This window comes from Alosa sapidissima, chromosome 2 (assembly GCF_018492685.1).
Source record: "Alosa sapidissima isolate fAloSap1 chromosome 2, fAloSap1.pri, whole genome shotgun sequence".
Lineage (NCBI taxonomy): Eukaryota > Metazoa > Chordata > Actinopteri > Clupeiformes > Clupeidae > Alosa > Alosa sapidissima.
In genome coordinates, this window is record NC_055958.1 from 4499090 (window position 1) to 4643268 (window position 144179).

Genomic DNA, 144179 nt, shown 5'->3' on the forward strand with positions numbered 1-144179 from the left:
TTTTTACTCTGTACATTTTATGCCACATTGTTGCACCTTGAAATTGAACATTGTGTTTCTGCCAAGTCATGGAAGTTGAAGAAGACGTTTTTGCTTCGTTTGTTTTTCCTGTTTGACTGGCTTTGAACTAGAAGTGGATCTCTACATCTGGGAAATTTGAGCTTTTGAACAATGTGCTCATATATCATAAGAAAAAATCTGAGAGCTGCATGCTGAAGGAAGTCATCCTTGTGCATTTGAAACTTGAAAGGGCCGTAACATCTCAATTATATTCCATGCGGTGCCTCTCCGTCTGTAAAAATATTTTTCTTTCACGAAGACTGGTCAGGTCACTTTACTGACACCACTTATCAGGAATAGGATCACTAACAAGCCACAATGCCAGTCCACAGGGGCCTCAGGAGAGAAGCGTCTCCGTTTCTTCAGCAAGTGAGAGCAGAAGGGTAGCTCTGAACATGTACTTAATGGTGGGTAAAAAGGGAAAAGTATAGTATAGTATATATACTTTTTTGATCCCGTGAGGGAAATTTGGTCTCTGCATTTAACCCAATCAGTGAATTAGTGAAACACAAACAGCACACAGTGTACACACAGTGAGGTGAAGCACACACTAATCCCGGCAGTGAGCTTCCTGCTACAACGGCGGCGCTCGGGGAGCAGTGAGGGGTTAGGTGCCTTGCTCAAGGGCACTTCAGCCGCAGCCCACTGGTCGGGGCTCGAACCTGCAACCCTCCGGTTACAAGTCCAGAGTGCTAACCAGTGGGCCACGGCTGCCCACTAAAGGCCTGCTTTTGGGAGATCCTTTTCTCAGCAGGTTAAGCAAAATAAGAATAACATTGCTGGGGTGACACCATTCTGTCCAGTGCAGAGGAAACATGTCTGACTATCTCCAAATCAGCATTAGTTGGAAATGCTAAACTAAGTCATATCTACACAACATTGAGAAAAACAACGAACCCATTATTATTCCATGTAAGGGTCCAATTTTCCATGCCGCTGTAGAGTGGATTTATAGACCCTTTCAAGAGAGTTCCATTATCAGCATCATAGTTGGCCCCACAAGGCTTCCGTTTTAACATTCCATATGTTATCTTAATGCAGAGGAAGTAGATTGGGAACCAAATAGAACGTTCAAGCATTGTTTTCATGCCGCTGTAGAGTGGATTTATACCTCATGAATATTTTTCATTTCAGTTTTTATGGATTTTAATAATCATACTGTTGGTAGCTTGCTGTCAAAGGCAAAATGTTAAAATGTCCGTTCAGAACATTTTCAGATTCATACTTTGAGCAAAGATGTATACACAATATAACATAACAGACTTGCACCATATCTTTGTTGACTAATCAGTGTCAGCATGAATACATATTTTGTAGTTGTGTGAGGTTGCGTAAACCTTACAACCTCACCCTGAGCAGGTAAAGACCAGTCCATCGATTTATAGGCTTTAGTGACTAGGTTTGTGCGGTCTTTTTTGTAATGTTTTGGAACTTTTTTTTCAATCCAAAAGGTGTCTGTGTTTTCTTGGTTTGTGGTCTCTTGATACGGTTTCTCATTATGTGTGAAGGCTAATCCCATACAGGGAGGGAGGGCAGCACTCCGTAGTGTCTTTGTCTCTTTTGTTCACTGCAACTGGAATTCATTCCAGTCACTGGCAGAGTTGGTCAAGGTTGGTTGTTTTGCGTGCATTCTTTTTTTTATTATGGATCTATCTCTTGTACATTGTCTGTCAGTGTACAGTGTATGTTATGTGCTTCAGTTTGAAAACTGTTGCCCAAGAGAAGCACTCAGGCAGTTTTATCAGAATTTCTTTATTTGAAAAAAGCTGCAAATTTTATCATCAAAAGACTCAAAATCTACCCTGGAAATCCAGAGTTCTTGCAAGAGCACAATGGAATTGTCTCTGCGAGACACTCTGGCAAAGAGCAATGATGCACGTTACTTTTACCCCAACATTCCGGGGAACCAGCTAAACTGATGAAGACAGCGCTGCAACGTTGAAGGACAGTACACATTGGTCGTAGTGTTATCCGATTGCGTCGAAGTCCGAAATCATTCAGAGTAAACATGGTCTAGTGTTATCCAATTGGGTGCAGTGAGATTTTTAAATGCATGCTTGTTGCCGCCCCTCGAGTTGGGCCATTACATTGTTTTTGGCCAGATTCTTTCTAGATTATCAGGGTCTGGATTTTCCAGGCTACTCAAAATCAGCATTCACATGGTCTTCTTCCTGTTTCTCAGCAAGGCACTATTGAAGTGGTGTGATGAGATATGAGCAGATAACTAAAGTGGGCTTCGGTGCACATGATTTACTGTAAATGCATGTCAAACATACTGCATACCTGACAGACAGAGAAAGTATCTGGGTGTGTATGCTGATTAGATGTCTCACTTGATCTGTCGACTACACACAGATATTACACCTTTACACTGTCTGTGGGCGGATAAGTCATGTTTAATCTTGTGATAATTTAACTTTTTACCCATGGTATTGACTAACAGAAAACTTGTTTAGAGGCAGGTGGCTGTAGTTAGTCAGTTTTTACCAGGACGCTAAGAGCTATAACAACATAAGTTATATCTAAAAAATGTTTTACTTAACTATGATTTCTGTGTAAACAAGCACAAACCATACCAATTCCCGCCACTCCGTTTCAGATGAGCAACGCTTCCCCTTTCTAATCCCAGTAATAGTGTTAACTCTGTGTGCTTCCCTCAAAGAGGCAACGGTTTGAGACAAAAGCGATGCGAGTGGTTGCCGGAGTGCGTATGAAGCCAAAGGCCCGGGTTAAGAGTGGCCGTCTCGCACGCTTATTATCACTGGCCACTAAAAACCGAGTGGGGCCATGGCAGGGCCTCGGCTTAGTGTAAGAGAGAGGCCTTTGGCCCAGCGGACTGAAAGAGGTTCCCAGGGATACAGGACAAAGCATCCTGTCCATCAATGGGGCCCTGGCTGCACCGCCTCAAAGCACCAGGGCAGCTGTAAAATCCTCTCTGTCTCCAAAGACAACATGTTTGAATAGCGTGCAGTCAGGCAGACCGTAGAATCTGAATTTTTGAATATTCAAAGAAGGCTTTAATGGGTGGTTGAAGAATACCTCAGAGTGAAATGCTTTCATAAGGAGGGGGGGGGGGGATAAGACAGATGAGAGCTCATGCAAATAACTAATTTTCTTATTTGAGCATTCATCAGATATTCATAACTTCTGTTTAAAAAATATGATCTTTTTACCTGCAATACAAAATATTGGCATGTGGTGAAATATGAGCTAACTGGAAAAGAGGAATGAATTCTTAGTTCCCCGTCGATCGGGTAAAAGTGTTTTTGAATAAATTCACATCTTCCTCTCTGCTGCTCCAGGGAAGCGTATACACACTTGAAATATTCATCTGGTGTAATCGTAACACACGCTCGCTTTTGCTATTTATAAAAAAACAGCCTCACGGCCGTAGGTGGTAGAAGAAGCACTGCTTGCATGGATGCTGAGCCTTGGGGTGTCAGAAACCCTGAACCAGTTTTGAGTTTGCATTTTCTGATGATCTAATCGGCAGCAAATTTGCAGACGCCACCCGTCTCCTAAACAGACCCAGTTGATCTGAACCCGATAGGGGCCCTCGTAAAACTGACAGGCATCATGGTGGTGTGGGTGTTTACTCAAGACATGAATAGCTGTTAGTGTGCAGTCCACCATGTTGTTCATTGGAGTGGGGTTTTAAACTCCCCTCCACCCCCACCTCTGCAGACCAACTAGCGGGGGCTTTGAGGACTTCATTTTACGTCCTGATATGTGCTGTGTTTCATGGGCGTCTGACTAGTCTGGGCTGATAATGAAGATGACACTCATTGCTGTCAGGATTTTGGCCTTTGTGGAAGGTGTCTGTGCTCCCCATACACGGAGGGCTGGCAAGAGTAGAACGAATATGTATCGTTTTCACAGTATGACTGCAGAGACCAGTTCATTATGATACATGGTCTCTGGAATTAAATGCAATTAAAGGAACACGCCACCATTTTATGAAACTGGGTTATTCACCCTATTTTTTTTTTTGCACTCTTTTACTCTCGAGATGCTATGCGGATAAATTGGATTCCATTCACTATGCTAAGCTAACCTAGCGGTGGGGCTGCCAGACTAAGACAATGCATTAGGACAGACTAGGACAAAAATTCTTTTGCCCACTTATCTAACTCAAGGAGAGACGCTGAATAACCCAATTTCATAAAATGGTGGCGTGTTCCTTTAAAGCTGGTTTTTCAAATTGCTAATAACACAACTGATGAACTGTTTATTTTTGTTAAATGAAGAAATAAATCTTATAGGGTCCTCATTGCCTCAGTAGCACAATGTTAAGTCCTGAACCTTGGATGGTGTCTGTTGCTCTAAATTCCTCCTGAATGTGTATCAACCTCACTCACCAGAATACTCTTGCCAGATGAGGCCATCATGCTAAGTTTTTGTTTGTATCCAGTTTGTTTTTATCCTCAGTGGATATTAAAACTCAGGGTTACACTTTACTTGACAGTATCGTCATAAGAGTGACATTTGGGGCAGCCGTGGCTTACTGGTTAGCGCTTCGGACTTGTAACCGGCGGGTTGCCGGTTCACTAATTCACGGATTGGGATAAATGCAGAGACTAAATTTCCCTCAGGGGATCAAAAGAGTATATATATATATATATATATATATATATATATATATATATATATATATATATATACTTATATTTATGACACTGTCATGAACGTGTCATAAACAAGTCATAAACTTTATGACATAACGCTTCTGTTATTAAGTGACATTCGTTTTTTGTCATAACAATTTAGGGTTAGGGTTAGGGTTAGGTTTAGGGTTAGGGTTAGAGTTAGAGATTAGGATTATGGTTAGGGTTTGGGTTCATGTGTCATGACAGTGTCATGTCACTCTTATGTCGATACTGTTGTTACCAAATAAGTGTTAATAAGTGATGATAAGTGTTACCACACTCAGTTGTCCTGAATTTGTTTTTAAAACTTACATAGGTGTATAGACACCGATACACACGTTTGCAACAATCTCTAGCGTTTCGTTAGCCTGCCTCTGTGCTGTAAACTGATCCTGCTTCGGTCGGCGGGTAGGATACACCGAACTTGCAAGTGGGATATTCTTCCTACAGGCAGTAGGGGCAGGCGAGAGAGCCTTCATTCGCCCCGTAATGAATCATTTAACCATACCGACTTACGAAGATGATTAATTAACACAAAAACGTTGCCTGGTGTCCCTTTAAACTGGTGGATGACCTTGACCATTTGAGTGAAGCCTATCTATTTCAGATAGGCCAGTGTCATAAGGCTTTTGATACAAAAGGAAACTATTTATATATCTTCAAGAGCTTCTCTGTCATAGTCAATAATCCATAATATGGTATGCCTTTAGAGGATCGTTGGACTGCTTCCAAAGCCAGTCCTTTCTGACGCATGTTTTCACAGAGAGCTTTTTGATATGTGGCATGTGATTTCGATCTAATCAGGTTTGCTGTCATAGCTGCCAAAACAGCTGGAATCCAATCGGCCCAGCAAGGCTTTAGGGAGGACGTGGATAGTGTTGTACAGACACAGCGCGAGGGAGAGAGAAGAACGGAGAGAGGGAGAGGACTTGAAAAACGACACCTTCATCAACACTGAAGAGGCTGTTGATCAATGGTCCAAGATGAAAGAGACTTAAGATGCCAGCAATGGTTGAGAAAGATATAATGAATGTGGACGTAGAATGGGTTTCCAATGTGTGTGTGTGAGAGAGAGAGAGAGAGAGAGAGAGAGAGAGAGAGAGACAGTGTGTGTCTTTGTGTGGTTCATGTGTATGTGTGTAGGTGAATATGCATGCATGTGTATCTGTGTGTGTGTGTGTGTGTGTGTAATTTTTTTACTGGCAGATTTGGTATCGGTGGTTCAAATGAGGACACAAGCCCGTGTAAGATTGGGGGATGGGAATTTGCGGCGATGCTCAAGAGAAGAGCAGCAATTTCACTGATTTTGCTTAGATGTGCTTTGGGGGGGACTATTCCAGTGTCAGTTTGGGTGATCTGTTTAATGTTTATTCCTTCCACGGCTAGTGTCAGGTGTCTCTATTTTTTCCTTCCTGCTGAGCCTTTCTTTGTGAGCCAAAATATTTAAGCGTAGAGATTTACTGTGTCACGCAAGACCCTGAACGCTGATGGATGTGCTCTGTCAAACTTAAATAGGGCATGTTTAATCCACAACATGGTTGTACCACCAGGGCGAGTCCCAAATCCCATTTGTGGTACACATAATTGTGAGCCGTACTCTTGTCTGTTGAATTTATTGCAACTATAAATTGGGTGTTTTCAAAGGAGAGGCCCTCATTCGATGGCAGGGTCAAAGTCATGGTGAAGTTTATGCAAGGAAATCAAAAAACTAATCCCAAGTAAGATCATCCACCCATTTCTAACACAGTGAGAGCAAAAATTAAAACCCCTTGGTAAACCATAGCACAGCAGAAGGAAAGCTATGAGCTAAGCTATATGTCAGCTATGACCACAAAATTCCAGCAGGCATCCATAGTTTGCCGTGTTTCAGTGCGTGTGTGTGTGTGTGTGTGTGTGTGTGTGCTTGTGAACTTTAATGTCTCTCACAGATGATTATTGTCAATTCAAAATCAATAATTTTTTTCACCTAGTGATACAAGTTTCAAATTCTATTCGCCGAATTTTGAAATTGCAAAACATGCATTTTCAGTTACTTGATCCTGAAAGTGTCGTCAGCACATACGTATATAATGTTAAAAAAACTGATGTGAAACTGAAGTCAGCACATTTCCCAACACATTTCTCAACATAAGAAATCAGTGAAGGGGGTGGGGGGCTCTGTTATAATAACTGCTCCTTTATGGAGAACACACTTCAGACTATAAGACCTTTCCCTCCTAAAGCCTGGTGTAAATCTTCATTAATCTCTAGTGTTCTGGGGTATTTCAGAATGGGAAGCAGGCGCAGCCTTCTGGGCCAGCACTGCAGGCAGGAATCCTGTAAGGCCAAATTCAACCCCGATATCAGACACTGGGCTAAAACTTGCAGATGCCTGGCAACCACAAACCCCCCAGATTCCAGCTCCCTTGTTCCATATTTTGACTGTTAGGGGATATTGATATGCATTTGTGTGGAAATGCAAACACACTCACAGACATGCTCTGTTTATTAAGCCTTTACCAGCAACACATAGCCAAAGACTGAAAAGACCAGACTTTCTTATAGTGCAAAAAACTTTTTGCTGTTGCTGCAATTGTGCAACACGAGATTTCATCACATTTAATGTACACATAAACTGATTCTGACCACAGACCAGAGCTGTACTGAATTCATTAGAAATCAATCGTCCCTATTTGTGAAAATGAATCATCATGCATTACAAGGAAATATTCTGCCATTACCCCCAGCATTCCCCAGCTCTGGGGTTTTTAATCATATTGTGTGCCCTGTTTGTACAGAAGAGATTTTCTGTCTGATAGTGCATAATGAGATTAAAGAGAGAGAGAAGCCCATGGAATGTGCCCCAATAAGTGCTTCAGTACCCAGGCCATTACTACTGTATGCATGCATCTGTCTGTGTGGGATTATTTGATTGCTATTGAAGTCATACGAAGAACATAATGTTAGTGAATATTGAACTGCTCATCATGCTGGTTATGTCACGTTCAATGAAAATCTACACTGATGGTACAGAGTGTGAATTACCCCACCATAATTGGGGGGTACTGCTCCTTCACTTCTTCTATGACCATCATGGTCCACTACCATATCAATCCCCATCGTGATCGGCAAGTGCAACATGTGTCGTGCAACACACATACAAGGTCTAAACATGCGACAAACTGATAATCAGTTGGCTACAGAATATCTCATTGTTACCATATATCCAAAAAAGAACTGTTCAACTCCCAAAAGTTAGAAGTTAAGTGCACTGAAATACCATTCTAATTACTATTAAAAGTAATACCTTTACAAAAAGCCTACTGCCTATTTCATGAAATATTGATTTGTTTTATTTTTAGATTTTATAAGACCTAGAGGTAAGACCCAACCCTTTCATATACTGTATAAACCAATGTTCCATGATAGTCTATGGTAGTCAGTGTCAAATCAACACAATTACTTGAAGATATGTGAAACCTGAGCAATCTTTAATGTGATTAAAGAGCACACTATGAAAAACCATAGGCTACTACCACAGAAGAACTATAGAGCAATAACAAGAGTCCAATAACCTATGTCAGAACAAGCTGGTTATCATCAACACTACAGTATCCTACAAATGAGTCACATACACATGCACAAACACAGATAGGCCTACACTTCTTCCAGACATTGTATTTATGTTATATAGCACTGTATTTCTAGACCTGTCCAAATCTGACATAAGTATGTTATGTAGGCCTATGTGTGTACGAGGTGTATATTGTATTGTAGGCCTATAAGTATTATGCTTGAAGTGCATTACTGAAAACAGGTAATTCAATGTATGAAGATGTGACATGAGCTATGAAAGAACAAAACACGTTAATAAATGAAGGTTGTAAAATAACACATTTTCAACAAGCAAGACATCTGCCAGCAACTTACATTTACCCATGCACGTCAGCATCAAACCGAATTTAGCCTACTGGAGGAATTTACCTAGCGTTTTGTCATTCAACGTTGACACTTGCTTGAGAAGTTGAAGTTGTTCTCTATGTCCGTTGCTTCTAGCGCCACAGTGGTTAAAAATGGTAGGCCTTACGGTCCACAAGAGGGGTGTCTGAAATTGCAATGTTCCTACAGTGAAAATAGGAGTTGTCTTGTATTGTAACTGTAATGATATTTTTTCACAATATCAGAAAAATGATCTGATCCCCCCAAAACTAATATTTCTGTCTCTTTGGGGGGTACTGGGTCTTCATTGGGGGGTATACCCCCCAGTACCCCCTGTAATTCGAACTATGTGTTGGTAAAATTAATGTATTGGCATGACATAAATACCAATACATTGTACTCAACCCAAGATTCCACAAATATGTGCTTTCATTCTGGCCTTCTTATGAAATGTATGTATTTATACAAATCCATGGTGTAAAAGGGCAAGCTGCTGCATGCTCCCTTTCCCCATTGACTTCAGCTGCTTCTTTTTCTTTGAGTTTCACTTTTGTCAGAGACAAGATACATGTTCTGTCAGTGTTCCTCACCAAATACCATTTTCCCAGGGTAGAATATTTTTAATCAAGTTTACACACTACAATACCTCAGTACCTGAGAGCACAGTTTGCTAATTGGCATATTGGATCCAAAAGGACACTTTAAGGTCCACCTTCCCGGAAGAAAAAAAAAGAAGTCCATTGTGACATGTTATTACATAACTAAAATTAAATTGAATACCGGCAATAACAAGGTCATGTTGTCGATGGAAGATAACCACACTTGTGAAAGGAAACACTAATTGCCTGATTGAATTCTTCCTCCCTTTCTGAAGACTGATTTTTCACCCATGATTATGTCCATGCAAGCCATTACCTCCCCTGTTCAATGGGTGGCCTATGCCCTCAATGTATGATGTGTTTTGTCCTTTGCTCCTAATCTCTTCTGGCAAGAGACAACCACATCACTGGCGAATAAATAGACATGTAAAGTGGTATACAGTAATTTCCTGTGTATTACCCGCATTGTGTATAAGCCGCAGGACAGTGTTTTATGCAAATTAAAAGAAACAAAACCATTTTAATACCATATTAACTGCCCCCGTTTTTGCAAAATCAATGTATAAGCCGTGGCTAATAGTTGGGAAATTACAGGTACCGGAATATAACATAAGACAAACAGAATGTCGTTGGGAAGGTTGATAATTAGAAGGTCAACACTATGGATAGGGATGAGAGAGCAGCTAATGAACAAGAGATGATAGGGATATGTGAGGTGAATTATACACAAAGAGGGCAAAGACAAAATTGAGCAACAATTATAAAATCTTTCATTTTTTGTTCAAATAATTCAAATAAATAAGTCTCTGTTTTAGTCTTTCCATCTCTCTCTTCCTGTGTGGTAATTCACAGAAAGTTTATAATGCCCTGAAAACCCATTTTCTACAAAGCCTCACAAAGCTTATTTTCTTGCGCAATCCTGCTGTGGTCCCTTGTTGTTTGTCCAGACATGAAATTGCTGGCCCAACAGCTTACCAAATACCTTGACCAGCCACAAAATTCTGTCAAAGTGGAGAACATTACATGCACAGCCATCTATGATGTTGATTCTTGAAGGATCCGTATGCACAACTGTTCCTGGAGACACCCCTGAGTTGTCAGCTAGGTTATTGTCAAAGACAAAAAGGCAGATGATGACTACTACAAAAAACAAACAAATAAAAGAAAAAGATTTTAGTCTTTGGCATATGGGTTTGGGAAGTTAAAACGTAATCATCTAACAAAATGTACATGTCTTACTGCTGAACATGAAAATATACATAATACAAAACTCACAATACCTCCAAATTTGAAAGTTGGGTCAATGAATCTCAGATTTATAACAAATGACAGGTACCCATGTTTTGATGCCTCTTTTTTGATATTTCACTTGATAAACATTGCGATGACAGTGGGTCGCTGATGAGCCAACACGTCCAAAGAGTTTAATACTGTTGGGTCTGCCAGGGGTCGGTAGGGCCTCAGTGTGAACGGCAGCCCAGCGTGAGCCATGCTGGCCCCCTCAAGACATGGAGAACCAGCGGGTGAAGCATAACACGGACCTGGAGGGCCCAGCCAGCATGGTGTGGTGTGGAGTGACACCACTGCAGGGGGCGACAGGTTACCTTTAAGGGCAAAGTACATCGCACAGGGCTTCCAATGGAGTCTGGCTGTCAGAGCCACTCATCGTGTACACTATGCTGCCTGTGCACGCAGCGGGGGGCCAAGGTGAAGTTTGAAGACAAAGCTCAAGCCAAAATGTCAGAGGGTTCATGGTGAACTTTCTGACTTGATGACCTGTTGATGTAAGTGGTGAAAATGAGGATAAGATATTTTAAAGAAGAGACAATCACCTTCCAATTGCCAATGTCCTATTCAATTTGAAATCTAATTGTTTGTTTGCTTTTAACTTAATGTTGTGGTGCAGTAAAAGTATTTCAATTATTATGACCGCTTCGCTAGCTTCGGTCATATAGGGATTGTCAAAGTTTTTTTTTTTTTTTTCTCGTCATCTACTTCCTGAATTTTTGGTCAACGATACCCGGGACACCGAACCACCGGGGCACATGAAATTTGGTGGGTATGTAGCCCCACTAGACTTTTACGGAAAAATTTTGTTTCGTCTCCAGGGGCCACTCCCCCCCCCCTGCTGGGCCCCCCGAACCGCAAAAAAAGCAGTTTTTCCTAAATAACTACCTGAACCGTGGCACTGAGGATGAAGAATCTTTTATGGTATGTTGGTCTCAAGGGCCCACATCAATCTGGCTCATAATCACTCATTTGTGATTTGCACCCCCCAAAAAATGAAAATGCAATATTATTCTGCTTTAATCACCCCTATCTTCAGTTAAGATGTTCAGAACTGCACCAAATGTAGTTTAAGTATTACATGAACTAAAGATGACTAAAATCTTATGTAGAAAAAGAAACATTCACAAAAAATCCATCCATCCAAAAATGACCTTTGTTTTTGATAGCTGTCGAAAACGGCATGGAACTGACAGAGATGTTTTTGTTCATAAATAAATAAATAAATAAATAAATAAATAACATTATGCTGATACCTTTTGCTTTTCCCAAATACAATGTAGCCTACAGGTGTAAGTGACCTTTCATCAATCCAGTTGCAATGGATGAACTGTGATGAACTGCCCTACTTGTGATTGTTTAGAGATTTTAAAGGTTTTATAAGAATGCTACATCTTCTTTGGCTATTCTACAATCTATTCACCTTTTCAGCACCAGTAGGCTACTTTCTGTGCAGCAACATATTTTGTACCGCTATGCGGTACATCTAGTTTCATACCACAGTTGTTTCTCCACATCATAGCAGAGGTGTGAAGACGTAATATACCTTATTTATGTAACAGCAATGTGTGTGTCACTGGAAGTCTTGATAATAATAAAACAGAAACGTCCGTTGGAACATTGTGTCTGGCACAGGAACGGCCCATGGTGTGAAGAATTTATCGCTATATGGCACTAGTGGGCTTTCTCTCTGCCAAGCTGCCAGGCCTTGGCTGCTGCCCCACTTGGCATAGGCCACTGGCTCTTCGTTTCAGCCACGGACAAGGGGCTAAATCAACAGTGCTTTGTAGAACCTTCCATTACCATCATTCTTTTACATCTAAAGGGGTCTCTATTATGGACTCCACTGGACCAGATGAACTTAAATTACAAAACAAATCTGCAAATCATTTCAGACCAAAGCACAGCCATGCAGACATGTGGGGCATTATTGACTTAAAATGATGCAGTTACAGGTATAATACATTTTGGCTTACAACTGGCAGATGAAAAGAAAGCAGTGTCTTTTTAAAGGGTTAGTGAAAAAGCCAATCAACCGCTTGCATGAATCAAAAGCAATAATTAATATATCTGCGTGAGTTGTTTGGATTGTGTGAAAAGATCGGTTTTGACATTTGACCAAAAAGATCGGTCGACATTATTTATTCAGAGAGGCTGTTTTCTGTGTGAACGCTACGTGTTGACAGATTCTTTTGAAACCTATTCTTTCTAATATAATTTATGCAATAAACCTAAACGAATCCCCTGATGCAACATATATGAAATCAGGCCATAAAATGCAAGCACAGTAATACCAGCTGCCTGTGCAGGCATGTAAATCCTTGCTAGCAACTGTAATCCCAGCCATGAATTTTTCGGTATGCCAAACATAATTCCCATTTAAAGGATAATTTAGATGGAAACATTAAGATTGTTTTATATTTCTACAGCTATTGTCTATATTTGTCCTATATGTCTTCATTAGCTCCAATAAAAAGTGAAGTGGAAGATCAGTTAAAACACTCTCTCCATAGACATATTTGTAGAGTATACTACATGTGCACTCATCAGGTCTGAGGAGGTTTTCCATCTCCATGAGGGAGAGTGACATAGCCACATGCAGGGCCTGAAGACATGTAGTCTATGTCACACACACACACACACACACATAGGGCAGGAGTCAGTAGGGGATATACTCTTGTGTTTGGGAGATTATACAGGAGCAAGTGAGTGTCACTTCTGTCTAGGTCACTCCTATAATCTCCAATCACCTCTTGGCGCAGTGACAATCACGCTCTAAAAGCCTCTGCTACAAAGTCCTATTAACTAATGGACACTGATCATGCTTTACTTTCTTATTAACATCGACTTTATTTTTGAGCTGTATGCAAACTGTGGGACATGTTTCAAAACAAAATGCATTGCCCTCTGCTTATCTGACCAAATGACCAAATGATTGGCAATCTAATGTTGATTGCCCCTTGTTGTGTAGACACTGTAAGTGTGCCATTTTCCACATTTTCCACATGATTTAATGTCATGATTTAATGTTGATATATTTTTTAAATATAGCATTCTGTGTATACCCTTGAACCACATGAGTGGGTTCTTCTGACTCAGAGTGTCCTTGAAATAGAGTAGAGTACACCAAAAACACCTGGGGTTCATATACACCTTCTATCAGTGCATGCACACATGCCCATGACAGGCAGACTAATCTTTAGATATGCTGGTTTTACATTTCCTCTGGATTCAGGCACATTTATATGTTTCTACCCCCCACTCTTCAAAATGTATAGCTCTGTACAAAAAAAACCCTCCACACTGTCATGCATTTTTAAACGGCAATTGTATATTAACGAGGTAGGGAGAGCATATATGCCTTCAGTGGCTTGTCCCCTGACAATAATTCAAAATTAAATAGCTTTCTGCAAGGCACGAAACAGTCTCTGTTTTATTATATGCATGGTTAGGTTCACTTTACTATGGCAACCTCACGGGGGATCATATACATCTGCCAACCTTAGATTGTGCATTTTAACAAACTGTACTTCAACCGCCTCTTAGGCAACAGCATTCTGGTTACTGTAAGAACAATAAAAACTAGAAAATGTAATTTCGAGGAAATTACCAGTGCATGAAAATATAAACATACTGTATATTAACATAAAATGCCAAACAAACTTTTATTTGGAAACAGTTGGCAGGAGTCATAGTTGATAACAACTGAAAGTTGAAATGGCTTAACAGTCAAATAGTTGAGTAGTTTAAATAGTTAAATTATTTAATAGTGAATTATTGAAGTGAGGACATTTATTTTGAAACAGTTGTGGGCAGAGGAAATAGTAGTCTTAAGAGAGCCAGATTGTATGCTTAAAGCCTGAGACAGAGTAGTTTAAAAGTTGAATGTAGATAGTGTAATGGATTTTGATAGACAGAAAGTTGAATGGATATTGATAGGCAGATTGTTTAATGGATGTTGATGGATAGTTTAATGGGTGGATGAGTGAATGGTTTGAAGAGGATGAATGGATAGAAAGTTGGATGGAATGTGCCTTATATCCTTGTAGAATGGACACAGAGAGTTGGCCTAGTTAAGCAGAAAGCAGTTGATACAGGTGCAATCAGTTTAACTGGCCCTTTGATGGGTCCTAGTAGTTGAGCAGCTGGAAGTTGATACAGGTGCAAATCAAGTTAATTAGTCCATTGTGATGTCATAGTCTAATGCAAAGTTTACGGGGAAAAATAAGCTTGTTTTTTATTAATATCTCAAAAAGTATAAAGTTTACAAAAGTGAAAAATACATTCCCCACGTGTCCTTTTCAAGACCTACGTTACAAAGTTTGAACAAAGTTTCTACGTTAAACAGTTAAAGCTGAATTAGACGCAGAAATTTGGTGGGAAGAATAAGAAGAAGAAGAAGAAGAAGAAGACTTCGGATAACAGAACAGTGCATTTTCATGCACTGTAATAACTAGAAAACGTAATTCCAGGGAATTACCAGTGCATGAAAATGCAAAACATGGTGTGAAATATATTGTTAAAACAGATTATGTGCTAATTGGCAACCAACATGATGAGGTTTAATATAGTTGGAATGACTGAATAGTTAAATAGGTGGATGGCTTAAATGGTTAAATTATTTGCTAGGTAGATGAGGTTTAATATAGTTGGAATGATTGAACAGTTAAATAGGTGGATAGTTTAAATGGTTAAATTATTTGTGAGGTAGATGAGATTTAATATAGTTGGAATGACTGAACTAGGTAGATGAGGTTTAATATAGTTGGAATGACTGAACTAGGTAGATGATGTTTAATATTGTTGGAATGACTGCACTAGGTAGATGAAGTTTAATATAATTGGAATGACTGAACAGTTAAATAGGTGAATGGCTTAAAAGGTTAAACTATTTGCTAGATAGATGAGGTTTAATATAGTTGGAATGACTGAACAGTTAAATAGGTGGATAGTTAAAATGGTTAAATTATTTGCTAGGTAGATGAGGTTTAATATAGTTGGAATGACTGAACAGTTAAATAGGTGAATAGTCTTAAGAGAATGAGACTGTATGCTTAAAGCCTGAGAAACTGACCAGGCCTGGCCACCTGGCATAAGATTCTAATTGCTATGATGTCATAAAGGCCAATGTTAAGTCTATGGGGAAATTGTCAATAGTTTTTAATTAATAGTTTAAAAAGTATAAAAGTTACAAAGATGAAATGTACAAAGCACCCATGTCCTAAGTAAGACCTACGTAACATAGTTTGAATGAAGTTTCTACGTTAAACGGTTGAAGCTGCATTAACTGCGTTAGAATATAATAATAAGAAGATGACTAGGAAGAACAGTACAGTGCATGAAATTTTCATGCACTGTAATAAAAAATACAAGAGAGCTGGCTCTCGGTATGGAAGAAAAAGAGAAACCGTATGCTGTGGATTAGCTGTATGGACAGAGTAGAAGGAGGGAAAAAACGACTCAAAAGACAATTCCTTCCTTGGCTTACGGTGAATGAAAAGGGTATGGCTGCCGCGTGCCAAGGCTCAACATTAATGTGATTTAAGGGAACAGGATGTAATGTGATTTACTAGAGCTTAAGCTCAGTGCTTACCCAGAGAGCAGCTGACTCTGAAGCAGACGTGGCCCTGATCCGGCCTGGATCCTGCGCTGCTATCTGGCTAGCTTTGCTAACTCTGAACAGGAAGGAGAAATGCATGGAGCGGGAAGGTGGATTAGCACTCTCAGGCTACATGGCCATCGCAGGGGTTGTGTTGGCATTTACCTGAACTTGGTACTCATTTGAAATAGGAGACCAGTTGTGAGAGATGTTGTTTACATCGGTTTACCTTTCAATATTGTACCTTTTGTGTTTCCTTTTTTAGGACTTTGGTCGAGATACTGATGCAAGACGGTATCTTGAAAGAGATCAGTCGGGTTAAGAGAGTGAGGATCACAGGAAATGCTCATTAGCCACACAGAAGAGCCACATATTCGCTCAAGGACGATGGACTGTCAAGGATGACACGCCTCAACAGATGCAGCAGCCCTTCTACTGACATCTGCCTGACATCTCACACGCTCACTTTGAAATCCATCGGGATAATCTCCGCCACTTTTAGAACTTTGATTAAAAGTTAATGAGCTCACAGGAAGCAGAATGTCAGGCATCCGTGGAATTCTGACAACCGACCCAGTAACAAAATGTTCCGCATCGTTCGGTAGGGAACAGTAGGTGCAAGGCCTGGTGAAGGGGCTACTGGCTTCTCCTTGACAAAAGACAACATGCCCACCATGTTTATCCATTCACCCTGTCACCTGACTTTTGCTGTGTACTTAAAATGCCATGAATTTCAAAAGGTTGAGAAAAGGTGACACCTATAGGTCAAGGCCTATTGATTTTCCCATTCAAATTGATTGGGTTTTAAGATTTAAGGTTTGATATAGTCTTTGTCTCTCATTTGATTTGGGATTTTTGCCAAATGTATTGTGTGTCAGTCAGATCTGTACTGGTAATTCAGGGAAATTCCAGTGCATTTATAACTTGGAGGTGTCATGGGCCTAATTCAACAAAACACTGATGAAGGAAGGTGCCTGCTTGTTAAGACCAGTGAAATGCATTCGAAGGCTGCTCTGTTGGTGATGTTTTTTGCCCACAAAGTTTGCTTTGTTGGTCATTCTGTTTTTGATGGAAATAATAAGCTTGGTTGTTGATTGGCGGATGTGGAAAATCACCTACCTATAGCACTAGGAATTTAACACCTCTCCTTATCTGAAAGACATGCATAGGTAAAAAAATCTCTTATAATTATGCACCTATTAAAGCTCATGAACATACCAATAGAAGTGTATCCCTCTTTTAAAAAACAGTGGAACATGTTTATGACAGGATTTCACATACGTTTACATGATCTGTTGCAGTAATTCTGGTCATTTCTGTTATTGTTCCTCACTCAGTGTGTAAACTTCAACACATATTAAGGGGTCACATGCTACAACAAAGCATTCCAAAATGGTTCAGTAATGCCACCTCCCACATCCTTTAAACAGCAAAATCCAAGGAGATGTCTGAATACAGGGCTTTCATATTGGTGCTGAATGAAATGCTTGGCAGTCAGCATTATTAATCACTACCTCATCCATTTCTCTTGATAGCATTGTGGCTTTGACAACCATTTTGAGCCACTTCTCCTTTGATCATTCTTCCCCCACTCCAGCAGCTGCTGTTCCTCTTTTATATGACCAATATACAAACCCTGCAGCAAAACAGCAACTGTGCAAATCAGATATTTTACACATACTGAAGAATCAATTAGTGTTAATGAATACTAGGGTTCTATTAATGCATGAAACTAAATCTGGAATTTAGTCATATTAATCAGAATAGTATTCAAAACAATAACTATGTTTTTTTTACATGAACAGGGAAATATTATATAATAAATGTTTTGGACTTGGAAATTGTTTAAAATGCAGTCCATTGTATTGATATTGATTCATCTGAGTTAAAAGGCATGATTAAAGACTGTTCTCCCCCCAGCCACAGTTCTCCCCCCTCCGGGAGGCGTTACAGGTCTCTCCGCACCCAAACCAGCAGGTTCAGAGGAAGCTTCTTTCCTGCGGCTGTCATCTTACTGAACTCTGCATCCCGGTGACAACCAAACAACTAAGCCCCCAACTCCCGCCCCGCCCGATGCCTCCTTGCCTGTGCCTGTTGAGGTGTCCACAACATGGCAACCTTGAGGGACAACAAGGAGGCGGACATCCCCAGCCCAACCCCCCCGCACAATTTGCACTACCCTATCCCTACCCTATAGGCTACCACTCATTGTGTGTGTGTGTGTGTGTGTGTGTTTAATAAATGAACATATTTCTAGGTCAATTGTAGCCTAAACTAAATGTTATGAAGGTGCATCAATATAATGTATTTAACAACACAATTATCTTAATTGTAGGCCTATTCTTCATTAACCCTGACATGTGTGACATCTGAATGTAGCCTAGCCTAGGCTACCCCAAGGTGACCGCGACCGGCACCTGAGCAGAGCCTGCATAAGCGGCCCTAGAAGGAGATTGTCGCGGTTGTCATATGAGACGACTCAACGTTATCGGAAAAGGTGAGTTTGTGATGTATAACAAACGAACGATCATCGTCATCAAGTTTTATGAAATTAATTAATTCATTAAAAATTGCATAAATCCAGGCTGAGTTTGCCACGTTTAGCCTAAATAATCAGACAGATAGCCTAGCTTGCAGAGAAGCAGCCCGTTATCACATAGGCTACTATTTTTTTGGTAGGCATTAGGCGAACTAAGCTATATGTCTGCTGATAGTTAGTTTCTCACATTTCGTTTTAGCAAGAAGAATGAAGGATGGAAGTAATGCATCACATTAATTATTTTATTCAAAATGGTTAAATGCCTAAATATCACTAGTATTTTGGGTATTGTTTGAAGCCAAGATGCCCACTGAAAAGAGTCAGATTCAGGAGAGGGAGATTCAGGGAGGCAGCAATCACTGCAGGGTTGGCTGCGAAAAAGCCAACCAGCAGGTGAGACTTTGCACTGTGATAAAGATGACATGGCACTGTGTAGACGAGTTGATTAATTAATCAGACTCATATTTTAGCCTAGCCTATTAATGGCAATGTTTCATAATTACATTACATTTAAGATGAGGAGCAGTCTAAGCCTCCAAACTACTGTATGTGAGGAAAATGTGGACCAGAAGGAGGCACAGAGGACAGGAAGGCCTAAGTGATGATCACGAGATGAGATAGAGGACCATGCTAGAAAGTACAGGATTAAAGCGCTGCATGCTAAGTAATCTAAAAAAACATAGGCTATTTTAAAGGTCATTTCAAAGATCTTGCCTGAGCAGAACATAAATAGGCTATTTAATAGGCATGAAAAAATAATGATAAGTTAAGGTGATTGAGTGCTGTATTTCAGTGTTTTACTTATTTGTGTATATATTTTAAAAAATACGCTGTTATTCTCAGTCCTGCATATAGCCCGTGAGTTTTTTTTTTTTTTTTGGGGGGGGGGGGGGGGGTCAGGTCAGAGCAACTGCCCCTCTAAGTCCTGTGCACGTCCCTGGGCCTATATATACTTAGCGTTTCGTTAGCTTGCCTCTGTGCTGTAGATTCAGGATGTAAACTGATCCTGCTTCGGTCGGCGGGTACGATACACTGAACTTGCAAGCGGTATATTCTTCCTATAGTACAGCGGGTAACCATGAAAATTGTGCACTTTCTGAAAGAAACAATTCCCCTTGATTTGAGGGCTTAACCGCTGTACTACTAGGCCTACAGGCAGTAGGGGCGGGCGAGAGAGCCTTCATTCGCCCTGTAATGAGTCATTTAACCATATACCGACTTACAAAGATGAGTAATTAACACGAAAACGTTGCCTGGTGTCCCTTTAAGTCATAGCCTAGGCTAGTGTTCTAAAATTGTCAAAATATAGTCTATTTTTTCATGCTACATGAGGTGAAGTTTAAATGGTCATACCATGAGAGCCTTCTATCTAGCTATCTATGAAGTTTTTTTTTCCTTGTCTCGTGTCTCACGAATGACTAAATGTCTATCATCATCCATTGAGTAAAGCGACTCGAAATGCAAAATGTAGTCTGTATTTTAGCTCAGGACATTTCATATCGTGTAGGCGTCCATCTGTTAATTCAAGATTTTGAAATTATGATTCCAACCCCTCGTAGCCCGCGGACTGTGATACTGTTTAATATGCAAACGTTAATATTTAACAGTAGGCGTTGGTGATGGGCGTCCTCATTTTCCGTACACTCTTTTTCCCTTCCCTCCATCTTGGGGGAGGGTCTTTCCATAAAGATTTCTATTGTAGCCATAGACAGACATAGATGCAAAACTTATAGGCGTATACCTACCTTTCCTTTAATTTGATACGTCTGCGTTTAATGCCAATCAACCACATGGGCTACGGAATCATGCAAAGTGGGAGGGCCAAAATAGAGGGCAGAGAAAAAAAACAAAAACATTCTTACTAGCTGCCATCTTGAATACTGTACTCACGTCGAGTGGGAGTCGGACTGTTTAGTCTTTAGTGGGCTACGGGGAAATATTCGGTGCTCCATGAGACCAACGACTTAGACGGCAGGCCAGCACGCTCTGTTGAAATACGTTTCGTAGCTTTAACGCAGTACAGCTTCTGCATTATTCTAGAATCCCCATGCTCTACCACATGTTTATTGGTAGGAGTCCCAGTGAAGTTATTTCTGAATCTTACTAGCATTAGCTTGCTGCTGATAGCTAGCTCGTGCTCAGCTAGCTCACTCCCCGGATCAGCGCCAAGTCGACGATTTTTTCCAGCTTTTACGGTCTTCAAGTTCACGTGGACTGTATATGCAAGATACAAAACTGAGTGCTTTGGATTATTTTAGAATACACTCTTGTGTATTATTTTTGGAAAGATGTATCTTTTGATAGTAGACTGGAATCGATGAGAATTTTGTCCGTGGGGCAGCTACCTAGCTGCAGTTGGATAAGCAGGGTTTGTGTTTTCACTATCAACTTTCCACTGGATTGACCGCGCGTGATTCGGGAAAGGTGGATTATTGGTGACATTAAATCCTTCGCATTTGTGCACTACCATTCATTTTTATAGATTTTCCCCTTTTTTGTTCCAAGTGACAGTCTTCTTTACAGTTTGCAAACAACCTATGCAGTACCTGAGAGCTGACTATGTAGCTATCCAAAAAGGATTGCATCTTTAGTTTAATGTTGCTTCCATAACAAGTTAGCTTGATAACGTTACGTGTCAAGACTGTTATTGTTATACTATAACTATATAAGTATTTAAGTTTGCTGTGGAATTAAATAATCGGTAGTTTCCCAAAGGAATCTCAGTATGGAGGAAACCTCCCGTCAGTCAACCAATTCTGTTTATTTGGGATAGCATGTTTGTGGGGGAACTTCGCCCGAGCAATACTTAGCCTACTATACTTGTTGTTGTTGATGGTTCACCAACATCCGAAATACCTGGACGCTTCAAACCACAAGTAGCTACCATGTGCAAATATGTCTCATGAGAGTTCTTGTCATTTACGAGTAATTAGGAACTGGACAATCGAGTTTACCCTGGACACTACAGAATGTTCATTGGAATATTGGCCTTTTCTCTGTCATTAAGAGTGATTATATCGGTGACTGCTAAATTATAAAAAGGGGTGACAAAAGACACTCTTTGTCTTAGAATTTCGGAAGTCGTCGGTGTAACCTGGGACTAATCTGAAAAAAGAAAGGAATTGCGGCTACCCAGTGCGAAAATGGGACCAGCAACAAAACTGGCGTTTGGTGTATTTCTCATCTCTTGCTCCTCAGGTTGGTATTGTAGAATTCTCATTTAAATACCTGTTTCTGGTGAATGCATGGCAAAATGTATCATTTATTACCTGTCATAAATGTTTGCAAGCATGCCTGTTTGTGCAGGCTATTGCGTGACATAATATTGTATATTAATTCCCGGGGGGTAGTTACTCGTGCTAGGCGGGAACACGATCGAATATATTGGTTTCTTCAACAACAACAAAATCTAGAACCCTGATGGGTTTCACCTTTTACTACCAACAAAACATCTTATGCTGTTGAAAGTTAGTTTTTTTTGTTTTAGCAGGATATTTAATAGCAAAGCCAAATGTGTGCCAGTGGTACAGTCAACGTGTGGCATCTGTAATGTTTCTGGTTGGTGATATCTGTTCATCCCTGCGTGGTGTATCAGAGTCATACGCACCATGAGCCAAAATCATCCCAGGTGCCTTGTTTTTCTAAAACACTAGGCACTCTGGCATATCTTCATTAAACAAATCATTGTTGTACAGTAGTGTACTGTCCGCTTGGACAGTCTGATGCCATCAGATGCCGGCTCTCAACAGAAGTGCCTCCCATCCGATAAAACTGGAACTACAAAGCCGAGGGATTTGCATAACAGAAGACGGATAAAGTAATCATCATATCTGCATTCAGACCTGTCCTCTTTTTCCCCAAACAGATATTTTATTGTTGTTAGCAACAGTATTCGGATCTTTCCATTTTATCATGTGTGCCTACATGCAAAATCCTTAAATGAAATAGCCTGTAGTGCCACCGCAGTACAGCGGAATACTACTGACGCTCTGCTGGACCTATTTTTAGCTATGTCTTACTCTTGCTTTGTTAAACGCACGTCTAACCCAGAGCATGAATTTAATTGCATTATACAGTTAATGTTGCACTATGATGCAGCATTATTTAAAAATAATTAAAACTGATAATTTATCAGCATTAACTAGTAGATAACCTGAGCACTCACCAGTGTGTATGGCTTAGGCTGTGTCAAAGGTGTGCTCAAATTGTCATCCTAGCCAGCACCTCAATACTTGCAGCAGTTCAATAATATATTTGAGTGCATATAGAGCGCAGAGGTTTACTTTAAGGATGAAGATCAATTTGCCCAAGTAATGTTGATGCTTTATGATTCAATAATGTTTTTTCAATTAACTGAATCCAAATGTAGGCCTGAATCTTAGCTCTGACTTTGTTTTAATTCATGTACTATGATGTTAGGTCATGTGGCATGATGATGCTGAAATCAACTGTAGAGGATAGATTCCCTTCAGTTGGCGACAAATCCAGAGGGAATGTAACAAACATGTAACTGTGACACTAAACCACATATCAGTTGTCTCTTTGCCCTCAAGTTTGACTTGGCCACGACATAATCCTCTATGCTTTTATTTTGACAAGGCTTTTAATGCCATTTTTCTGTGGCCCAGCGTGAAATAACAGCACACACGACAAACAGGACACAGACACAAGATAGCCAGTCATTAATAACCCAGATATGCCCTAAAGCTGTGCCTGGGCCTGTCAATGTTGAAATGGTTCAATGGATTGTTGTTCGCCTGGTTTAGAATGAAGCACTGCTATTTGCATGCAGCATTTCAGAGTATGCTTAATCCCTTTGAGAGTGAATAAATCTCATCAGATTGTTGTGAAGCTAGTGCTGAAAAAACAGTGCCAATGTTTTCAAATGTTAGGCCACATCTGTTAAGTCACACTTATTGTCTACCTTCATCCACACAGTCCTAACGAATATAGTACACTTGTTCTTTGGGACGAGGTAGTTTGCTTGTTCAATGCAATGTTCCATACTCTTGAATCAAACAGAAGTGTTTTTTTTTTTTTTTAGTACATTAGCTAGGAATTCTCATGATTTGCACCTCTCATACTCATAGCCTACCTGCTTATCATATGCACTGTCCTTTGGATGGACAGTCTTGACTGTAGGGTGAGGAATTGTGTCTAAATTCTGAGGTATTTTGTAATATTCAATTACACACACAGTGAGTGTGTTGTGAGAATGTATGGTAAGTCATCTAAAGGCGTTTGAGGTCATTACAAGCAGGGGCGTCGGACTAGGGGTAAAACCACTACATTATAGGGGCCCAAGGGGGGAGAGGGCCCTTGAAAAGTCTGGAATATATTTTATTTTACCTGGGTTGAGGAACATGGGGGCCCATCAGGACTGCCTATGCAGGGGCCCAGGATCTTGTGCTACGCCCCTGATTACAAGTAACTGTTAGAAACACTGAGAATAAGTAAAACACTGGATGGAGTTTCCCCATTGACTTATTAGTGCAGTTAATTTCAGTCATGATGTCCAGTTGGCCATTTGTGTGCTAACACTGCTCAAATAAGCTACACAAATGATGCAAGTCTAAGGCCTATGACTCAAAGTTATTGTAGCTGCATGGATTATGGAGTGCTGATTTTAATATTGATTTGCCTGGCTATCGTTTTCATTTTTAGTGTATAAATACTGGAAGTTATCGTTATAACCACCATGAGACTCCTGTGTACTAACATCAGTGGATGTATCACTTTAACACATTTATAGGCCTACATTAAGATAAAATCATGGCCGATACCTGTGTATGTGGAATATAAGATAACTATGTGCATGTTTGTTAGAATAGTCTGTCCAATACACTGAAACAAGAAGTTACTACCCCAGAAATATGACGACCCTGTATCTAGTTTCTCCACCAGGCTGGCCCATGGTTCAAGTGATGGTGCTGGGGGCAGGTGGGGGAGTACAGAATTGTCCCACAGCATACACAAATCCAGACAGATTAGCAGGGCACCATTAGAGAGCGACACCACTTCTGCGGCAAATCCCCAAAACAAAGATTTTTATGTTGGGGATAATACACATTTACCCCCCAAATCCCCTCTTACACAATCGCACTGCACACATTCTGATGGGCAATTTGGTAAGCCTTATGCATTTGTATACCCTTTCACTGCAAAAGGATTACGAGGGTTCTCATCTCCTGGAGAGTGCGTTGAAGGCTGTCAGAAATACTTTAAACTCAGTAAAGTAGCTTTTTATGGTGTAACTTGTAAAGTGTAGAACTGACCGCCTTAACACTCAGATGCCATTGACCTGATGCAATGCATAATTGATAAAAGAAACCACCGCTTGGGGTGTTTTTTTAGCAGAACATGTCCAACTAGTCCTACTGTTATGAAGCGTTGTGACCTACACTGATCTGTTTTGATGTTACTGTCAAGCGGCAGTCATATCTTGCATTTGCTAGTTTGTTTTGCTGTAAGTTTCAGGGTCTTCTATAAACCGTGCCACTGTTTGTAATCTACACATTTCACGCTTATCTCTCTGAGGGAACCCCAGTTTTTTGTGCTACAGTGACAATAAAAATGTGATCATCCTACAATTATGATTGTGATGAGAGTGGGAAAAAAAAAAAAAACATGGGTTTGGCAGCCGATGGCCCAATTCCACATAGAGATCATTGAATAAAGTGCTGTGTGCATAAATTGAAAATAGCCTCTACCCTGCACACTGATGAATGCTCTGGAAGTGTGAGGAGCATTAGCCTATAACCTACCCTCAGACGAGTGTAATGCTTTTCTGCCATACAAAACATGCAGTTTCACCTCAGTTCAGCTTGAAAAGCTGGCTCAAGATGATTTTATGTGAGTGTTGTACTTTTTTTTCTTAACTTGTTGTTTTTCTCATGGTGTTCCTTTACTTAGATGCAATCAGCATGACTAGCGACATGATTCTTTAATGGCATTCTGACTGATGTCTCTCCACTGTTGTATCAGATGTCTAACTGGCCCTCAGTTTGAAGGTTACACTCTGTGTTATTCAACATTTTGTTTTGTTATCTACGCCAGGGAATTCTTTACATAGAAAGACTGTCCCTCTTGACCAGCCACTGACGGTGACTAATTTGTAAACACCCAATGACTCTTATTCTCCATTCTGTAAATGGCAAAGACTGGACATAAAGGCTTACATGAAATTTTGGTCCAGGATCCATGTTATGACCTTGCAGCATCAACAGCTATGCACCACTGTCAGTGAGTGTAATGGGAGAGAACAGTCAGTTTGTTTGTTGGATTTAGGGGGAAAAAGAATTATGTGGTCAGTTTCCTCTTGTACCTGAACCAGTTAACCCAGCCAAGTCTATGTTCCTATTGTAGAATCTGAAGTCTTCCACAGACATTGGTAGGCCTATCCTCCTCTACCCTTTCAGACACAAAGACCAGTCTCATTTTGTAGGCTTTTGAACAAGTAGACGCAGAAGCAAAGTCTGAGCCTTTAAGTCCAGACAGGGATTTTGTCCCCCTCTGTTTTCTCAATGAGGGAAATCAACAGAGCATAGGGCTACCCCTCAGAAAAATAGTGACCACAGCTTGTGTCCCGACCCCTCACGCTCTCTCTGTCTTATTCCATTGAGAATCTATGAGCACACCGTCACATCACTCTCTAAAAGTGAATTGGTTGCAGGGCATGAGGTTGGGGAGGTGGAGACGAAGGGTTCAAATCAGCTTGTAAAGGATTTGGATCGTAGTGCGTCAAAAGTGCTTCAACTCTATCTTGCACTCCAAACCACATTCATATTTGCTTTGGTTTGCGTGGTTTTGCATTCCATTGTGTCTTCCCCTGAGCGAAAAGATTTTTGTTACTCAATGAATATAATAGTACTGTTGTTCCAAATTAATAGACTTTGTAAGGTTGTTTTATTTGTACAAACAGATTAGATGAAATACTCCAAGCAATCGTGTCAGAGCCATGTTAAGATGAGGTCTGTTTGTGTCCGTTGAGAATTTAGAACATGGTTACAGCTGGAAGTGGAGTTTTAATCTGGAATCAAATTGGGCTCTGCCTGCCCAGTCTGTCTCCAGTTTATAGCCAGGACTGTTGTGACCGTCTGTAATATCAGGATGACACTGCCCACCGGACTTTTGCTATGTTGCTTTTCTGTTATGAATGCTATGTTTAATAGTTCTAATACAAACAATAAGGATTTAAATATAAATAGTAATTTATCACCTTTTGTCTGCAAGGAGCTATGGAAACATCTGCATGAAATTTTATAACATACGAGATTCCCATAAATGAAATCCTATTCAAGATGTATTATGCTATGTTAGTGGATGTCACCTCGTTCAATGATCCCTTGGCCAAGCATGAGTGCCACAATGGCCTTTATTTTATTTCTGCATGACATTTGTGTTGCTGAAAGAGGAGAACTGATGAATTTCCTACTGCTGTGGCTAGTTGCCTTCGTGGGTTAATTGGCCATATTGTTTTCAATTGATTTACGTCAAAAGGGATTTTGTGATCTAAAAAGAAAACAGTCCTCTCAGGACCTATGTAGCTAAGACATTGTAATCAAGCGAGCCAGCGTTTTTTTTTTTTTTCTTCTTTCTTCAGGATCTTTCCTTTTCTCTCTCCCTGCACTACCTAATCAGTTACCTGTGTTGTGTTTGAGTGACATCCTGGAAACTCAAACCTGTTCCTGGGTTCGTCTACGTTTTCTGATTGGTTAATGACTGAGGCGCACTTCTCTTCATCGCTGCCCAATAACCCAGACCTCTGAAGTTCGTTTTATGCTTTTGTGTACAAACAAACAACAACAAAAAAACATGCCACACAAACGTATCTCTGCGTGTGTATTGACTGTGCAGCAGCTGGGATATGATTTGGCTTATCAGCAAGGGGAAAAAGACAGACAGCTGTCCATTTGAGCAGTTTATCATCAGACGTTTGGCAACATGCATGATGTTTGCTGCCATGCCATTAGGCTAAGTCAATATCAGAGGCTCATCTCAGTGAGGAATGCCAGACATTTGCCTCATCACTTCAGGGCTTCTGACCTATGAATCACACCTCAGGGTTATCCTCCCCTTACGATGAAGATATGATCTGCGGTATGTTGGGCTATTAGTGATAAACCCCAGTTTGCATTGCCCGTTGTTCAGTGGGTCAGCCTGAGGGCGGTTTGTGTGTATAAGCGTGGCATACCCTGAATTTCAGAGAGGAGAAAAATGACATTCTATCCTGGTAGGGATCACTGGAGGTGATCTAAACAAAAGTGCCTGTAAATGTTGTGCTAGTACAATATGAAATGTAGCCATGTAACCCCCCCCCCTCCACTTGCAGACTTCAGACTTTCTTGATGGGTGGTGTTCTGAGGGTTGTTTTTGCTATGATTTATTAAGCATCGTTCATGAAGCTTTGTATGCATTGAAATGTTCAACTCAGTCCCAAAACAACCAGTAGTTCTGAGTAAAGGCATACTGGCAAAAACAGACAGCCCACCCCCTTGACTATGACTAAGTGGCCCAATTGGAGATGCTCTGTTGCAGAGTATATTATGACAGCTTCACAAGTCATCCCTTTGAAAGGCTGTGCCTTATTTATACATGAGCTTCAGCATTCGCACAAAGATCTTTTCGTGAAAGGATAAGTGGTGGCCACAAAAATGTAACATGAGCAGTGCCTCTCGTATAGAGATTGCAGCGAAGCTTTTCTCACTCTTTTGTGTGTGTTTGTCCGTATTGCTTGATTAATTAATCTTGATCGCTTACAATATGTTGCCACCAGCCATGTGTGACAGCAGACTTGATTACCACAAATTCTGTGTGACTGAAAAAAGATTTTGTAACCGTCTCATTTCTTTGATGACAGACCTATTGTAGTATGCTAGGAAAAGGTTTAAATATTAACCTTGATTGCTCCCATTACTAATCGGGACTTTGTTGGTGACTTCACATGTATAAAATATGCAGGCCTAGGTCCTACTCTGCTTGTCTTATTCACATTTGAAAAGGCTAAATAGAGGGTTTCAATTGAGTCCATCTGAAATCATATCACACCATTATTAAGAAAACATAATTTGGTAAATAAATGAATACGTTGTTTCCTTTATTAATTAATCAGTTAATAAACTGTGATGTCTGTCTGTAATTGGGAACATCAAGAACATAGCTGTAGGTTAGTGGCTGTAGCTGCTGAGTTCTTTACTGTGTTTGTCGGGGACTAGGACCACATCTTAGCCTGTGGTACCTAATGTGACCTTGCCACCTCCACCAGGCTCAGTGGTTGCTCCTTAAGCATCCCTTGCGCTTGGAATAACGACTCTCTCCCCTCCTCGCGTAGACCTTGGGTTAAGATTCACTTAGCCCTGCCCTTGCCAGCATGGCAGCCTCAGTGCCAGTCCGCATAGATTGCCTTCAGCGCTGCAGGCTGAAGGTCTCTCTGGGTTCAGGGTTCGACCCCGAGCAACACATGAGTGACAGCTCGGAAGGAGAGGGATAGTTATTTCACGTAAAATGCGGGAGGAGGAGGGGGGAAGTTGGGGGTGGGGTGTTTGTTTGATCTCAGCTGTTGGCCCAGTTTCGGAGGCGGAGTAGCGGGAGCGGGGTCGGCACACATCTTCGGGAGCCGCTCCACTCCTTGGTGCGGTTGTGACAGTAATTCCAGCAGATTCCCTGTAATCCTAATAATGGCGACTTGTGTCTCTGCAGATAATCCCTCTGGATTTATTCCTACCAAGGGGCAATTAGCAAATTAATTCTTCCCAAAATAATTGACATAGTACACACTCCCATTGACTTGATTGCACCATTTGGTTTTTAATGAGCCATTTTGCCATCATTTTTTAAGAGGGCGCCGTTCAGTGGTGTTTGAATGAAGTGGCCACTTCGAACTGCCCTTGACCGTATTTCTCATCAGGGAAAGATTAGGTAACAACCACAATAGGTTAACAAAATGCAGAAATAAAAACAAAGATTTCACTGTTTAGTGCCCACAGCAAGTCCCTGATTTAGGCTATGTTCTGTTTCCTCTGCTGTGCACTTGTAGTTTGATATTGGCCTAATGCTATATTAGGCAATCATTTTAAATAAGGCACAATAGAATATATTATATGATATTGAATATGAAATGACCTACCCTCTGTATTAATTTGCTGTTGGTAATTTCGTCAAGCGCATCCTAATAATAGTATGAGCAACCAATATGATTGCTAATAGATATCAAAAATGGAAGGAAAAGGCTTGGTATTGAAGGTATTTTTTATATTCTAGCAAAACAGGGTGAGTAGAACACTCACAAAACAATTACATGGATTTGATCCGAAATGTGTTCTGCATCCCCACCTTTATCTGTGGAAGAGTCCGTGTAGTGCAAATTACAAGGCCTTCTCTAGATATCTTCCAAGCAAACAGCTTATCTTGTGCAGGTCTCTTAGGCGAAGTTGCAGCCCCCTCCACCCACCACTCGACCTGTGTGACCAGTTTCCAGATCACAGCCTTAGGACTTTCTGTCTATTGCCACTGAAGGACCAGATCATTCATGTTGTTATTCATATTACGAGCGGTTGTGTACTTTTCTTCAGGTTGTCAAGAATGGGCTTTATCTGGAATGTTTCAAATGATGAGGTGTGCTTTTCTCAGTGTGCTTTATTGGTCTTGGTCATATAAATGATGCCTCATCTAAAGGGTGCAATAAGCACACTAAAGCACAGAGGAAAATACTTGACTAACAATGATATCTTTCAAACAATGTACCGCAAGGTACTTAGCATTCTTTCCACCGCTGTTGTTTGCTTGTGGTAAGCACAGTAGGTGATTGTCTAAACCATTGTCCACCCACGTCATCGGTTTTTATTACATGCTTGGGTGCTAACCACAGTTTTTGACCAAATATGCTGAAATTTGATGCTTTTCCTTTCTCTTATCTTTCCTGGAAAATAAACATGTGGTTATGTCACACAACTTTGATAACCCCCTAATTTCAAGATAACAAGAATAGGCAAAAATGTGTCTGCTATCTCCTCATCTCAGAAATGTGTCTGCTATCTCCTCATCTCAGAATTGTTGTACTTTACAGAAGGGGGAAGTGGTGCTTGTAGAGCCATATTTGACAGCCTGAGCTGCACTTTTGCACATTGAGCTTTATGGAACCACAGAACAAGCAACTACCAAGGCTTGACCAGAGAGGGCCCCAAAAACGTGCACAAATGCAGTCGATAGGTTGTTAGGAATTTTCAACACCCACACAGACAGATTTTGAGCCTGTTGCTCTTGCAGACCAAAGGCACAGTGTGATTGCCCATCTTCGTGACTTGTGGCACAATGGTGGGGCCATTTGTATCTGTGTTCTTATCTGTATGTTTTAGCATAAGGTAAAGAGGAAGTCGTGTGCATGAGGTCACTTATCTCTCTCTGATGGCTTCCTTAACCTCTTTGATGTTTTCAGGATGTCCTGCTCGCAGCTAAAGCAATAATGCTGCTCGCAGCTAAAGCGATAATGCCGCTAGCTTTAAACATACCTCTGCTGCCACAGGAGCAAGCTAAAAAGCTCACCTCATGAGCGGCATTCTGATGCCACCAGATTTGATTTGGCTAATCAAGAGATTGAATTTCTATCCCGCAGAAGGAGGCCCGTGCTGAGTCCACAGGGAGAGGTCTCGCTCCCCACAAGCACTGCTTGGTTTTATGCTAATGTAAAGTAACATGAGCTTAGCCAGTGGTCACATCACCAGCTGGCAGAGGGTTTTGACACGGAGCCCTGTAGCGTGACGGAATCTAATATTGGGGCCAGAGATGTGAGAACGGTAGCAGATTACTCAAAACACGCTAGCAGGTGTCGTGTGTGTGATATCAGAGTCAGAGGCCTGTGGTGTGTTACTTGTTAAATACGATCTTTACATCCAATGGCTTTCATGTAAAATATTCGCTCGCCTCGAAGTCCTTGCTGGTCTGTTCCGTGAAGGCTTTGCACGCCACAGGCATCCAATGTCCTTCATTTCCTTCTGTATAAAGATGACTCATGGAGTCCCTCTCCCTTCCCATTATGCCCCTTTCAACTCTAGGTGCCATCCTTGGACGTTCGGAGACGCAGGAATGTATGCATTACAGCTACCATCCCAATGCCGAGAGCCGCAGTAACAGGACGGTGGTGAAGCAGTGTGTGGGGGAGAAGGACAAGCGGGTGCACTGCTACGCTACCTGGAAGAACATCTCGGGCACAGTGGAGCTCTACAAACAAGGCTGCTGGCTGGATGACATTAGCTGCTACGACAGGTAATCCTCAGTACATTATAGTCTCCATCTCTGAAAGCTATAGCAAGAACGTGGGCGTTTTTGCACCTTTTGAAGGCAGGAGGAAATAAAATGGGAAAACAGAAAGGCATTGCTGAAAATATACTGAAAAGCTATGACAAGACTATGATAATCTGTTATTAACACCGGTAATAAAAGACCTCATGTTGTGTTACATGATGTAATGATTAAGCCATAGGCTACTAAGTGGTCTGCTGTACAGTGGGTTGCCATAGTGAAATTCAGAGGAGATATATTCACCAGTGTTTGCACTGCACACAAATACATCACCTCGCACACACACTGATGTGAATCCTAGAGGCTATAGGCAGATAAGTGCCCATGTACTGTAATAAACCACATGATGAGGTTGGCTCAGTTTATATGTTCACTTGTGTGTGTATTTATTCTTTAAGCTGTTTCCCATACTGAAGCTAAACACTGGGTAACCTTTTCCTCAAAAGGTTATTATCTATGAAAGGGTCCATTATATGTGAGATCTGTGCTTGTGTACACGCATCGTCACCTTCCCTGGCAGTCCTGCTGAATCACGTTGCCTGTTTGATTTAAGAAAGTATGTGAGTAAACAAACACACACCCTGTTTGTGTCAATGAGTGCAGCCTGTTTGGTATGGTATACATTTACAAAGGGGAGTTTGTGTGATTTGTACATAACTTTTATAGATGTAACTCCATTACATCTATAAAAGTGGGGCAGAGCAAAAATTAGATGTCATGCTGTAACCTTTGCTGTTGAAGAGCCCTAAAAACTTGCTAAGTATGTTTGCATATTTGCAGTGCATTGTTGAATAAGTAATGACCACAGTTCATAGAAAAAGACTGAGTGGCCTATAACCTTTCAGCTGTTTTGCTCTGTCCTTGGTATGAAAGTCAGCATACTTTTGTGTTACACATTGCAGTTTAGCAGTTTTTTTTTTTGTACATTTTTATACATGGGAGCATGTTGCTCTTTGCGTTGACCCCTGCTATAGGCTAGTGATCCATCTCTGTTTATCAACTCATCTGCGTTGCCCATCACACTGTCAGAGAGGCAGTTCTGGCTCACAGGGACAAGAGCCTTGTTCTCTCTGAGTACACATGGCGTGCAAGGCGCCCGTTGCTCAAAGAGCAACAACACGCTGTAGCTCTGAGCACTTGTACCAGCACGCCGTTGAACCCGTTTACCTGCCGCCTGTCGTAACCGGATCGATTGGTTTTTTTGGAACATGGCCGACGCGCTGCCTTGTCGTGGCTCCAGGTAGCTTGGCGAGCAGCATGTGGGTTTTCAAGCACACGACACAGCAGCTCACCTTTCTTCTCACTTCCTCAAAGTACACACATGCTCATAATGTTTGCACTCCTGTGTGTGTCTGTGTGTTTATCTGTGTCTGAGTGTATTAATAGAGTCATGTGTCATCTCTTTGGACAGAAAACGTCATATCTCTCATCCCCCCACCCCCTCCCTTTATTTCTTTTATTTCTTCTTTATTTGAATGCTTTATGGCTCTTTTATGAAAATGCCAAAGTCTTGTAGACAGCTCTGCAAACTGCAAGATGGCAGCTTGATAGCAGGCGTCATGTTCTGACAAGGAGCCCAAACAGCCACAATAAAGGGCCTGCAGGGAGCAGATGTGTGAGTTAAACAGGCTGTGTGGATGAACAGACGTACAATGACGTTTTTCAGCAGATGCCTTTATCCAGAGGGAACATACATGGCAGTGAGAGTGTATGGTTTATGTGTTATGTATATGTGTATGGTTTATGTGTTATGTATATGTGTATGTATGGCAGTGAGAGTGTATGGTTTATGTGTTATGTATATGTGTATGTATGCAGGCTTTGCATGTCTGAAGGCTTTACAGCCTTGATGCCCCCCCCCCCCCCCTTAGTCCCTTCCTTATGTTCCATGTTGCTTTTTTTCCGCAGCACGGAGTGTGTGGAGAGGCGAGAGGTGAAGGACATCTTCTTCTGCTGCTGTGAGGGGAACCTGTGCAATGAAAAGGTCTACTATAACCCTGATACGGTTCCACGTAAGAAACAACGTCTTTTTTTCTCACATCCTCTCCAATTTGTTTTACGTGCTCATACGCATGCACAGTGCACACACAATTTGTGTACTTTCCCGCCACTTTTTCACAGTTTCAATCCGTTTACCGAAAAAGAGAAAGTCTCTGAGATCATCCTGGACTCTAAAACTTACCACAAAAGTGTCAACACTTTGACATGCATGAATCATTGAGTGCTTAGAGATGGACAAAATGCACAATGAATGGAGCAGGTGGGCTCCTAGGTGGTTAAGTCTGATAGACGATAGCCAGAAAGGCTAGCATCGTTCAAAACCACTTTAGGTCAGGGCTAGCCTTTAGTTCAGGATTGGGGTTTGTAGGTGTCAGTCTGAGCACAGAAATAGGCAAGCTGCTGATCAGGTAGCAACCCTTCCATTTCAAGAATTGTAACATCAAGAAATACGAAGCTGAATACAGCAGAATGATGAGCGTGCTTCTTGTAGTAGACATTTTTGTGCTTTTCATACTGTATACTCTTTGACACAGCCATTTCTCTGCATCTGTGCTGGTTTACTAGCCATGCATAAGCCCATTTCTCACTTTCAAAGAGAATTTATTTTTTTGCCCTTTCTACCAGGATGCTCACTCTCTTTCTAGCCCAAGGAGTTAATTGCATAATAATGCTGTATGGTTGTAGGTATGCTTGACTGCTTAATAGTGCTGTATGGTTGTAGGTATGCTTGACTGCTTAATAGTGCTGTATGGTTGTAGGTATGCTTGACTGCTTAATAATGCTGTATGGTTGTAGGTATGCTTGACTTCTTAATAGTGCTGTATGGTTGTAGGTATGCTTGACTTCTTAATAGTGCTGTATGGTTGTAGGTATGCTTGACTGCTTAATAGTGCTGTATGGTTGTAGGTATGCTTGACTGCTTAATAATGCTGTATGGTTGTAGGTATGTTTGACTGCTTAATAGTGCACTATGAGGGAACTACAGATGGAAGGCGTTGTCATTGGGCCTTGAGGACGCACTATTTGATGTTTTCCCATTCCATGACATTTTTTTATGCTTGTGTGTGAATACGATAAGTTGTGCGTGAAGCCGAATGAAAATAAGAAGCCATCCTGTTGTTTTGGTGTTAAATCCGGAACAATGATGTCAGCGGATTGGAATGCTTTCTACACACTATACTGTGTCACTTCACTCTTCTCCTGGCTGACAGTAAGCACCCTTTTAAGTGGGGATGATGGATGGCCGACTGCTGTCACTCAGCGCTCTCTTTGCCGAGCCCGTGCCACTCCCCTCTGTGCATGCCGATGTCGCTGCACCTCAGCGCGCCTGGCACTATGCAAGCCTTTTCTCTGAGCTTACCCTCGGGGGGAAGATATCATCGCTGCGCACAAATCCACTGTAGAAGCCCCAACACAACAGCAGCTGCAGCAGCGCTAGCGGCATTGGCTAGAGGAGAGGGAGATGGCGAGGGGTGAGCAAAGCTGCCATGGTTTTGCTTGGCTTTTGAAGGGAAGTGTGACTGCGGTTATTGTGGTGGTGGCATCAACCATCAACCATGTTGTTTCCCTTTCCATCTAGGTGGTTGTGCAATGCTGCTCAACCAAATTGTGGTCATGGAAGCTGCCTGCTGGGATCACACCCCACCACCACCACCTCTAACTCCTCCATCTGAAAACACCAGAGGACACATTTATTATGCTCAGATAACACAACGGCATTTTCCCCACAGTCTTCTTATACACTTGGCCAGGAATGGAGTGTAACAATGCGTTAGCTGACAGCACGGTATCGGGCGATAGCTGGTGAGTGATAGCGACTGGGGCCAGTGTGGGCTGCCATGCTCCTTTGCCACGCTAGGCTCGCGTGCCCCCATGGCATGCCTTGTGCCCAGAGCAGCAGAGACTGCCGTGTCTTTCAGATTACCAGAGCGGATCTGCAGCTTTATCTCTGCTGAGCTAACCAGCCACACTGTTAAACATCCTCTTAGTGAAATGAGGGCTGGAGGAGGTGTTCGTGAGTTTTGACTCGTGTTGACATTGGTCAGTCGTCCATAGCAATATGCGCGTCCTCTTTAGAGGCTAGTGGACAGGGGAATGAAGTGATTCTTTTTTTCATCCTAGATTTTTTTTTTTTTACCCCCGTTTTGTTGTGTGTAGTTTTTGGTTATTTTTAGATCTCCCTCTTACTACCAACCTCCCAGAAAAAGGGGGTAGATGAGGACTGCACACACCAATTCTTTTCATCATTGAAAGTGCCAACCACGGGCAAATGTTTTCATTTCTGCAAGCCTGAGAGGCAGGGGGTTGAGGATTTTGTCGTCGGTGGTGGGGGGTCTGACTTATGCAATGGAAGCCCTATTTCCAGCGTTGAGTCACTGCGTTCGGAATGCCCTCAATGTAAAAGCGTCACCCCCACCCCCAAAGAGCTGTGAGACACAGCCCTCACACAACCCTCTTCTTTTTTACCTAGCAACAAACCGTGTGTGTGAGTGTACACACACGTGTGTGTGTGTGTGTGTGTGTGTGTGTGAGTGAGTGAGAGAGCGGGGGGAGGAGCCTACATGACCTTGTGACCGTGGAAGTTTCATGCTTGAGTGCGGTGTGTGTGTGTGTGTGTGCGTGCGTGCGTGCGTGCGCGCGTGCGTGCGTGCGTGCGTGCGTGCGTGCGTGTGTACAGTGTGGCAATCCTAATGCCCTGGAGAGAGAGAGCGTGGGGGAGGGGCAGAGAGGTTTTGGTTGAGTGCAAGGGGAGAGGGAGAGATGGAGGAGGGGTTGGATGGTTGTATTTTTCAGCTCACATGGGCTAATCCGGGGTCCTTAACCCACATCCAGCTTAAATGGAACGCTGGCAAGAGAGAAACAAGAGAGAGAGAGAAAGAGAGAGAAGGAGAAAGGGAGAGGTTGCAGTTGCATTATGACCAGGGCTTTAAAGATGGGGGATGTCGAAAAGGAAACAGAAATCAACCTTAACCACGCCATGTACTACAGTACCCAGGGTCAGATGAGGCGAGCAGCGCACATCCTAGCATAGGGAGAGGGAGGGAGGGAGAGAGGGAGGGAGGGAGAGAGGGAGGAGAGAGGAGAGAGAGAGGAGTGGGGGAAGTACGGCGTGGTGGCACGAGCGCCGGCGAGATTAGAGTGCCGAGGCCACGTGGGAACAGTCCAATCTCATCTCTGGCACGGAGTGCCCGCTCACGACGGAGTGCCCGCTCACAACGTGCAACGAGGGGGGGGGGTTTGTAGGATGCAAAGAGAAGAGGTGGGGGGGGGGGGGGTTGACAGAGACCGACACATATAACATGAAATGACAATAATAATAATAATAATAATAATAATAATAATAATATAACTAAAGATAAACATATGGCATGAAATGGGGGAGTGGGGGAGCAGATAGAGAGGTAAAATGAAAGACATGAGTTGGGGGAACAAGATGGAGGACGAGAGTGAGGGAAGCGGGATAAAGATGAAGAGAGAGAGAGAGAGAGAGAGAGAGAGCGAAAGAGTGAGAGAGAGATGGGGCCTCAAACTCATTGAACAGGACGCTGTCTCCTCTTGCAAACAGCTTTAGCTGAATGGATTTGCTGGGCTGGGGGAACAGTGCTGGATTGTGTGTGCGTGCGGGAGCCTCCTCTGTTCCTCTGGCACCTCACGCTGGGGCACAAATACCCCCCTCCCCATGTAATCAAAATAACAAGCTCTCTCAAATTTAAGCTGGCTCAGGCAAACAGTGGATTTTGTTTTCAAAATATATGCTCTCTCTCTCTTTTTTTAAACTTGGCAATGGAATCAACATGTCTGAAAAGTGTGAGCTCACATTCGCCATTTAGAAAAAAAGAAAACTTTCAAAATCAAGTTACTCCATGTTTGCTATGGTATGCCCAGGCTCAGTTTCATATTTGAAAAACAACAACCACACAACAATTTGCAATCCTTGTTTTTTTTTTTTTGTTATTCCAATGCATAGCAGTAGCTTTTGGGCTCTCCTTGCAGGAGAGTGTCAATGATAAAAATCAGTGTCTGGTATCAGGCTCTGCCTTGTGTTTGTACTGTGCACCTTTTCATATTTTTTTTTTTTTTTTTCAATTTTTATCAAGATCTGGCCTGAAATGACCTGTTTTGACATTCCTCTCCACCTTTCTTTTCTCCACCTCCATTACCCCCTCCCTTTTTCCTCTCTTCATCTCTTCTTTCTTCCAACAGCCACGTTCAACCCCTTCTCTCCAAAGCCTCCACTCTTCAGCACGCTGCTCTACTCCCTGGTGCCCATAATGGGCATTGCTGCCATCATCCTGTTCTCCTTCTGGATGTACCGGCATCACAAGCTGGCTTACCCACCAGCGCTGGTTCCTACTCAGGTAAGAGACCGCGCACCTTTACACCTGGGCCACTCTTCTGGGGCTCACTACTTCCTATTTGAAATGGACAAAAGTCTATGATGATGACACTGTATTGACTTTCCGAGTGGTGTTTGTTATAATGGACTCCAGTCTTTCATGACCTGATTTAAGATAAGAGTTCTAGCCCTCAAAGGCTACATTCTTAACCCTGACAGGTGCCAAAAATGCACCCAGGTTGTCCATGTAATGCTCTCCTCTAATATGTAGCTCTGGGTGTACAACTTGTGTGTGTGTGTGTGTGTGTGTGTGTGTGTGTGTGTGCGCGTGTGTGTGTGTGTGCGCGCGCGCCATTGCATGTCTTAGAGACAGCTGCCCCCTGTGAGTGGCAGCTCCTATTGACATGAGCGACAGTAATTTGTTGATCTAATGTGCCCAGTGTCACACTCTTCTCCCGCTGTAGCGCACACACATGTCCATCAGTTGCATAAGCACTGAGTCCACACAGAACAGGCCAGTAGGGATGCTCTTTCTGAGCTTCCTCTTTCTGTTATACCTGTGTTAGCAGTGCAGCACTGCTCCTGCACATATGGATGAATGGATGAGAGCTCTTGCCTCACTGTCTCCATCCTCGGCCCGTGCTCAACGTGTGTCCTAATGTGTGTGTTTCTCTTGTGAGCTCGTTCTCATGTTTTATTTTTGTGTTCTTGCTTTCTTAAATGCTTCTTCCTGTGAATGGTGGTGTTTTTAGCATCAGCTGTGCGCCGCACTCTCCCGTGAACGCAGAGGACACGGAGCGGTGCAGTGTGCCCTGCCCTTCGCCTTCCTGTGCCTCCTGGCCTCTCCTCTCTGCTATTTATTGCTGGCGTGATTATGAGTGGGGGTTCTGCACATGCCCGGTTTTCCAAGGGATTTGTCATGGCAATGCAGGCATCTCGAGTTGCTACAGATTTATCCCCCCCCCCCATCTACCGCTCTACAGCCCCCGGAGGTTGGAGGTTAGGGCGACCCCACGATGAGCCGTGCTTCCAAAGAGGCTCTCGAAGCTTAGCTCCTCCACCTCTCGACTCAGCGATGGGCATCACAGGAAAGCCTTCATCAGAGGGTTTAGCAGGAAGCAAGCAAGTGACCTCACGTTGGCCATTTGCGTCCTTCTCGTGCCCCTGGCTGAAACGTTTTTCCACTTCAAATAGTGATGTGAAACGACTGGACTGGGCCAGTGAAACCAACATGTTCGCGATGTGGCATAATGTTTCTTTAGCTGTCTATCTGAGTCAGTGTGGGATATAGACTGCAGTAGTAGTAAAATGGGGAAATGCTCTTTTTCAGACACCTTGCCTATTTGCTCTGTGAGTGCAACAATTAATCAAAATAAGTACAGGGCTAGATAATACAACTGTAAATCACCAAGAGTGAAGTGGGGCTTGGTTTAGCACCCCTATTTTAAATGACTGTCAGCTGTCTGGCAGGGTCCTTGACTTGCTTTATCACTGTTAACACAAGAAGACAACACAAGTTTCTCTTTGTGAGAAACAAATGGGCTTCAGCATTACCTCACCTACCCCACATTACCTCACCTACCCCACCTACCCCACATTACCTCACCTACCCCACACGACCTCACCTACCCCACATGACCTCACCTACCCCACCTACCCCACATGACCTCACCTACCCCACCTACCCCACATTACCTCACCTACCCCACACGACCTCACCTACCCCACATGACCTCACCTACCCCACCTACCCCACATTACCCCACCTTACCCCACCTACCCCACATGACCTCACCTACCCCACATGACCTCACCTACCCCACCTACCCCACACGACCTCACCTACCCCACACGACCTCACCTACCCCACATGACCTCACCTACCCCACCTACCCCACACGACCTCACCTACCCCACACGACCTCACCTACCCCACATGACCTCACCTACCCCACCTACCCCACATTACCTCACCTACCCCACCTACCCCACATTACCCCACCTACCCCACATGACCTCACCTACCCCACATGACCTCACCTACCCCACATGACCTCACCTACCCCACATTACCCCACCTACCCCACTTTACCTCACCTACCCCACATGACCTCACCTACCCCACATTACCCCACCTACCCCACATTACCTCACCTACCCCATTAAGTGTCTATCATTCTTCTTGTCGTCTTCTTTTTCCCCATATTTAAGTGTCTATCATTGTGTTGTGGTTGTGGTGGCATTATTGCGGCAAGGAGACCTAGGGGTCTGCTGTGCTGCTTGAACTCACATTTCACACTGTCTTTCTCTGGAGGGATGTGTCCCTACACTCATTAAAGGCATCATAGAGAGGCATAGCCACAGAACACAGCTTTGCCACTGTATAGTATGATGGCAAATTAAAATAGATCAACTGTAATATAACATGTAAAATGGAGCAATGCGATGTTAGTAAAATACCCTAGTGCATTTCTATCGTGCTGTATATTCAAAAAATAACCTATTGAAGACATAAAGGGGCTCTGCTATCATGAGTGAGATAGGCATGGTCACAGAACACCACTTTGCCACTGTACAGTTTGATAGCAAATTGCTACTTGGCTAAATGCACTATAAATAGTAGTATAGCATGTACTAGAGCAATGAAATGTAAGTAAAATGCCCCAGTGCATTTATATTGTGTCCCAGTGCCAACTTACCGCTGTATATTCATAAATAACCTCTGAGTGTTAGGATGACTAAGAACCAGAGAGTGGGAGTGAGACGTGTTAACGTTAGTAAAAAGCAGATTATTTTGTGGGATCTTTGTGTGGAGAGGCATAGTAGAGACCTTTACATTATGAAGAGAGGAGAGAAGAGAAACAAGTGCCTAGCCCAGCCCAACCTTTTAACCCTATTTAATGTTTCACTCCGCACTGAGGACTTGGCCATTTGTTTTCAACTCTTTGCCCTTTTAAAACCCTTTAAGTGAAAAAGCCTGGTCAGGCAGCTCCTCAGAGCTGCGCGAACCACTGAGTGCGCCTAATGTAACCCAGGCTCTTTAAGGTCTCAAGGTCAGCGCTGGTAGAAAGAACGCAGAGTTTCTCTCATTGCTTATTTTTGCAAATTGCACAGTCTGCAATTTTGATGGTCACTGTATCTGCAAGGCTTGAAATCCCCCACCTCCTCCTTTGTAGACCACCTCTTCCCTAGACTTGGTTGCCTTGGATGTCTATACTGTGACTGTCCTACAGTGTAATGGACTGTGGAGGACAGGACTAGTCATGTTTTCAAGGGGATGGTTCAATCATGAACCTTTGTAGATAAAATGTCCTCTACTGTGCACAAATGATATAGATTCTGCAATTGTCTATATACAGCCACATACACAAGAGACTTTCTCAGCTTAGCTATAGGATGGTAAAAGTCTGTGTAAGCATTAAGCGTCACGGGTAGAAGGGAAATGCTTGATGTCATAAAGGCCATCACCAAGGGCTCTGGTTAGCACACTCGCTGAACCTACAAGAGGCACAGTGGCACAGTGTGAACGGTTGACGCTGGGCTCCCAACAGCCGTGAGAAATGATCAGGAAGCACACACACACACACACACACACACACCTGCTGTCCCAGTGACACCTTTTGATTATCCACCTCGAATGAAAAACAGTAATGTCTTTGTTTCTGCCTTTCTCTCCTGGATTAGCACGCCTTTCATATCATGATAGAGGTAAGACTGCTTGTACCCATCAGTTATTTATGCACAGACATTTTTTTCTTCTTTGCTAAGTCTTTCATTTTCTTTCGTCACCCTTATTTCTTTTTTCTCATCACAAGCCTTTAAAGCCAGAGGCAAAGTAATTTAAAAAAGAAGCCATCACCCCACACATTGATTTCTCACTTTTTGTGATGGTTTGGATACAGAGGATGTTTTTTTATTATTATTTGCACGGATAAATGTAAGATCCTTTGTTCTTATTGGGGTGGTTAGGCCCAGAGGCCAGGATTGAAGTGCATGTTCTCGTGAGGGAAGGATTCAGTGCACGTCCCTGAGCATGTGGTGAATGCAATGCAAAGATGGCTGCCTCACCCTTACTGAATGTGAAGAACATTACAAGTGGAATGATTGCTGCGGTCCTGCAGTATAAGATGTGTTAGCACTGCTTTTGGGCAACAATGTCACCTTCTGAATGATGATGTCAAATTTAGGACTACATTCCACAGCGAACTGATCTGTCTGTTTGTGTGTGTGTGTGTGTGAGAGAGAGAGATTTGTAAGTCCGCTTAACCTGATTGACTGGTTTAATTTATATTTGTCATGGAATGTTTAGTGGGCAGAGTGAAAGAGAGAGAGTTGATAAAATGGAGATGCACTTTGGCACAAACGATTGCGAGAGCATGTTTGAATGTACTGGCAGCAGCAGCGTTTGGCGTTTTACTTTTTTTCAAACAGTAAATGGCATAAAATTCAGGTGCAGGTCAGTTTTTAAGGAATCGGAGAGTGAAGAATTCTGGCAAAGCCAAATGCCTCATCTCACAACATTTAAAAAGTGAAAATTCATGGATCTGCCCATAAGTCAGATCTGCTCCAAAATGTAATGAGCTCTTCCTTCCATACCCCTACACATTTCCAGTGGTGAAGGTGTTTCAAACGTATCAATCCACCAAATTGTATCGTAATTTAAATACAGTTTCACATGTTGCAGACAGCACATTGGCTTGGCCAGGGTTTTTTTTTTTTTTTTTTTTTTTTGTTATATCGTTAATTTCCAGCACATCAAGTGATGAACAGTGTTTTGTGTTGTCAGGTCCACTCGCTTTCTAAAAGCAGCTTGTATGATGCACAAATTGTTGGATTGTGACAGGATGCATCCCAATAAACGCATTCCTGCAGTATGATAATGCTTTATGATAAAGTTCCAGAGATAAATAGTGAAGAGTCTGTAAATGACCTACATACGATATACACAAGTAGAGATTCATACTACTAGATTCTCCCTATTCAAACCACTGAAATTCCCTCAGTCATTTAGGGTTAAATAAGGCCAATATTAATTTTGTTAGTCACATGTGTCAATATACCTAAATATTGTGTCAGCATCACACAGACATTCTTACTGAAATATGCGAGTGAAATAGTCACACTGTTAAGCGCTGAGCAGAATCTATAAGTTAGAATGCAGTTGGTAATAGCACCAGCTTGGTGTCATACACATGCAGTACAATCATATAACCCCTTCTTCCTCTCTCTCACTCACTCACACACACACACACACACACACACACACACACACACACACACACACACACACACACACACATACACACACACATTCCCTGAAAGAATTATCTGTGTGCACATCAGTTTTTCAGACCATATTGCTCTACCGACTCTGACTCTGGCCCTGAAGCAGAAGTAAAACCCTGTTAAGTTACCTGTTAGTAGGTTTAGTATCCCCCATTTACACCAAAAGCAAAACACCTCATAAACCTGACTCCATCCATCAGCAGGATGGCTTCCCCAAAAAAAACTATTGTTGTCAAATTTTACAACTACCTAATGACTGCTACTCAGGCAAATGGAAACCCAAACATAGCCCAGAATAGTGATGGTTATGTGTGTATATGTGTGTCTGTGAGATTGAGTGAGAGAGTGAGTGGACAAGCGAGTGTGTGTGTGATTGAGTGAGTAAGTGTGTGTGTGTGTGTGTGTGTGTGTGTGTGTGTGTGATAGCAAGAACGATGGATAGTGGGTGTGGGTTGGTATTTCTGTGCCTCTCCCTCAGGCTCTGCAGCCAACCTCTCTCTCTTGCGCTCTCACTCTTTCACCCTCTTTTTTCTCACTCTCTCGCGCTCCCTCTCCTCCCATGATACAGTCCTGAGGGTAGCTGCTGTGCAACTGCATGGTGCAATTTCACAAATATTCCCCCATTGTGCTCTCCTAGGTGGGCGTTCCACCATAGCATGATGGATGTTTTGCCCTCATGCACTTCTGTACCTCTCCTTTCTCTCACTCTTTCTCTCTCTCTCTCTGTTTCTCTCTCCCTCTACCTCTCTTTCCCTCTCCTCGTTTTACTCTCTCGCTGTTGTTCTCTCACTCCTTTTTTCTCTGTATTTCTTGCTCATTCCTTTCGAGCCGTCACTCAAACATTTACACACACACACACACACACACACACACACACACACACACACATACAAGCAGAGCTTGGTCTTGGGTGGTAGCCATTAACGACCACGTCCATGGTAGCACGCTTGCCTAATGAACGTGCTCAAATAGCCCCTCTCCATCCTCACTACTGGAAGTCCTCCTACCTAATAGAGTCCATGATATATACTGACCCATCCTTTTTAAAAATCTGTGTATATGGTACACGGAGTGATATCTGAAGCCTGCCAGAACTGTGAGTCCCGCTTGATGCAGAGCTCTAAAGCAGGGATTTTGCTTTGGTTTGATAAGGGAGCGAAACGGCCCCAGTGGGCTTAGGAAGCACCTCCCATAGTTATTTTGCTGACGGGAAAGGAATAGCTAGGGAAAGGTCAGAGTAGGTGTGTTCGGGTCGCATTCACACGCTGCGGCCAGCGAGCAGGGACTCCGAGGCACAATGGCCGCCCTAACAAGGCGTACGCTCGTAAAGGTCATCCTTGTGTTCAGTGCCAGCGCAACGTACCGTGGTCAGCAGCACGCTATTGTTGCACTCTTCCCTCAGTGATCCCAGTGCTGTAAAAGCCCCCTTTCAACCCCCCACCCCCCCTCCCCCCGTGCCTCCCTCTCGCAGCCAGCCAGCTCATGCCTGTAAACTAGGTCAGCCTCTATCCACCCAGTAGTCCACAGGCAGTAGTTATGGATTATATTTAACAAGCTCAGGACTTCAACTCCCATAAGCCCCTTCTGTCAGAGCTTTATGAAGCTCAGCACAAGTGAAAATACCCCGCCCCCTCTGTCGCAGCTCCACATCTCTGCTTTTCTCTCTCTCTTGTCTCTCGGTTTAAAGGAAGGCCCTCACCACCACCACACTGCACCAGTGATGGCAGCTTCAGCCATATCTCTCTCAGTGCAGGTTGTGCATGGAGATGGCTACAGACCCAGCATCACTGAGTACCACTCCTTCATTTCTCTCTTCCTCTCTCCTTCTTCTCCATCTCTCTCTCTCGCTCATCCAGGATCCGGGACCCATGCCCCCCTCCCCCATCCTGGGGCAGAAGCCACTGCAGTTGATCGAAATCAAAGCCAGGGGGCGCTTCGGCTGTGTGTGGAAGGCCCAGCTGCTCAGCGATTACGTCGCCGTCAAGATCTTTCCCATTCAGGTAGGGGAGGCCCATCCTCACTCCTCGCAGGTCACAGGCTCCAAAGCTGCGCAGCTAAGCCTGCCAGGCTAATCCGCCAGCACAATTACTGGGCTAATTACTCAGCCTCTTTGCAGCCTCCATATGAATTGGCACAAATTCTAAATGAGCTTACATTTGTGTTCTTATGCACCTTGGCCATAATCTACTGTAATATTTTCACATCTTGGTGAATGTTAACCTATTTTGCCCTGTGTTAGATAACAAGCTTGGAGCATTCATTGTGCGGTAGCCTAGTAATAATCATGACTTTCTATTCATATTAATTTCATATACTAAATTTAAAAGATGGTGTGTGTCTACGTTGTCTTGGCTTGGCGTTACATGTGGTAATTTCCGTGTTCTGTTCCGTGTTCCGTATTTTTCAACCTCCAGGACAAGCAGTCGTGGCAGAATGAGTTTGAGATCTACACCATGCCTGGCATGAGGCATGAGAACCTGCTGCACTTCATCGGGGCTGAGAAGAGAGGAAGCAACCTGGACATCGAGCTGTGGCTGATCACCGCCTACCACGAGAAGGTGAGGTTCTCTTTCTCTTTCCTCCCCTAAAAGCACCCCCTCCTCTTCTCCATGACTTCTCCCTCTCCCTTTCCTTGTCTTAAAGCTGTGGAGGGGCGATAAGCAAAGCCTTTTGACCTTCCCTGTGGCTCGACTCCCATCTTGCCCTGTTGGTTTTACTCATTCAATTACTTTGAGTGAGGCTCATTTCAGCCTAATTGAATCAGGCCGTTGTTTCACAAGGCTGCACTGGGAGGCTTCCTGGTCACTCTGCGATCGGCCCAACTCGTATCACCTGACCGATGGAAGTCATAAGGCCCGTGGAGAATGCAATTACGGCCATTATCAAGTGACACAATAGCCTGGCGGGCCATCCTATATCATTGAAATGTATAGTCTGGAATCGAATCATTCACCTGCTTAATCCAAGGGGCGGGCAGAGAATTGTCTTTCAAACTGCCTAGGCATGCAATAGGCCAGCGCTACGACCATATCCGTATCCGGTCGGCAAAACGGCAAATACATCCTTCGTCGAAAGGAATGACTTAAGTGCATTGTGTTGCTCTACTTTCAAAGAAAAGCACAAGTCCAACTCCTCCAAAGTTGACGCCAACGCCGATTCAAACAACCGCTCTTCGTTCGCCATAGCCACCTTCCTTGTGGTTCACCGTCGCAGGATGTCGTTATCCTGTTAAGCCCGCCTTAAGACTCTCTAACGAAATAGAGCGCTGTGATTGGAGAACATCCACGGTGTTAAGCCAATAGAAATTCCTATGGTTTGATACTAGACGTACAGGCTGAGCAAATTAATTTGCCGCCGCTAGGGTGCATCTAGATTTCTAGGCTAGTGACACAAGGCATAATACACAAATCTAAGTAACTTATAGGAGGGGAACCTAAGCAATTTAAGCGTAGGTTAAAACAAGAATGAGTAATCCTGCTGTGTAATTTTCCTGTGGCTTTAACAGGTTTTGGGCCTGTATGCTTGTCTGTAGTGGAACATTTGTCTGCGGGTCAATTATGACCCTCCCAGTTTCACTTCCTGTTGAACTTTGACCCTTCCGGCCCCTGCAGACATTTATGGGTTTAGGAATGTTTTAACAGGTCATTTAATATGCGTTAGACTGGAGTCACTCACAAAACGAAAGAAAAAATGTACAGAACAATGAGCCCAACAGTGACTTTCATGGCATTGTTATTTCAGTGGCCATTTCATAAAGCTTCTCTTAAAGAAGCCCTATGCAGGTCTGGTTATTCCTTCGCTGTTTCTGGGTTTTCGCCGGATTTGGGCTCACATTTTCACGACATAGCTCCCCCTGCAGCTTCGGTAGCAAGTGACTGCTACGCTAAACCCCCACTAGCTAGCAAGCTAGCCATCAAGAAACCAAGCTAAACACATACAGGGCTCACAATAAAACGGTCGAGCAAACACAATTGTTCAAGAGACTATCAAACCACATTACAAAAACGAAGTTCACCCAAGGGTCGGCTACTTACAATTTCAACAGCAACAAAGCCAAGTCGGCGTCCGTTTCCGCTGAGTCACATACGGATTTACCCGGTCCGGGTTCAGAAAGTTGCATATTCGTTTTTTCCGCAGAGAAGCAATAGAGGGAGACGAAGCACCCACCAAACGACCCAGAAAGTGTAGAACCATCAGAACGACTCTCAACCTGCATAATTAAGGTCATTTTTGCTAAAATTGTTGCATAGGGCTTCTTTATACTGCCAACCAGGCTTGGAATTTCACCATTCTGGGGGCAAGGCCACTTGGCCTTCAGTTGGGCATATTTGGTGGGGGGCACAAAGGCCACATGTCAGGGCACCAAGGCCAAAGTTAACTATAGCATATAAAAATGATCAAAGTTGTATTTAGCCTATTCACTGCAGTAGACCTGCATCACTGTATGAAACATGACAAAAACATGAAAAATGACATATTACATAGAACTGTAAATCTTCTGATCATCTAATAATTACAGATATCTAGGCTACATATAACAGTTATTTTATATTTGGCCTGCTATGAAATCATGTATTGAACAATTTAAGCACAGCTCAGCTTTAAGAAACTCAAATAGCCTAGATGCATGCTTAGCATTTTGTGATCATTAAGGCTACTTTCACAAACTGTTAGTCAGCTGTCCTCTGATTTACCAATATCTAGGCGATATTTGTAACATTTATTTTGTATTTGGCCCATTATGAAATCATGTGGAACAATTTAAACACATTATAAAACTTAAAGCCCAAATTTGGAGACATCCATGCATGTCGAAATTTACTGCAAATTCGAAACTGGATTACTCCGGAACAGCTAACTGTACAGGGGACTGTTTTACACCTTTGTGTTCGGTAAGGTCTGCTGTTTATTCTTATATATGGTTTGTCATGTGTTAAAAGAAGGGTTCGTGAAGTATTCCACCGATATGAATGGGTAGGGAGATCATGGACGCAAAACCTTCAGTAGAATGTATGATTAAATTGAATTATATTATTTACTTTTATCGCGAACCGTTCAACACAGCAATTATCGGCTAACATTGTTTAAAAGCTGAGAAAAAGCTCTTTCATGTGATACTTGTGATGTCTGTGTGATGATGAGTAGGCTACTTCGCGAGTAGTTAAACTGAGAAGAATGGGTGAATTTGGACGCACTTTCTTTCTTGCACTGTCACTTTCTCCACTGCGTAAAAGACTAAATTAATTTGCGCTCTGAATGCTAAGATTATTTTGACAGGCCACAGGCTAAATAAAAATCGCTATTAGTAGGACGCAAAGCAGAATATTGAAAGAAGGGGGCACCAAGGCCACCGTGGCCTGTAAACCTCTGATTTTCAAAGGGGCATCACGGCCAACGCAAGGGGCTACGACGGCCATGGCCGTCGTGGCCGCCGTGAAATTCCTACCCTGCTGCCAACTGTTCTAACTGGGATTTAGCTTCAGACCTAGCCTAACTAGGTCATATTATCACTGCACTGGATCTGTTCAGTGTGCATCGAGAACAGAGATTTTTACCTTGCCCAAGCTTAGTGCCCACAACAGCAACAACAAGGCCTCAAACAACCTGGGCCAGAGTTCTCTTTCCTGCCCCCTAGTGGTGAATCAAGATTAACCTCCAACCACAGTTACTGTACAGATATCCCAGCTATACAGTCAGTTGTGTAATGATATGCATTTAGCTGGAAAAAAAAGTTAACATTTGTCTGTGGCGACTTGTTACAGTGCGACTTGTACTAACCTGCATTCACCATCCTGTTTCTCAGGGCTCTCTGACTGACTATCTGAAGGCCAATGTGGTGTCCTGGAACGAGTTGTGCCAAATTGCCCAGACCATGGTCCGTGGACTGGCCTACCTGCATGCTGACGTTTCAGGCCTGAGAGACGGGCACAAGCCTACCATCGCTCACCGGTCAGTCCCTCAGTAATTCAATTCAAAGAACTATGTTTCCATGAGGAGCTTCACATGTTCTAATCATCAGTGCCTGTCAAGTTCACCTACATACACACCTATCATACGACACCCACACAGCACACAACATTCCACAACACCCACACACAGCACACGCCGCGTGGAGGGTACATGTGACCTCTGCATTGTCGGACATGGATATTGACGTTGACTAAACATAATGTTGTTTATTATAAAGGATTTATAGAGAGGAGGAACATATAAAACAATTTGAATTATTAGCAATATTAACTATTACCAATATTGCATCTATAATAATAATAATAATAATAATAATAATAAAGCTTTATTTGTATAGCACCTTTCATACACAGAATGCAGCTCAAAGTGCTTTACATTTGAAGCATGTAACACAATAATAGTCAGTCATTATCAATCACTTTTCTTTGCTGTTTATGATATACTCAGCAACATATCAAAAATATAGAAAATGACGTCATAAGACTGGCAGCCTTAACCCTCTTACCCCCCACAAGCACGCCATATGGCAACTGTGGCAAGGAAAAACTCCCATATTCCAGGAAGAAACCTTGAGCAGAACCTGACTTAATAGGGGGAGCCCATCTGCTTTTGGCTGGCTGCGCCCTCCAATAGTAGCAGATGTAGAATAATCTGAAAATGTAGTCTACAGGATAAGATGAGTTAACTAAAAGCTTTCCTGTACAGGTATGTTTTCAGATCTTTTTTAAAAATATTTACTGAACTCGCCTGCTTGATGTACAGAGGCAGGGTGTTCCATAGTTTGGGGGCATAATGGATAAACGCAGCTTCTCCACTTTGTTTGTGGAGCACTTTGGGTACGATTAAAAGATTAGAATTGGATGATCTAAGTTTCCTTTGTGGTTGATAAGATATTAAAAGCTCAGAGATATATGAAGGTGCTATGCCATTCAGAGCTTTGTAAGTAATTAACATAACCTTAAAATCAATTCTATAGGAAATAGGGAGCCAGTGCAGTTCAGCCAACACAGGGGTGATGTGTTCTCTCTTCTTAGTCTTAGTTAAAAGTCTAGCCGCAGAGTTCTGTATGAGTGCCAATTTCTTTAGATGTTTTTTGGGAAGACCAGTGAAAAGTGCATTGCAGTAGTCTAACCTGCTAGTGATAAAGGCGTGAATTAGTTTTTCTGCATCTTGTTGAGTTAAAAAGGGCCGCACTTTGGCAATGTTTCTCAAGTGGAAATAGGCTGTCTGAGTAACTTTACTGATATGGGGCTTAAAACTTAACTCTGCATCTAAGATGACACCGAGGCTTGTTACTTTTGGTTTGACCTGGTGTGCCAAGTTCCCCAGATTACTAAGAATAATATCTCGCTTTAGTTTTGGTCCAACCAGAAGTACCTCTGTTTTGTCATCATTTAGTTTCAAAAAGTTTTTGCTCATCCACTGATTAATGGAGGTTAGGCATGCAGTGAGGGAGCTATTTGAATTTGGAAAAATCCAGTAACAACCTGCTGCGGTGAAGTGTATGATATTACAAAACTTCAGTTAAAGACCTCCTTTTCTTCTTACCTTTTCTTGCGTAAGCCCCAAAATGATCTTTTGAATCACTTCTCTCTGTAAATGTCATGGTAGCATTAGAAATTAGATTTAGTTTTAATACGCAGGAGCCAGCACAGAACACTTAAAGAAATGGAGTGTTATAGCACTGCACCTTGGTCGACCACTTTGTGTGGCAGCGGGGTATTTTCTGAGCAATTTCCAGACAAATTGGTTTTAGTGCCAAGACCTGGCATTCAAGTAGCGCTCGCGCTGTTTGTGCCATTCGCCTCATCAGTGGTCGCACTTAAATCACTCTGCCTTAAGAGGTCGGCTCAAATGGCAGACAACTAGCATGCTTAAATGGACTTTTGTTGTGCTGTTGCAGTCTACTCATGTCCCCCCACCCCAATACACACACAGAGACATCAAGAGCAAGAACGTGCTGATCAAATCCAACCTGACTGCCTGCATCGCAGACTTTGGCCTGGCCCTTAAGTTTGAGGCCGGCAAGTCAGCTGGAGACACACATGGACAGGTGAGAACTCCAAAGAACTTTGTCCCAGAGAGTTGCTTAAGGTTGAAAGACCTGAGAAGTGCGGAGGTTGTGCTTGTCTCATTCTTACACACAGTAGTGGCCAATACTGTAAGTGGGGTGAGTGCTACATATATGTAGCACATGCTGCAAAAAAATCAATCTGTGCTGTGGATGATTGGGTGGATTGTGCTACAAAACTATCAACCTCTCTAGCACCAGTTTGAGAGCGAAGCTTTTTAAGAAGCCAGAACCTGTGATCCTAAATGTGAGCTCTGATCTGTCTGGTCTGAAGGTGGGAACGCGGCGCTACATGGCTCCAGAGGCACTGGAGGGCGCCATCAGCTTCCAGCGCGATGCCTTCCTGAGGATAGACATGTACGCTGTGGGCCTGGTGCTGTGGGAACTCGCTGCCCGCTGCACAGCTGCTGACGGTAAGAAAACACACACACACATATACATCACACACATACACACACATATATACATCACACACATACACACACATCTAGTGACAAATATACACTAAACTAGCATCAGGGTCACTAAGAAAAAGAAATGGATCCTATTTATGTTTTTTTACGGCAGATATTCTCTAAGACTTGATGTATGATGTTGATATTGCAAGTTGAGTTAAAGTTCAACATGGTATAATAAGTATTCAAATATTCAAAAGCAAATTGTCTGTTGTCTCTTATTTTTAATTAATAAGCCCCAAAAAAGAAGAAGGTTTGAATAAGAAAGAACAGATGTGATCAGACGAGTGATGATGAGATCAATGATGCGTACTCTGTCAAAAGGCTGTATCAGCGTAGTCTGTCACATAGTGTATCAACAAAGGGTGGAAACGCATCAGATGTGTTCCACCACCTCAAACAAATATTCTGATCAAATTACGGGGAAAGCCAATTGTTTGAGAAGAAAGCAGCAACAAGTAGCATGAAGCAAAGTCCTTTTTGCATTGCAAATCAAACTCTGATTTAAAAAAAGTAAACACTAGAACAAACTGATGAGGGCAGTGGCATTTTGCTCAGCTGAAGACACAATGCCATTCCAAACTGTTGACAAGGAGGCATTCAGTCTAATGGTCCCAAATCCAAATGGACTGTAGACAATCAACTCATCACATTGCAGTTACATGCAGTGTGACTGCAGCTGTCATAATAGATATTTATTATAGGAAAATGGTCCTTGAATGACCCGATGTTGTATACTGTAGAGGACACTACATAAAAGCTTAACCATCTGTTTGGGGCACAAAGTGCTCGATTTGTACATGCTCCCTTTCGCACTAATGTGAGGTCATACACGTGACCTCTCTCGGGTCATGGGCGTGAAATACCCTGAACTGACCTCCGACCTGCTACTGGGCCTGCCGTCTCCGCAGGCCCATCACCCATGACTTTGCCCTGGGTCTCTCTGCCATCGATTATTACTGTCTGGAATTGAAGGAACTGCTCTATGGCTGACCTTCAGGGGATGGGGGCTGTTGTGTCGGGGGTCCTCATGTGTGATGACCTTCTTTGATCTCCCATTGATGGGTCACTTGTTTTTGTTCCCAAGGGCAGCTTCTGAGCACAACCACTGACGTTGTGCTTGCTCATTGTGTGACGTTACTGGTAGTTCTGTTGAATGATGTTATTTTCATTGAGTGCAGAAAACATGAGTTTGGCGCCCCCTAGAGTTCATGCTGATCTCCAAACAATGGACAACCCCATAATCTAACTCCAGGACAACCCCATAATCTATCTAATAAACAAACAAGAAAGCACTAAGGATTAGAGTGAGTAGATATTACTTAACCTTGAAAAGATTTCTATGGATTCAAAACAGAATTACCTAGTATTTTCCTAGCAAAGGTTGTGTTCCTAGTGGTATCAGTCCCGCTGACACATCTATTACTGTGTGCTATTACAGTGATATTATTGACCGGGTTCCCACGGGTCATGGAATTTCTGGAATATCATGGAATTTTGGAAAGTCTATTCCAGACATGGAAAGTCAGGGAATTATCATTTTTGGGGCAAAGTCATGGAATATCAGGGAATTTTGTTGTAGCAGTTTATAATGTACTTAAAAAAAAAAAAAAAAAAAAAAAAAATATATATATATATATATATATATATATATATATATATATATATATATATATATATAAAAAATACAAATATATTAGGTTTTATTATTTATAGGTTATATATTATTTTGATTATTAGGTTTACTGCTTGAGTAGTTGTGTTTAGCCCAACTTTGTTTATTCAATGCCTATTTAGTCATCTCCCACTCTAAAAAAGTCAAAGAGTCTTGAACGCTACGTGGAGTCTGTATATTGTACCCTTCATTATATAGAAGTTCATGGAAATTCAGGTTTTTGATCAGGGAAAAGTGGAATTTTACATTTGACTTACAGTGGGAACTCTGTATTGATAATTTCATTCCAATTTGGCTGTGTATGTTAGTATTAGTCTTTGGCATCCTTCTAGCCCTCTGAAGTGTGTGTGTGTGTGTGTGTGTGTGTGTGTGTGTGTGTGTGTGTGTGTGTGTGCGCGCAACAGGCCCAGTGGATGAGTACATGCTGCCGTTTGAGGAGGAGATAGGCCAGCACCCCACGCTGGAGGACATGCAGGAGGTGGTGGTGCACAAGAAGCTGCGGCCCACCCTCAGGGAGTGCTGGAAGAAACATGCGGTGAGTTCCAGGCCCTGGATACATACATGCACTCAAACACACGCACACTACACACGACATCGTAGGCATTCAGGGGAATGAAGGGCTTGCCTTTACCATAATGTAAGATTAAAGTTCGTCTAGATGAGACTATTTGATAAGACTGAAATATACAGTTGGCTTGCCACAGCTTGCTCCTCATTACAATTATTAAAGGTCACATATATTACCCCTTGATGGTTTCTGGAAACCCCACTAAACCATTTTCAACCCTGTCTGAAGAGCCCATTCAACATTTTGGTAACAGGTCTCGAGCTTGTGGGATAACTTTCTTTCTTTCTTCAGTTGAGTGTAGACTTTTTTTGGATCTATTGATTTTTTTTTTTTTTTTTTCTTTTTTTATGAGGTTATCACATTATTAGGTATAACCTTATTTTTAAAGAGCAATTATTATAGATTTCAGTGTTTTCTTGCTATTTGGGTCTGTGAAGTGCAAGTTGTCAGTTGAGGGCTGACACACTTTTCTTTCCACTTTGTGTCTTCCCCCACTGTCTCTTATCCGTCTCTCTGCTGCACTCCTCCTTCATTTCACATTTTGATCATCTGTTGTTTCTCTCTCTCGCTCTGCCTCTCCAGGGTCTCGCCATGTTGTGTGAGACCGTCGAGGAGTGCTGGGACCACGAGGCGGAAGCGCGGCTCTCTGCGGGTTGCGTGGAGGAGCGTGTGGTCCAGATGCAGCGGCAGACCAACGTCACCGCGCCCGAGGAGATCGTTACCGTGGTCACCATGGTCACCAATGTGGACTACCCGCCCAAGGAGTCCAGCCTCTGACTAGCCGGAGGCGCTGCCTGAGAAACAACCAACACGGACACAAAAAAGATTATGAATAAATTAAAAGAAAGTGATAAATAGAGACAACACTCCAAACTCCGTAACGCACTGGTGGCGTCTGCCCCCTTCCTCCCTACCCTCTCCCCCAGTTGTACATAGAGGCAGGAGGACAGTTATATGGTTAAGTCACTGGAAGGACACGGGCCTACTGCAGGTCTTACTGCATAGCATACCTACATGTGTGCCTGGCGACTCGCTTTTGGGTCTTTCGGACGCAGTTGGGGGAAGTCCACAGAGCTGAACTCTTTATAAGAGGAGCCCTCACTGCATGGACACACACATGTTCACTACTTGATAACTGGACGGCTATATTTAAAGGAAAAAAAAATCAAGTCAAACTTCTGCTGATGTCCCTCGTGGAAAAGAACATGGACGTCCTCTGTAGAGGAAGAGAAGAGGACGACGAGCCTCAGCTCACTGTTCATTTCATTTCAGTATGAATTTTAAGAAAAAAAAGGGTAATATGTTGGTTTTTAAAATGCATCAGTTGATCTTGTGTTCTCACGAATGACTATTGCAATGCCAATAAGAAACAGCTTCTGAATGTCTAGTGTGTTGCTGCTGTACATAAACTATATCAGAGAGAGTGAGATGTCACAGAAATCAAAAGGTTTTTTTGAAATTTTGCTTTTTTTCCGGAGCATTTCTTAACGGAAAAAAATACCAACCTCTTTCTACAAGGTATACCTCAGTCTCTAATCAAATCGATAAAACTTTTATTCTCAACACTAAAACAGCAAAACACTACAGAGCATTTAGATGACCTATGTTAGGCAGTGAAGACTTTCTTTTTCCAACAAATCTGAGTATGCCAAGATGAAAAGGCCATTCATAAACCAGTATTTCTGCCTTTATAAGATCTTTGTGTTTCCGCTTTTTTCCTCCCTGCTGTTGATAATGTGACCACCCCTCTGCTTTTTTAATCATTGTGGTGATTGTTATTTTATGTTCGATTGATTTTTAGAGAGATTGAGAAGAAAAAAAAAAGATCCCTGAAAATATGAATTTAGTGAAAAAGACATGAAAGCACTTAACCCGTTTGTAGATTTGCAGTGTCCACAAGGTTATTGACGTATGTGCATGCCTTTTGTGTTTGTTTTGTTTCTTTTTTGTCTCTTTATATGTGGGGCTGATGGGTGGGGAAAGTATGACTGGTATATGTTATGGAAACATTTTGATGTTTTATGTTTTTTTTTTTAATGCTGATTTTAATCTCCTGTCCGGGCGTTGCGTTGCTTGTGTTTTTTTGTACTTTTGTCTGCATTGGTGGAGACGTTCTCCTTTCCCTCGTGTCTGCTGTGATCACTGTACTTCAGTACGTCTCAGGAAGCTCTCTGGCCCCCTCCTCCCTCCCTCCCTCCCTCCTTCAGCTGCTCGTTCTGGTGCCACAGATGTACTCACCCTTGTTTTTGTTTTTGTTTCTTTTTGTTTTTTGTTTGTTTTTTTTTTATCTGAGGGGTGTACCTATATACTTACACACATTCATGCACACTCATGCAGGACTTTCAGGCTATTGCTTAAGGACAGGTTGATGGTTATTTGCTCAGAGCACCACCATCTCCCCACCACCACCACCACCACCACCCTTGAAAGGACGTAATGGATGTTTGTATGCTATGATATGCCATACTGACATGTGCCCCATTCAAACCCATGTTGCCATGACGGGTTACCATGCTTTTGTTGCTGCTCTCTGACTAGTCTGGATTATGGCTCCAAGACCCTTCTCTATTCTCCCTGATAATCTCAGCGTATTAGGAAATATTCAGGGACATTCGACGACAGATTCTGATCTGCCTACATTTATGCAGTTCACTGGAGAAGGGGTGCAGGAGCTGGCCAACCACCACCAAAGCCTAGACTAGACTAGACTGACACAGGTAGCGCCTGGTGTAGCGTCTGCTTCTCAAGTCTACAGAGCGTGAAAATGTTAAGTAAAAAAGTACAATCTATGAGTTGCTGTGCCAATGCTGGGCTGGAATACGAGTAGTGGCTTCTGGAGACAGTAAGGGTTGCAGTATTTTGGCATAGGCTCTGTAAAAGCATTTGCCTGTTGCCTACATTGGAATGGCATGCGTTGCGGGGAGCAGTGACCGTTTGCTTGGACGTTCTCTCAGGACCTCAGTGAGGCGATTGTAGAAGTGGGTTGTGAGTGTGTGTGTGGGGGGAGGTGCTGCTAGGAAGAGACAGCGGAGCCATGCAAGCAAGGCAAGGGAGGGAAGGGGAGGCGTATATGCAATCTCTCAGATTCGTCAGTATGCATCTATGTAGCCATCTTCTCAAAGCTCTTTGGCTGAGAGGGTTTCCAGTATTATTTTTGAATGTTGATTTAATTTCCTTCCCCTCCTGTTATGAAACACTAAAGTTTTTTTTTATTATTTGTGGGCTTCGCATGACAGGACTGATTGCTGTTCGGTGGTTGGTTGTGGTTTCCAGGTGCTTCACTGCCACATACAGTACATGCATCTCCGCCAGTGAAATGTCTTTCTGTTTCTCACATGACAACATTTTTATTTAAGTCAGTCAAACAGGAGCATGAATCCTATAATTTTCTGTCAAAGAAAGCCAAACCTCCCCAACATTATCATCAGATGACTGGATTGCAAATGCACACTTATGTATATATGAATGTTGTTTTAGATTGTGAATCTAGCATGAGGTTTTTTATGGTCTCAAGGCAAAAAAGAAAAGAAAAAATCCTTTATAATATTATTAAAGAAAAAAGATTTTATCTGTGTTTATTTTGTATATTGTTTTTTTTAATTATTATTATTAATTTATGTCATGGCCCAAAGTTATCTTTCTAGTCAGAAGAAAGGTTTCTGGTCAATGAGCCAGAAACACCCTGGATCAGTATGTCCTTTACCTCAGATCTCCCGGTCGGCAGTTTGTGTCATCGTGTAACAAATGCTGTAGCAAGCGTCTTGCAGTGCAATGCTTAAAGAACAATAACTGGAATTTGACCAGCAGATTATTATTTTTTCTTGTTCTTCTCTCACAACAGCAAATGCACTTTGTGATATTAAAGTGACACATTTACCTCACATGCGCTGTGAAGCAGCTGTCACCATCACTCAAAGTTCGCCATCCTGGGTGCAAGCAAACTACAGCGCTGTCAAAGCCGACTTGCCGTGTTTCTCTTTTTTTTTTTTCTTTTTTTTTTTTGTTTAACTGATATTTAACAAATTCAGGGCCTGGTCAGAAGTGATTGTGAAATATTGTACAAATGAAATTGTATGCTTCTCCCCTTAAGTAAAGTATAGTGACTGCTCTGAACTATGCTCTCTGTGTGTTTTTGATATAAGTAAAATTTTGTCTGCAGATTCTTTTGTACAACACAGCTGAGGCACACAATGTATGTGCATACACATTCAAACATACAGTCTAGTGACCCTAATTTAAATAACAGGCGAAGTGCAAAGTCAGTCAATGAGCAAAGAGTTCTGTGCATGAACTTAAGCTGTTGTGGCATGCGGGAGTGTTGCACTGATCCATTGATGTTTATGCTTGTGCTCATGGTATTAAATCAGCAAATAGATTTGGCCTCCTATTCAATTAACTGTAGTTAGACTGTAGACTTTGTACTTTGCCTGTCATTTAAGGTGATTACACAGCACCACAGTGTCTTTCCACAGTGCACCAATGGGAGGCAGTAGAATCTCATATATTATGAGACCCTTGACAGTCAGCTCAAAAATTGCATTAAAGTAGCACTAAGGAGTTTGGGTATAAAACTAGCGAGCTAAATGTAAAATTTTGCAAACGCCACCCTTATTAGAAGCTTAGAACTGTTAGAAGCTTGCCAACAAGCTAACTGGTGTCTTTTGCCGATAGGCTATAGGCAGCAATATTAAGCTGCAAAAAGGTTTTCTATCAATTTTGCCATGTATTCCTATCTGAATACATATTGCATATCCTGGATTGCTGGTGGGAAAGACATGTTTATCTGTCCTTCACATGACCATACCATCAAAATGAATTTGGACATGATACCAAAACCAGTTGCCTGATAAAGGCATAGCCTACTTTGTAAAATGGTATTGTATAGTGTGGATTTTTTGTCTAAACTAAGTGAATGAACAGCCTTGCAAATGTGTCTTCACATGATCATACTGTCAAGTTTGATATTTTTGATGAATAACCAATTTCACAATGTTGTAGGCCTATGCAGTTCATGAGAACTTCACAAAGACAATGCATTCAGCATTCATTTAAAAATGGGTTATTTGTTTAAAAGTATGCAACAATTTGCTGCAGAATGAGGTAAGTTAGGTGAATATCATCCTCAAATTCATTAGGATGGTATTTGGTCATGGATACATCTGTCATGCCCACCCACAGGCTAAGCATTAGGTTCTGTTTGGGTTGGAACACACTAACATTTTTAGAAAAGCTTTCACATCATACTTTACCAAAAGACACCAAGCATGTCATCAAGGTTTTATCAGTGTCAGCAGCTCTAGGCCTATGGAAAGTTTTGGATTTTTTAGGCCAATACTCTTGATGCTTTGACTGAGTGGAGAAATACAGTGTCCTCTCTTGGTCTTCGTCACATGTTTCTATGTGTCACAGTATGTCATTATAGTAGCCTAAGTTATACTTTTGTGACCAGCAGTGTAGGCTAGCAGGGGCCGATACATTTTACCGATACCGATATCGGTAAAAAGTTTATACCGATACTCCAATTAATTTGCACAACAAGAACAACTGCTACTACTACTACTTCTTCTAGTACTACTACTAGGCTATTACTAGGCTGCTACTAGTACTTCTACTAATAATAATAATAATAATAATAATAATAATAATGCGGTAGTTGTGACAGCACATTCACCATTGCAAGCATTCTTTTTAATGAAAATAATGCCAAAAATGCTCTGAAAATTCCTTTACTGTCTATGGAAAATACACCCCCACCAGAGATACTTTTTGTCCCCTTTTATGTTGAGGTGCATGACGGGACATTTCTTCTCCTCTTGACTCCAGCTGTGGCGCACGCGCATTGAAAAGCTCCATCCTTCTATCCCAACAAGCCAGAAAAGATACAGCAGCTGCACTTGGAATTGGAAGCATTTTCATTTTTATTTTGGAAGGGAATTAAATCCGTTTTTGTCATGCCGCTAAGCTCTATTTCGTGCTCTGGATTCAAGGAATGCGATGAAGATGGATGAAGCAGAGATCATAGCTTTAAAAATATTGAATTTAAAAAGACGAATGAAGACATATGCTTGTCTCAGCCCCTGTACAGACCTAACCCCTGCTCAATCCTCTCCTGTATTTCTGTATCTGTCCATGGTCTGAGACATATGTGAACAACAATCCTCCTTAATGGCAAATTCATGGACACATACCCAAAATGAAATGAAAACCAACACCCCTTGCCATGACATTTCTCACAGCGTAAGACATCAAAGGTAGGTAACTGTTAGCTATAGCTAGACGTTTGCTTGGTAAAAATCGTAGCTTTTTGAACGTAGATTTGACTGTTTGCCAAATGAGTGATTGGAGGCTGTGTACAGTACAGTAGCCTGACGTTTTTTGTTGTCTTATCTTGCTGTCCAATTTTATGCAGGGTCACATGTGACCCTAATGTTCTTATGAGTAATTGTAGAGAAAGTTGATTTATGTAAAGATACATAAATGGTCATGAACTGGTTGTGCACAAAATAGAATGTGGTAACAATCAGCTAATGAACTGCACCATTCAGGATTTCTATTTTGACAAGTTTACTGTAGCCTACGCTAATTTTCCCTCACGATTTCACCTGGAAACATTGCAAAATCTTGTTAGATCTTACATTTAGAATTTTAACAGTAAGTTTAGCTGAAGAACTGATTGCACTATATGATTCTAAACATATTCCTCTCGTTTTCTTGTTTGTTATGTCGAAATCTGGTTTAGGCCTAGGCTACTTTAGCAGATAACGTAGCCTACTTTAAAACTATTCTTGATGACCACAGGGGCTTAGACCATACAGTTCTCACTTGATTTCAGTTTTTAAAAAAGCCATAGCCTAACTGGATGGCCGAAACATCATATTATGAACTCTTGAATGGGAGGGCTTCAGGCTTTAGAAGTGTGTTCTGGTACATCTCCCAGGATTGGATTGCTTACAATTACAATCAACAAGTCGTTCAATGCAATTTGCAGCACATTTGAGGCCACAATCTAGAAGGCAACCCATAAGCAATATGCAGTGTGTAGACTAAAACATCTTTAGGGTTGACTGTCAGTAACTAAATAATGCTTCAGTAGGCTACAGTTTCATATTGTAGACTTTATCAGGTTAACTTTGTGACCTTCAAGCCAGTCTAATTCCTGTTAAAACAATCTGATGGAAATGTAAGAGGAAGATTATTGTCTTTCAGCCTACATGGGCTAAGGTGAAATCATAGTTGTTATGTTTCGTAGTTCCTGACCGCTAGGGCAGTCTCTTCGTAGTGGATATATCTCTGTTGCGCCAGCCACAGACCGATCCACTACGAAAAGACTGCCCTGGCGGTCATCCACTACTCACATAACCACAGTTACATTCGCGTAACCAGCGTTTTTACCTTCCCTCCCACCCACCCTCATGCAACTGTCCAGAAAATGCTTTCCTCTGAGATTATCCACATAACCTAACACTGCCATTGCTATTTGGTTTTAAATAGTCTCATTTATTTTAAAAGTCTGTCAAAACTAATAGGATGTTAGGCCTTAATTCAGACCATTTAGCCTATTGTTTTGTGTGCTTGGCAAAGGATCACAACTAAATTCCAGATCTTTTTGAAAATGGTTTCCTATTTACATACTGTATCATTGTGATGTTCAGGTTTTCTCTCCCAGGTCTTCAGTATTTAATACATTCCAAGGCTTACTTCCATGTCTCTGCATCCCTTCTAACTAATTTGAACTCATTAGAGCCCAAATATCTGATCAAATAAATCATATTCTCAAAATGTAAGCATCAGTAATCTATTGGAAAGGCTCGATTTCTGCATTCATTGCAGTATGTGGCATTGTTGTACTGATATATTGTCAAGAAATGTCAATGAAAATAATGAGAAATAAGACGACTGGTTTATTGCATGTACTGGACTCTAACTGAGAAAGGGCAAGTATCTGTCTTGAGAATAGGGCTGGACATGGATATGGTTGAAGTAACTAATGCAGATCGGCCACTGTGGGAATAAGGTCTTCTCCCAGTGTCAGAAGGAGGCTAGCATGCTACGTATGATCCACCTGGGAATACGGTCTTCTCCCAGTGTAAGAAGGAGGCTAGCATGCTACGCATGATCCACCTGGGAATACGGTCTTCTCCCAGTGTAAGAAGGAGGCTAGCATGCTACGCATGATCCACCTGGGAATACGGTCTTCTCCCAGTGTCAGAAGGAGGCTAGCATGCTACGCATGATCCACCTGGGAATACGGTCTTCTCCCAGTGTCAGAAGGAGGCTAGCATGCTACGCATGATCCACCTGGGAATACGGTCTTCTCCCAGTGTCAGAAGGAGGCTAGCATGCTACACATGATCCACCTGGGAATAAGGTCTTCTCCCAGTGTCAGAAGGAGGCTAGCATGCTACACATGATCCACCTGGAAGGTATAGGTGGGTCAAAGACAAATAAGTTCAACCAGCCAAAAAAATAAAATAGAAAATGATCTGATTTATTGATTTGATAATGTGCCCCAAAATGTTACCTTGGAAGTATGCCAATTTGATGGGGTTTTTTAATGTTGTTTATAGAAATTAAAGAAACAAAAAGTCATTCAGTGCAATGATTCTTGAACAAAAAAAATGGAAGGAACATTCTTTGTGATATTCACCATATGAGTTTAATTTTCAGTGCCCTTTGGTACTTTTGGGCCTCTTTATGTGACTTTCTAGAATCCACATAATGGATTTGGTTCAAAGAGGAATTCCTATTCATTTTTTATATTTGGGAGAAAAAAGTATACAGATTCATTCTCATAGCACTATTGTGTCAATATTATTGATTTGTTGTACTTTATGACACTTCTCTGTTGCACTAAATGACACAGTCCTGTAAACCAGCCTTTTAAAGTCATTAATATTCTTCTACTTATTATTACTTTTGTATTAATATTCACAGCAGTAGCAAAAATAGTCATATTCATCATTGTACAGATGATAAAAAATTAAGTAACAAGTAAACATAAAAGGATGTCTTTAATCTGCAATAGAGTTCAAAAGTGACACTCCGATTCCAAAAGTAAGAATCCAATTCATTTTCTCCGTTTAGAATTTGATTATAGCCTATGTCATAAAATCGTAACTGTCCAAGGTTAAAGGACCTTAAAACCAGTTACGACATTAATAATCAATTGTAGGCCTATATGCTAATGTAGACACCACAAGTTCATATATCAACCTTGTTTTAAGAAAAACATGTTATTTTCAATTTCACGGAAAAGCACTACACTACCCAAAATCCTGAAGTGTAAAGGCAGAGCCTTTGATAGAAATCACCATTGCCATGACAATGTTTATGACTCTCCCGCTTCAACCGACGTAGGTTTGCTTGTTCGAGCAAGATGGCTACCAAGGCAATGATGAGCAATGCATGAATGCATGCCATCCGATGAAAGCGTTCTCACCTTGAAATTGAATTTGCTCAAGTAGGAAGATAGGAATTTAGTCATCTTGTTGTTTTGCATTCAAAAGGAAGGAATTCCTTGTCAAATCAGACAAATTCCAGGATAATGGCTGCTGCCTCATCCCAGATTTTGCTCAAAGTTTGTCTACCTAATATTTAGGTCCCAAAACTAAGACCTGTAAAACATTTTTGTTAAATTCTAATGTTTTCATAATTTTTTCATTCTCAGAATGTCTTATCTTGGAGGCCATGTTTGGACATTAATATCTTTATAGTATAAGTATATTCCTAGCCTGCCCAAACTTTGTAGGGTGGACAACCAACATGTTCTTGGTATGATTGGACCGTTAAAAGTTTGTACTACATGCAAATTAGTTTTATATAAGGCCCTAGATTTGGAAAAATGAAATCATGTCTTTAATGTTTTTGATGTCTTTTTTTGTATCCGCATGGCACCAATCATTATTTTGTCTGCAAATACAATACTTTAATGTTGAGCCAATGTTTGAGGTCTCTGCATCAAATGCTCAGGAAGATAAAACAAGGTGAGATTGCATTTTTTTTGGTAGTCATTGGAGGGTCTTTCCATGTCAAATCAGATAAGGTTGTTTACTGCACCGTCTCAGATTTTGTTCAAACCTTGTCTATATCATCAATGGGTCCTAAAACCAAGGCCTGTGAAATATTTCTGTGCAAATCTACTGTCTTCATATCTTTTTCAGACCTTGAAATTCTTTCATTTTACAGCCTGAAAAACACATGCCATGTTTGGGCATTAATATCTTGACAAATATTTTCCCTAGCCTCCTAAAATTTTCTAGGGTGGAAGACCAACTCATAAAAAGCATGTATGAACAATTTAAAGTCTGTACTAAATGTCTTCTGACTTTCGAAAGGGCCCTATATTTTGGAAAAATGTGCATTAAGTGTGATATTGAGGGTATTAAAAAACAGTTTTGTTTTTTTCATTTGGTATCAGTCAGTATAGAGCTGCACAGTCCCGCCCACAGGCGATGCCGGATGTAAAAATTCAATGCAATTTCTCCATTGACAATTGCGGTATAAGCCATAAAAACTTAACTGCACGTGGTAGACTTAAAACCAGCTACGGCTGTACTAAGCGATTGTATATGCTCCTATAGACACCAAGAGTTCATGGGGCACTAATCTTGTTTTGAGATAAATGCCTTTTATTCGCGATCTCTTGGATAAGTACTTCATTACCCACAATCCCACAATGATGCCTCTGATTGTTGGAAAGGCCGTTATGGTCATAGCATTCTCTGGTCATAGTTTGAAACTTTCTCAGCGAAAAATATTGACAAAGATGGCGGAGTCTTTTACTGCCTATGGCGAAAATCTTAATGTGATTAAAAACTTTCTTGACGAATATTGGTACTTGTATCAACAAGGATTGGGGTTTATACATCACACAAACTTAGTCAGGGCCAATACACTATCAAATAGACCACTGTAAATGTTAGTTTAAACACTCAAACTTTTCAGGTAGCCGACAGGCTAACCTTTAGCATTTCCGACATTGTATGTCATTACATAATGCAGCTAACATTAGCCTACATGCTGCAACACAGGTATGATATATTATGTTTTAGTGAGTGTCCAAAGGGGTGAAAGCCACTTTAAATCGGGTCACATTATTGACTGTTGTGTGTCCGAGAGTCAGTTTGTGGGTTTTGTAAGGGCCAGGATGAGGGACAAGACCTACAAAGTTGTGGTGAGTTAAGCAGGGAGGTTGGTAACAATGCTGCTAGCAGTGCTAGTTAACATTAGCTAGGCTACTGTAGCCTTTCATTCACTGTATGATTCATTTCAATCATTAACCTAGGAATACTTCGTGCATTTAATTAACATTTTGTGTAATAATTCACGGCAAATTAATAAACTGAATATGGTGGTCCAAGAGCAGACCATGCACCAGTCCATGCATCAGCCCGACTGAGCAGTGATGACAGCATAGGATGAGTCAGGTAACGTTACAAAGCACTGCCGTTAACGTTAACCGCTTTCACACACACACAATATAAAATACACGATGATAAATATAAAATTCAATATCAAAACACTATTATTTACACGATTACTCCTGAAATAACTGCTATTAACTGCACAATCACTATATAAAAATCACTGTTTGGAGGAAAGGGTTTGCGTGCTGTTGCCGGTTGGAAATGGCAAAATAAATCGCGCCGATTTTGCCTATATTACTCAGTGAGGCGCGGTGGTTTATGGGATGAGTAGTTCCTTCGCTCGGAAATGAAAATATGTACACAGTCTTGTACCTTTGACTTTTTTTTGGATTTTCTCTTCGTTTTTTCACTCGAAATGATATGTTGTATGCTTATGAGTTATGCCGTAGCTGGTTAGCCTAAGACATGCTGTAAAAAGTCTCCACATCAAATGACCATGACAATAATAAGGATAAAAAAAGGCGTGTTTGTATTTTTGTGTCTTTTTCAAGCAACTGAAATGGTATGTGGGGTAGCTAGTAGGACCATAAAAATCTATGTGGAAATAGCAAGTATATGGAAAATGAATGTGTGAAGGACCAATATTGTACCAAGTCACATTCACAGAATAAATGCATGTAGTTACAGGTGTTTTGGGAACACCAAAATAAACATTTAAAATAAACAATAGATTTTTGCGTCCCCTCAGGTGAAACACAGCATAGCATTTTGCTCCTTTTATAATGGTGTTTTGTTAACAAAACCTGTAACTTTATGCATTTACTCTGTGAATGGAACTTGGTCAGACATATTGTCTCAAACACATTTGTATGTTTTTTTTTTTTTTTTTTAAATGTTTATAATATTCTTTGTTTAGAAAAATAATGACAATATATTTTTTGTGTTGTACCTAGAGTCGTCAAGTCAGGATAGAGACATTTTTAAGAGCTGTAGACCTTGGCTCTGTGCTAAAGGGTCATCTGGAATCTTTTTGTTGATAAAAACCATCGAATGACTGCAGCCACTTGATTTTACTTCAAAGTTAGGGTCTATATTTGTATTGTACTGAGTGACAAGTGAAAATGCATGTTTTGGGACAGATTGTCTCGAGTAATATTGTACGTCCAAAACACAACTGACTGGTGATCTTCTAATCGGGGCTGTAGAGGCTAAATGCACATAAACACCGTTTACACACCTATATTTCTGAAATTACTTTTACCTGTAAATAGCACTTAAGTATAAGTATAAGTATATATACTCTTTTGATCCCGTGAGGGAAATTTGGCCTCTGCATTTATCCCAATCCGTGAATTAGTGAAACACAAACAGCACACAGTGTACACACAGTGAGGTGAAGCACACACTAATCCCGGCGCAGTGAGCTGCCTGCATCAACAGCGTCGCTCGGGGAGCAGTGAGGGGTTAGGTGCCTTGCTCAAGGGCACTTCAGCCGTGCCTACTGGTCGGGGTTCGAACCGGCAACCCTCCGGTTACAGGTCCGAAGTGCTAACCAGTAGGCTGCCCAACTTATGCACCTCCTGATAGAGTAAAGCACCTGCAACTTTTACATTTGGCAGAGCCAGTTTCCTCTAGTTACTAACACAGGCTAATGTGCAAGCCATACATCCAAAATCGCACTGAATCATTCATAAAACTTTGGTTAAAAGAGTCCCATTTAAACACAGACCCTTTTCGTGGTCTGGTGTAGCTACAGGTTTGGACAAATAAAGGCAGGTCTCAATTAGAAGCCTGATTAGTTTTTATGGAGATTTTTTAGTTGTATAAAAAACAACTTGAGGTAGTTATATGCTGCTTAGATTGCGCGTAGAACCCTCCCGAAAACAATTGGTTTTACCTAGCTCAGGTTGCTCCAGTCAGCAGCTAATGTAGCCATGCAGCTACAGCGCTACACTTTGGGGGCATGTCCATGAGCTCCCATTTACATGCCCACAGAGCGCTGTAGCTGCCTGACTGCATTAGCTGCTGGCTGTAGCAACTCGAGGTAAAACCGATTGTTTTAGTTTTTTTTCATACCGACAGTACTTGGTGACCTCGAGAAGTGGAGATCTATGTAAAAACTTGCCGCTGAAGTCCAAGTCAAGTCCCAAGTCAAGACAGAGATGTCCCAAGCAAGTCCAAGACCAAGTCGAGTCCAAGTCCTTATTTTTTTTTTTTTGAGTCCTAAACAAGTCACTGTCATATTATGCAACCGCATATTAATATGTCATCAACTAGATGTACCGCATAGCGGTACAAAATATGACCGCCGCTCAGTCCTGTACATCCGTTCCGCGAAAATAAATCACACTTCAATTTGTCTCCATATTTTACTCCATCCCCCACTCTTGAAACTTTTGTGTATGCTTGTTTGGCATGCCTGAGTGTGTGTGTGCGGCTGCACAGAAAGTACCCTACTGGTGCTGAAAAGGTGAATAGATTGTAGAATAGCCAAAGAAGATGTAGAATTGTTATAAAACCTTTAAAATCTCTAAACAATCTCAAGTAGGGCAGTTCATCACAGTTCATCCATTGCAACTGGATTGATGAAAGGTCACTTACACCTGTAGGCTACATTGTATTTGGGAAAAGCAAAAGGTATCAGCATAATGTTATTTATTTATTTATTTTTTATGTATTTTTAAACAAAAACATCTCTGTCAGTTCCATGCCGTTTTCAACAGCTATCAAAAACAAAGGTCATTTTTGGATGGATGGATTTTTTGTGAATGTTTCTTCTTCTACAAAGATTTTAGTCATCTTTAGTTCATGTAATACTTTATTGTCAATGCACAAATTAAGTAACAGTAGTCTGAAACGTTATTGTTAATGCACAAATTAAGTAACAGTAGCCTAGTCTGAAACGAAATGCTGTTTTACATCTAACCAGTGGTGCAAATAACTGACATGTCCAAATGGGCCTTGATGAAATGCGTCGCTAGACTGTTCATACACATTTTAACGGGCCAAAGTTGAAGAGCTTTTGTCCGTTATTGTTAGTGCAAATATAGGCTGATTCATGCCCTTGCATTGTTTAACTGAGGTCCATGGCTAGTCTGGCTTTCATCAGACCAAGCTCAATCTTTTAAGAAATCAAAAAATAAATAGCGGGCAGATCAGGCTGGGTTCACCCAGCCTAGTCCATAGGCACCCGATATTGTTTAATTTTCCGATTGAGATATACACGTTCTGGCTATTCTAAATGCAAAAATGCATCAGGGAGTTATGACAAAACGGTAACTAACAAACTAGATCCTAATAGAAAGCTTCCCTAAGCTACAGGTAGGATTATAAGGTAGGCCTATTTACAACATAAATTGTCAATAGGCTATGCTGGCGACACAAATAAAATCTCCTTTGGAAACCAATGGCTTACGCCTTACAGTATCAAGCGGACTTAAACTGTCATATCGTGGCGAAAAGTTGTAATAACATTCACGCAGCTCCATGAGTCAAGGAAAGCGCGAATGAAGTAGCCACTTCTAAATGGGACCCACTACACAGTAGCTTAAGGTGTTTTGCTAAAGCAGCCATAATGAAATGAAGGTGTCATTGTTTGGATACTTCACACACACGTGCTTTTTAATTTCACAGACTACAACTACCAAGCTGTAATCAAAGCACATCGATTCCCCTCTCACACCCTGCACGCACTTAAAACAAAATAAACAGGCGTCTCAGTCTCACACATGTATAGGCAAAACTGTATCAGACCGGTGTAACGTTGGTAAATCTTCCATTGCACAGAATGATTTTGTAGCACGTGCAATAAATGACAGTCGAAAGATACATACAGTGCTGCTATACATTTGCTTGGTATAACCGCATGTATAGTTTTCTACAAATGCAATAAATCAAATGCCTCCATCACTCAACCAACGCTAACGGTAACATTACCTAGGTCCTTATTGATATTACAAGATTAACGTACCTGCAGTAAAAACCAAGCATGTCCGATAAACATCCTCAGATTTATTTCGGCTTCAAGAAGAAATGGGAATTACACTTCATGTGAACATCGTCCTATCCTTATTAGATGTTCGCTGCGGTAAATTACAGTCCTTGTATGAAGAGTCCATTGTTTTTTCCAACCCACTTTTAACTTCCAACAAAATTACGTCTCACTGCAACGATGCGCCATCTAGTGGACAAACGACTACTTCTCGCCAATACTGAAAATGCAGCCATGATGATGATGATGAATATTTATTTTGGCTTTCTTTTAATCCTACTGATTTTCATTTTTTACCGGGGGGGGGGGGGCAAATCACAAATGAGTGATTATGAGCCAGGTTGATGTGGACCCTTGAGACCAACATACCATAAAAGATTCACAGAGAACTGTGTCTGCCCTACCCTCCTTTCGGGGGGTCCAGTCCAGCGGGGGGGCTGCAGATGAAAACGAAAAATGACGGTTCCATGCTATCCATGTGGGGGTACATGCCCACCAAGTTTTGTGTACCCCGGTCTTTCAGTGTCCCGGGAATCCTTGTTGGTGTACGTCACTAAATGTACACATAAATTATTTTATTGTAAGGCCCCCCATGAACGAAAGTACACAAAACTTGGCATGCATTCAGAGGGTGTCATAATGATCCTACACTTTTAATTTCGTGCAGTTTTGACCTTGTCAGCCAGAGATATTGAGATGAAAACACCACATTTTTTGCTTTTTAATTTTTAACTAGGTGGCGCTATACATGAAATAAGTGGTAATGGGATGGGTTGACATGCCCCCTTAAGACCAACATACATAAAAAAGGTGGACCTCCTAGGCCCTACGGTTCTCGAGATATTCACAGAAAACTGTCTCCGGCCACCTACAGGCCAGTTGGTGTATAGTAACATAAATTAATTTATTGTGTGGCCCCCCATGAACGGAATTCCACGAAACTTGGCGTGCATACAGAGGGTGTCATAATGATCCGACACTTCCAATTTCGTGCAGTTTTGACTATGTTAGGTCACAGATACCTTCAATTACAACACCTCATTTTTACTTTTTTGTGTTTAACTAGGTGGCGCTATACATGAAATGAGTGGTTATGGAATGGGTTGACATGGCCCCTTGAGATCAACATACAAAAAAAAATGGTCCTCCTAAACCCTACGGTTTTCGAGATATTCACAGAAAACTGTGTCTGCCCTACCCTCCTTTCGGGGGGTCCAGTCCAGCGGGGGGGCTACAGATCAAAACGAAAAACGATGGTTCCATGCTATCCATGTGGGGTTACATGCCCACCAAGTTTCGTGTACCCCGGTCTTTCAGTGTCCCGGGACTCATTGACGGAAATTTGGGCATGCGAAAAAGAAAAAAAAAAAAAAAAAAAACTGACTAAACCTATATGACCGCCGCTTCGCTGCGCGGCGGTCATAATTATGCTTTCTATATATCATTTTTATCAATATATCATACTTTATTGAACACACTTATAATCACAAGCCCAAAGACAAACAAAGTATCCTTTGTTCTCTTACTGAGGAAAAGTAAGAGTGAATACTGGTTTTGAATTTTTGATTGTAATGGGTTTACCAACTGGGAATGCTATGTCCCGACAGTCATGCTAATGAAGCAAATTTAATTGAGTGAGGGGTGAGGAACATATATGAGGTGTGTGTGAGTTAGGGAGTGAAGTGTGTGGATGACTATCTGGATGTGTGAGTGACTTGCTTTTACAGTGTGTCATAATGTTTCCATTCATCATATTAAGAATTTATATTTCAATAAAAAACATGTTTAATGTTGGCAAGTTAGGCAATGGCAAACTAGAATAGCAATGCCAAACTAGAATGCAGTAGGCCTACACAAAACAAAAATGAGCAGAGAAAGGAGTAACAGGGGAACTGTTATGTTACATTTCCCATCATGGAGATGATAAAAGTCAATAATCATTCTCGCTTTAAACGTACAGTATAGGCTTAAATAAGACATTGTCTAAAAATTGAAAACAGTGCATGGGTGTAGCCTATCTGTCTATGTGAGTGCATACATAACATGTATGTAAAACTGCAGGCCTCTAATGAATATTATGAATGGAATGTGCTTTATGGAGACAATTTGTGATATGATTGACTGTAGCCCACTGATTGCATTAGTTGTTGGCTATTCCCTGCTCCCGCTCCCATGCTGCAGTAGGGAGACCTGAGGCCAGGTGCTGCCCCCTCCTCCTTCCCCTTCGAACCTCTGTCCGTGAGACCTTCTCAGCAGCAAGCACTCACTCAGTGGCGTAACGAGCCAACACCGGGCCCATATGCAGGATTATCAAGACGGGCCCCCCTTCTACAGCACGTGATAACGCAATGTCCACGAGTAGGCTACCATGAATAGGACAGGATCCTTGAGACACAGCATATAAGAGATGAGATGACTGACTCAGTACGCGCACCACAAAAACAAAAATACTGGTGAAGGCGCACAACACATGAAAAAACACTGCTGGTGACGGCGCACTATAGCCTAACACATGAAAAAACACTGCTGGTTAGGCTACTATATGAAATTGCATTAATGATAAGTCATTATGTTATGCTAAATTGTTCATTTAGCCACAAACATAGCACTAGTGCATAATAGAACTGCCTGTCTGCCCTGTTTGACTGAGCTGACCCCCTTACCAAAAAACAAACAAAAAAAATATATATATATAACGTAATTTTGATATTCTTAGAAAGCGAAAGTAGGCTATGTGTGAGCGCAGATAGGTGCGTCCGATGTATCAGCTGGAATAGTGATGTGAGTCGCCGAGCAGAGGTGATGGATGTCACAGGTGAGCTACATGAAACTTTGAGAATTCCAATTCAAATTATGTTAGGAAAAAACGGTGAGTATCCTAGTGTAGCAAGAAGCATATTTTTTCAATGTCTAACCGTATGTTGCATTTTTGCACGCGAAAATGTATAACGAGTCTATTTGATGGAGAATACGTGAACTTTAAACCATTAAGATGGGCAATAGGTGAATAGGCAGACATCATTAGTCTATTAACCTAAAGGCTAATGAATAACTTTAGACAAGGTGCATTGCTCCTAAACTCAAACAAGTTTATTTATTACCTGGTTTGGTCCAACAAAGATAATCTTAACATGGACTATGCTGGGCTGTGTTAAGCTCTGAACAATGTCCGTTTTACAGTGAAAGGCCCGGTCGCGAGTGACGATTATTGCGTTAGGGCCCGGCCGTCAATCATGTATTTCCAGTGTGATGCGGGCCCCTGATTGGTCCGGGCCCGTAAGCAACCGCGTACCCTGCTTACCGATAGTTGCGCCCCTGCACTCACTCCCCACACAGTAGGCTAACATACACTATATTGCCAAAAGTATGGGTCGCATGCCTTGACTTATGAACTTAAGTGACATCCCATTCTTAATCTATAGGGTTTAATATGACGTCGGTCCACCCTTTGCAGCTATAACAGCTGTAGGAATGCTTTCCACAAGGTTTAGGAGTGTGTTTATGGGAATTTTTGACCATTCTTCCAGAAGCGCATTTGTGAGGTCACACACTGATGTTGGACAAGAAGTCCTGGCTCTCAGTCTCTGCTCTAATTCATCCCAAAGGTGTTCTATCGAGTAGAAGTCAGAACTATGGCCAGTTCATCCACACCAAACTCAAGGTCATCCATGTCTTAAAGATAAAGTTTATGGACCTTGCTTTGTGCACTGGTGCACAGTCATGTTGGAACAGGAAGGGGCCATCCCCAAACTGTTCCCACAAAGTTGGGAGCATGGAATTGTCCAAAATCTCTTGGTCTGCTGAAGCATTCAGAGTTCCTTTCACTGAAACTAAGGGGCCAAGTTCATCCACACCAAACTCAAGGTCATCCATGTCTTAAAGATAAAGTTTATGGACCTTGCTTTGTGCACTGGTGCACAGTCATGTTGGAACAGGAAGGGGCCATCCCCAAACTGTTCCCACAAAGTTGGGAGCATGGAATTGTCCAAAATCTCTTGGTATGCTGAAGCATTCAGAGTTCCTTTCACTGAAACTAAGGGGCCAAGCCCAGCTCCTGAAAAACAACCCCACACCAAAGTCCCCCTCCACCAAACTTTACACTTGGCACAATGGAGTCAGACAAGTACCGTTCTCCTGGCAACCGCCAAACCCAGACTCGTCCATCAGATGGTGAAGTGCAATTCGTCACTCCAGAGAACGCGTCCCCACTGCACTAGAGTCCAGTGGCGGCGTGCTTTATACCACTGGGTCATTCCATGTCAATTCAACCAGGGCCCACGCACTTAGGTCTCAAATATTACAAAATACAACGCTGATGAGAGTGTAAACATGAAATGCTTAGATTATGATTAAGTGATAGTTTCGGTTAGCTCCTTTGGAGCACATTAAATTGTTGCCTATATAACGAACATCACAGTATCACAGGATCCACCACAAGATCAGATGATCCAGGGGACAAGTCAGGGGACAAATGGGAGCATGTTCAGTGGTGATAATACTATTTCCTTTCTCATCGATAAGAGACCCTGCATTCAATGCAAAATAACTCTGCGTTGCAGGTGTAAGATGAACTTCTGAACTGCTGAAGTTGGCATGGGCAGGAAATAGTTCTATTTTGATAAGCTACAAGTAATTTTACCCATGGCCGTGCCACAAGTCAAAGGGGCAAAGCCCGAGTTAAGTCTCGAATCAATAGCATGGACGATTGGACGTCCAAGTCGAGTTGCAAGTCATTTCTAATTTTGTCAAGTCGAGTCTGAAGTCATCAAAATCATGACTCGAGTTTGATTTGAGTCCAAGTTGGGACTCAAGTCCACATCTCTGCTTTATACATTGTTAGATCTCCAAAATTCAGTCATTCAGTTCATTTTACATAAACATATTGCGAGAGAGAACTCATCTCTGCTGTAACATCCAGATGAGAGTGGTTCTTCATTTTCCCCAAATGTACTTGCGCGCCTGGTTGGTGTGCTACCTTGTTTCAAACATTGATCAAGCATAATTCCGTCAATCAAACATCTCATGCGGGCTGTCTAAGTTTATTTTTACTTACCGATAGCTAAATTATAATGAAGGATCTGTTGCTTAACTTGGATATCTTGGGGTTTTTAATATTTTTTTTATTTAATGTACTGTATGTATATTTTAATGTAATGTACTGGTCTATTGTAAGATACCCAGTATCTCAGGCGACCCCATTTGAATTTCAGGCGACCCCACATGGGGTCCCGACCCCAAGGTTGGGAAATGATGCCCTAGTACCTTTGGTAGCCATAAAGTCCAAAAATTCCTCGATTATTTATGTTTATAAATTTCTTGATTATATATATTTAGATAGTTTTGTCCACAAGGGTCCACTGATCAAAAGAATCATTTTTTTTTTTCATAAAAAAGGAATCCAAGTTGTGAATATTGTCATGTGAAATACATAAAATCTCTTGCAAATCGTTTTCCCCTTTTGCACAGGGACATTGCACTGAATGACAATTTTTAGACTAAAACATACATGTATCATAACATTATCTTACAAATAATACAACACACATCTAAAAGTTCAGTAATTTCAAAAAGCTTTAACAACAATTATTTGTTTTTGTAAAATGTATCGCTTGGGGACAAAAAAACATGTCTTGTCTTTGAACCAGGTATAGGTATATGATTGGCTTCCCTCCCACATAAGGCATCATGAAGGTGTGTGTTATTCAGCATAAGGCATCATGAAGTTGTGTGTTATTCAGCATCAGGCAGTATATGCCTAATAATGCAGTGCAAAACCTTTGTGATTCTAATGTATAAGTGATCAGTTCTGCAAATTTTAATTGATGACAAATGTTACACTACATAGTTGGTTACTAGTTCATAGCTCTCCACTTAGTATACGTCTCATTGTAGAGCACTTCACTTCTAAAACTCAATTATTCTATTTTCATGACTAATTTTAACCTTGTTTCAGATCAACAGCAGTAGTTGATTAAGCTCTCTTGAGTGAAGCAGGTCAACTAACATCAAGCCAGCATGCTGCATCTATCTAGGGCACCTGAAGTTGCACCATGCATTCTGATGTAGCCCTGGAGAATCAGCTGTTTGACTGCTGAGCTAAATGCACACAGCTCTGAATGTACCAGCCATATTTGAAGTGATGGAGTGAGAGAGATGCTCACTGCTGCATCCACTTCCTATTTCATGTTCCAAGTACTATAAATTTGACATAATACACAAAAAAAAAAAATACACAAAAACACTATTACACTAAGGTGCAAAAATATTGATACTGTGATCTGTATCCTATCTCTAGGATACTTTCTTAAGTCATCTAATGTACTATTTTTACTCTCAGAAGCAAAAAAAATACTGACATTTTCCCTTGCTATATGTAACACACAGATGTGTAGCCACTCAAACACACACACACACACGCAATACATATACACAATACACGTACACACTTTTGCATACGGACACCCCAACGGAATGGCTAGGGTACCTTTAATTCTGAGACTGCCTGTCCTATATTTCAACCACTCTTTCTCTTCAAGCTCTCTAGCATATGAGAGGTCTGAGCCTCACTTGATTGCAATGTGGGAGCAGTAGGCAGAAGTTCAGCTTCAGCTTCTTTTATATAATAAGTGCAGTATATTTTACATATTACAGTGTTGGTATAAAAAAGCATTGTTATTGTGATTTTAGCCTTATTACTTGTGTCATCGCAATCAGCAAAAGGCAGTTGAAAAATGTGTTATGCCCTGCAAGAGTGCCCTGTTCTTCCCAACATTTTCTTGTGCATGGCTCGGGATGTGTCATCTGTCACAAGAAATGCATCGTAATAGCTGTTCATACTGTCTGTGGTGTGTTATCAAACAATGGCAGCTAAATGTCTTAAAAGTGTCTGTGACGAGATACCTGATTTAGGGATGAGGACAGCCCTAGATGGATCCATACATATATCCTGTCAGACTTGGGGCCCTATCATGACAGTCAAAAGCGCATCGTCACTCGTCAAAAGCTTATTCAAATTTAGTAGGATGTGTCCAGTCCACATTGGGAGGGTTTTCGTTATCAAACGTCGAGCACATGGCGCAACAAAGTGTTCCTACAGTAGGTTTTTTAATCAGTCATGGGTGTGTTTGGGGCGTATAACATCATTTAAACCAATGAGAATGACATCTGTCATTCCCTTTAACGGCGCAAAGCGCGATGTCAAATAAATGCATCGGTATTTTGACATTCAATGGCGCATTTGAAGGAAGCTGCTTGCGAGACCGTATGGAAGTCATTCCACTAAACCATACTTTACTAAAACCTAGCATAGCCTTCACGCATTTGCACTCCTCTATTATTTGAACTCATTGGCAAAAGTGAAACTAACTTCACCATGGTGTCCGTCAACGACAAGACAGTTATATGCAGTTACTTTCACTATTGACTGACAATGGGTTACCATCGAAAACATAGGCTGGAATACATAACACTTACCCTAATATTACTCAAATGATTATCCTGCAGAGGAGTTGCTTATATCTCGTGACCGTGTGTCTTCAGCTGTGCTCCATACGTGTCTCTCGCCTCTCCCCTAATCACTTTTAACCGTCATTACCAATTTGCAAATGATGGTGAATAACTACTCATCATGAGATGTACAGTATTTCGTAATATCTTTATTCTAATTATGTTTCCTATTGTAATCGTGCAATTTGTAATGTTTTGCTTGGAAGTGGCTGGTGTGCGTTCATGGATGATAGGTGCACCCGCCAATATGACTGTTGACAATGCGCATATAAACAACTCGCCATAGACTTCTGACCAGGTGTACAATAGTGAATTTTATACAATGCGCCAGGCCACTCCCTAGGTTGTTTAAAAATTAAACGTTGTTTAAAAATTAAACATGCAAAATAAGGAATTAAACTTTGCGCCGGGTGAAAAACGAGTTTTACGCCATGCGCCAGTGTGCAAAATACAGCCCTTAGTATTGCCATGCAAAATTTACACAAAGAGCATTTTCAAGCTCAGTTTTAAGGTATGTCTTGAAGATCACTGTCCCTTATGCCTTTTTGGATTTCTTATCCTAGGTATTGGATGCAAGGGGCACAGTCACAAAATATCTTGTAATTTTGTAATCAATAAAATGTACTGTACCTGCCTAATCATGTGACATTTTGTGGTTAAATTTTCTGAGGTAAATATTTAAAAGGTGACACTAGTTCTAATTTATGTTGTAGTAGTTTAAATATCAATATATGCATGATATAGCATTTTTAATTTTTGTGTAATCTGAGCCAAACTTTGTTATTTTTATTTTTAGGTAAGATTTTCATTTAATTATATGATGCAAATAATGATGCATTTAAATATATGATGCAAATATTTTTTAGACTGAATTATGGACATGTAATAGCTGGTCTTTTTTTAGGCTGAATTATGGACATGTTATAGCTGGTCTCCCGGTGGGTTCCATGTCCCTGTAGGCTCCTGGTCATCACTCTGTTACGGGAACTGATGTCACTCAAACTACCGCCATAGGGGCTTAGTCATACTCCGTCACCATGGCAAAAGGCTTCTCTTATTTACCCCCATCCCCCACTTTAATCAAGTCCTAGCCAATACCTGATAGGATGAGATCACCAGTGGCAATGAGATGGTAATATTCCCCCCCTGTGCATATTTATTAGTTTCCAAGTCTGCTGCAACCTTTTTTTCTGTGAGGATGGATGAGATCTGCAAGGCTCAGGCGCTTTCTTTATATATTTATTAGTGGAGTCCTCTAACGTTTAGTTTAATTAAAATAGATTTTTGCTTTCGGAAGCACAGATCTGTGCACAATCTCATCCCCATCTGGACTGTGACTATGTTTTGTAGTGAAGCCATTTGCCTCTACTAATTGCTCTGTCTGTCCATCTGTAGGTTACCTGTACATCCATCCAAAATTGTGCTCAGATGCAACACTATAACAAATCTTTGTGTCCCTTTGTTTCCAAACTTTTCCTAGTTGGAGCCAGAGAGCGAGAGGCACACGTGATCTAGTTAGAATGTCCACATCATCTTCTTTGTCATGGACAAAATTAAATCTCTGCTATTTTAACTTTGAATTGCATGGGGATGACTGATATCAGATATCTTTATATCCTTCCCAGATGCAGAAAATGAAATTGTGTTGGCACACATGGGTACCAAATAGTCTGCACAGGGATGATTTAAAGTAGATAAAAAAAATAAAAAAAAACACAAAATGATGGTCATATTCTTTCATTATTTGACTAAAATTGTAAAATGGGGGGGGGGGGGGGGTATGCAATATTTCCCTAATCGGTTAGTTCTTTGAAAGAGCAATGTCCAAATGGTTCAGTATTCATTGTTAAACAGCCTAGATATTACAACCAGATTTGATTTCTTTTATGTTATAGAACTACCGAATGTGTGATTTTAGAAAAGGATCATTGCTATGTGGTATGCGTTCATGGCTTTATTTTTATTATCATTAATTTGTAAAGGTTGTCACACCCTTTTAAGAGGGAAATTGTGTTCTGGACAAAGAGGAAGTGATAAGACGTTTCATTGCACTAATGTGTCTGTTGTACTTTAAACATGGTATTGCTTGATGTATACTTACTTTTGCAATTTTCTTCTTTTTTTTCAGGAATTCACTTCTTCAATGCCCTGAGTTGAACCAAAGACGATGATTAGCATCGTCTCTGTGTCTCTGTGGCTTAATCTACCCCAGTCTTGAAAACGGCAAAACATGAGTGCCAAGCTTGCGTTTGCCTTGTCTCTCTGACAGCCATTTTGACTGATAGCCCATAGTGACTCAGCTGATCTCATAGCCCGTCAGCCCTCTCGCTTCACAGCTCCATGACCTCATCTTGGCAGTGACATCGGTGGGAGAATGGCGATGAAGGGCGCTAGGGAGCCAAGGTGTCAGTAAGGCTGGATCCCAGGCAACCGCGCCGAGAACTGGCAATGAGCATCATTCTGCCAAACAGACCGCAGCATGCAGTCTGTCTGCTGGTTCTTTGACCTGCCTTTGAGACAACACAAAGGATGAACTTATCCAGGCTGAGGTGGCCTTGTGTGAGGGTGTGATTTTGGACCCATAGAGGATGAACACGATGAAGACGTTGGAGGGCCCAGACACACAGAACTCGCCTCCCACCACACAGGTGCCCATCGGCTGGCAGCGCAAGGTTGACCACACCAGGGTCGTCTACATAAGGTATGGCCAATAAAGTATATCAGTTATTCAGTAGATATAAAAGCACACAATTGTCATGGATAAGGTATGGTCAAAGTATCTATCAGTTAGGGTAGATATAAAAACAAGCAATTGTTATGTGGCATTTTGCGATATTTTCATCTGTGCTTTCAGCCCCTGATGTGAATGTTGTGCATGTAGACAATATTGCACCTGCAGGTCCATTTTACTGAAATGTCTGTAAATGTCTTTAAATTTTTTCTGTTTTGACTTTTGACTTTGGTCTCTCTCTTTCTCTCTCTCTCTCTGCTGAAATGAGCCTGACTTCATTAGCCTTACATGTCTTGGGACAAAGTTACTGCCAGCGACCTTTATTGAAAGGCAGAAAAGTGTTTGCTAAGCATTTTATCGAAAAGGTTGCGTGATGGAGGAGGCAATGTGCTGCAGAGGGTTTCAATACTGGAGCGGGTCACGTAGAACAGCTTCATCTGCGTTAGATATTACACCCCCAAGGTGTGAATGAGGTTCATCCCCTGTCTGCCAGCCCCATTTTCGATAATATGGCCTCCAGACGCCACATTTTCAGAATAAACTGCAAAACCCTGCCGGAATTTTGTGTTTTATGGCTCCATAATTTCCGACCCAACTGCATTCCCCCGCCCGTTTGTGACAGAGAATTGCATTCCGAGATGAAAGTTTAATTTTGCATGTGTCGGCTGTTGCTGTGACCAGAGCTCTATATGAAATGGAAATGGTAATGATGCAGATGCTCTTTGTGTGAGGCAGTGGGTGGGTTTAATATCATACATAAGGCTCAGTTACATTTATGATTGGAAGGACAGTTTGCTTCAAGTGGATATGCTGTGTAGGAAAGTTACAGGAACATATGACGTCTCACACGTAAGACTGTATGCCTTTGTGTTTCACAGTCCCAGTGGTTCAGTCCTTGTCTGTTTGGAACAAGTCAAGAACTACCTGCTTACAGATGGCACCTGTAAGTGTGGTTTGGAGTGCCCCCTCATTTTACCAAAGGTAAATAACAATGCATCAAAGACAACAATGCATTCATTTATTTTCTAAAAATAATACATAAGATAGGAAAAGTACTCCTCACACATCTGTTTTCTGTTTTGTGGTGTGATATAAGTATAGTCTATACCTACAGTAATTAGTATGACCTCTTTCCATATAATCTCTCTATGATATGATATGATTCCTGCGTAAAAGCTTATATCCTGTATATCAACTTATAGCAGGACATAATCTTTGGGAGCATACACTGGCTGGAAAATTGATTTTCCAAAGTTAGTCTAAATTTAGAACATTTACTAGATAAATCACTGGCACCTACTTCTCCATGAAATTGTAGGTGTTCAACTTTGACCCTGGGGCTGCCGTGAGACAGAGGACCACTGAGGATGTCAAAGGGGATGGGGACGTGACCAAGCTGTGCATCCACAAAAGGAAAATCATTGCCGTAGCCACCCTTCACAAAAGCATGAAGTCACCCAATCCTTCCTTTGTTCTCACCAGTCCAAGTGATACAAGTATGCTTATCTCTCTATTTTTTTGTAAAACGTAAGATGAATGTCAGCTGTTGATTTTAGCATATTTTGAGTTTTTTTCATTGACTGATATATTTCTACTGTATACTTTATTTTGTACAACTACATTGTCCACTTTCAGAACTCCAAAGCTTGTCTACTTTTCTATATCATGCCAAATCTTATTACAGTTAAAAAGTAGTGACCGTTTGTCAGGAAAACTGTATCTGAATATATACATATATATATATATACAGCAACACAAATATGAAAAATACTTTAGATTTCCGTTATGTTCAGCCTGTAGTGAGAGACATTATTCAGCAAGTGCTGATGCCTTGCGTAAATTGATTTTTTTTTATTTTTTTTTTGAAAAATAAATGTTGTATCATAATGACAGATTGAGATCAAGCTACATATTGCGACTTACATGTTCAGTTGAGCACAGTGGGAATTTTTTTTGCTTTGCATTTTACCTTGTCAGCATAGTGTTTGTGCAGTTGTGACAGAAAAAGCTAAAATGTCAGACAGTGGGACATACATTTTTCATCATTTCAAGGCATTTCAAGGTGCCTTTTTTTTTTCATCCTGGCGTTTTTATAATTGAATTTCTAAAGGTTCAGCTGTCCCCCCCCCCCCCCCATCAGTTTCCTTATCGTACACAAGCTTTGCAACTGAAATACTACATATTTTAATGCCATCATTTTTCATTTCTTAATTTGTTTCAGGTTCAGCATCCTTCACACATTCCCTGTCTAACCATCAACGCGATGGCTCCACAAGATTTCAGCCTGAAGACAGCAATAGGGCTTACCAGACACCAGTGACGTTGCATGGCCAGAAGCACTTCCAACATGATATGGGCTCCCCTCCTCAACAGGACGTATATTCTAACTACAACAGGATGAAGCAAGGCTCAAGTCAGCATGTAGACCGCAAGTCGCCCTACAGGCATCGGCTTAGTGGGCTGCTCAGTCCCTCTTCAGCTGCTGGCTCCCACCCTTACCTGGATAGCAGTCCCTCCTCTAGAAGTGATTCCCTCTTGAGTCCAGATCTATCTGCTGGCTTCCAAGTGACCTGTAGTCCAGGAAAGACCCACACTAACAGCGCGCCCACAACCCCGCTGTCTCCAATCCGCGCCTCGCATCTCAGCTCCCCGCCATCCTCCCAGCCTTCGTGTGCCATGGTGGGCAGAGGGAATGTTCCTCCTGCTCCATCTAACGCTGCCAAGAGTCCCGTCATGAAACCCCCTTCTTCTTGCGGTTACCCTCAGAACATGGACATGTTTCACCACAAGCCTCAGTCAGTGCTTCACCTTAACCCTCACCACTCTCAGCTTTCTTCCTGTGTCATGGCAAAGCCACAGGTGGCCACTGAGAAAGATCCCCTTGGCATCTTGGACCCCATTACCAGTCATTCTTCTTTGGGGGCAAATCCATCAAGTCTTCAGACCAATGCCCACACTCAGGTACCACCAGTGAATGTAAATATGCACTCCACCACTGTTCCGTTACCAAGTAACCTTCCGTTACCGACAGCAAAGCCCGGTCCTACAGGTCACAGCAGCAGAGGTCAGTACCATACACCACTATCTGTCTCACCGTCACCGATCACATCTCTTGTGCAAATGGCAGCGTCCTCTCTGGTCAGGCTAGACACTCAACATCACGGTACCCGTTCAGCATCCTCTGTTTCTGACCATGGGGAATTTGTGGTACCTGCTGGACTACAGGCCTCCTTTGGGCTCACTAAGGTCCCGTCACAACCCCCACACTCCTCTTTATGTTCCCCTTACCCCATTGTGTCATCAAGTCCATCTGCGAAATCGGAAATGCTTCAGAACTACAAGGACCATTCCAGCCACTTCCTTGGAGGAATGAAAAGTACTCTGAGAAAACATTCCAACCCAAAGTACCCAAGATTTGGCTCAAGTGATGGGCTTCAAAAAAGCAACCAGGGTGTGATGGGTGGAATGAACCACATCCTCAACAAACGCAACTCGACCAACTTCGCAGCAAGTCACCTCTTGTCCGCAGCAGCCAAAGCACAGACTGCTCATAAGAACATAACTTCTAGTGGTGAGTTGGAAGCAGGAGTCCCTGTTGGTCATCACAGTATGAATGCAATAGCGGATTCCCTTCCCCCAGTAGTGACCGAGGCCCAGAGCGGCCGTGCGGTATTACGTGATAAACTCATGGCCCAGCAGAGGGGTGCAGTCCACAAGAGCAGACGCCTCAGTAACAGTGACAACACAGCCTTCCACATGCCTAAGTCCCAGTACAGCAGCTCAGCCTCAAGGTTCCTTGGTTCTTCGGAGTTTGTCAGAAAGCCTCCACCGCAGCATGGTTTCAAATCCAGCGCCTCTATGGCCCAGCTTCTGCAGAACATGAGTGGTACCCACAATGGAACATCTCAGATGGAACACTACTTAGGGGGTTCAGCCCAGTCTCCTTTTAGGGATGGCATTGTTTCCACAGGTGCTGCCTTTCAAAGCCAGCAGGTGCTGCCGTGCTCTCAAGATGGCGTGAACTTGTCACAGTGCCAGATCATGGAACAACATTCACTAAAAGAAGACCGGCATTCTGCCATGATGAATCACTATCAACCACACGCTCATGCAGAGCACTCTTGGATGGGTCGAGATGGACAGGCAGCAATGGGATCACAGGCCCCCCATAAACCACACCAACAACTGCCCAACCACCATTACTACCCCCTGAACTCCCCACACATCCACAGAGGGACAGTGTTTTCATCCATGATCCCAAATGGTTATGTTCAGACACTTTCAGGTATGTCAGGTAAGATGGCTTTGTTCTCAAGAACCTTCGCTATTCCAATAGTATTGCCAGTAAAGTTTTGAAGCTTTTTCTTAATGATATTAAATATATATATATATATATATATATATATATTTATTAAGGTTCATTTCTTAAGCCTCATACAGTAGCTCTACTCGCACATGGATCTTCAATCAGAAATCTTGGGAGTTAACTCTGTAGGCAACTGTGACCCATTATTTTCTTGCACAGGACCTATTTTAAACAATATCAGGTTGTTTTCTTGTCTTTGATTTCTTTTTTGTTTTAGGTTTTACTTATTAAACAGAGGCTAATCACATACAACTTCTAAAGTTGCTCTTGAATGCACTTTTCACAAAAACACAACATTTTAAAAAAAAATATCACACAGTCACTGGGAGAAAATGTCAGCCGTTGCACATTTGGCAAACGAAAGGGATCTATTTTAAGCTGCAGCACACAAGATGAAACAGTGCACAAAATAGCAAAGATAAAAAAAAAAAACTTTCTATGGGATAGGATAGGGTATATGTTTCATTCAATCTCAGGTTATCCTGGCATTATGATTTCTTGAGACGCAAGAAATTATTTTTGAATTCAATTTATTTTATTCTGTTTGCATATTGTTTTTATACTGCAACTAACCTTGGGAACCTATGGGATCTACCTTGTTATGAATTTACAGCATTTAATTACAGCATCATTGTAAAACAATTCTATCTATACATTTGATATGTTTGCAGTGTAAGCAAAAAAGCAGAGCATGTTAAATTATTTGTATGTCATTGGTTCATCTGCTTTCATGGAAGACCTGGCAGACTGTCTAAGGCTCACATTATAGCTGTGCCTGTGTCATGCCCCCTGTGGTTATGGAAGTTATCATCTCTGACAAAGACATGCCAAGCCATTGGCTGAACTACGTCAGCTCTCTCCCATCAGCTGCTTTGTGTCTGTCTGAGATGTCTTTTCAGTCGTGCTTGCCTTTTTTTTTAACCTTCTTTTTGTTGGTGGATGAGATTTTGATACATTTTCTACTGAGCCTATAGGCAATTCTGAACATGATGTTAGGAACTACAGTAGTATGTGGTTTTTATGTTGACAAGTAACACTGTTTCTGACATCGTGTTACTTTAGAAGATCCTATGTTATGATCCAAAAATCCTGAATCCCAGAATCAATTGCATATGTCATGCAATCATCCTGCGATTGATTGTATGACATATGCATGTAAAGTAGCTCATATATTGGAGCAACTTAGTTTTATCTTTTGACTGTCAACTCTCGATATCTGACCAAGATATTTCTATGACCTTTTTGTAAATGCAATTCTTGCTTGTGTTTATATTTTGGATATTTCAGTGGTTTCATTTTTCATTGATGCTACTATTGTCAGGCATCTTTACAATTCTATTTGCATTAACTTTTTTACTTGGTTATATTGAAACATTCATGGTCCCTTTCTATATTTAACACAGGAGCGCCACATAAATGACCTAATTCTCTTCACTTGGAAGCTGTGTGGATTTCCTCAAACGCTCTCCAAATGCCTCAAGGGCAGCAGATCACAATCGCTTTCGCAAGGTTTGTCATTTTATGTTTGTAAACCCACACAGTTAATGTGTTCTGTTCTGTGCTGGTTTGTCTCAATGTCATACCCAATACTTTAGAATCTCAGCTTGTAAACAACCTAACCGTTTACTCACCTTTACCTCACGGATAATGTAGTATGTTTAAGCTGTACACACCTCTAAGATCTCAGGAGAGAAAATTGTTGGTTGCTCTCAGAACTAAACATGGTAAAGCATCTTTTAGCTGCAGTGTTACTCCGTTCTTATCAATGCTATCAAAGTTAGATCCAACATGTTTGAAATCTAGACTTAAAACCCATCTGTTCTCAGATGATGTTAGGGAACTGATTGTGTGCATTCTAGTATTTTTGCTCTTTCAGTCTAAAATCATAGGAGCTGTCTCAGATGGTGCACTTCCTGGTACTGTCTTCACAGTTCATACACTCCGTTCTGCCAGCATTTATTAACTGTCATCCGGCAACAAACATTGCCGGTTGTTGTCACAAAACCTCTGGTTGACCATAACATGATCAACCAAAAGAGTCTGAAAGAGTTGTTGTTAAGCAGTTTTGTTGCTAGGTCTTCTAGATCCATTTGATATGTTTTCCATTTATGTTTATACACTTGCAACCCACATATAAAGTAGAGTATTAATGACTCATCAACATGACATTACCTGAAACCCCAGGGGCCAGCAAATCTCTCCTGTCTCACCATTGTGGTGCTATACACCTTGCAGGTTGTATTTGAGTGTGATAAATATGGATGGATACCTGAACCCCACAACTACATCACAGCTAGAGCTACAACAACTGAGATTCACAATGGATCCTGGAGGTAAGCTCCATTACTGAATATCATAGGCAATAGTTGAGGGGTTGTAAAACAAATTGGAATAAAAGGATTACTGCCCTGCTGATACCCAACACATAAGACTCCCAGATACCCATATCCCTAAACCTGTTGTAAAGAATATATTTAAAATCATTGAGCAAGCTATCTTTACACTTTATAACTATTGTAAGAATAGACCCTGTGAGACACAAAAATGTGTAATGCGTAAATAAACAAGAATGTGTAATAGATGACAATTATATGATGTAATAAATTATATCTAAACAAAGTATTATTGTATCAGTTAACCATATCAACTCAGATACTTCATTAGTACATACTCTTTCTACCTTTCTAGATGAAATGTTGCAAAGAATGTCTTGCTCTCTGCCAAGTCAATGCAGACTCAAGCCAAATCAAAAAAGAGCTTCATGGATCAGAGGGACTGTCTTATGTTGGGGGACGAGCATCAAAGATAGTTGTGGATTAACCGAAAAGTGATATAAAAGCACCATAATACAACATCCGGTGTATGCAGCAGGATTCTCACCAAGGCTCTCAATGCCATCTGTGCCTTCGCCACCCCCCCCCCCCCCCCCCCCCCCCTCCCTATCCTTCTCCCCTGTGGGGTGAACGGGGTCATTTATGGATCCTTGCACCTCTGCCTGGACAGATAATCCATCCTGGTGAGACTGGAGGGGGCGCTATAGAGCCAATTGCTGAGAGAACAACCCCACCCAAAGATAGGATGGAATGAGATTCAGAGAGAACCAATGGATAAAAGCCACTGCTCCATTCTATACTGTAAGTAAAATGTTACAGGAACAGCTGAGGATTGAAATCAAAAAGAGCTAAATACAGTTGATCAAGACAAGCCAAGAGAAGGCGTGGACCCAGTTTGAACTGTTGGACTCAACCAGTAGCTCCCACACATGCCCAGTCCGGACATGTACTTGTACCAAGGACAACAGTGATTACAGTTCTGTTTTTCCAGCCAGCACTGTAACAGAAAGATAAATATAGCCCTAGTCTCTTCATCATGCATTAAAGCAGTGGTAATAAGGACTGCAAACCCAAAAAGGGTCCGAAACAGTAGGCGAACAGCACAGGATCACTTTTTTTAAAGACAGTCTTGGCTGCTTAAACAAAGAATCTCCATTATGGCCTGTCACGTTTGAAAGTGAAGGGCACAGCTACAGCTCTGGAAGAAAAGGTATTGACTGGATTATTCAGTAGGTAAGTATTGATGAATTGATTGCTTTTGGATGGTCTCCAAACCCTAGCCTCTAACCCTAGAATGGCTCATCATAGTCTCAGTAACGTCATTTACTGACAATCTGAAAAAAAAAAAAAATACAAGATTTATATATAAGTAAGTATGAAATATAAGGCCTTGTAGAAATGGACTAATTATGTGGTGTGAAATTAACTTTGAATAGTGCTCTATAAAGTTTACTATGCAATTAACTTCAGATCTTTGTATTATGGTTGTAAGAGGATTATACTCATATATACACACACATACTGTACATAAACACAAGTATAGCATACATACATGCACACAGACATGTATGCACAGATTACTTGAAATTCTTTAAATCTGTGGAATATTCACTTCCATCTTTACTCTGTTACTAAAAGTAGTAGTTGGTGGAACATCCAGAGAATTCTAACCCAGGGCCTTGGGCTCAGCAGTGCCAAAGAAGTAATAAGTAGGTAACCGGATTCATTTGGCATTTTCTTTATGTACAAAGTAATATGTCATTATATCCATTATTCTACTGAATGTGTTTTGAATATCTTGTAGTTATTGTGATAAACAATGCATTCTCTTTCTTTTTTTGTAGTTGGCTAATCACTTTGAAGCTGATGAAATGAGTGCTGCACTAGTGGTGAGTGAAAAAGTCATTGTATTTCTTAAACTACTATATAACTATGCATCTGAACATGTACTTCACATAAGAATATGTTAGGAATTTGCATACAGTACATGATTGTGTAACTGAAAATGATATTTATATTTTACTTACCAATGCATTATTTAATCAAACTAGGGTCACCTTAGACACAGAAAAACTGACAATTACGATTACGGAGGAAAGGCCCCAGGCAACGGTGAGCACATAGACTTGTAAGCTTGTGGGAGGTCATCAAGAGGTCACGGATCAGGATCAGAGCATTTCACATTTTCATGTGACAAAGATGTTTTGGTGCTGCAATCTTATGTACTGGATGAAAAGAAAAGCCGCTACTTTCAGAATGACTAAACATCCCTATAAAAGTTTTTTGTGTGTCCAACCTGTGACTATGTATCTATCTGTGACTGCTTATTTAAAATGAGTAAGAATGAAGAATGATTTCCTCTGGTGCATTTTAAATATATACATTACAGAATGGTTGACTACTGTACAACATTGCAGAAGACTACTTCTTGCAGATTTTGCAGTGTTAAATGGCACTATTTTGCTTTTGAAACAGGTTGTGAATTGCAATGAAAATCGTATCCTAACATTTTGTGAATTTGGTCTGTTTGAAACAGACATAGAACATGCATGAATAAGTAGCCCATTAAATACTTAACAATGCTCTCAATTTTTCTGTCCAATGTAAATAATATTTTATGGCTAGCTGCGTTATGGGGGTCTGCTTTACAAAATTAGTCGCTACTACAACCTCCTAGTTGAGTTGAGTTGAGAAGATGTTTTTTTTTTTATTATTATTATTATTCTTAGGCTTAGATGACTTCAAGTACTTGTCTTTCTTTGAAGACTGTATGAAGTTTACTTTGTCATCAAAGTGTTACTGTGCTGAAAAACAGACAAAAAACAAAGCCATGTTGTAGGTGTCAACACTATGCCTACTTTAAATTATTGAACACTTTGTACTCCAAAGTTGGAAAATAAACTATTTTTTCTCTTTATATTTTTGATAAATTGCTCTGAGAAAGAAACATGGATACTGTTGATCTACAGTGTGTGAGTATGATGGTTATGTACAGAAGTTGTATTAAAAGCCAATGTAATGTTTTGTTTTTTTGCCACAGAATAGTTTAACTTTGGATTGTAAATGTAATTATATTGGGTTATTAAAAATGCCATTAGAGCATCAGTCAACATCCTATTTGAATGTGATAGGCTTTTCCAAAACCAGAAACTATGTATGAACAAGTGACTGTCACTATGACGATGCTGGTATTCAAAATGTGCTGTCATGTTCTCACTTTCACGCAACCACTGTTGTTAACCAAGAAAGTGTGTAGGTGAAACAAAGCCTTAAATCTTCTTGCTGCCAAATGTTTTGTCATTGTTCAAGGTTCTGGCAAGTATTTAAGTTGTCACAGGTTACTAAATCTATTGTTTGGCAGTGTTCTTATTATGTCATTTCATGTGCTTTTGTTGTATTGCATTTGAGGCCTTACTTATTGTATTGATATTATTAATGTAATTATTGGCACTTGTTGCTTGTGTTTTGAAAATTTTCTTAATGTTTTATTAATGTGTTTATCATATGATGGTCTGCAATAATACAATTGGAGTTGGATACTCTGAAGAGCCTTAGAGTAAATATTATATTTTTCTCTTCAGCAAGAGGACTGCTTATATATTGAAAATGATTAAGTTACCTGATAACAGATGAATATATATTTTTGTTTACTTACAGTATGATGTGTATATTTGTGGACAGAGACAGTATTTCCATTGTGTTGTATTATATATAGTGTTAAACATGCTGTTTTCCTGATAGCATTTTGTCATTATTCTGAACATGGCTCAGGAACATCTCATTTCTATTGAGTATTACTGAGACTTAAAGTATGTCAACAATTGTAACTTTATGTATTTTTAATGGTGAAAAGGAATATAACCCTTATCACCATTTAAACTGGGCATATGGAGACAAATATGTTGTAAAAAGGACTTGATGAGCTGATGATATGCCTGGCCAGCAGGTAAGTCTGGCTAGTCTATATGTTTATTTAGCCTAGCCTACTGTGTTGATATTTTTAAAAAGAAATTAAAATTTGATTATCTTCTCATGCCAATAGTTTGAATGATAAGAAATGTGTCAGTGTAATCAAGTGCATTATTTAGATTTCCTCCTAGATCCAGTCATGGTGATTAATCTTTGATCTTGAAAAACTGAATAACAATCCAAGACTTAAAACAGATGATATGTTAATTGACGTTTTATGAATCACCCCATGGAAAAAATGTCAATATTTTGGTCGAGGGTTGAGGTTGATCATTCGTAGGACTACTGTTTTCTTTCTCTGTAAATTGGTGATCAGAGCTGAACATGAGTACTACAGTAACCAGCCAAAACGGGTAGGTGCTTTTCCAAAGTGTGTAGCCCATAAGACTGATAGTTTTTTTTTGTTGTTGTCGTGATAAGGAATTCACCAAACTGTTAAGTGGGGTCATATGTGACATTGAACGCTTTGTCAATGAAATAAACTCTTAATATTGTCCAAACTGTTATGTTACTGTCATTCCAAATGATGTTTACATTTCAGCAAAAATATGTGTACCAAATGACCAAGTCTTCCCTTGAAATGTTATTTTGCTGATATATTTGCATAGGTTTTACCTTTGTGTTTTTGTCATAATATGCTGGTGTGAATGTAGTAAAAGTCTACTCTCAATTTGCTTACTCTTGTATTTTGTGTGTTGTAAACCTGATAATTTTTCTTGAACTTGTATATCGAACACAACACACTGGTTAGGTTCAAAGTGGAGGCGTCCTTTATGAAGGTCTGTTGACTGGAGCATCACTAATCCTCTGCCGTTTTTGTCCAGTTTTGATGTAGCCTATAGGTTAAACTGTAGGCCCACTCTACTTTAGGTCTACTTTAGGCCCTGCGACTTGAAACCTGAATTTCCCCTTGGGGATCAATAAAGTATCTATCTATCTATCTAACCTGCGACCTAGCCTACTGTCTAAGAGCCATGTCCTAGTTTTCTTATAAGTAGCTATATTTCCAAGCTAGATTCACAAAAATCTAATTTAGTGCACTATCAGGTGGAATTCACCAGTCATTTAAACTGATCAAATGCAGCCCATGGTCTGCCCATAGCCTACAGTACAAACCAAATTCAATAGCCTAGTAGGCCTGAATTAAAAGAAAAACACATGAATGTGTTGTACAAAGATTCTCCATATTGAGCAATTATGTTTTATTGGGTCCAACAGTTCTAAGTTGGTTTAACATTGATTATTTTCTTTGGTTTTCCTTGATTAGCATACATAGAATTAGTGTGTGGCTTCATATTCAATGCTGATGAGTTTACTTGGTTTAACTTTTTTTTTACTGCAGACTAAGCTGCTTTACAGACCATACAGATTTGAGATTGGAGAATAAGCTGATCTACTATAGGAGCCATGGCTTTCTATATTTTATTTAAGCATAAATCCCAAATCTGCAGAAATATATAGCCTATTTTTAAAGTGATTGGTTCCTCACGTGTGATGTCACTCTAGAAATATTCTCGTTTAATAGAGCCCAGTTCGGGAAGCTGAATTAATCGACTTGTGCATATGAGGGTCGCTAGTTGCACCATAACTTCATTTTCCTTTGGATGTTACATATGTTTCGTCAGTAGTTTTGTTGCATGTTGTATGAGGTGCGCGCGCAGCGCCACGGCCCATGTTCTTCGGATGTCTCGCACAGACCGTCGGGAACGCTCAGCTGCTGTGTGGATATGTCCGCCATGTTTTTCATGGCACAAGGAGCGGACCGCCCAAGAAAAAATATCTTTTAAATCAATTTTATCTCGACCAAAAATGGCTTTTAACACTGGATTTCGGTAGAAAAGGAGTCGATGATTTGGACCGTTGTGAGAGGAGGCGGGTCCCTTGTGGATTTCTACCGAATTTTTGACTGAATTCTGGCGGGATTCATGTTTCCTCCACATTTTGTGTTTTTGAGATAGGCGAAAACAATGAGTAAACTCTCGTTCCGGGCGCGAGCGCTAGACGCCGCCAAACCTCTCCCCATATACCGTAACAGAGACCTCCCGGACCTCAATGACTGCGTCTCAATCAACCGGGCTGTGCCCCAGATGCCAACTGGAATGGAAAAAGAGGAGGAATCGGTATGTTATAGTTTTAATTAATATATTTTCATCATTTGCAATCGCACATCGGGTTACTGGCATTCACTATGGGTTTTGCGCAAACCATCGTGCGTAACTGGCATGCGCCACACTCTTGAAACCTGTAATTTACGTAAATAGAGTAAAGAACCCAAAGGTGAATTCGCAAGATTTACACTTTTTGCGTATGGTGAGCTTTTGAGCGGGTAATAACTACGCTTTCGTGTTGTTATTGCGTCACAACCAGAGCGTAAATACCGTACGTGATTATCAAGCCAGCGGAAGGATACGGAAGGCATGCCGTCCGTATGGTGGACCGCTGCTGGGGTGCAATATTAGCAATAAAAGCTAGTCACTGAAGAATAATTTTCTACCTATCGGAAATCTAATTTAAGACGGACACTTCACATGTCCAATGCATTGCCCATACAATACCATTAACTTTGCAATTACGCCATGTCATCCCCATTAACTAGTTGAAGTTAACTTTTATTTCATCAGTCCTTTTAACTATCATGAAATGTGCAAGCTAAATCATTTCAAGCTATCCAGCGTCAAAGTTAATTATCACAACTACCAAGCCAGTGCATTTTGGTTATGTTAACGTTCACAATATAACTTACTTCATAGCGAAGTTGGCCGAGCCTATTTTGCATATAACTGGCGTTAGCACTGTGTCTGTCCCTCGGTAACGTTAGCTTGCAAGCTAACATTATGCGTGTTGCAGGTTAGTACCAGTGATTTGCTTTATTCAGGAACAAATTATTAACATTGTAACGTTTGCTAACGTTAGATAGTTAGCGTCAGACATATGCATTTATTAGACTGGACTGGTGCACTCCATACGTATAATACTAATGCATTGATCATAACCCGGATATCTTAAAATAAAGTGTACTGTTAACGATGATTACGTGTAGTTTGGATGATTAACTACTTATTCTGATGGGTGTCTGCTATCTCCCGCTATGTGTACAAGAGGAGAGGAAAAGTACAGCCAGTTTATGTGAGTCATGCAATTTCCTAAAGATGCTGTCAAGGGCATTACTATCTCTGAAGCGCACAAATTCAGGGAATCCCCCACCTAGCTTCCATAGATAGCGTAGTAAAATGTTCACTAAGTATACTGGCCCGGTAGTTGAGCTATAAATTGTGAACATGGTGCTAGATTAAACGTCTGCCTTAATACAGTGTCTATAGTTACCTGAGCATTGTGTGAAATTATCTCCCTTTCTTTCTGGAGGCCTCATTTGAATACTCTTGCAAGTATGATTAGTAATATAGTCATTAGGGTCCATGTGTTTAAGAATGACTATCACAGAGCATATGGGCAATATCCATAACAAGCAACATGTTGTCTTAATTCCCTTGAGGTTTACTCCTTCCATAGATGAATGTAACTCCTTACCTTACCTACCTCTTCTATATGTAACTAATAGGGTACTCCTCTTTCAGAAGTCTATCAGTATCCTGTTGAAAAACTAAAAACCCTGAAACCATTTTTTAGGGAATAAATATCAACCCATCCACACTAAATGCACCAACAAGTTTACAAGGAGCAGTAGACACGGGTGCCCTTACTGTTGCAGTTCTGCATAAGTGATAGACCAGGCTGGAGACATGTTGAGTGATGTTGCACTTGATTTCATCATCGAATTGTCCTCAGAAGTCTTGCAGGAGACAAACGGCAGTGCTCACTGTCAGTTCACACCAGCTGTTCTCCCAGTGGCTCTCCTCACCCTTATAGAGTCACATTGTGATGCAGTACAATAAGAGGGGCAGTAGTTCTGCAACAAGACATTCTGGTGTCACAGATGGCAGATGGAGTGTGAAGGCGAACATGTGCTGTCTTTCTTATTTAAAAAAAATAAAATAATAATATATATATATATATATATATATATATATATATATATATATATATATATATATATATATATATATATATATTTAGGGTAGATGTGTATGTTGCGCTCTTGTCCCCTAAAAAGAGATTCGGATTGCTTAGATGTTCTGTTTGGATGTTCTTTTGTTCATCATCCTTCTCCCTGCTTTCTCTTCCCCTTTTACCTGTTCCTCCCCCCAGGAGCACCATCTCCAGAGGGCGATCTCGGCTCAGCAGGTGTTCCGGGAGAAGAAGGAGAGTATGGTTATCCCCGTGCCTGAAACAGACAGCAACGTCACCTATTATGACCGTCTGTATAAAGGAGAGTTCCGCATTCCCAAACAGCTGATCCACATTCAGCGTGAGTAATATCTGATTTTTTTGACGTAGACATGTCTTTAAGAATGGGGTGGTCAACATTTAAAAATGATACTTATTCATTGCATTCATGAACACGAAGGACATTATTTCCATTAATTTACACATTAATGTTCAATTGCTGAATATTCAGGCTGAGATTATAAAAATAATTATTGTAGTATATTTTTGTAGGTGTATTTCCTTTGCCTCATTCACCACATCGATTCCGTGCTTGCTTCAATTGACATAATAATGACTTTTGACTGAATTACCTTTTATCCTTGTCAGCTCTGGGTTTGGACAATGAACAGCCAGATTATGACATGGATTCAGAGGATGAGACACTCCTCAACAGACTCAATAGGAAGATGGAGATCAAACCTCTGCAGTTTGAGGTCATGGTGGATCGACTGGAGAAGGCTAGTGCTAACCAGGTATTACACCCTGTATCACATGTAGACAAAGATGTTTAAGATTATTCTCCCCTAACATTTCTAACAACCTAACACGCCTAACAAGCTCTTACCCATACTGCCGCACTAAGGCAAAAGGTCGTAACGTTGATTTTGGCGAAAATGAGTTTTTGTCATTATTAGGACAATAAACATACGTTTTATCATGTAGACAAACATCAAGTTTCAATTCGGTTGCGTTTTGAGAGAAATAAGATGATGTTTTTGCCGTAACTTTAAAAAGCCAAGTGGAAACTGGCAGAAGCCCACAACGTCAGATACGTCTTTATGCCTTCCTTTGCCTTTGCTACTGAACACTCGATTGAAGTTACGGTGCGAAGTTACGGCAAGCTGTCTTCTGACCGACCATCAACGTGAAGTTGTATTGCCGGCTGGAGTTATGTCTCTATGTCTGCATTATTCAATTAAATCACCTAAGACACACACTAACTTCAATAGTAGCCTACATGTTTTGCAGTGCTTGCTTTTTGTTACATTGATTGCTTTGAAACGTAGCCTAAATGCCAAGATCAAGGAATGACACATGCTGGTGCATTAAAGATAGGCTAATCTTGATAGCCTAGCCTAACTTACTGTAAAAACCTAAACTCAACAACATATTCAGTAACAAGCGGTGCATTAGAGCATGGCTTGTAGCCTAGGATATCTTAAAGGAGAATTCCGGTGTGATATTGACCTAAAGTGTATCAAAACATGATACCGAGTGTGAACGTATGTCTCATAGCCCATCTCGGCTTGTCCCCTGCACTCCAAAATCTGGCGCTAGTTAGCCGATGCTACCAACATCTTTTTCAATAGTGGTGCTTCGGCATCGGGCTAGCCATGCAAATAAATCACTGTTTTACACCCATTTACGAGGCTCAATGTATCTCCACACTTCATTGGTAGACTTCCGAGGGCCCTGACATTTAAAACGAGACATTGAGAACTTTGAAAAAGCACTGGTAGTTTACTTACAAGACGATTTATACAGACAGTATCTTCACGAAGTTTAGCGTTTGCAGCCATCTTGAATTTAGTCACGAGAAGTCGAGCAACGAGTAAGAATGAACAGCTATGATAAGGGATCAGATTCCAAAAATAATTCAGTGGAAATGCATGGATTCCAGTTGCTGCTACTGGAAGAAACTGGAATCCATGCATTTCCACTGAATTATTTTTGGAATCTGATCCCTTATCATACCTGTTCATTCTTACTCGTTGCTCGACTTATCGTGACTAAATTCAAGATGGCTGCAAACGTTAAACTTCGTGAAGATACTGTCTGTATAAATCGTCTTGTAAGTAAACTACCAGTGCTTTTTCAAAGTTCTCAATGTCTCGTTTTAAATGTCAGGGCCCTAGGAAGTCTACCAATGAAGTGTGGAGATACATTGAGCCTCGTAAATGGGTGTAAAACAGTGATTTATTTGCATGGCTAGCCCGATGCCGAAGCACCACTACTGAAAAAGTTGTTGGTAGCATCGGCTAACTAGCGCCAGATTTTGGAGTGCAGGGGACAAGTCGAGATGGGCTATGAGACATACGTTCACACTCGGTATCATGTTTCAATACACTTTAGGTCAATATCACACCGGAATTCTCCTTTAATTCACATCACAACCCGTAATACAAGGCTGCATGTCAACTGGAAAAAAAAATGTTTCTCATTCTTAACAACCGACGAGAAAGCAAATCCATTAAATCTGCCACGAGTTTTTAAAGCTGGCTGCCGGCTAGTCAAAACTCCCAAGTTGTTACAGGCTGTCAATTCTATCTATGCGATCCTAAAGTTTAGTGTAGCTGTGGGTTAGTGGGGAAATTAAAGCTAGTCGCAAAGCAGGCAGCTTTAAATTGCAGTAATATAAAATGACCAAATAAAGGCAACCAATCACATCCTAATCTACCTAATTTGTGTGGAAGAACTTTGCTTTATCATCTGCATTTGGTTAAGTTTCCATTCTATCCAGGAAAATGTATAGACCTACAGTGTTTAATCATAATTTTTGAAAAGACCTACACACATCATCAAAATGTATTCCTGATTTCCTGATAATAATGCAAATACTGCAAATAAAATCCCTATAAATAATAATTCCTGTTTTCACTGAAACTTTTCAGCAGACATTAAGATGCTACAATGGGATAATTCTGAAATATTTTTGCTGGTTATCGAAATAAACAAGCCAATGAGTCTAAATTAGTGCCTCATATCCAAACAGAAAAATCTGTCAGAAGTGACTGTCTGTGTGGTACTAGTACGAGTATGAAATACAGAAAAACCACACAGAAGCCATTCTATCATAGTGAGTCCAATAGGGTTAATATTGCTTACATTTTAAGTGAAAGTTATCATAACATTGTGCTATAAAATAGAAGTTAAGGTATTTTGCCTTAGTATGACCAATTGTCATTTTGTGGGCAATACTAAGGCAGAATACAGTAACTTCCAAAAAAGGTTCAAAGGTCAAATTTGAGTTAATTTTTTTTGTTTGTAGAGAGATTAATACAGGTATACACTACAACATGTGAAAATTACAATATTATACCTATTACTCAATTGTCAGGAAATTAAGATAACTTTAAAGTCATTTTTCTCAATTCCACACTCTGGTGAGTTAAGGTCTTTTGCCTTAGTAGGGCAGTATACACTAGAGGAATCCCGCAGTAGACCCGCGGGTACCGACGCAAAAGAGTGCAGTGCGGGACAACTTTTGAAAGCTCTTTGCGGGAGCGGGCGGGATGAGAGAGGTGCGTTCGCGGGTGCGGGACAAACCGATGATTCACTGCACTCCCGCAAATTAAATATGTGCGTAAAATTAAATATGGAAACGATTAAAGTAGTGTTCATAACTATAGTTCAGCTGGATGTTCTGTTAGGCAGCATTAAAAAACGGGGTTTAAGCATAACTGATGGATAGCAGGCCTATAGCCTATATTGTCGTTTACGTGGGTTCAATTTGTTCCTGCTGCTCATTGTCAACCCCCGTGAGGACCCGGGGTAGAATAGGTCCCCAGCACCCCCTTGCTGATTGTAAGAGGCGACAAATGGGGTGACTTGTTTGCCGTGAGTTGCTACCCGTGTCAATGGAGGAAGAGATCCTGGTACTTGAGGAATGTGTCTTGCTGCGGCTGGCACAAGTCTAACACAGTGCTTTGGCTCCTACTTCATTTAGACAGGAGGTTTGAATGACCCGATCCAATCAATCGACTTGTCAAAGTTTGGGACAATTTCATGGGACCATTCTTTTTTTATCCCCAGAAGGCTTTGGCTGAGGGTCAATCAAGTGATATGAACTATTTTTGTTTAAATTGCTCGAGTATACCATCCCTGTATCCTTGATGCACATCTGAAGGAGAACCGCGGCTCTGTGTATCCCCTTGTTGGACTCCGAGGTGGGTGAGGAGCAGAGATGATGAATTCCAAATCCACTAATATGGCTATTAAACAACCCACTAAAAGAAGACTGCTGAGTCGAGATTTGGAAACCCCCCCCAAGAAACTGATCATTGGCAGAAATTTATAGTCCTTGAATCCTTGTCACCAGATATGCCTCTTACGAAGTTGTCCCCTTTTGCTATACGGAAAGGCATTACAGGAATAGCAGGTGTAGTTAAGGATATCAAAAAACTGCGGTCTGGACAAATTCTGATTGAATGTTCTCATGCAGAAAGTCTGTTGCACTGCAATGCACTAGGAGGTGTACCAGTACGAACTTTCCCTCACCCCTCACTAAACAGTCGTAAAGGTGTTTATCCCTACCAGGGATCTGCATGATATGGAAGAAACTGAAATAGCTACTGAATTGAAACAACTAGGGGTGACTCATGTGAAGAGAATAACCTTGAGAAAAGAAGATAAAATAATGAAGACAGGCACTTATATCCTGACCTTTAACCTGCATGAACTCCCTGAAAGAATCCTGATTGGTTACCTAAGAGTGCCCGTAGACAGGTACACCCCAAATCCCTTGAGATGTTTTAACTGCCAGAAATACGGCCATGGCTCTGCTGGATGTAAAAACAAGTCAGTTTGCTGCAAATGTGGTGAAGAAGGACATGACTCTGTCTGTACAACACCACCAAAATGCTGTAATTGCTTAGGAGATCATGCAGCTTCATCAAAGGATTGTCCTGTATGGGTCAAAGAAAAAGAAATTCAAAGAATCAGGGCTACCAAGAAGATAAGTTACCCAGAGGCATGGAAGCAGGTGGAGGAATTCCCTGTGTATAAATTCCAACAAACGTTTGCCTCTGTTGTTAAACCCACTATGAAAACTATTGATTGCCAAACAGATTTAACTTGGGTGACCAAAGACAAACCACAACCACTTAGTGGTAGCAAAACTTCTTGAGCACTCAAAGTCAGGCTATGATAAGCCAGACCTCTGCAAGTCAGATTTCAGTTGTCAGTAGAACCCACTCAGTCATCAAACGAAAAGAAGAAACCATCCAGCACTACAAGTCAATCCAGAGCAAGCCAAGGAAATAAAAATGGGAATTTAAAGGATATAGAGATGATGGATGCTACAACCTCACGTAGTCGGAGCTCCTCCCCCAAATGTAGCAGCAAGGGGCCTGTTCCAGTCTTTCCTCCTTGATGCTTACTAGCCATATTATTCAGTGGAATTGTCGTGGTTTAGAGCCAATTTTTCTGAACTACAGAATTTAACTGCTTTGTTTAACCCTCTGGCCTTCTGTCTTCAAGAGACTCTCATCACCCAACAACCCTATGTCTCGGAAAAATTATTTAATGTATAATTAATTGGCATATGGCCCAAACACTCAACGTCCATCTGGTGGCTCAGCTGTCTTAGTAAGGAATGACACAATTCATTGTCAGCTTATTATAACTACCAACTTACAGGCAGTGGCAGTTCGTTTAACTCTACATAAAGCTATAACCTTGTGCTCCATTTATGTCCCACCTGATATGTCTATAACACTGCAAATTTAGTTGAACAGCTACTATCCTCATCCATTCTTCTAGGAGATTTCAATGCACATAACCCTGTATGGGGTGGAAATCACTCTAATGCCAGAGGCAAAACACTAGAAGACTTTATTTCTAAAAATGATTTATGTCTGTGGAATGATGCATCTTATACCTACCTACATCCAGGGCATGGCACATACTCAGCCATTGACTTATCCATATGTGATCCTAATATACTGCTGGATTTTTCCTGGCGAACCTTGGATGACCTTTGCGGGAGTGACCACTTCCCCTTGATAGTATCATCTACAGAAGCGGATGTACAATCAAGAGCCCCAAGATGGCAACTAAAGAAAGCAAATTGCAGGGTGTCTCTGCAATGTGCCCATTTCACTCGCACATGCGAGTAAAAATGATGCCGTGCGAGTGAAAAAAAAAATATTTAGGCGCACTGGTGCGAATGACTTCTAACCATGTCAATGTTTGTCTACAAAATACACCGCAACATCGAGAAGCATTACTGGTGCAGACCATAGAATCACGTCGCGAATGCAGCATAAAAACTACACCTCCCATCAACGTTAGCAGTTTCGCGTTGTGACTCGCTAGTAGTCGCTTCTATCAAATCCAAGAGTGCGCAGAAAAAGCGGAAAGTTAGACTAGCCAGCCAAGATGCAAAGATTGAAGAAATTAGTTCTTCTATCCACCGAATTCATTGGATATAGGAGGAACAGGATGAGATTCTGAGAATGCAGTAAGAGAAGGAAAGGTAACCTAACATGCCTTTAAGCCCAGTTGACGTATTGGCTGCAATATGCAAAATATAGCTGTAGCGAACCGGGTCAAAAGTAGCCTCCCGTAATACTCCCATTTTATTCAAAGGTAGAACGCTACTGACAACTCCAGGCTTCCACGCATGCTTGTTTGTTTACAACGAGTGTGTGTAAGTGCAAAACAAAAATAGGCCTAACGTTTGCCTACTGCCCCCATCAATGCAGATATTTCAAATAAAAACTGAAAGTATAAAACATATATCCTTGATTAGCCTATGTTGCGTTTTGTGGAAGAGAAAATGGACTGTTTTAGTAGTAGTATTAGGCAGTATGCAGTCAGATAGGTCACCATGGGCATATTTGGATTAGCTACAGATGGATTCACAAATAAATAAATTAGCCTACATTTGGCAGGATACTTGATATACAGGCTAAATGCAAATATGGCAATGTATTATATTATTTTACATTAACAAAATGTAGGAAAATAGAACAGACTGAAAATAAAGTAGGCACTGATCTTTAAAATCCTGTTTCCTGTAGCCTAAATGTTGTCAGTCATTCTTAATATTCGCAATTGGTGCACTGGCATGTTTAACTGTTAGCTGCAGTATAATGTTAGATTATGTGTAAGTTAAGTACAGAACTGACTGTGCGCCCACATTTTTGTCTGTGCTCCTAATTTTTTTTACTTGGGCGCACAAGTGCTCCTGGAAAAAAATGTTAGTGTAGAGCCCTGAATTGGCATTTGTTTCAAGGCCTATGGACTCATGAACTCAGTCAGATGCCTCAGAACATGGAGAATCCTGTACAGGTTTTTACAGACACATTAATTGCAATTGCAGACGAAACTGTCCCAAAGACTACTGGAAAGCCATACCGCAGGTCTAATCCGTGGTTTGATAACAGCTGTAAAAAGGCCATTGAAGCCCGGAAAAAAAGCAGAGAGACTGTTTAATAAACATCCAACAACAGAAAATCTCACCAAATTAAAAGTCTGCCAAGCTCAAGCACGTAGAACCATCAATGAAACAAAGAAACAAAGTTAGAGGAAGTATGTATCAAGCCTTACATCCAATACATCTCCAAAGAAGGTCTAGAGTCTGAAAAAGATGAAAGGCAAGGGAGGTGGATCACAAGTTCAGCACCTTAAATGCCAAGACAGTCTTTTAACTACAAAACAAGATATAGCAAACCAGCTTGCAGAGACATTTGAAAGGAATTTATCCATGGAAAATTGCCACCCTGATTTTCAAGCCTTATGCATAAAGTATAGTATAGTATAGTATATATACTCTTTTGATCCCGTGAGGGAAATTTGGTCTCTGCATTTATCCCAATCCGTGAATTAGTGAAACACACACACAGCACACAGTGTACACACAGTGAGGGGAAGCACACACTAATCCCGCCGCAGTGAGCTGCCTGCATCAACAGCGGCGCTCGGGGAGCAGTGAGGGGTTAAGTGCGCCACTTACTCGACGCACCAGACCTGTAGCGCGACAATGTGACGTCACAGAAGCGCCGTAACCATTTATACTCGCGCGTTGTGGTCACGACACTAGTTGCAATATTCTCCTGAACAGAGGTGTCGCTGTTGTGAAAAGATTAACGCTAACTACGTTACACAGCAGAAGAAGCTGCATTAAGAAACACTAGTAGCAGAGAATGTAAACGGGCTCTGCTATTAGCTAGTCTCTGTGATGGTACTTCAGACTTTGGTTGCTACTATTCACAACTACCACCATCATTATCATCTAGTTTCCAAGGTGTGCGCACAGGTAGATAGATACTTTAGTCATCCCGAGGGAAATTTTAATAATTTAAACAGTTTAGTTAGCTGGCTAGCTAGCTAGCAGCTGGCTGAGTTTGTGTAATTTCCTGAAGTGGAAAGAGATTTTGTTCAGGCCTTAATAGATATCCTTTGTTTGAAAATAAATCGTTTCTATTCTTTCCTCTTAATTCCATGTGTTGCAACTCTCGCTGGTAACTTTATTAACTTATCCAGCAAACTATTACAAATTCACGACTGTAACAAAACACTGCAACTCTCGCTTGCCCTCGAACTAGTCCATCTTCCTGTTTCCGCTTTGTCGCGCTTTGTCTGAAAAAAAATGAGTGGTGCGCTACCTCGCGCTACCTGGCTAAAATCCTGGCGCGCCAGCAAGATCTACGTCATTTTGACGTCACGGTGTCACGCTACCGGTCGGGTGCGTCGAGTATGTAGAACGCCTTAGGTGCCTTGCTCAAGGGCACTTCAGCCGTGCCTACTGGTCGGGGTTCGACCCAACAACCCTCCGGTTACAGGTCCGAAGTGCTAACCAGTAGGCCACGGCTGCCCAAGGAGGAAGAGCAAATAAAGGAAGAGCAAAGACAATTGAATTTCTAGTCAGATAATACTGAACCATACAATCAACTTTTTACAATGGAGGAACTCTTATGTTCTATAAGAAATTCCCATGATACTGCGGTGGGCCCAGATCAAATCCATTATCAATTTTTAAAACACTTGGCTCATGATGCTTTATCTCACCTTTTGGAACTTTTTAATATAATCTGGGAAACAGGAAACATACCCGAAAATTGGCAAAAAGCTTTAATTATACCCATTCCAAAACCAGGAAAATACCACACTGATCCCAACAATTATCCCCCAATTGCTTTGACAAGTTGCCTTTGCAAAACCATAGAGATAGTGGTGAATATCCGACTCGTATGGATGCTTGAATCTGAAGGACATTTGAATAATTTCCAATGTGGTTTCAGACGAGGAAGGAGCACAATGGACCACCTTATAAGATTAGAGTCTTTCATTCGTGATGGTTTTATCAGAAAAGAACATGTGATAGCTGTCTATTTTGATCTTGAAAAGGCGTATGATACCACCTGGAGATATGGCATTCTAAAGGATCTGCACTGCATGGGTTTTAGAGGACATTTGCCCCTTTTTATATCAAATTGTTTGTCCAATAGACATTTTCAAGTTCAAATAGGAACTACCTTTTCAAATCCACACCTACAACAACAAGGAGTTCCTCAGGGAAGCATCCTCTCTTTTTTTTTTTTTTTTTTTAGCATCAAAATCAATAGTATTGTAAGTGCAATTGGTCCAAACTGTTTTTGTAGTCTCTATGTTGACGATCTCTGTATTTGCTACAGAGGGAAATATATGAGCATTATTGAAAGGCAGCTGCAGTTATGCATAAATAAAATTAGTAGATGGTCAGTTGAAAATGGTTTTAGGTTTTCCAAAACAAAAACTGTATGCACACATTTTTGCCTACTACGATCTTTGCATCATGACCCTTCACATTACTTGGATGGTGAAGTCATCAAAGTAGTAAAAGAGGGTAAATTCTTTGGACTTACTTTTGATAACAAACTATCTTTCATTCCACATATGAAGTGTTTGAGAAATAGATGCTTAAGAGCTTTGGACATTATAAAATATAGCTATACAGAGTGCTTGTGAGATCCCGATTGGACTATGGGAGTATTGTTTATGGATCAGCAAGGAAATCATACATACAGATGTTGAATACTATTCATCACCAAGGTCTAAGGCTTGTTCTGGGGGCTTTTGAGACTTCCCCAGTACAGAGTCTTTATGTGGAGGCAAGTGAACCCTCACTTCAAAATCGGCGCTTGAAACTCTCTTCAATATGCAGTCAAGCTTAAAGCATGCAAAGATAACCCAGCCTACTCAACAGTCAGCCACAGCAACTGCCGTTGTATGAAGCTAGACCAAAGTATATCAGTCCTTTTGGAATCCGAATAAGACCCTACCTTGAGGATCTGAACATCAACATGGACCGTGTAACGCAGACTCATTTTTGCTCTATTCCCCCGTGGAATTTGAGACAACCTGAAATTGTTAAGGATTTAAGTCACAGGAAGAAATCAAGAACCCACCCAAATGAGTACCAGCAGCAGTATATGGACGTGCGATGTCGCTTCCCCTCCCACATTCCCATTTATACAGATGGTTCCAGAGTGGATAACTGTGTGTCATCAGCAATGGTAGTTGGACAGAATCAGTGTAGACTACGAATACCAGGAATATGTTCTATTTTTACGGCTGAGGCTTGTGACTTATTTTTGGCACTTGAATATATAGATCAGACTTAACAACAAAAGTCTTTAATTTTTACAGACTCTAGATCATGTCTCCAGGCATTGGAATCCTTAAAAACTGACCATCCTATTATTGTCAACATCCTTGATAAACTAGAAAGACTAAAGAACCAAAACTTGAATGTAGTTTTTTGCTGGGTCCCAGGCCATGTTGGTCTGAGAGGAAATGAGAAAGCGGACAGTGCTGCTAAGCAAGCCCTTAACAAAGAACTCACAGAATGTCAAATCCCTGCCGCAGAGCGGTACAAAATATGACCGCCGCCCAGTCCAGAAAAATAAATCACGCTGAAAGGCCTATATGATTCTAACTGTCTCACTAAATTGCATTATCCACACTCAATTCTCACTGGTATCTGCTAGACAACAAGTACCAAAACATGATTAGTTCATAGATTTCACATGTAAAATTCATTTTATACAACCCCACCCCCATCTTGCCTGTTCATAATTCTGAGAAATTCTTGAATTGTGTGCATGTGTGCGTGTACATGTTTATGTTTATGTTTGTGTGTGGGTGTGGGTGTGTGTGTGTGTGTGTGCGTGCGTGCGTGCTTGCTTGTGTGTTTGCCTGCGTATGTGTGTTTGTGCATGTGCATGCATGCGTACATATGTCTACTGTGTGAGTATGTGTCATACGTATGATTACTGTGAATGTATGTGTGTGCGTGTGTATCTGTTTATGCACATGTGTGCACATGGAATGGGTTAAAATGAACCCTGGAGGCAAACATACGGAAAAAATTGGTCATCCTAGGCCCTACGGTTCTCAAGACATTCAGAGAAAACTGTGTCTGCCCTACCCTCCTTTCAGGGGGTCCAGTACAGTGGGGGGGCTACAGATCAAAACAAAAAACGATGGTTCCATGCTATCCATGTGGGGTTACATGCCCACCAAGTTTCGTGTACCCCGGTCTTTCAGTGTCCCGGGAATCCTTGTTGTTGTACGGTCACTAAATGTACACATAAATTATTTTATTGTAAGGCCCCCCATGAACGAAAGTTCACAAAACTTGGCATGCATTTGGAGGGTGTCATAATGATCCTACACTTTCAATTTCGTGCAGTTTTGACCATGTCAGCCAGAGATATTGTGATGAAAACACCTAATTTTTTGCTTTTTAATTTTTAACTAAGTGGCGCTATACATGAAATAAGTGGTAATGGGATGGGTTGACATGCCCCCTTAAGACCAACATACAAACGGTTCTCGAGATATACATACGGGTGTCATAATGATCCTACACTTCCAATTTCGTGCAGTTTTGACTATGTTAGGTCACAGATACCTGCGATTACAACACCTCATTTTTACTTTTTTGTGTTTAACTAGGTGGCGCTATACATGAAATGAGTGGTTATGGAATGGGTTGACATGGCCCCTTGAGATCAACATACAAAAAAAATGGTCCTCCTAAACCTTACGGTTCTCGAGATATTCACAGAAAACTGTGTCTGCCCTACCCTCCTTTCGGGGGGTGCAGTCCAGCGGGGGGGCTACAGATCAAAACGAAAAACGATGGTTCCATGCTATCCATGTGGGGTTACATGCCCACCAAGTTTCGTCTACCCCGGTCTTTCAGTGTCCTGGGAATCCTTGACGGAAATTTTGACATGAGAAAAAGAAAAAGAAAAAAAAATCTGACTAAACCTTCGCTGCGCGGCGGTCATAATAAGCTAGATGAAATCCATCCTACTGTAAGGAAGAGACTATTTTTTTCTTTTCAATCCCGATCAAATAGTCTATACCAAATGCCGTATAGGACATTCAAGACTCACTCATAGCATAGTGGTGAAGATTCCCCATTATGCCAATTTTGCAAAATGCCTCTGTCAGTGAGACATATTTTGATCTGTTGCCCTGCCTTGAAAACCAAAAGACAACAATTTTATCAATTCTATAGCTGATGTTTTTAGTAAGGTCCCACCTTTTGAAGGTTTTAGAATATCTTATTAGCATAGATTTTAAGAAACATATTTAAGTTTATGTAACACACAATGCTCTGGCCATTAAATAGCCTTAGTTGCAGAAATGGCCTTAAATTAAACAAACAAAACTGCTCATTGTCAAAACTCAAAATCGAAAGCATGACAGAGGAAGAGGGCACCAGGCTAGGCCTACTTCATTGTTGGCTTACATTCAGAACCAAGAAACTGACATCTGGAGTCTTTCTCAGGTGTGTGTGCGCCTTTCGTGAGACAAAAAGAAAAGCTGAATAGACTATCCCTCCTGCATGCGGGCTTTAGCGGGCGGGAGCGGGACATCATGTTACAGATGCGGGCAGGAGCGGGACTAAAAATGACACATTAATGCGGGAGCGGGACAAAATATTGCGGGAGCGGGACAGGATATTGTGGGAGCGGGCGGGAGCTGGACAGGATATTGCGGGAGCGGGCGGGAGCTGGACAGGATATTGCGGGAGCGGGCGGGAGCGGGACTGAAAAATCCGTCCCGCGCAGACCTCTAGTGTACACTTGCCTCTCTTCCCTCCTCTACCCCCTTCTTCTTCTACCCCACTTTGACTAGTACTTTTAACGTCTGCACTCTCATGACTTTAGTAAAAGTATTGATTGATGCAGTCGTAATTCCGACCTAAGGTCTCCTGTGCTCTGTAATTTGAATGTTGTTCCTCATTTTGGTAAGCTGCTTTGGATAAACGAATGAGTAAATGTAAAATGTAATTTGTGTAAATAGAAGCTTTAGTGTTTTAAAATGACGAAGATGTACTGTATAAGACTGAAACGTTACTATGGATTAAAGTTTCTGGGAGCGTCTAACAGTGTACAGATCCTTCTTTTGATTTTTACCTTCAGTTAAGTTTTGATCTAGCACCTGTAAAAGTTGTTGGATGTGCGTACCCTACACTCTGCTTTTTGAATAGAAGCTCTAGTCCCACAGATTGTCACATAGACTTGTGGACATTTATATACTCTCTCTTTACCAACATTTGTCCAGCAAGTTTGCATCTTCAATTTTAACTAGCAGGGTCTGCATTCTTCCTTCTAACTCTCCTTTCACCCCCACACATACACAGCTGGTGACTCTTCCGGAAGCCAAGCTGCTGCTGAACGAGGACGACTACCTCCTGAAGTCTGTGTACGACTACTGGATGAGGAAGCGGAAGAGCCGGCAGTCGCTCATCCCACAAGTCAAACAGGAGAAGCGCGACGGCTCCACCAACAACGATGCCTATGTCGCCTTCCGCCGGCGCACAGAGAAGATGCAGACCAGGAAGGTCGGTTGCTAGCTGCTTCTTTTGAGTGTTTTTACAGCTTATTTCTCTGTGTTGCAAATTGGTGTCTTAAATGACCTTCACGTCAGTATTTGTCCAGTTTTCTTTTCGATATCTACAGCTGAGGCAGTATTAAAACTGATGGGAAAACATTTTATACATGTTAATGTGTGTATGATGGCATGCCAAAAAGGGGAGGGTGATTTATTGAAATTTATTCATCTGTTTGGCCAAAAATGAGATGCATCATTACAGTGAAATGGTAGCTCTGACGAAGCATTTCATACATATTAACTATGCAGGGCTTTGCCAGGTGTTGAATACTGATGTGCTCTAGCTTACTAGGGATGACTTAAAATCTGTCTATCTCCCTGCAAATCATGTGTAGTTATCCACAGCTTACCATCAGTCACACACGCACACGCACACCATCTCATAGTAATTGTACTGTGTCCACTACAGAACCGTAAGAATGATGAGGCGTCATACGAGAAGATGCTGAAGCTGAGAAGGGAGTTCAGCCGCACCGTCACCATCCTGGAGATGGTCAAGAAGCGGGAGAAGGTCAAACGAGAGCTGCTGCACCTCACGCTGGAGGTGGTGGAGAAGAGGTGTGCACAAACGCACATGCACAACAATTTACACATGTGCATGCAGTCCATCAATTTTACATACACCAAGGCATTCTCTAATACAGACTGCATGCATATTCTTGTGCATATGTCCTGGCATGGATGAAGATAAGAATGCAAATGTGATGCTTACATAATCAGCACACACTGAAAACAGGAACACAGACTGGTGCTATCAGCATTGTGCAATCACTGTTGAAAGCCAGCAAAACCATTAGTTGTATTTTATTTATTTATTTTTTTTTTTTTTCTTTCTTTCTTTCTTTCTGACATTTGTTATGAAGTATCCAGTTCCACCTTGTATATGTATAAGTAAGTATATTTACTCTTTTGATCCCGTGAGGGAAATTTGGTCTCTGCATTTATCCCAATCCGTGAATTAGTGAAACACACTCAGCACACAGTGAGCACACAGTGAGGTGAAGCACACACTAATCCCGGCGCAGTGAGCTGTCTGCAACAACAGCGGCGCTCGGGGAGCAGTGAGGGGTTAGGTGCCTTGCTCAAGGTGCCTTGCGCTTCAGCCGTTCCTACTGGTCGGGGTTCGAACCGGCAACCCTCCGGTTACAAGTCCGAAGCGCTAACCAGTAGGCCACGGCTGCCCAAGCCAAAGAAGAAGAGGTAACTGTAATAAGGATAACTCCTATTTATTTGCTCATTATTTTGCACAGGTATCACATGGGTGACTTCTCGGGAGAAATTCTCAATGAAGTCAGCGCTCCTCTGGCTGAGAAGCCAGTCTACACCGCTCCCATCACTCTGCCGAATGGAAACCGCTACAAAGTGGAGAACAAGATCAAGGTTATTATTGTCATACAGCGTTTCCGCTAGTGGCGGCAGGTCTTTGCTAATCACACCATTTAGTCTAGTGTGACTTGAGAGGGACAGGATTCAGGAACTAAAGACAGGCCCATCTTCTGTCTGACTCGCGTCACATTAACCCATGCATTAAACCACATTTCACTTGAATGCTTGAACATACCGATAGTTCACGTTGACAATGAAGAAACGCTTAGCTTACTTCGTTTATGACAGAAATTAAGTATTGTGCTAACATGTAGAAACACAACCCACAACACTGCCTTTATTTGGTGCAAATCCTCCTTTACTTTATAGTACGCGATTCACATTAGGCCTACTAGGTCATCACCGCGAGTGCATACAAAAAGTTTTGCTTTAATCTAATTTACCTTCGTTACTACCAGTCGTTGCTTTTTCCCAGCATCGATTCGCGATTGAGTGCGCATTTAATGTAACAGCGGTATCTTCGTGGAGACATATACTCTCCAGTTTCATTTTTGCTGTTGTTGCGAGCGAGCTAATAGGCTACAATATGGGAAATACCGTATTTTCCGGACTATAAGTCGCACTTTTTTTCCATAGTTTGGCTGGTCCTGCGACTCAGGTGCAACATATTGCCTACTATGCTCCAGGACAATATTTAGCGTCTCCCCTAATTCTGAAGCAGTGGCACCACTAAATGAAGAGGAAACACTGAGAAGAAAGTTAATGTTTTAAATAGGTTACTACATCAATACAATATATAATATGTGAAGTGAAACTGGACGGGCCATAATAACCTCTGACTAGTTTTAGGCTACTTATTGTTAAATTGCAATGTGAGCGGCAGCCAGCAGGGGAGGATACGTCGGCAGGATTATTAAAAAAGCAACTGCAACTACATTGTGCGTCTGCCCTGATTCTGATACCGTGGGGGTATTAATTAAACCAGGGCGGGCCGCCATGCTGAAATAAACATAGAGGAAACACTATCATATATAATGGCTCTGTATCGCAGACACAGCAGAAATTTCTAATGTCTTTGGTACTTAAGCCCAGTATAAAATTATTTCACTTGAAATGTCACATTAGAAGCTAAATACTGGACTTTGTAGACTGGTGATATTTGTATGTGGAGGTAGGGTCATAAAGTAGCTTGTGGTTTAGAACCTCAAATATATCCCATTCAGGTTCTGTGCCCAAATTCAGGTGTGGATTTGAAAATCAGTAGTTATGTACAACAGCTTTGAAATGTGTTCACCTCAGGCATAGATGTTAACACAGGCATAGATGTTAACTCAGGCATAGATGTTAACACTGCCTTATGCCTTGGATATCGCTCTTCTTCTTTCAGACACACAAGCCCGGCCCACAGCACCCGCACCACTTCTCCATCAAGCCAGAGCCACACTTTGACTTTGTGCGGCCACATAAGAAGTACACCAAGAGGCCCAAACTGGACCCGCTACGCCAGCCGAGCCGCATTGAGAGGCAGCACACAGTTAACAAGGCCGACCTCAAGCAGTACGACTTCCACAGCTCCGGAGAGGAGGACTACCCTCTGGTCAGTACCTCACTGAGGAGTGCCATACTTACTTACAATAAGGAGAATGGGGGCTCTGGCATTGGCAATATATGAACGCCAATATACGCCTGGTATTCCACTATGCAACATTGTTGTCTCTTGTTGGAGCATGCCCATTTTGTTGGGCTCGTTCAGACTAATTTGGTACCACCTAGTGCTACATGGGTGTTCAGGATGTTGAACAACAATCGGCTGTCGGTGTAGACAGCCATGAAATGGTCCTTTTTCTTTCTGTCTTTGTGTCCGTATGTTCTTTTCTGTTTTGTTCTCTTGTGCTGTATCACTCATTATTTCCCTCACACCCCATCCAGTCTCCTACGTCAGAGCCAGATGAGGAGAACGACCCAGATGGAGTGTTTGCTTTCAGGCGGAGAGCTGGCTGCCATTACCTCACTGTAAGTCCTACCGCCAGGGGCAGATGGCTGGCATTTTACAGAATTATGGAATTGCTATACACACACACACACACACACACACACACACGATTGCCTCCTGTAAGACTAGTGTCCTCTTCTTTTTTTTCTTCCTGTCCTCTCTCTCTCTCGCCCTGCCTTGAAAACCAAAAGACAACAATTTTAGCATCAAAATTCTATAGCTGATGTTTTTAGTAAGATCCCACCTTTTGAATTTTAGAATATCTTACTAGTATAGATTTTAAAAAACATATTTAAGTTTCTAAAGCACACAATGCTCTGGCCATAAATACCCTTAGTTTGTGGAAATGGCCTTAAATTAAACAAACAAACTCTCTCTCTCTCCCCACTGAAGCCACTCGTGGACCAGAGCTCCTCTCCTCTGTGGGGTCAGGTGGACCCGCTGCACCAGCGGCACTCCCTGACGGCCCTAACGGTGCCACGCCGCTGTGTGGGTCTGGCACGCAGGAGGGTGGGACGCGGTGGCAGGTAACATCACTGTCCGTCACGCCACCTCTTTATTCTCATACTGGAACAATTCAGTTCTCTCCATCCTAATTACTGTCGGGTGTACTTCTGTCTGTATATGGGAAGATTCAGGATGGTCTCCTTATTTGTCAAAGGATTGATAATTCTATATCTGCTGCTTGATTGTGAAGTTGATATTTATGTTATATTTCCTCGCTGGACTAACAAGAATCTACTCAGTGAATGACTTGTATAATAAGAATAATGCTTAAGCTTCAAACAATACTTAAGCTCTCCAAATTGTCACACATAAATGTTTAGCTCTGAGCATTGGATATTGCTTTTAGAGACCACCTAAACATGCCATGCCAAGTGTCACCCTTCATCCCTCTGTCTCGTCCTCAGGGTTGTGCTGGACCGTGCCTCCTCCGACCTGGACCGCGCCTTGCGACTGCTGGACCCGGACGTTTTCTCCTCCTCCCACTCCTCACCATCTCCAGCCCTCGACCCCGTTGACCTCAGGCACGACCCCTCGCACACCACCCAGTTAGCCTTGCCTCCTGCGGAACGCTCCCTGGAGCAAATCCTCAGCGACATCAAGTCCTGCAGGTGGCGCTGTTTCCGCCCACGGCCCGCGCAGGAGGAGGGCCATGGCAACACCAGGAAGAGCGGCATGGCGGCGGAGGGCAGGACGCGAGAGGCGCCGGGCAAGAGCACGGGCAGCGCCTCGCACGCTAAAGCTGCAGCCACAGGTCCGTCATCACAATGGCAATCAAAGAATATGGACTTCAGCCTTGTTCTAGATCCATGTAGTATTCTATCACATGCAGTCTTTATAATCAAGTCTGATCATTGTTTTTTCAGGTTAACATTTAGTTCTGCCTATCTTAGTCTTCCGCAGGCTTTCCTAACTCAGGACCCCACAAAAAACACCCCTTCGGCTGTTAATGATTATAAACAAATCCATGACTCAATGAGAAGGCATGATTGCATCACCACATAGTTGGTGTATGTAGTCATCAGACATGGTTTTGTTATAAAATAGCATTCAGCAACTTAAAAAAGCAACATTTCTGTTCTTGCATTACCTTCAACATCAGTATGTTTTGTAAATTCTAGACATATTACCTTAACAGACTTAACAATACTCTGTCAAAATAGTTACATAACCACTGCCTGTAATACACTTTATATGTTGGATTTTCCAAGTTGGCTCCACAGAAATCAGCTTAACGTATTCACGTAACGTATTCAAACTTTGGGGACCATTATGTTTTCCTGCTCTCAGTTTTGATGAGTAATGCTCCCATAGCCAATTTAATTTAAGTGTGCTTGCTTGATGATTTCACCCCACCGATTAATCTTGGGTAATTTGTCAGCCATTAGTGTCTAATTTGTTACTGGTGGGTTCACAATGTTAAGTGGCTTGCAGCATCTGAACCATGAAAGGATTAGGCCTCCGTAGGCTTACAGTGCAGAGCAATGCCAGGGCTTCCCCTTGCTCTGTGTGTGTGTGTGGTCTGATGACCGCCCACAGCTGGCAGAGCGCTCTCGTTCAGCTGACTTGTCACATTCACCTCTGCTGCCTCTACTTGGGGAAGTCTCTCCTCCAAGATGTGGCAGATAGAGTCTGGCAGCTTCCATAGTGATGCTGACGGCTGGCTGCCCCAAGGCCTGTTTTTCTGTCTTTTGTGAAGAACTCTCAAAGCATCCCAAGATTTTTCTTTTCATTTTCTTTGACTGAGCTCAGGCAAGGTCACTGTTTCTCATACTCCCCACACCCTGTCTGACAGCAGCCGTAAATGGCCGATGCAGTAGAGGTGACGAGCTGCACCGGCCTTTTTTGATAACCTTGGCATGCCGAAAGAGATCCAACAGTAAGCCTGCACGAATAGAGGGAGGTATTGATTTCACATCGTTATCACACCCAGTTGGGGTATCCAATTTATGAAATGTTCTCTCCAGTTTGTTGTTTACAGTGCCAAGTGCTTTAATTTGTGATTTAATGATCTCTATGCACCATACATGATGTAGATGTAGAGGTTAATGTTGAATTACTCACACATTCACACCTTAGAATTTTGTAGAACTGAAGAAGCAACGGAGGTTGATTTGTAATTTTATATCCAAAAATGTAATTGAACACTTATATAACGGGAAAGACTACTGCGTCACCTCCTCCTCAAACACTCAGAAGCATCAAGTCAAATTATGAGAAGGATACATCTCGTGCCTGTCCTTCATCAATATCCATATAATGCAACCACACCGTGTAACCAGACATGCCTCCTGTGTGCTGCCCCTGCCTGTGGAGTTCAGACCCACAGGTTTACCTTGAGGCTCGTCCAGCTTCACTGGTCTGACTACAGCCCCATAGGCATAGCTGGGGTTACATAAGTGTTCCTCTGCAGGAGAAATTACAGAGCACCAGGCAGTAACCAACAGCAGGAGAGGAAACTATGATCTGGGGAACAAACTTGGGAGAGGTTTGGAAAGCTGCTGGCTGCCATGTGACTAGCTTGATGTTTGGGCACCGCTGGGAAAAAGCATGGTCTGGGAAGTGCAAATGAGGCAATGCTATGGTATTTCTCAGTGTCAGTTGGTGTCACGGAGGAACCTCTCAATAGAGAGTGGAGTTTTTTCACATTGTATGGTGTCTTTAATGCTAACATCAGCAGTTTCTCTATTTGTTATGCTGCAATTCTCTCCACTCTGTAATCAGGGTTTAGAGGTTTAAGTTGTTATACATGTTTCATTTGAGAGTGACAACAAATCTTATTTTAAATTGGGCTGCTATACTATATAAAATAGCACATAAGTATGCCATCATCATTGGGCGGTGGTAGCGGTTAAGGAATTGGGCTAGCGTGCAGTAGCCTGAAAGTTGTCGGTTCAATTCCCAGCTTCCACCGTTGTGCCCTTGAGAAAGGCACTTAACCTAAAGTTGCTCTGGGGACAATGTAATCCCTTGTATTATAGTTGACATATGTAAGTCGCTTTGGCTAAAAATGCGTCAGCCAAATGTAATGTAATGTAATCAAAATAGCACTAAGTATGCCATAAACATTGACCATACTCAAAATAGCACTAAGTATGCCATCAACATTGACCATACTCAAAATAGCACTAAGTATGCCATCAACATTGACCATATTAAGTGTTACTCACCTCTGACCTCATGTGTTGGGGAATGGTATTACACATTCTTTCAATAGCCCATGAGTACAGCCATTTCCCTTGTTCTTGTTTCTTATTTCGTCTGTGTTTGTCTGTTGATGTGTTGTTTTTGTCTTTATTTAAATGTTTTTCCCCTCTATTTTTTTCCTCTCCGGCTATTTAATCTCCACTCTACTGTATTTGTGTGTATGGTGGTGGTGGTAATCCTGCTCGTTCCCTGTGTGTGGTGTCTGCAGAGGCCATCACAGAAGAACAGTACCAGACCCACCAGCAGCAGCTGGCCCAGATGCACAAGCAGCAGCTGGCTCAGGTCCTGCAGAGAACAGCGGCAACTCCCTACGCAGCACAGCCCGAACGCAAGGCCACACAGGTACATGTGATGCAGACACGGGACGCACACAAACCCACATGCTCACCATCTAGTCTACCATGTGTACATAAATAGTCACATACAGAGGAACATTGAGTTGTGGATATTGTCCTTAAAACATACCCATTTGGACATGCTTACCAGTGCAGACATGCATATCTTGATCCCAGCTGCATACGATTTGTGACTCACAAACAGCACAGTGTTTCTAAGTGTGTGTGTGTGTGTGTGTGTGTTCTAGACTGCCAGCTCGACGGAGCGAGTGTTAAAGACCCTGGATTCGGCCAGTGCACACTTTGCTGCCTCTGCATTGATGAGCAGTCCTCCGTCAGCCAACAATGAGAACAAACCCCACCCTCCAACAGTCAACGGCGTCGGCCCCGGTTCAGGTACAGCACGTTTGGTGAAGTAAAAAGTCGAGATATCACGGCCGAAATAAAAGTAGAAATAAAATTAGTTTTCACTGCTGAACAACAACCATTAAACACTCTCAAAGCCCTTTTAAATGACCGTAATTAGTGTACTTTAACACCTCAGTAAACTGGACACCAATGTCATTCATCCATACGATGTTGCTGTTCTAGTCCAGTGAGTAGTCTACTTGATATTATCTTGGTTTGTAATTATTTGTGAACTTTGGCCATTTTGATCTGTGATCCTTCTAGGAGGCTCCAGACCCCTGAAGTTCACCAGCACCTCTCAGAGTGGCGGCGGAGGAGGCAGTCCCGCAGTCCGCTCCTCTTCCTCTCCGGCCCGCGGTAGCCAGGGCCTGATCCGTGGTAACGGCAGCAGCAGCAACAGCAACGCAACGCCCCAGTCGCTGCCCCGCGGCCATGCCCACCTGGGCAGCGTGAGCGCCGTGTCTCCAGCCCACACGCACCTCAGCGCCCGGCCCTCGGCCCCCTCGCCCTCCGCCTTAAAGCTGGCCGCTGTCGCCAGCAGCTTGGACCGAGTGCCCAAGGTCACGCCAGCCAGTGCCGTAGACAGCATTGGCAGGTGAGCCACAGCAGCAGACACTAATGCGTGACCCCCACTGACATTCACGCTTGGTCATCTATACCACCAGCACTACAGCAAGCATACTATAGGAAATATCTCCACCAAGACGTGGTTGGGCAGACTCCATAGTGATCCTGATAACCAACATAAGTCTTGTTTTTCTCCACACGTCCTCATGCTTAACTGTAGATGTATGTGGAACACAGACTCCACATATTATTCTGCCAGAATGGTTGAAAGAAAACTAAGATTAACTCCTAGTTGTTATTATTTCTTTATTTTACAGTCTTCCTTTTGGTCCTATTGTTAAAAGCTTACCTGGTATTCACTGTTTATGTGTGTGCCTTTTTATGCAAGTTCCGCTCTTTTGTGTTTAGGGAACATTACATACTGTTAGAACTCAGACATGTGTTGTGTGTTTTGTTTTTTTTAGGGAGAACCATGAACCAGAGAGATTGGCCCTTAATGGCATATCAGAGACCACAGTGGCAATGGAAGTGACATAACCTCACTCCACGTCATTGACCATCATGCCATTGAACGGACTAACCTCCAAGACGAAATGCAAGACCACTTCCTGCCACTAGGGGGCTTACTCGCAGAACAGTACCTAAATTTGCAGCATATCAAAAAGAGATTTGTCAATATACATGTACATTTTGTAACATTGGGAATATCACTACCTTGTAAAATAGTATATTTGTATCATTAGTATCTTATTTCTGTTACTTGAATTCTAGATACTTTTTGTCATCATGCTTTTGCACTTGGAAAAAAATGGCAAATGACCGCATTCAAAAAAAATCATTATAAAACAGGTGCATCGGTTTGTGTTAGGATCATGAGCATGAAATCCGGTCCTGCATCACTCATTTTACCTATTTATTTTATGATGTTTACATTTTTGTATCTTGTACAAATAAATCAATTTTGTGACCACAAAATGCAGAAATGGATGTAGCTAGAGCATATTATGTTGTGCTTTTTTCTTGTTGCAAAAGGAAAAAGAGCCCGATTTGATTTGGTTTCACAAATTGATTTTTTGTTTTCTATTTTTTTTTTGTATATAATTATGCGGCATTCTCTCATTTGTCCTCTGTCTATTTCACAGAGGTGATTAAAACATTTTTATTTTTTTATTTTGTCTTAATTGTTTTTCCTGTATCTGCCAAACAATCTCCAGGTGTTATCCATAAGAAAAGAAAAACTATAATGTCCGTTTGATCATATTTGTGTTTAGAAAAGAAATTGTGGCTAAATGCATACATTGATTCATTGTCTGCAAATACCAGTATGTTTTAAGTATTCGTATATGCCTTTTTAAATGAGTGGGCTAACGCCAGTCAAAAATTCACAGCTGTAAATCGTTTTTGGTTTACGTTGTGCAATAACGTTCCATATTATGGACAACTTTGCCGAGATTGCCCTTTGATGTAGGGGGCAGTCCTATCGAAACCCCTACATCTTTTTTCCCCTCTTCAAGGGCAAGTAACAAGCAGAAAATGGCTCTGGTGGCCATGTGCTCTGACATACTCCATGATGAGTATAGGCTCCATGCGTTGGATCTGGTGGCCATGTGCTCTGACATACTCCATGATGAGTATAGTCTCCATGCGTTGTCAGTATAGTCATTTTCTTCTGTACAGCCATTTAGTATCCATGCACAATGTCCAAAGATTTACATTTCCCCATGCTACTTGTCCTTGAAGTGATACTGACTTAAAAAAATATGCAGGGAAATAAAAAATTGAACTATATCATATCACATTATCTGTTGGGCTGTTTCTTACTATGCTGGGATCTCTTTCCGTTACAAAAGTCCAAAGGGGTGGCATCGTTTCCACTATGCCTGTAGTAGAGGTCCTGGGTAAGATTTGTATGCACTTCATTTAGCGGAGAATATCTCAACTGTTATAAACTAATATGACCCCATTGAACAACGTGGGATGTGTGCCAAAATCTCTACCCGGGACGAAAGTCCTGAAAATGACCACAACAGATGACTATTATCACACTACAGGTGAATGGGACTTTTTTTTCCCTTTATAGATATCCCCATACATTTCTACCAGATTAATCTTCATATTAAGAGAAATACCTTTTGTTTTACACTTTGCCTAAAAAATAAAATGATATATGCATACATATAAATTCTTGAAGGTACAGATATTATGAGGTGATCACAATGTTTACAATGACCATGAAGTGTATTTGTACGAATTCTGGTTTGATATTTTTAATTGTGTTTTGTGCTGTATTGAATGGAATTAATTGTATACAAACAAGGAATGCATAAGTGGGGTCAAAAATGACCCCAGCGGTTGTTTTTTTGCAATATCTTTTTATCGTTTAATCTTCCATGTATTCCTCAAATAGGTTGTCTTTGACATGAGGCCATTTGGATTTGTATCTAATTGGTATATTTTTAAAGTAATTGCATTTTTTGTATCAGTACCACACTTTTCCATATGTGGGGTCAAAAATGACCCCAAACATTTTCTATGGAATTTCAAAGGTTAACCCTAGGAACCTTTTATTTTTATCAACTGTGACTATCAGGTATTCATTTACCGGTGTATTATCAACAACTTTTCATAACATATCAATGTAGGTGTCAAATTACAAAAATTACAAAAAACTGCATGTTGCCCTGAGGCAACATTGAACCATAACGTACTTGCATATAGCCATACCAAATATTCTAAGTAGGGAAGCACCTGTATATGTGAAGTGCATGAGTGTGCTTCATGAAGTTTTATAGAATGCCATCACTATGGTTGAGTATGTGCCCTGATACCAACATCCATGGCTTTTTGATGTTGGGGTGAAGCTGCAGACTTGCTACCCAGTACCCTGTAGCCCCAAGTTTGAGGCCTGACTGATCCCTCTATTTGCTATAGGCATACCCCCTGTGTTTCTCTTTTGAGACAAATTGCTTACGAAACTTTGTCAGGTGCAGGTAACTTGCATGAGTATGCATCAGTATGCATACATGAGTATGCATGGGTGTGTGTGTATGTATACTGTACCGGAGAATGTTTGGGGAGATTTATGGAGCTTTTAACTAGTACATAACAGTGATTTTGATGATTTCCTATGATAATTTGTATTATTATGTAAGACGTCACTCGTCAGGACCAATGAGGGAACTGGGAGTGGTCGAAGGAAATCGTGAAGCTGTCCGCGCGCTGTTGGAAATAACAATTGATTATAGAACCCCTGTTAACCTAATGATTCTGACCCCGCTAGATATGGAGAAGTTTCGGTCAACGTAATATTACTATCCATAGTAGGCCGATGTGGGCCTACCCACAATGCTGTTACAAGAATGCCTTCTAGCTATTTAATTAGACGCATCTTCCCCAAGAATAGTGTGCGAGGCCCTCCTCGGCCGATTAATTCGGGAGGCGCCTTCACTTGAGTAATGATCCTAGTGTGAAAGTCGGTCAGAGGCTATAGTGCTGGCCTGGACCACTATGCTCATCTGGACAGAACACCTTACCGAAGCTACAGAGGGTTCAGGGTGTGCTAAGGTTAGCTGTCTAATTCCAGACTACTAATAAAATCAGTGACCCACCACAGTACAATACGATGGCCAGTTCTCCTGGTAGCATGCCTACACTTTCACTGATTTAGCCCCCACGGCCCTGGAGACTAATCCTAGCCGTTCCTCCTGGCCCATCTTCAACTTGAGGGATATCTAAAGAAACTCTAGAAAACTATGCGGGTCAAAGCATAACAATTTATTTGTCAGACACAAGCTATTCATCCAATACATTATAGAAGGTACATCTAAATTAATAATGTGAAAGTCACGAAAACAGGTTAAAGGAACATTTAGGAAACCATATGAAGCAATCAGAGAATGAACATACCAGCTCAGAGGATGATGACTACACACCTTAGTGGTGCGGGAGATTCTGACTACAGAATGGCTCCTAGAATGCTCTGTGAACCTCACTTAAATACGGTAGGCTACCTAGTTTGTGGTTGGTTACATTGATATGGATCACATGATTGGAGGTCAGCTGATTTGGGATCACATGGTTGGAGGTCATCTGATTTGAGAGTACTTTGATGAGACTTGAGACCATTGTTGTAGTGAGAGTGAATCAATCAAGACATGACAAGGTATACATTTGATTACATTTCCTGTCCCTATAGTTAACTGCTCCTGTGGACATGTGACAGTAGGCCCACAATAGGCCCACACTTAGTAGTTGATCAAGAGTCAATATATGACTGAAAAGATTATCATCAGCCTGGTAATTAGGATCCTTACAATTATAACTTCATATCTGTAAAATATTGATTTTCATTCCGCAATGGTACAATGTTGCCTACAAAACAACAGGTTTATTCCCTGTGTTGCAAGGTAAAACTTTCACAACAGAGTCCAGGTATTGGGATGATGAGACCTCATTCAGTGATAGGATTTTTACAACTATAGCCTCCCTTGCATTTTCAGTACTTGCAACAAGACACCCATTCTTGTGTGCACACTTGCCACACGAGCAGGGATCTGGTAAACCTTCAGGTTTTGAGATTACATGAGATTATCTCAGGGACTAATAAACTGCCCTTTCTTACAAAACCATAAGAATCTGCATTCAAGATCAAGGTGGTGTCTGTAAATGGTGTTTGGACCCAAAGCTGCTGTTGAATAGGCTCTTTGTATATGTTTTCTTGCATTAGTTGAGGTGCAAGCGGCCCTCTCAAAGTCCATCTTAAGGGCATTACTATCGAACACAACAATGCGCAGGTCGTCAAATGTCTCCATGTCCGTTGATGGTTTGAGACATTTGACCAAGAGTTGTCTGGTTTGTGGACAGTGTTCAGAGCTGCAAGTTTGGTTGATATTTTGCTGGTTGTATCGCACCCAGTCAGCACATGTAGTGCTGGGAGACACTGTGTGAGCTCGTGCAGATATCATGAAGTAGTAATATTGATCTTTTCACTCCTGAGTTGTGGATTAGCCAGAACAATTGTTATGTGGTATAATAGGCACACAAAGACATCTGTGTCACCTGATGACAGTGTCAGTGATGTAGATCCATAAGTTGTTCTCTCACTTTCTCCAGATCTTTTGGAATTTTGTAAAATAAGGTTTCAAATATGAGTAATTGGTGTGGGTGGATGACGAACCATAGAATTCTAAGTGTCCATGGTGTCACATACAGAGGCGGACAGAGTACACAGCTTCATTACTTGAGTAAAAGTACAGATACCCCTTGCTAAATTTTACTCAAGTACAAGTAAAAGTACAACAGTCAGATGTCTACTTAAGTAAAAGTACTGAAGTACTTGTTTTTAAAAGTACTTGAGTATCAAGAGTACAAGAGTAGCCTACATTTTCTAAATATTGCATTACTACTGCCACAGTGCTTACTTTTATGTACAGAAACGTCCTACATGGAGTTATGAAAAATGTTAATGTTAATATCCTGGAGAATGTAAAAGGAATGGAAAGTGAAATCAAGTCATTTTCAGCTTTTTACCATGTTGCCAGGGATAGGCAGTATTTCTAATACATGTATTTGTAAAGGAAAAACCAGAAAGGTCGGCGTCTGCGCCTACACTTTTGACCCGTGTATTGCTTGGTGCGTCCGCTCCCAAAAAGTTGTGATCGCTTAGGGTAATGAAACAAGGAGGCGCTTGTGTGCGTCTCCTTGTTTCATTACCCTAAGCTAATACATGTATTTAAAATACGTATTTCAAATACAAAATACTATTTTGTAATTGAAACACTTGAAGCAAAAACTATCATTAACTTGTTCAGAAAATTGAAATAGTCTGGCGAGGTGGGGCCGCGGGTTGGCACATTCCCGGGATGGACCTGCTGCATCTTCATCCATTGATTCGTCCATGGTTTCATCGCTTATCTAAATCTGACCATGGAGTTGATTTTGGCGAAAAGCTGAAGGTGATTGCTGATGGGCTGTCCCAATCAGTGGTGCCTGCACAATCCAATCACGTTTGAGAGGGAAACAAGAAATTGAGGGTTTCCGAGATTTTTTTTTTTAAAGAAGTAACTGGTACTCACAGTTATGGATAGAAATGTAGTGGAGTAAAGAGTACAATATTTGCCTCTCAAATGTACTTGAGTAAAGTCATGAGTACTCCCCAAAAATGATACTCGAGTAAAGTACAGATCCCTCAAAGTTGTACTCAAGTACTGTACTCAAGTAAATGTACTCTGTTACTGTCCGGCTCTGGTCACATACTAATATAAATTGAAATTTAAAAAAAAATATATATAAAAATGTTGTTCCTCTGATGGGATATAGTACAATCATACCAAAGTTGTTGTTTGTGTATTAAGATCTCTACTTAGAATTTCGATCTGAACGTCAAAAATGTCATATGGTGTGACTGTCCGGCCTATGTGTAACCTTAATAATAAGAGTATATATCCAAATAAAGTATTTACATAATTGACAGCTATATAGTTCAAGTGAATTAATTAGGTGTTTTTAATGCCCACATAAAGTTTTGATGTCTATGCATAATGTCCAAGCAAGTTATGACCAAATACATTTTGTCCGTAAAATGAGCGTCATATGGCGTGACACTGTAATGCATATTTTGAACGGGCAATAATTTGGACATCTTAATGATGAAGACGCCCACACTCAACCAGTAAGTTGTGATAACATCTCTGGAGTGGTTTGCAAGGTCAAGAGGTGAGTTCTGCTTTTCTTATTTTTAGTTAAAAAGCTCTGTATCTGACATTATCAATAGTGGTCAATGTTTTGTGTCTTATGGTGTGACATTATTTACATAAAAATGTAACATTTTTCACAAATTGTACTTATTAATTCTTAAAAAGCATTACTACCATGTGGCAGATTACATGTTGAGTAAAGGTCAAGGTCAGGTGTTAGCTAACAGATTAGCTTAACTGATGAAAATGTCATATGGTGTGATGCTGTGATGCTGTGTCATACAGTTTTTCCAAGTCACACCTGACACATCAGTCACACCATATGACATACACTTTATTTTATATGAATATTTATATAAATAAATATTATATTTAAAAACATTGATGGAAAAATATATTATCTATACAATTAATGTTTCCCTTTTCCATTTTTATATTTTACGTAACCATGTTTTACCATGTTGACCATTCTGTGCATATTAAAAGATCTTATTCCTACGTTTCCTGTCAGTTTGAGGCAGACATGTCCAGCAAGGTGAGGACACGTAACCTGACTCTCGCCAGATGAATTTAGTTCCGCCTAGCTCCATCTGGGATCACTCCATTGGAGAGGTGTTTCAGAAGGCTGGGCCTTGTCAAAAATCCTTGCATATGATTGGATAAGCCACTTTTCCGTCATCTTTATTGATGTGCTACTTCAACCACTCACATCGAAGCCAACCCATGACGCTGATGACGCTTGCTTCCTCGATGCGAGCCGTTGTCTGAATCAAAACAGTCTCACAGTCGATTCTCCGCTACGTCACATCTATGAAACTCCTGCCCTGCGTTCTGATTGGCTCTACCATAAAATCTGGTGCCAAAATCACTCCTAACGGAAGCGATCCCAGATGGATGCGAGTGGAGCTAGGTGGAACGAAATTCATCTGGCGAGAGTCCGGTTAGAAGACACGCCAGTACAGAGAAAGATTGAATAATGATCCTGCAAGGAGAGAGGAAATCCTAGGGAAAGGAGGAAAAAGTAAATAGATCAAGCCAGTTCACACAAGACAGACTATCCTAAAGGCTAACTTTACTATAGGAAAGGTTGAAGTCTAGGTCGCAATCTGAAAAGTGAAACTTTAACACAGTACAGGGTCATATTATCAAGATGGTGAATCTGAAATTAAAAGTTTTTATTTTATAAAATATTTTTTATTTAATTATTTGTATTATTATTATTATTATTATTATTATTTTAACAGGTATGAAGAGAAGAAACAAAAAGGACAAATTACATCCTTCACTGTGCACTCACTTCCTCCATCTAAACAAGGCAAATTGAGAGAGAAATGGAGAAATGCACAAAAAAAACACAGGAAAAAAAAAACAGGAAGTTGATGCCATTATGAACCTGACCCTTCCATCCCTTAAAGCTTAATCTAAAATACTTTGAAAGATTGAGGAGATATGCTGTATTCCGTGTGATGATTTAGAAGAATAATGTAAAATATACCAGATTTTAACAAAGAAATGTTAAATATCAAAGCAGTATAATAAAAATATATGGTGAAGTGAGTAAAATAAGAAAGAAAATACTCAATTTCATTTTATATAAAATAGCTTTCACGTCACACCGTATGACAATTTTGGGTAGCCTACTGATACAGCAAATTGTTGAATATATAGAGATTTCGTTAAAAACGTTTGGGCTCATGGCCGGACTGGCCATCTGACATACGGCATTTTCCCGGTGGGCCGACGCACCTTTTGGGCCGATAGAATAGGCTATATCAGGCACGTGCAGAGAAGGGGGGCTACAGGGGCTCTAGCACCTGCCCTTTTGCCCCTTTGATGTCCAAGTGCCCTTTTGACAAGACCCGTTTTTTTACTATACTAATATATTTACTAATATTCGCTAAAATGTCTCATTAATAGTTTGTGAAATTATAAATTTACAAAAATAACAATTTTCTGTGTTAATTGAAATGCCTTGCGCCCCCACCAATCCGTGACGTCATACATTCAGTGAACTCTCAGAGAGAAGCCCCTGGCTGCAGCTTGCAGATCGGGGCTGGGCTCAACGTGGGGCGAAGCGCAACGTTGAGCTCATGACGCTATACTGTTACAACTGTAGGCCTACCGCACTTTTTTATGGCTGCGTCAAGGTTGTAACAGGCCTATGCCGCTGTTAATTAAAAACATGCACATAAACAATAGGCTAGGCTATATAGAGGCCAAAATTATGTTATTATATTATACTATTGTTGCATGTTCCCTTTGGGACTCGCACAGGCTACTAAACTATTAAAGAAAATACCGAGCTATAGGCTAGAGATAAAATGCATTGATGTTATTGCCATAGGCCTATGTTTATACAGACTGGAATGATCTTTATAGCGTAGCCTACTTAGATTACCCAAGAAACGCCGATGGTGTACAGATTCTAGAAGACTAGGGGGGAAGGGACATGATTAACGTGGGCAGTAGTCCAAGGAGGATACGCTTTTATAGAGTGAAGCATTGTTCCTTGAGAAAAATTGAACTCCGAGTCCGGGTAAATAGACGGACAGGACGGGGAATGACGAGCTGATGTTGGGCTGAGCTCAACGTTGCGCTCCGCCCCACATTGAGCCCAGCCCCGATCTGCAAGCTGCAGCCAGGGGTACTTGCTCTCAGAAGGTGCACGCAGGTACAGTGCTGCAGGAGTGCCCAAAGGAAGGACATCAGCGGCCCATTGGTTACATTTCCATATAGACACTCGACTGATCCAATAACAGCTCACGTCAGGCCCCACCCCTCCCATTTTGGCTCAGAGCCAGGATTCTGTAAGCGCATCGCATAATTAGGTGTGCCCGACCGATTTGAGGGCCACTTGGGTCAAATATGCCAGGGCCGATATGCAAAACAAGCGCGAGTGACATTGTTGCCAATAGTGCATAGCTTCCATGGAGTATGAAGTTGCCTAAAACCAGAGATTTATAAAGAAAACAAACTACAAAATGACTATTTCTTCTTTTTGGCTTGGTCCTAAGTGTGAAGGGGCCCACTTGCGCTGGCAACATGCTTCACCCTGGCCCTCCTCTCCTCCTCAGTAATCTACATGAGTTTTCTTTCTTTGTGCCTGAAGTTATCAGACATTTCTGAAGATTTCATAGGCCTACGGGACACTTCATAGTAGACTATTCGAATAAGTATGAATAAGATAAGTCTGAATATTTGTTGGACCAAACCAGATAATAAATAAACTTGGGTAGGGTAGACTAGGCTTTAATTTGTAAAATTGGTTTGAAATGTTTTAACCTGCAGCTAGGCTACTTACAGATTGTGGCATTGTGCTAGTGTGTCAGGCCACTGAGCGTTTCTTAAAAGACAGCATTGCCATGTCAAACACTCTCTGAACGTCTCTGAACTCGACAAAACGCACCAGCCCAGTTTAGGAGCATTTAATTCAACTATTTAGTTATTCACATTAGCCTTTGCTATACTGATAAAGTATGCCTATTTGCTTCACCTTTTGTCGATCTAGATGGCTAAAACTGCACGTATTCTTCATCAAATGAACTTGTTATGTCTATATTTCTGTCCAATATCGCTAACTTTAACAACAGCCTATGCTACGTTGCTACACCAATCTCAACGTCTTTTTCTGACAGAAGTTGAACGTTTCAACTAGCCCACCTGTGACATCAATAAGCATCTCTCCCATGATCTCTCCTCGCCGGGCTCACATTTCAGACGCATATATCTGTAGTCACACAGACAGGGAGGCTATTCCAGCGCAAGCGTTCTGTTCGCGTTGCATCCGCGGCAAAATTTAGCTTCCACTGTTTAATAGGCTAAATGCATAGGGGCTGCATTCACATAATCGTTGCTGGATCAGACAAGTTTTTAATTGGCCTCTTGTCTTACAACGCATTCGCGTCTGCGCGTGATTTGTAAACTCAGTTGTAACCCCATACCCCCCCCACAATATTTTCTCATCGGATCTGCGCGAACCACGTAAGTCCCCTATTTTGGATTCAAAACGGCGAATTTCGCCGAAAGGTGAGGAGTTTTCATGCCTGTTATCTGTTCTTTGTGAGGAATAACTTCATGACATGAAGACATTGTAACTTCATCAACTTGTCTGAGACAATCTGGTGATGACATTTTCCCCATTTTGCAAAAAACAAAACAAAAACATTAGCAGCTAGCTAGCTACAATATACACCAAATTAAATATAAAACTGATACGAATTCATATACACAAAACTACAGCTCATGAAGAAGACACATGCCAACACAAAGAATAAAGAGTAGATTTCCTTAATTTTCTTGATCTAGTCCTTTGCAGTACTCCTTTTGCTTTTGTTTGAAGTGCTCATCTATATCACTACCTGTAGGGCTTTTCTGATTTCTTTTCTGTGTGTTTTTCTTCAGTAGGGCCCACCGTCAAGACCAATTTGGTCCCTACCGATTTTTTTTTTTACTTCAAATGTTTAAAAATGTCTGAAATGCTTCCAAATGTAAAACTATGTTCAGTAATTACAATAACAATCTTAAAATAAAGATTAATGATGTTTTTATGTGTAAAATACAAAGTGTATAGATTTGTCACAAAATAGCCATATGTATGTGCCAACCAGGGGGTCAGGATTTGAAGGGTTAGCGTCATCCAGTTAGCATGGCATTTGGCCGCTGACATTTTTGAAAACATGGCGTTACATGGTTGCAACTTCCGGCACCAGTTTGCACATGCTGATTGGTAGATGACAGCTCATGCACGAGTTTAGTGTTGGGCACGAGTGTCCTCGCACGTCTATGTTGGTTTGGATTTCTATAAGACGACAAATAAAACAACTACTTGGATTTAGCTACTGATATTTGACTTAATGCCTACATGGTTTAGTCTGTATTATACCGGACTTTGTCATTAATAAAAGAAAAATGTAAATGTTGTCATATTAGGCTATTATTTGCCTTATGTGTGGGTTGACAAGGTAACTGACTATGACCATACATTTTAGCAGATGCAATGACCTATATCCAAAATTATTAGCCTACTCATTGCGTTGTGCATGAAAACTATTTTAAAATGCACAGGCTGTAGTTCCTACCTGTAGTCCATGACAAAGCAACATCTGGATGTAACCTATGTCTCCCCAAGTGTTTTAAAACGAAACAAATGTCAATGACTTATTTAGTTTGCTTTCTTGCAACATTGACTATGCATTTGATTTAAATGACCAGGCTGCCAGTCGAGGCAAAAGCCAAATATCCAACAACAGTTGCAGACTCTTTGCCTGCTCGAACCACAATACCCGAGGGATGTGCACTTATCGGTAAGTCCAACTTGCGTTGGCTTCATTTTGTCTGCCTGCAAATGTAGCCTAGGTTTAACCGGGTTTAACAAGCTGCAAATGCACACTGGGTGCAGCAAATATTTCAGCTATCCACAAGTTTCTTACATCCCATATGTCTACTTAATTTTAGTAATTTTCGTTGGCTAGCCTATTGCGTAATACAACCTGTCCAAATATAGCATTTAGGGTTCATTATTGGTGTAGCCTAAAGTGACTCAATATTGATTCGCATTGTTTATTATCACATATGAACATCACATTAAATAACCTAGGACTTCAGAGACAGGGCAAACTTCTACCACCATTCCCAAAATGTTATCCCAACCAATTTAATACATTTGCGCTTATAACGAGGTGAAGCGCGTTCCCGAACAACTTCTTTTCCTCTGAGGGAATGTCCAATCTTCATCAACGACATACCGTTGTACCTTACTTTGTCTCCGTCTGTAACGTGGAATCTAATAGGCTAATTCTAGCTGGTGCCGGAAACGAACACCCATGAAACGCCATTTTTGTAAAGATGGCTGCGGTCAATTTCAAACTTTTTTGGCTGAAGTAGCTAGCCTAGCATGGTCCATTGAAATGAATGGGGGCGGGACTTAGTCACTCTCTCCAGTTATATATAATACCTCCATGGTGCCAACCAACCCCAAAATCAGTGTGCCAACCTACCCCGCCCACATTAGGTCAAACTTTTTTGCCCAAATGCTGTTAGTCTGCTAATATCAGTCACCTCAGGTTTTCAAACTTCATTTTAAATTATAGATGAGTCCCCTAGCAATCAATTATAATAAATATTTTTTTATATCCCTAACTATACACAAATCCGACGAAACACGGAAGTAAAGCAGCGCCGCCATTACTGCGTTGCCTTGCTGCTAAGGAAGTAGCGAAGTAATGTGTTGGTCCTGTAGGCGGCTGTAGCAGACGTTAACTGTAGATGCAAAATCTTCTTTTTCTTAATTTTTATTTAGCACGTATGCTGTCCAGTGATGCCAGGAAAAGCGTGTTGTGTGGTCGGCTGTTTTAACAACAGTAAGAATATACAGACCTAGAATTAAACCGTTTGTGAAATTCACAAACCTTTGTTGCACATTGAGTGCCCATGTTTACAGGCTTACGGATTACACAGAGTTCCTTGTCGAGTGGAGGACCAAGATGTGCGTTAAAAGTGGATGAAATACATACGATTAATAAAATAATCCTGTAAGAACATGTATTTAACTGCTACAAGTGGTCGTGGCTAATAGTTATTTGCAACTTCTGAAGCTTGTGATATTAGCAACACAGCTACTAATGATAGCATTCGGCTTATTGTTGTCATTAATTAATACACGTCTTAATACATTATGTTGTCAATAAATTACCTTCATTGGTAAGTTTTGGCCACTGCCTGACATCTACCCAATGTTCCCTTTCACCTGACATTTTTTCATGAGCAGGATCTCCTATTTGATATTCTCTTGACAGGATGCTTTCATTGAAAAGCCATTAGAAGGCACTGGCAAGTGTCACACCGTCACACTCCGCAGGCACGCAGTAATGGCGGCAGGCAAGATGGCAGCGCCCATAAAGTTTGCGGCGGATTGGTGTATTACCCTTCTAGGATGTATTTAGTGGGAGGTGCATATTCTAAGTTTTGACCCTACAAAATCAAAAAGTTGTTATGACCTAAAGGGTTAATGACCTGGAGACCAGTTACATACGTGAGTTTACTCAAAGTCCTTTTAGGCAAGTCCCTCCACTCGGCGGCCATGAACCAACGTTTTATGGGCACTCATCGGGCACAGTCTTTGGGTCGAACTGCGCGTGCGCAAGGTCTCACGACACCAATCTTGCTCCAGCGGCGAGATCACAACACATGATTGGCACGATGTCTTCACAACACACCATATGATTGGCTCAATGTATTCACATGTCGACGTTTTGCCGAGGAAGGGGTGGGATATGTGTAGACAACGGCCATATTGGCGTGACAAACTAGCCCCATGCATTTCTATTCATGCGTCTCTGGTTTACTCTACTCAATAAGGCTGTGAGTTTAGTGTTGGAATTTTGTTGCAGCTCCCTCTAGCCTGGATATTAACAGTGTTTCAAACTGCCCCTGTTCCAACCAGCCCCGGTCTCCCCTAATAGGTTGACTGTTTTTTAGCCATTTTCTTTATATCAAATCAGAATGCTTACACTCTTCTAAGACCTTATAATTATGGTCACTGAACATTGTGATCACAATGTGTACGCATATTTAATGAGATATTGCCTCATTTGCATATTTTATTTTATTTTTTAGGCAAAGTGTAATACAAAAAGTAGGCCTATTTCTCTTAATATGAAGATTAATCTGGTAGAAATGTATAGGGGTATCTATAAAGGGGGGAAAAGTCCCATTCACCTGTTGTGTGATTAGTGTCATCTACTGTGGTCATTTTCAGGACTTTCGTCCCGGTATAGAGATTTTTAGCCTGGAAACCTTAGGCAGGCCGAGGCCAGGCTAAGAGATTTTGGCACACATCCCACATTGTTCAATGGGGTCATATGTAAGGGATAATGCCCGACGATGTGTCCATTATCAGAAATAGCCTAAATGGACGACGCAGAGGCGTTACTTCCGCGAAGTCCATTTATTTCTGATAATGGACGCATCAAGCATTATCCCGTTTATACCATGGTCACTTACGAAATAAATAAATATGAAATCAATTATTAATACTAAATGAGTTTTAGAGCTAAAATCGTTAGTTTTTTCAGCAACACTGTGGAATGTTGATAAGTCACAGCTGAGCTGACTAACTCAGGCGTTGTCAAGCAACGCCATAATAATTTTATAGGTGTAGTAGGCCTATATCACTTTTTAAATGACACCCTTTTCAACCTAGACCATGGTATAGGCCTAATAGTCTATAACAGTTGAGATATTCTCCGCTAAATGATACAAATCTTACCCAGGACCTCTACTCTACTGGATCTTCAGGTGCTTTAACCATAGACAGTAGTGATGTTACCTGTGAACCCCCTGCTTCGAAGCGTGTATCAAAGACATGAACCAATTTGGAGTGAAGCGTATCGGAGCTTGATTCGTTTTGTGATAATCACATGATCAGTGGCGTCCGAATCTTCGTTTCCCACGTGACTGCTTCGAAATTTAATTCAAAGCATTAAAGTTGCGCGACACGGGGCACGCTGTTGTGGGTTGTTGAAAAAGGAGAGCCAACAGAGGGGACATTCCAGAATTAGAGGACATTTGGTGTCCCCCCCTGATATTTCAAATACTCAAGTCCAAAATAACAAACATGTTCACATAACCTGCAAGTGAAACTGTCATAAAGCAAAACATAATAATCTGCTGGGGAAAAGTAGTTCCTTTACATGATTAAAAATACCGATTAGTTCTGGAACACCCCTTAAAATGGGGGTTTTATCCTGTCCCCGGCTCCTGATGACCAACTTTTAAACCAAATTGAACAGCTAAAATAAGTCTTTAATATATTATCTTTTGCAGTATTTTGTGGATACGCATCTATTGTATCTGTAAAAAAGAATTTCTTTGATTGTAACATATTTTGAATACTATTTATTGTGCCATGAAGTTGTGTCCCCGAATGTGCACGCAACCCTGTTACCAATACCATTTTTGCCTGTCTGATAAAGGGTTAAAATATTATGTCATATTACAAACAAGAAATGACATCATCCAATCATTTTCAAAAAACATGGGTAGACCAAAGGTGAGTGTCCTCTTCCAATTTTAATATTTTTTCAAACTTTTCTGGGATAATTGAGTATGTAAAGCTTAACCATGCAACCCTGTTACTCATGTTTTAAGATTAATGTTGAATAATTTCAATTTTTATTTTCTGTATTTGTATAACCACATTGGTCCTTGACCTTGGTAAAATAGCTAAATTTCACAGCTAGCTTCTGTTCATAAGGTAGATGCTATACTAGCATTAATTCGCAACCCTGTTACTCGCAACCCTGTTACTCTAATTAAAGTAACATGGTTATTATCATAGTTATCAGGGTATTTTTTTGTTAACTATGATATATTTATAATTAAATATGCTGAGTTAAATTATAAAAATGAATTTATTTGTATAATTAAACATTATTTACATATTTGAAATAAATTGCCAGATGTTGTTCTGTTAGTACAGCGTAATTGCAGCATAGTGTGCTACAATACATGTTGAGATTCAATTACAGCTGAAAATAAACACATTTTGGTTAGATATTTGTGATTATTTGCAATAGATAGGCCTAATATCAGAATTTCTAATGTATTTCTACAGATTTATGATGTTATGACTCAATTTGCAACCCTGTTACAAAAACATTTTTATTAAAATAAGGATAAATAATGGTAAGTAATTTTGCTATCACACAAAAAATTACATCTATAGTCCTTAGAACAGCTTATATGATTATATGCACAATGTATCTGAGCATATTTGAGAATAGATACTGGAATTATTGAAAAAACTGCATGTCACTGTTCAAATGGAAGATAATTAAGCCTTTGATAGTTAGTCTAATTAACATATATAATATATATTAACAATCTTACCTGAAATCATATGACTATTCAGTGTAAAATGACTTCATTTATTGAATGAAAAAGGATTTACTGAAAAATATTTAAAATATATACTTTTTTCATGCTATTTTGTATTTGTAACAGGGTTGCGTAACTACATGTACACAGCAAATAAAACATATGAGGTGGAAAAAGTACCGTTGATGCCTGAGCTTGACAAATTATATAATTTAGTAGTTTATGACCTATATTTCTTAAATATTCAACATAAAATGTTAAAATAGAAAATAATTATTTAAGAAGTGTAAATGCCAAAATGTCCTCTAATTCTGGAATGTCCCAGAGTCAATAGTGCTGCTGACAGGAAAGCTTATAGCCCGGGCTTTTAGCTCCATTGTTAGCACGCTCGACTCCCGTTCTAAAGTGCGTCTATTTCGCGGGTTCGAGTCCAGGCGTGTGCAGGACTGAATCGCAGTTTCAACACAACCCAGATTACAATTGGTCTAGGCTACGTACTCAATATAATCACAGAAATGTGTGTGCAATGTGCATGCCCATTCTTTATTCATCTCTCTCCTAAATTGATGTGTTTGTTTACAAATACAAGAAATGTTCACAGCCAAAATACTACCTTTATTGTTTTTGTATAGAGAAGATAATTACATTTGTATTTATACAGGGTACAAAATATGCTTAGTTAGGCCTATTTATGACATTATTTATTTATCCATTAATTCATGCTCAACATTTATTCATCTTCGACTCAAAGACATTCATGGCTAATGTCTGAAACACTTCGTGACACAATGCTATCCTTAACTTTCACTCGCAGAGGTCCTCATAGAGTTCTGAAGCTTCGAGTACTGAACTTTTTTTTCGATACAATTGGATTAAAAGCTTCACTGGTTCAGAAAGCTTCAGTTCGCCATCACCAATAGACAGTAGCCCGGCCATGTCAATTAACAGGAAACTGGTTTGAAGACTTTAAGTAATAGTGCACCGAGCCCATAGGGCTTTAGTAGGCTTATGTTAGGCTTTTCAGGAAAATGAAACTTAACTAGAAATGCAATTCCAAGGAATTACCAGTGCATGAAAATGCTAAAGTTGTGATGTAAAATATCATGTATAGTTAAAACAGATAATACAGAGATTACTACGGTGATGCTAGGATAGACATGGTGGTTGCATAGCTTAATAAAAGTTGATAGTTTAAAAGTAGACTGTTTAAAAGCTGAATGTAGATAGTTTAAAAGTTGTTGATAGACAGTAGATAGTTTAAAAGTTGTTGATAGACAGCTAGTTTAATAGATAGTTTAATGATAGTTTAAAAGTAGACCGTTTAAAAGTTGAAGGTAAATAGTTTAAAAGTTGTTGACAGACTGGAAGTTGAATGAATGTTGATATTCAAATAGTTTAATGGCTGTGTATAGGTAGATATTTGACGATAACGGAAAGTTGGAATGGCTCTAATGTTTGCTAGCAGTTATGCAGATTTTTAACTATGCTAACCATGCTACTTAGCTAATGTTTTATAGCAGTGCTAGCAATGCTAACCATGCTACTTAGCTAACATTTTCTAGCAGTTTAATGAATGTTGATATTCAAATAGTTTAATGGTGATAACTGAAAGTTGGAATGGCTCTAATGTTTACTAGCAGTTATGCTAAGACTTTTAATTCTGCTAACCATACTACTTAGCTAATGTTTTATAGCAGTGCTAGCAATGCTAACATGCTAACCATGTTACTTAGCTAACTTAACTAACATTTTCTAGCAGTTTTGCTAAACATGCTAACTATGCTAGCAATGCTAACTATGTTAACCATGTGACTTAGCTAACCAAGCTTATCATTTTAGTAGATATGCTAACTATGCTAATTAGCATGCTAACAATGCTAGCATGCTAACTATGTTAACCATGTTACTTAGCTAACTTAGCTAATCATTTTTAGCAGTTATGCTAACTAGCATGCTAACATGCTAGCATGTTAACTATGCTAACCATGTTACTTAGCTAACCGAGCTAATCCTTTTTAGCAGTTTCGCTAAAAATGCTAACTAGCATGCTAACTATGCTAACCATGTTACTTAGCTAACTTAGCTAATCCTTTTTAGCAGTTTTGTTAAAAATGTTAACAATGTTAGCAATGCTAACATGCTAACTTTGGTAACCATGCTAACTAGCTACAGTGGGTAGGAGTCATAGTTGATGACTAGTGAATGTATATAGTTTAAAAGTTTAAAAGTTGAATGTAGATAGTTTAAAAGTTGTTGATAGACAGCTAGTTTAATAGATAGATAGTTTAATGATAGTTTAAAAGTAGACCGTTTAAAAGTTGAATGTAAAAAGTTCAGTAGTTTAATGGGTTACATTGTTTAACAGTGGATTATTGTAGTGAGGACTTTTATTTTGAAACAGTTTTGGGCAGAGGAAACAGTTGAATAGGATGTGTAGTCTTAATTGACCCAGATTGTATGCTTAAAGTGCCCATATTTTGACTATTTTTCAACAAGTTAAAATAGGTCTATGAGTTCCAGAAAACATGTCTCTGAAGTTGTTTGCTGGAAATAGCTTGTAGGAAACGATTGTTACCTACCTCTATTCCCCTCTTCTTCAGCCCCTTTCCGAGTATGCAGTTTTCTGCTGCTCATTACATATTCATGATCTGCTGCTAATTTGGCCACGCCTCAAGCTTGTAGAATCTTTGCCCACGCCCCACTGACTGTTACCACTACTACTACGTTAACTTTTACATGGACAGGGCGGCTGTAGTTCAACCATACATGTTTGAACCAGAATCGGATCCTGAAGGAGGGGAGTCTCCTGCAGAACCCGAGACTCAGAGAATTCAGCAAGACGCTTCTGAATGGTTAGTGAAACTTAGATATTAGTCAGTGTTTAGCCCGTGAAAGCTAACGCTAGGCTAACGTTAGTCTAGCTATCGATAGCTAACGTTAGTGCCAGGTCAGGCACGATTATGAATTAATTCATTATTTATTAAACTTAATGAATTTGTATTCTCACAGTAGTAAACTATATTGTGCTTCTTGTTCACTAAACGTGAAGTTAGAAGTGTCTTCTAAGCACCCCGCTGTTTCAAGCTTCGCTCGGTTGACATTGGCCAAGGTGGTTGGCAGATCCTGCAACCTGCTCTAACTTAAAATAACGTTACATTTGTTCACAGTAAAATTAGGGAAGGCTCCCACGCCATTGCTACAGACCGAGTGTTCCTAAAGTACAGTAGTATTTCTCTGTCATACTGATGAGGCTTGCATGTATGCGCAAGATATGTTGGTGTATACTGGTGTGTTCGCATTGTAAACTTGAGAAAGTCTAGCCTAGCACTACTACTTACTATTCACCCACTTAGGTCAGGCTGAGAAAAAGTACTAGCTAGCTGTTTGTTATTGTGTAACAAATATAGGGTTTATTATTTCTTTAGCTTTATTCATGCAGGACTCCTTTTGTATGTGTTTGTTTAGGTGCACATGTGGAAATTGTGCAACAATGCCGTCAGAGTCTGAGAACTTGTGCTACCAGGAGGTACCACAGGTAACGTGATCTTTCCTCTATACTTATGTTTGCAATATATGATTGCAGATAAGATGCCACTGCAGATACTTACCTTATGTTATGCATAATAGGTTACAAGATGACTGCAGCAGCTGGAAGAAAGACCATCCAGGTTTAGAACCCGTTTGCCGAAATGTGTTCTCACTGCAGAATGCATGCAACATTTACAGAGCTGACTACGGTCCTTTACAGCTACGGGGAATAGAGCAGTGAGTTATCTGTAATAACCTACTTACATTCACTGTTCATACAACATAATAAAGCAAATATAGTCTGCCGAAGCCTCTTTCAGATTTTTTTTCTTGAACTTATAGCCAAGTATTTCCTTAGCAAACTGTATATTACACATAAATTCACATGAAGCATTTTACACATGCAATAAACATTTATTTACAACGGTCATTGTACATAAAATACAGTTTTGAAGGATTCACTGAATCAAAATGGTGACATACATTATAAAACCTGTTGACTAGCAATGTTCATTTCTCTCAGTCGTTACAGGTATTTGGCCTACAGAAGTTTTGTGAGCTGGTGCTGGGGCTTCCTTGGTCGAAAAATACGGGTAGTGATCCCCTCATGTGTCGTACTTCGGATTTCCAGACGCCCAGGGAAGATACGTAGGCTTCAAACTCCCGCCCCTTGATTGAATCTGGAGACGTAGCTGGCGATGACCTCCTCCTTGTCTGGATGCTCATATTCTGAAGACAGGTCCGGCAGGATGTTTAGCTTCAGAATCTCGTCTCCATATGATGATGGGTCAACAAAGACTTTCTCCATGATCATGTCCATCATATCATCCATCAACATACCCTGTGCAATACACATACACACAAAAAAGTTAATCACTAATATAATTTACTACATTATTTAACAACTATTCATATTGACATTATGCACGTGAAATTTTAGTTTCTCAGGTATTTAAGTAAGTTTGTTTGGTTTTATTTATTGTGTTGAAAGTACTATTGCAATACTTTGCCATGTAACATGTTGTTGAGTAAAAAAAAAAAAAAAAAAAAAAAAAAAACAACTTACGGAATGTAGCGTCTCTTCACTGGTCTGGCTCTGCACTCTCCCTTCCTGGATTTTGGAAAGCTGAGTTTATAAAGAGGATCCCCTGAAGATGTGGTGGCTTGTCCTCGATTAGCGTTCTCATTGTAATGCAGTGCAGCCAGGTAGAGTCTTGGGAGAGTAAAAAGAAAATCAGACATGTAAACAATTTCAAGGAATGGGAAAGTGTTCTCAAAGAATAAACATAGTTTCATTTACCTGTACAGCATTCCAAGATATGGATAGACAACATTTTTGGGTGCAAACCGCAGAATGACGCTATGGAACGCCTCCAAAGAGGACGTCTGGTAGTGGGGACTGAGTTTAGCAATATCCTTTAGGACAGTCTTCTTGGTCAGCTCCTTTTCTAGATGGTAGAACGCAGGAGTTCCTGCAAGACAAAAACATTATATAGTACATATCCTATTTATGGTAATGACCATAATTGCAGCTAATATATATAACCAAACCAGTTGAATGAAACAAACTTGCTGAGAGCCATTTACTCTTGTCCCTAGTTTTTCGGATTGTGTGGAGGCATTTTGGGAAGATGGGGTCCTCATGTGTATGGACATTCTGAACATGGTTCAGGAGGGAGGTCCATTTAGCCACTCTCTCTGGCCCCGTTTTGGATGATGCAGCTGTCCAGTAAATGTGGTTTCTGATGGCTGGAATCCACTTCACTTTTTCACAGTCCTTTTTTTGGGTAATTTTAGCTATTTTCTTTGAAAGTCCTACAAATCAGATTTTTATTATTTCAAATAACAGTTAACCCAATATGAATGTGTCGTCATGTATCTATGTGTACACTCGTCAGGTATAGGCCTACAAGGTGCTTTTTTATGTAACCAATACATTCAGCAAATATTTATGCAAATTCCCCTCACTAGCAACAAAAGGAAGTATACCTTTCTCCATGTGCTAGACATGGTAGAATTGGGTGAGGTTTTCCTCCCTCAGGAATTTTTGAATTTGGGGGTGTCGGTCGGTGACTATGCAATCAATAGTTACCCCTCGTGAATCCAACAATGATAGGCTCCTCTTCAAGCCCTCTTTCTCCATGTAGGAGCTTCCACCAACCTCATTGCTCTGTCAGAAAAACATAAGTATGAATCCATATTCAGAATGTGTGCCATTGACAAAAATTATAACTAGTAAAAGAAAATGGTAAGATTTCATTCGTCCTGCCCACCTGAACCAACTGGAGATCAACAATAGTGTTGGTGTTGAGGTCCATCATGGTATAGCTACCATATTTTGCACAGTGGCCTGTGAAAACATCGTCACAATCTTGTATTGAAGTCTGTGGTATGCGTTTATGATTGTAAATTAATAGACTATCAAACATATCATAGTTATAGTATTTTCAAAAATATACCTGGAGAGTCAGCCCTCATGTCCCCACACCGAGAATGACTTTCTTATCTTGGCTGAGCTGCTGCAACATCATGTCCTGCGATTTTTTCCAGGTGTGCACAATAGCTGGTTCCACAAACATGGCACATGTCATATCAACAATGGAGCAAGCAATTATTTACTCATTCTTCATTTACCCTTTGGAGTTTGAAGAACGAAGCTCCACTGATGTATACTGCAGCAGAAAGCTGTACATTCCCAGCTGGTGGTGGTGAGGCTGGCTTTTCCAACTTCTGAATTATTCACAGTGGTTGCAAAGCTGTTCCACTGATAAAAATGTCCCAAGCCTTTTGGATTTTACAGTGCATGAACGCTTGCATACAGCACACACCTCAAACAGTTCCATCAAACAGGTCTCATACACTATGTACTTTGGAACTGCCTGTGTGGAAGTAAACGAAGCATCTCTGGGGGGAAGGGGGAGACAAAGAAAAACTAAAAATATAGCAGGATAGCTGAAATAGACAATAACAGCAAAAAAACTGACAACTGAAGCTATACATTTAGACTACAACATTTCTGTAACTTACGACATGAGTGTTGACTCTGCCAAAGCTGATTCTGCAGGGTCAAAGATTGACCCTTGAGAAGTAACCATTGAGCTGCCCTCGAGAGGGTCGATGTCCTCCTCCTCCTCCTCCAGGCGAGGTCTCTTAGACGGACGCTTTATGGGTGCTGAGCTTAGACAAGGCAGTGGGGCTATGAAGGGATCAGTGGACGTGCCAAAGTCCTTACAGGAGACTAGGGTTGGGTATCGGTTGGGTTTTATCCGATACCGGTGCCTACTCGGTATTTTTTAAACGGTTCCGGTGCCTAAACGGTTCTCAAACCGGTACTTAAAAAAAACAAACCAAACACACTTTTTCAAAAAACAATACCCTTTTATTTCCAGGGCCAAATTGAACACAATATTAACTTAAATCTTTAAACAAAATAAATACAAGTACCATATGGTAATAATAAATAAACCAATATAAAATAAAAATTCACATTGATAAAACAATATTGTATCAAACAATATAATAATAGGCTACTGGAGATTAATACTATTAAAATAGATACAAATATAAAATATAAAACACAAATATAGAACAAGATATTGCACAACAGTATTGCACCTTTAAAGAGGCTTTTGTGACTGGTGAGGACACTTTACATCAGTTTTTTTAACAATTCTTCTGCAGGAATATTACCATATTGGCCTTCTCTGGCAATATGCGACATCTCTCCTGGCTTATAGCATGCCCAGCACAGGAGAGAACCCTCTCAGAGGGGGTTGATGAGGCCTGCACACACAGGTACACCTCTGACAGGACAAACAAATTAGGGAGGGTATCCCTCTTACTCGCCCACTAGGCCACAGGGTGTTGTCCAGATGGGATAGCTGGCAGGCCTTTGGACATCTCCATCTCTTTCTGGACCTGCTCTGTGATGGAGAGGGCACTGCTTGTTGTTTGACTTGTATGGAGAAGTTCTCTGTCTTCATCCTCAAACAACTGCTCCAAGGCTGACATCTTGTGAGCTCCTCTTGGCTGGAAAATACAAACAAGTTTAGTATAGCACAAAAAAACAACTATTCATTGTAGACTAGATAGATAGTATATGGTTGAACTTACATGTATGCCTCCTTGGTCCTCCTCCTCACCTGCCTCACTCTGATGAGGGTCCTCTATTGGAAGCTGTAGACACAAACAGATTGCCCATAAAACAGCAATGCTTAATTACAGAAACTGTAACATGGGCATGGACATAGTGCATATGAAAAAAGATGAGCAATTAGTACACTGTCTCTGACAAACATGCAGTAAAATACCTGAGCTGCCGTAGCATTGTCAATCACTGCTTTCTCAAGCCTATCCCAAGCTTCCGCAACACTAACTTCCAGCCTTCCTTTAAAGCGAGGATCCATCAAAGTGGCCTCCTGAAGGAAGTTCTGAATGTCTTGATCCTGTAATGAAAACATGGTTTAGTGTCTAATGGGGAAAATGGTGTAGTTTGCCTTCTTTCTTTGTGAACATAAATATTGGCTGCAAATGAAAAGTACCTGATATCTTTTCTCGAGATCTCCCCAGACCTTCTCTTTTATAGCAGCCATAAAGACATTGTCATCATCGGAGGTTGAATAGTGTGCCTTCAGCTTCGTGAGGATTGGGATGATTTGGCTGCATGTGGGGGACTTGTTACTTGACACGCAGCAGGTTGAGGTGTACAAGACTTTCATGCATTTCATGAATTCCTCTGCCTTCTCAAAATCACTCTCTGTAAGCCTTTCTAGTCTGTGGAAAATAAACAATAATGTTAAGAACAAAAGGTAAATTGATATTGTTGCAAGTGACCCTCTTGTCCATCACCTCACCTGTCCCTCTCCATTGGCCTCCTTAGCCTTTGATCAAGGCAAGCTGCCTGGATTGCAGGGAACTGCTCCACAAACCGCTCCACCATGAGGTATAGAGAATTCCAGCGAGTCCTCACGTCCAGGATAACATTATGCTCTGGCAAATCTAAAGCACAGACATTTGAATTACAATAAACAATAGCTTATACTTAAAAGTATTACTTTTCAAGATCTATTTAAAATGATATCTATGCTATTTACTGAGGAGTCGCTGCTTTTCTCTCAGAACAGTTTTGCTCATGGTGGAGCGCTTCAGCCACACCACCACTGCGCGAATCTTTGCACACCACCTAGTTACAGCTTGGATGCCGTACACCTTCTGTGCTGCCAGGTTGAGTGTGTGGGCAAAGCACCCAACTTTTAAAAATTTCAAGTTTCTCAGGGCAGCATCCATGTTGTATGCGTTGTCTACTGTGGCAGCTATGACTTTTCCAGTCAACTGGAACTCCTCAAGAATACTGTTGATTTCCTCTGCCATCACTGGCCCTGTCTGGGACTCATAAACTGCTTCAGTGCTCAGCACTTTCTGCTGGATGCTGCCCTTGTAAATGTAATGGACAGTCACTGTTAGATAGTGGTCCTGTGCCACGCTGGTCCATCCATCGCAAGTAATTGCAATTTTGATGACCTGCGCCAGCTGTTTGATGACATTCTGTTTTATAACAGAATACCATGCAGGAATAAACCTGTTGGAAATGTCATCCCTGGATGGTGGTTGGTATCTATGATTGAGAGCAGTGATCATCTCCCTTTATAAAAAAATACACATGATATAATTAGTCTTGTACACAGAATATCTTCATGGTACAGAGGTGTGGCCTACACATGCATCAAGGAAATTCTATTTTGATATAGCCCACATTTTCACCTGAAAGATGGCGATTCCACCGTGGAAAATGGATGAAGCCCCATCACCACAAATTTGGTAACTGCCCTGTGGATTTCCTCTACCTTTTCTTTGGTTAGTGCAGCCTTCTTAGCCAGGGTGAAAGGAGTCACTGTGGTAAACCCAGAAATAAAAATATATCAAAATTGTTTATAACACAATTGTTTATAAGACCAAACTCTTCAGGTTACTACTAACAGCCTATTCTGCTCAACAGCTCATAACAATTATACCCCACTTCCCCCTCTCGATAAATAGGAGTAGCCTCGGATTGAGTAGGCTGTAGCCTCGAACAACAATTGTCCCCCTCCCCCTATCGATATAGCCTCAAACACAGGTATAGGAGTAGCCTCGAACAATTGTCCCCCTCCCCCTCTCGATATAGCCTCAAACACTATACCTTACCAACCTACCGTTTCTGATTAAACTAAACATTGCGCCGCTTAATACTGATGTAAAACACTGAAGTTCAACGTTTTGTCTTCACATATTATGACTTTTACTTTAAGCAGAGAAATATCTGACACTAAGCAGAAATATTTAATACACAGTATAGCGTCGTATATCGAGTGTAAGCCAGGTGTAACCTCGAACACAGGTCATGTAGCAACAGCTAGCCTACCATCTTTAGCTAACCTATTTGTTGCGTCCCTGTGTAGTTGCAAATTGCGCCTGCTAAATCTGGTGTTGAAACTTAGTTAAAACATTTTGCATACATACACAACTTGTTATAAGTTTCATATTAAGCAGAAAGTCAGCGGACACTGAGTGGACATAGTACACGTTCACTCACGCTGTTGAATGGCAATGATGTTTGCTAGACTGACATGCATGATTTGCGGTTGGCATTAAATTACTAGACTTACCCGAAGAGGAAAGGCTGCTGCTGTCATCATCATCATCGGTGATGTCCACCACCACACTGGCAGGGCTGGGACTCTCTTCAATTTGTCCGGCGAGGCCGACACTGGCTGCGGCTGCTGAAGTGCTTGGCCTTGCATCACGTAGGCTTTTAAAGACGGTGCACTGTTCAGCTTTTAAATAAATTCCATGTGTCGCCAGATGTTTCATTAAATTTGACGTATTACCTCGCTTGCATGCACATGTTTTGTGGCATCTGTTGCATGTAGCAGAGTCTGCATCCTTAGAAGTGAAATGCAGCCAAACCTTTGAGCGTTTTGCTTTCGGCATCTTCACTGATCCTCTCACCTACCAGTTCTGATCAACAAGTGTGCTGAGTAGCGGTACTGACGTCACGCAAGTTGACACCGGAACACCAGGGGGCGGTAAAAAAAATTCAGGCACCGAAATGAGGCACCGAAATGTTCGTTCTTATTCGGTCTGGTTACTACCGCTTACGTCGGAACCGGTGCCCTATTGGCACCGCGTTTCGGTACCCAACCCTACAGGAGACAGTAGCCTGGACAGCTGTAAGTAACAAAAGTATAGTT

At 41.2% G+C, this 144179-nt stretch overlaps 4 protein-coding genes and 2 long non-coding RNA genes across 16 annotated transcripts in view; 4 read left to right on the forward strand and 2 right to left on the reverse strand.

The window, feature by feature from the left end:
* The first annotated feature begins 20501 nt into the window (after positions 1-20501).
* On the forward strand, positions 20502-58419 carry acvr2aa (activin A receptor type 2Aa). 2 transcript variants are annotated; one of them, XM_042073835.1, is made up of 12 exons: positions 20502-21846; positions 31698-31908; positions 33853-33956; positions 38149-38303; positions 41966-41989; positions 45424-45567; positions 45982-46125; positions 49371-49516; positions 51476-51590; positions 51883-52021; positions 54143-54273; positions 54889-58419. In XM_042073835.1, exons 1-12 carry the CDS (start codon positions 21792-21794, stop codon positions 55081-55083), a joined length of 1563 nt encoding a protein of 520 aa, XP_041929769.1. In that variant the 5' UTR covers positions 20502-21791; the 3' UTR covers positions 55084-58419. The 2 variants fall into 2 exon arrangements, with proteins under 2 accessions (XP_041929769.1, XP_041929778.1); XM_042073844.1 differs by lacking the exon at positions 41966-41989.
* Positions 58420-60166: 1747 nt separating this feature from the next.
* Positions 60167-91242, forward strand: LOC121693850 (methyl-CpG-binding domain protein 5-like). Of its 7 annotated transcripts, none has more exons than XM_042073550.1 (11): positions 60167-60557; positions 79298-79870; positions 80779-80881; positions 81219-81396; positions 82122-84194; positions 85670-85775; positions 86502-86599; positions 86955-87832; positions 88238-88312; positions 88444-88488; positions 88651-91242. In XM_042073550.1, the coding sequence occupies exons 2-6, from the start codon at positions 79758-79760 to the stop codon at positions 85684-85686; spliced, it is 2484 nt and encodes an 827-aa protein (XP_041929484.1). In that variant the 5' UTR covers positions 60167-60557; positions 79298-79757; the 3' UTR covers positions 85687-85775; positions 86502-86599; positions 86955-87832; positions 88238-88312; positions 88444-88488; positions 88651-91242. The 7 variants fall into 7 exon arrangements, with proteins under 7 accessions (XP_041929484.1, XP_041929500.1, XP_041929508.1 ...); XM_042073566.1 differs by having other exon boundaries at positions 88238-88308; XM_042073574.1 differs by having other exon boundaries at positions 88241-88312.
* A 999-nt stretch (positions 91243-92241) lies between these two features.
* On the forward strand, positions 92242-118647 carry epc2 (enhancer of polycomb homolog 2 (Drosophila)). Its single transcript, XM_042073621.1, has 14 exons — positions 92242-92688; positions 94775-94934; positions 95222-95367; positions 108261-108461; positions 108921-109069; positions 109762-109891; positions 111225-111434; positions 111767-111850; positions 112224-112357; positions 112742-113088; positions 115750-115883; positions 116125-116272; positions 116549-116879; positions 117316-118647. Exons 1-14 carry the CDS (start codon positions 92536-92538, stop codon positions 117386-117388), a joined length of 2400 nt encoding a protein of 799 aa, XP_041929555.1. The 5' UTR covers positions 92242-92535; the 3' UTR covers positions 117389-118647.
* An 11217-nt stretch (positions 118648-129864) lies between these two features.
* Positions 129865-144179, reverse strand: part of LOC121694640 — a 23458-nt gene continuing 9143 nt past the window's right edge. The window contains exon 3 of the long non-coding RNA XR_006025857.1: positions 129865-130469. This is a non-coding gene — a long non-coding RNA (uncharacterized LOC121694640). The remainder of the gene's footprint in view (positions 130470-144179) is intronic.
* Positions 136070-137600, forward strand: LOC121694594. The gene is made up of 4 exons (XR_006025832.1): positions 136070-136274; positions 136888-136957; positions 137050-137187; positions 137474-137600. It is a non-coding gene; the product is annotated as an uncharacterized LOC121694594 (long non-coding RNA).
* Positions 137344-144179, reverse strand: part of LOC121693911 (E3 SUMO-protein ligase ZBED1-like) — an 8326-nt gene continuing 1490 nt past the window's right edge. Inside the window, exons 3-18 of one of the 4 annotated variants that reach the window (XM_042073740.1) lie at positions 143595-144156; positions 142711-142840; positions 142044-142591; positions 141804-141948; positions 141492-141723; positions 141261-141395; positions 141064-141126; positions 140566-140979; positions 139978-140282; positions 139410-139854; positions 139224-139300; positions 138940-139120; positions 138520-138765; positions 138251-138422; positions 138017-138163; positions 137344-137791 (exon numbers count right to left, since the gene is read on the reverse strand). In XM_042073740.1, the coding sequence (XP_041929674.1) occupies positions 140800-140979; positions 141064-141126; positions 141261-141395; positions 141492-141723; positions 141804-141948; positions 142044-142591; positions 142711-142840; positions 143595-143919 (1758 nt within the window). In that variant the 5' untranslated portion in view covers positions 143920-144156 and the 3' untranslated portion in view covers positions 137344-137791; positions 138017-138163; positions 138251-138422; ... (4 more) ...; positions 139978-140282; positions 140566-140799. Of the gene's footprint in view, positions 137792-138016; positions 138164-138250; positions 138423-138519; positions 138766-138939; positions 139121-139223; positions 139301-139409; positions 139855-139977; positions 140283-140565; positions 140980-141063; positions 141127-141260; positions 141396-141491; positions 141724-141803; positions 141949-142043; positions 142592-142710; positions 142841-143594 lie in introns of all 4 variants that reach the window. The other 3 variants (XM_042073751.1, XM_042073773.1, XM_042073761.1) reach the window with 3 other exon arrangements.

Bases quoted from the DNA above. Each gene is read 5' to 3' on its own strand.
- acvr2aa (XM_042073835.1), top strand. From the start codon at position 21,792: ATGGGACCAGCAACAAAACTGGCGTTTGGTGTATTTCTCATCTCTTGC. The intron at 38,304-41,965 runs GTAAGAGACCGC...CTCCTGGATTAG, and splicing joins CAGCGCTGGTTCCTACTCAG to CACGCCTTTCATATCATGAT. The intron at 45,568-45,981 runs GTAGGGGAGGCC...TTCAACCTCCAG, and splicing joins TCAAGATCTTTCCCATTCAG to GACAAGCAGTCGTGGCAGAA.
- epc2 (XM_042073621.1), top strand. From the start codon at position 92,536: ATGAGTAAACTCTCGTTCCGGGCGCGAGCGCTAGACGCCGCCAAACCT. The intron at 111,435-111,766 runs GTCAGTACCTCA...CACCCCATCCAG, and splicing joins GAGAGGAGGACTACCCTCTG to TCTCCTACGTCAGAGCCAGA. The intron at 112,358-112,741 runs GTAACATCACTG...TCTCGTCCTCAG, and splicing joins AGGGTGGGACGCGGTGGCAG to GGTTGTGCTGGACCGTGCCT.
- LOC121693850 (XM_042073559.1), top strand. From the start codon at position 79,758: ATGAACACGATGAAGACGTTGGAGGGCCCAGACACACAGAACTCGCCT. The intron at 79,871-80,778 runs GTATGGCCAATA...TGTGTTTCACAG, and splicing joins ACCAGGGTCGTCTACATAAG to TCCCAGTGGTTCAGTCCTTG. The intron at 81,397-82,121 runs GTATGCTTATCT...AATTTGTTTCAG, and splicing joins CACCAGTCCAAGTGATACAA to GTTCAGCATCCTTCACACAT.